The following is a 123,838-nucleotide window of genomic DNA, read 5'->3' on the forward strand; positions in this document are numbered from 1 at the left end:
ATTTATTTTGCCTTGTCAGCTCTAATGTGCCGTGACTCTCCTCCCCCTTGCTCTGTGTACTTGCGGTTTGTTTCAAAGCACAGTGAAATAGTAAAGTAAGTGTGTTAGCAGGCACATTCTGCCTCCCTTCCCCCACAAATCTCATTTCCATTGTAATAAATATTCAGGTCGCCGGTTCTCCTCTTATCCTCTGCAGATGGCAGGCAGGATTGTTGGACTGCTGACTGGATTCTATTAAAGCGCTCAATTAATACATTATAAACTCTCCTGGCTATGTCAGAAAAACTCCCTGTGGCGGGAGTGAGTCGCTGTGTAGTTTAAATACAGTTGAAATACTTTGAATTGAAGTTTGAGAGGGACGGGGTTAATTCCATCCCTGCTGGATTCTCGTGTGGAATGTGGCTGAGGCCGGATTGACTAACTGACGGTCAGTCAAGCCACAGCCTCACGGCACACAAAGGTAGCTGAAGCCTTTGTTCATTTTTCATTGTCAATTAACCTTTATTTCAGAGAAGAAGATTGAGAACAAATTCTCTGTAAAACAAAACTCAGTAGTTTCAATTTGATTCGTTTTAATCATGAGCCAATGGACAATGTGGGAAGAACCAATCTAATAAATGAATCTGATCTTAAATTGTAAACTGAAGCAGGGAACTGTAATAGCAGATATAGTGAGGCTTTCCCAGTCAGGGTTCAGTAAACTAACCCAATGATCCAATCGCCTAGTGTGCAATGAAAAGTATTCAACCATACTACAAAGATCGCAGTGATGAGCAAGACAAGAAGCATAAGTTAGAAATCTTATAGCAGAATGGAATAAAACATGAAGCTTCCCCAAAGCAGCTTTCCATTCCATTTTGCAGACAAGATCACCATAATCCAGTATTGCAAGAACAGACCTCTGGATGAGAGCAGGCCTAGCAGAACTGTGAACCACGATTTACTGCGAAAGAGGAAACCAAGAGAACTTTATCAGTATGGGTTTTGAAAGACAAAGCGCTGTCCAGCCACACGCTGTTTCACAAGTGCTCCCTGCTCTCACTCAGTGTTGCTATGAGTTCAGGGAGGGACAAGTTCAGTGAAGGCAGCTGCTCAGCAGGAACAAGGAGGGGCGTTTGTGCCGATGATTTATTTTTGTGTAAATCTTTTATTTGACCCTCGCTCTTGTTCTTGTGTTTTGTTTGCTCCTGGGTTTACTTTGTTCCCGTTTGTTTGATAATAAATGTGCGCAGTAGGGCTTACACTGCGGTTCTGCTCCCTGCATTTTAACAGCCTGGACCGTGACGCTGTCCTGTCACACTTTCACTGGCATTGCGTTACCCTGGGGAAAATCAAGCCAGCAAACCACAGAGCACACTTTCATTTCTTATATGAACGACAACCTATACAACTTTATACTGAACTAATTATATTACATCATACTATACTATACTATACTATACTATACTATACTATAAGAACCTATACAACTATACTATAATTATATTACATCATACTATACTATACTATACTATACTATACTATACTATAAGAACCTATACAACTTTATACTGAACTAATTATATTACATCATACTATACTATACTATACTATAAGAACCTATACAACTTTATACTGTACTATACTGAACTACTTATATTATATCATACTATACTATACTATACTATACTATACTATTGTACAGCAAGTACCCCTGCCCTCACCCTCTCCTCTGCCTGTTTCCTTTCCACCCCCCACCTCTCTCTCTCTCTCTCTCTCTCTCTCTCTCTCTCTCTCTCTCTCTCTCTGTGCCTGGCGAACTCAAGGCTGTCAAACTAGAAGGGAGTGGACAGCACGTCTAGTACTATTCTCACACACAATCTGTTTCCACTGCTGTCGTGTTAATGGTGCACAGCTACTGAGAAACGCTTTGCAGCACCTCGAAGTTTAGGATTGAGAGATCATTACATAATGCTTTAGTAAACATCATGTAATTAATGAAACTACAAAACTGGCAAAAAGTCTACCGGAACCCAGAATTATTAGTAGAGTGTTTCCAGACGAGCTCTAAACCAGTACCCTGACCCTCTCCAAAAATGATCATTACTCTTTAAGATTGAATACAGGGGAGGGATGTTTTATATAATCAAATAAACTACAAAATGATATCGTAAAAGTCTACCGTAAGCCATGACAGTAGTACAGTAGCTCATGTTAGATTTCGAAATGTCAGCCACCTGACATAAAAGGAGGCCTCTGCTTCTCATTTGGGAGGAGGGAGGTTGATTCCAGTGAAGGCATTGCCCAGCCTGGAAACCTTATTTTTTTTAAAAATACAAACAACAAAACACCAACCTACTTCCTCAACTCCCTCCTCCCAAATGAGAAGCAGAGGCCTCCTTTTATGTCAGGTGGCTGGGCACTGATTGATCATTAATTAAACTAATCATCTAATCAACCCCAGCCACCTGAACACAATGAACCCAGGCAAGTAGGGGAATTTGACCCCATCCCTGCCAATTTCTAAAGGGCAGAGCTGTGCTCTGCCACAGAAACACTCCCAGATCATAAGCTAAGCTCACCCGGTTCCTTACAGCTGATTGATCTCAGAACTTTGTCAAGTTGGGTCAAGTTTTATTATTATTTTTCATTCATGCCCTTTGAATGGTATCTTTTTGATAGCCATTTCTAAAGCTCTGTCATTTATTTCCTCCAAGCACATTTCAAGCAGTGTGTGTTCGAATACTGGAATGTGTCCTAACACTAAAAAAAGAAAGACAGAAAAGAAATGTATCAGAACAAAGAAAAGCAGGCGTATTTCCCCGTTATTTCTCCACAGGGCTGTGACAGCACCAGCAGTGTGTCTGCCTCACACACCCTTCCATCCTTCTCCTCTCTAAATGGGATTGGAGCGAGATCTGCAGGGCGATCCTGTAAACAGAGCCGACCCTCTCCGCGCTGCTCAATGACTTCCAGGCTGGATTAGGCAAATGAACATCTGGAGTCTTGGGCTCGAGGGTCTTACAGTGTTAAACAGAGGTCATCTTGCCATGGGTTGCAATCCAGCCTGGTCTCCTGCACAGCAAGCAAATGGATGTGTGCTTGTAATGATCTCTGGATCTACAGCTGTGGCCAAAAGTTTTGCATCGCCTAGAATTTTAGGATTGGTCATGATCGTGATCAGTTAGCTGATGTTCTGGGAGAAAGCTCAGGCACGGAGATGGTCTGTCAGGAGAGGATTCAGGTAGCTTGTCTCGCACTAATGTCTTATATATCTAACTGTGTGTGTGTGAAGCTGAGCTTTCTGACCTCTGCTGAAACTCTGCTTTCCTAACAATATCTAAACTCTGTCAGTTTCATGGCTTGAGTCACAATGTTGTTCCAGACACAGAGCACACGTCTGTTCTTCACAGGGTAAATTTTACCCCACTCGATTCTTGTTCCTCTCTGTTCTGAGTTGGCTGAGTTGTAAACATCCTCCCACCTTGCAGCTGAGCTTGGGCGCAGTGTTCTCACAATATTTGTCAAACCTTTATTGACCTCCACAGCTTAAAAAATGTGCTTCTAAACTGCATCTGTTGCTGATCTTGAAAAAGGAGCTTGGCTAGACCGCGGCAATGCAGAATATTCAAATATTACCGAGTGCTGTCCCATTATTGCCTGTGTGCTTGATACAAACAGCGCACAGTGTACAGATACAATTACTCCCTTCAGTTTTTTTGATTTTGTGTCTCAAGGCATCAAGTGCTTGCTTGAAAGATGTTAATATTGAGTCTTACAACTGTGTCAACATTAGAACATTTTAACTAGATACCAGGAACCCATTATCTATAACTGCAAGGCACGCGGTAAGTCTTAAAGAAGAATGAAGCAAGACTTTTAAATCTTACCTCTTTTATAAAATTAATTCTGCTTTTGTTTCTTCTTTTTGATATTTGTATTTAGATATTTAAAAACACTGCAGGTTAAAAGTTGCAGACGCCAGCGGGTATCATTTCCCTTTGTGCTGTAGGTCAATTTTACTCCAGTGATCTAGCTGCAACCAGGCCATATGACCTACAGCTTAGGAAATGCTTAGACACCAGATAGGAGTTTGATATTTTAGTCCTTGAAAAATCAGTTCATCTTAAACAATAGTAAAAACATGACAGTACTGTAATTACAGGTTCAAAATACTTGTATAAAACAGAGAGTTTATCTTATTCTAGCTAACTGCAATCAGAAACATCTATAATGCCAGGAGTGTGTGATAATTATAATTACGATAGATATCGTGTTCACATTGTAGACCGGCATATGTATAAGTTGTCTATCTGGTACTGATAAGGGACCATGTTACTGGATTACAAGCCCACGTGTATATTAGTTCACACCACTGCAAACTCATTGAAGAAAATGCTACAGAACAGTTCTATCAATGGCAGCCTCATCCCATTGTAGCTGCCCTTTCCAGGCTTTGCACTGAAAGGCCACTACTGAGCTTAATTAGACACACTGTAGAGACCACGGGTCGAGGTGTGACTAATTAAGCTCACAGTAAAACTGGAATGGCTGAAATGGCTTTGCTTGTCTTATCTGGCAAACTGCAACCACTCTACCTTCATGAATCCAAAACGATGGGCTATTAGAAACATAATTCTTAATATGTTCACTAGTTATGAATGAGTATGATCATAGTGATCCAAAATGTTTTGATATATATATATATATATATATATATATATATATATATATATATATATATATATAATATATATATATGTGTGTGTGTGTGTGTGTGTGTGTGTGTGTGTGTGTGTGTGTGTGTGTGTGTGTGTGTGTGTGTGAATAATCAATTAGATTAGGATGTTTCGGTCTACAAGCCCTTCTTCAGCCAGATGGAAAATTATTCAGTGTATATACAGTATTGCATTGGATATAACGAATTTGCTTTGGGGTCAGCTCCCTGCAAGGCATGAAAGGTTAATTAAGATATTACACTGAAGACCTGCACAAGTCGTAACAGACTGCAGATTGTCACCCCTGTGGTGCAAACAGGCTCACACGGGAGCAGAGGAGAGGGAGAGGAAGCTGCGCAATCCGATCAGCCTGCTGAATACAGAAGAGGCTTTTTTAATTAGATCTGTTTACACTGTTCCCGTGAGCTAGCCTGCTTCCTTTTGCACATGTTTTTAAAAGCAGGCGTTTCTGTACTGAAACGTTGCTCCTGGCACTCTGTGGAGCAGCCTTCCGTACACTCAACCAGAGCCCAGTTGACAGTCCATTTGTTTACACCCCCCCCCCCCCCAAAACGTTTTTTCAACTATATTTGTCTTGTTCATAAACAAGACAGATTATTATTATAAGTGACACAAATTGTCCTCAATCATCAAGAAGCCTCCAACGTACTTTATCATTCAGAATATCCTGAAGACTTTATCATGATACTACTGTAGCACACCATTTGCTTGCCTAATAACATCTAGCTCTTAAAATACCACTTATACAATGATCATGAAACTGTTCACTGCCAGTTCGTCTTCTATAGCAATCTGTAAATACTATTGATATCAACTTTTTAGTCACATGGTCGCTCTGAGCTTGAATTCACAGCTGTGGCGATGGGGGATGTGTGTTACAGACATACAGACACCTGTTATCATCTTTTGCACATGTTCAGCACCCAGAACTTCACAAGATGACATCTGTCATACAATACCCTGCACACAACAAACTTACATATGATCGTGTTTGGTGCCACTGTATTCTATGACATGGCAGTTCAGCCCTGGCTTAGATTAGTGTCAGACGCAAACAGGAAACCACTTCTGGTTTGTATCAGGGTGTGTGTCGTCAACCTGTGTCCCACGATCCTTTGCACTGCTTCGGAAGGACTTATTGTTGTCACCTCCTAACCAAACTGTCAGCGAGTGACACATCACAGCTGCTCCTTGTTTTCAGAGTCACACTAGCAATTAAATACCCCCAGGTATCGCCCAGCTGAGGATTATCTGAACAACCCAGTCCTTTGCCTCTCAAACACATTTATTTACTTTCCCCTCGAGTGAAACATCCTTTCAGATCCATCAAGTATTAAGACAATTGAATAGATGCATAGAGCCAACTCACCTCTCACTAGATACGCTGTCTGGCCACTTTACTAGGGCCTCTAGCTGATATCAGTTTGAGCACATGCTTGACACAAAGGATCCGTTCAGCCACGCTTATTTAGGCTGAGGATTCTGACGAAGACCGCGTTGCTAAAGTTCATCCCACACATGCTCAGCTGGATTGAGGGATTGTGATGGCCATGGAAGATGACAGAAGTCTCTTAAATGAGGCATCTCCAGCAGGGTGCAGGATTAGGAGGCAGCGTGGTCCAGTGGTTTAAGTCCAGGGGCTTGTAACCCGAAGGTCATTGGTTCAAATCCCACCTCTGCCACTGCCTGCAGGTGAAATGTTAAATCAATGACCTACTCTAAGTGACTCACAGCCTAGTGACTGACAGGTCACAGCCTACCTCTGTAAAGTGCTTTGTGTTGGTGGTCCACTATGAGAGGTGCTACATAAAAATAAACAAATACTATTATTGATAACATGCCACACACAACAACCATATCAAATCAGGTTAGACAGGCTATAAATTGGCCAGTGTATCTTTCCATAGATTTTATCTTGTTTTAAACATTGAGTTTTTATTTCTAACCTTTCCTATTACATATGGTGTGTATGATTCTTGGCTTGCTATTGCAGCCTATCAGTGTTGTACAGGCTTCAGTACACAAAGCCTCACATATAGCCTCAGTTAATATGTTTATATGTTTCCCCACCTGACTTGCCTACAATCAGCATTAGCGTATCTTCAGAGCTTTTGCTGAAAAATCTTGGCAAACAATGATCTTAGCAGAACACAGCTAGAGGGAATTGTACAGGGCACACATAATAAGATATTAAACTGGTACAAAATTAAATCTTACAACACAATACAATGCAAATTAATTTTTATATAGCGCCCTTCATGCCACGGTATCCCAGAGCGCTCTACAAAGTTAGAAACAAAACAAGAGAGCTCATGTGAACAATACACTCCCATCCTCAACCAATTACATAAAAGCAAGTTCACAAAAGCATGCTTTCAAATCTGTGCCTAACAATAACCGGAACACAGTTCCACAGAGGAGGAGCACAACAGCAAAACGCTCCGGCTTCCGTTGATTTAAGATGGTTTTTTTTGGAACAACTCAGAGCTCTGCATTTCCTGACCTCAAAGAACAAACAGGAATATACAGAGCTAGTAACTCTTGGAGATATATTTGTAATACGCAGATGATGCAAAGTCAAGGCTTACCACAAATGGTAACCATTTATTAGAAAGGCAGAATGCACGGCAGTATTATTAGAAAGGTGCGCGGCAGTAAATTGATAATATTTGATGGCACCAGTGCCCTTGTGGGATGAATGACTCATTAAGATCACAAGCATTTGCCTTTCACCAGCATTCCAGTCCAGCCACAAGTCAAACGCATTCCTCAGCAGACACTGAATCCACATCACAAAACGAACCCCCAGTTCAGCACCACAGGCTCTGGACAGCTCATAGAGCAAAGCGAAGGATTGGCAGGCTGTGAGCAAGAAGCTGTATGGAAGATTTACTTGGCGTTAACAGCTGATTCACATTGAAACTGTCAATCTAACTGATTTTCAATAGAAGCTTGGTTATATCTGCCTTTCCAGTAAGCTTCAGGCTGTTTAGTGAAAATTGAATAGTAACTGTGGTAACATTGTCAGTGTTAAAGTTATGCAGTGATATCTACTGTATATAGACATGGATGGATACTGGCGATGATCTATTTCTGAACTATAGTGTTGTTGTCATTACTAAATGTATAAACAGCTAGACAGATTATTGTAATTGGCACAAATTGTCCTTAATCACCAAGAAGCCAACTTACTTTATCACTCAGAATATCCTGAAGACTTTACAATGATACACCCCATTTGCTTGCCAAATAACATCTAGCTCTTAAAAATACCACTTATACAATGTTGATGAAACTATTCATTGCCAGTTTTTATTCTGTACTAATCTGAACGTACTGTTGATGCACGTCACGGTGCTGATTACCATATTGGTCATAGTAGAAGCTCTAATTCTGAAGTTACGGTCGTGACAATGGGAGATGTCTATTACAGACATACTGACACTTGTTCTTAGAGACTGTCACATTGCAGAGCAACAAGACTAGGTAAAGCAAACCTCTCAGTCTGCATGCCTTACTTTGCAGTAGTGTGTTTGGGGTCAAAGCATGGCCTCAAGCATGTTGGTCATTAGGGCAAGCAGGTAGTTGATTTATAACAAAACAAAAAGTAGGAGGCAGGGTGGAGAGAATTTTCCCCAATCAGCTGCTTCACCTGTTAAATGACCTGCTTTGCAACCAGCGAGATGCTTTTTAGCAATTGACTGTGGTCCTTCCCCTACCTGAACCACAGGATGGGACCCGGAATACAAGTGCTAAGGTGAAATGACCTGCAAACCTAGAACCAGATATACAAGAGGTTCCTTTGAATACCTGCAGGGGAGAGTTTGATACCTAGAACCTGTGATTGAATTGAATTGCAAATAGGTTACTGAGTTCTTTGGAACCAGAAACCTACTCAAGTAACCCTGAAACAAATCTAAATTATGGCAGCGCCATAGTGATTATGAAGTATTGCTAAGGAGCCTTGAGCGTTGATTTCATTCAGGGCTTAGTCAATATTTTGTGAGGGCACGGTTTTCCATTCTTTATCAGTAGATATTGTCTGGTTTTAAAATTCATCAGACTTTTTCCTGTTCAAAATATCGTTTGAATGTAGACTACCCATCCAGACTGCTAATCAGTTATTTATGGCATATTCTCTTAAGTGGTTTTCTAAGACTACTGTCTAATTGTAATTATAGCCAAGGGTTAGGGAGAAAATTGGATGCACCTGCATTAGATACACACGCAGTTTGTTTTTATTTGGTTGTATGTAAAAGCTGCATCTCCCTGTTGAAAAATAGCTTCCGAATCCTGACATGTCTGCCAACCAATATTTTTTCATTCTTATTAGCAATGTTTTCGCTGGTCCTTTGGTGCTTCGCTTTTGGTCTATGCAGATATTTCAAACCCAGCCCCACTGCCGTAAAAGTTGCTGCCGCTTCCTGGTACCAAATGACTTCCTGAGATGTAGGTCAACTTCACCTACAGCACAGGACATTGTTCGATATCATGAAAAATCTAATTGATCAATCAGTATAAAAACATGAAACAGGGACCAGAGATAATGCTGCTAACCCTATTAATATGTAAGCAGTTTAAAAAATGCTCCCCTTTCTAAGTCTGTTTCCCCAATCTGACCTCCAAGGCGTGACGTATTACCTCCACTGCTGCAGGTAGCACCATGTCTGCTTGGCTAGTCTAGATCAGACTAGTTTCAAACAGGTTTGAACCACCTTTTGGGGGGATGTTAACAAACTGAACAGTTTATGTTTTCTCATTAATCGAGTGCAAGGAGGGATAGACTATCGAGGTATGTAGTAAACATTAATTCACGCTGTAGCTAATAATAATGCTTTTGGGAGACTGCAGTTTTAATTGGTCTCCTAATTTAGCTAATTCTTTTTATTTATTACTTCTAATCTGATACACGCACACACTCACGCACACACACACACACACACACACACACACACACACACACACACACACACACACACACACACACACACACAAACACGCACACACACACACACACACACACACACACACACACACACACACACACACACACACACACACACACACACACACACACACACACACACACACACACACACACACACACACACACACACACACACACACACACACACACACACACACACACACACACACACACACACACACACACACACACACACACACACACACACACACACACACACACACACACACACACACACACACACACACACACACACACACACACACACACACACACACACACACACACACACACACACACACACACACGCACACACACGTATATAGTCATCAGACAGTGCAAGAATGCAGTAAATAAATCATCTCGCTCCATAATGTAATCTATGCACAATGCTTGATAGCTTGATATCGATTAGCAATGCGATTACCCGCTTGCCCTGCCAAGGCACAAAGACAGCGTTCGTCCAATTTACGCATTTTCTACATATTCACAGGGGGACTCTCTTTGTTGCACTGGATACAATATAATCAACCGTTAACTGGCCCATAGCCAGTCGGTCAGTGGCGTTTACTGATAAAGGATCGGACAAACTTCACTGGGAGGGGAGGGCAAAAAGACCGAAACAAATGGCTGTCTGAGGGGCCGAGCTGAGGGGTGAACAACAGCTCCGCCAGATGTTACAGCGCTTGCCGCTTCTGCTGATGCAAAGCAAACGCCGCTGACTTGAAGCAGCGGAAAACAAAACACGAATTCTAGCTTGTGTGCGCACTGCCAAGTAGACAGGCGGCACCTTCTATAGGGGAAAGCATCATCCCGTTGCATTACCTGGGTCAAAAAACAAAATGATATGCATATTAAGTACGGTAACAGCAGTCTCGATCACGCGTCTATAAAGCCATCATTGTGTGATGCTGTTAGCACATTTTAATATAGTGGAAGAAAACGAGCCGCGTTTTCTTACCTGCTCTGGTCCCTGGAAACAGATTCGACACTGCGGACTCCGCATTCCGCTGTCGAGGCTGCTTGCGAGAGAGACAGAGTCCAAACCAGCTTGGAGCTTGGCATCTTTTTCCTCAAAAGCAAGGCTCCTCGGGCGTGGGTCGGTTCCGTAGTATTCCTCCTCGTCGTCCCGTGACGAGCAGTCGGTGAACGGCGGCCACCCGCACCTGCCTACCCCGAGCCCTCGCATGTTTGTCCGCCGGTTGTCTACGTCTACGTCTGGTTCGGCCTGTCTCGAACCGGAACGCATCAAAACCAGAACTTTGAGCTCGTTAAAAAACATGCGGATTCGATACTTGAACATTATGGGCTGGCTTATTTTAAATGTATTTTTAAAAAAAAAAAAAAAAAAAAAAGAATAATAAAGGTGCAAGCAATGCTGCCGAGTGGGGGTTTTATATATTTTTTTCCAACCTAAAATGTAAGCAGAAATTTGTAAGAAAATGTAAATATCCCGCTGGATACAACTAAAATAATACAAATAATAATAACAATACTACCAATAACAAGACGCCCAAGTGCATTGGCATTAGTGCAATAATCTAAAAATGATATGAGCAAATTATTTTGTAATAATAACATTAGAAACACAAACTTGCAAAATAACGTTGTATTTATTGACATATGGATGACTGTGTGCGCAAAATAACGGACGGAAGCTAGAGAATGTGGTTTACTTTTGTGCAAAACAAAATGTGTATTTTAATGAATGCACGCCGCACATTATTCAGTGCAATAATGATACTTAATAGAATAAAGAAAGCAGACCAAATTATATTATGAAACCGATGCTTATAAATTCAGACCCTGTGTCTTCAGTTGTGGGAAATAATTTCCAATTGAAATTTAAAATTTAAATAATAATAATAATAATAATAAAGACATCATATCGATATATATGTATATATATGCTCTTCACAGACCTATTAGCGATGCATTCTGGTATTATAATCCACAGGAGTGCACAAATTCAAATGAAAAGCAGTTCAAATCGTGTCTCTTTTGTCTTTGCCCAAAATGCATTCTGGTCATCAAAGCATGATCATTTCTATTTTCTTGCTGTGTGCTGAGCCGACATCCCCCACCATTCACCGCTGAAGACCGTACATCCACGATCGACTATCCGGTGTGTTTGCATTTTAAATCAGACCTGATATTACAGTGAAAATGGGCAAAAAAAAAAAAAAAAAAAAAAAACACACACACACACACACAAAAAAAAACCATATCCCTTCTGTCTCCGCTTGCCATGCCTTTTTTCTTTCACAGTGATCCTACACCAAATGCAACGGCAAGATGTTGCACCCAAAAATGTGCAGCGGTTTCCTTTCAGAGCTGCAAGGAGATGCCGTGGTTCTAAACAAACAGTCGGTGGAAAGAAAAAACAACAACAATGGCAAACAGCGATCGCCTCTATTGAAATGGATGCCTTTGAGCTCGGACAAATAAGGTGTCTCCTTCCGGTATAGGCAGCTAAATAAAACATTTAGCTATGTACGTGTTTGTGGGTGAAAATGATATCCAGGCTTACTGCGCATCGGCACACTGACGTTTAGACACACGTGTTGGCTGTGCATCCCGGGAAATCCGAACCCTACCTGCAGATCTCCTCGCATTCTCCCGCCGCTGCCCACCCGCTGTCCAGCTGCACTCTATCGGAACTCAGTGAAGAAGCTCTCCCTCGTATTATACTCTGATGTGGGAAATAGACAAATTCAGATTAAAATCCATTTACGGAATGCACGGCCGTCCTTCACAGTACTACAGCAACACTGCCTCTCCTTGTGTGAAATGTGTGTGTGTGTGTGTGTGTGTGTGTGTTGTTAGTGTTTTCTATTAGAAATACATTGCAAATGACTCTGTCACTGAACGTCTAATGCAAAGGTGTTTTTAGGCTTCCGAGAAATATTGAAGGTACGGGTATGGTAGGTAGACTTTATGAATGAGAATTGCTTAATAAAAAAATAAATAAAAAATAAATAAAAAAACGGGTGCAGATTGGATGTAGACTGGCAGATTGAATCAGCTTGATATTGGGTCGAGATGGAGTGGAGTTTCATGGATATTGGGTCGAGTTTTGTGGATATTGGGTCGAGACGGAGTCGAGTTTCATGGATATTGTGTCGAGATGGAGTCGAGTTTCATAGATATTATGTCGAGATGGAGTCGAGTTTCATGGATATTATGTAGGGATGAGTCGATTTTTGTGGTGCAATTTCAAGACTTCATAGCATCAAGCCACCGAGCCACTGCGCCGTGGTTTACCAATCCTGCCGACCTCCAAGCAGTGAAGTTCGGGGAGAAACGCTTTTGAATAATTAGCAGCAAAAGGCTAGTGGTACGCCGCTGCCTTTTAATCACACAGCGCTGCTGGCGGTGCGTTAAATCCTCTTTAAGCGCTTGTTTCACGAAGGCTCGACTGCATTAAATCACATATACCTGGTTCTATTTTCTTTTACAGCTGTCGATAGATTTATGCCCTCTAGGCTTTCCGCTCACAAGCTAAAAAAAACAATTTGCACTCAATGAGTGAGGGATAGATAGCTGGAAACCTCCCTGGTCTTAAATGTCAGACGAGACACTCACACCTTCAAATGCTATTGGATTTCAATTAGTATACCCTATTCAAAATGTACCAAGCAGTATGTTGCACCGGCTCAGTGTCCAATAACACTGGCGTGCACAAGTTATAGCAACAGCTCACTTTAAGGGAAGCCCCGAATGAGTAGTAAACACACTGATTAATCCGTGCCTGTTTGTCAACGGGGTGAATGGGAACTCGTCAATAAACTGGTGCTGTTTGATCGATAAACACCCATTCGCTCAGAGATTAGGGGCGGCTGACAGCTGATAACGAGGACAGGATTCTAACACAGTTTATTGACAAGTCAGTCCAGGATTCCAGACCGAAGCTCTCCACATAGGCGTGTTCATGAGAACCATGCATGGTGTACTGATGTTACAGTGAATTACTACCTCTGCTTGCAATGTAGCACGCCGAATTACGCGAGCGCTGTATTGCACCGCGCACAAGTTTCAGTCAACATGCTTTTGCATGTGCATTGCATTTGATTTGCAGCTGAACGGGACGTCATCATTCCTGATTGCCGGTAATAAGCTGCGGGCGGCAATACTCTTGTGGGCCTCATATGAGACATATTCTCTATTAAGCATGTTGCACGAGAACACTAAGAGCCGCTTTTTATACAGCACAGATGCTAGTAAATGCAAATGTCTATAGACGCCGCCTGGACACATTATTAGGACCTGTAAATTGGGCCACCGTTTGTCTGAAGTGTCTGTGTATATAGTGCCATCTTGTGGTTAAAAATAACACTTGCAATATTCTTTTTTGTTTGTTTTGGGATTTTTTTTTTTTTTTGGGGGGGGGGGGGGGGGGGGTAATTGAACGGAGTAAGCCGTAACCAACAACCTCCATTTGTGGATAAGGGGGAAAGCGGCTTCCTGTTACAGCTCTCTGTCAGACCTTTCTCTCCGCTCGAAGGCGTCAACCGGCGCTGCGGGAAGGAGCGGAGAGGCGAGTCAGCACATTTTACACGGTCTTTATTTCACACAGCGGGGTTGCACACAAAATACGTTGTTTAAGCCCTTAAAAAACGTTCTCAGTCTAGTGTAAATAATGACAAAATAACACTACAGTTGCTACAGACGTCAGGCATAGAAATACGAACCGCTACAAGAGTGTTTGAGTGGAAGAGTGGTTTTACTGGCTCGCTTTATTGGGTTGGCACCTGGTACCTTATAGTAATAAACGTCGCTGTTCTTGGTGCTGAAATGAATTCCGCCCGTTAAAAGATTATAGCCTCTTCGAAAGACCCCACAAGTACTATCGGCGGGGAAAGACAGCCTGTAAAATAAAAGGGCAAACTGGGTTTCATTTTTATTGGATTGTGTTCGTTATTTTATTTTGCTTCATTGCATTTGAATTCGTTTTTACGTTACCAAACTCTCTGATATTTTCGTCGTTCTACTTTGGGAAAGCGGATAGGTGTAAATTGTATCTATTGCTGCTGTCATGTGATGCTATATGTTTATTATTCGCGAAACACAGGCGACCATAACTATATTTTACGAGTTCTGCAATTTTCCAAACAGTTATCTGCAAACTCCCACTGTATAAACCATGCACAGAAATGAAACACATTTTAGTGTTTATAATCCTCATACTGTGTGTGTAAATGATATCCCCAAACCATTAAAATACAAAATAAGTTTAATTCTTTAAAAAAAAGAAAAAAAAAACTTTGACATAACAACTTAAGATCCCTGGACATACATTATGGCAAGAGCTACAAAGGCAGGTTATAATAATTAAATCTAGTCAGCCCGGCCAGAAAAGTTTATAAAACTCAAGCTAGTAAACCAAGACACTATAATATATAGCAGAGAGCGAGAAGAGAAGAGGAGACGGCATAACTGGAAGCAGTAAAGCTTAGAACAGAAAGTACCATTTTACACAAAGAGTTATAACTGTGTGGGATAGCCTACGGGATGAATGCATAAACCATGAAGTACACTAAAAAAAAAACAAAAAAAAAAACCAATGTGACCAATTAAACGAGATTCTCGTAATAGAGAGCCTTGATTGCGGGAACAGCTTCTTCACATTCAAGCTTTTCTTAAGCCCGATAATGCGCTGCAGCACAGAGTTGAGTCACGTTTAAAGACGGTGACTCATCTCCTCACATTTGCATAACATGAATTCCATGCGCGGAAGCCTCTCAGCCTTGCAGTCCCACGATACGTGTGGAGGAGCGACAGATCACTGGATGTATAATTACTGAATAACACATGCACGGGTGGACACGCGTAAAGCGATAGACATCTAAAACGCTGCACGCCGAAAACCAGTCATGGCACTGTTTAGAAACGGTCTCGATCGACCCATACATCGAGTGATTATATATTTGACTTGATTAGCTTAACAGATTGATCGGGCTGTTCAAAGCATGTTGTCAGAATGACCTAGATTGTAAACTAGTGCATAATGCAATTGGATTGCTTGGGGACCTATGACGCAAGACCTTTGGAAAGATCATTTGTTTAACTGTTTGAGGTTCCTCGGTTTCTATCCCACTCTACACGGTGAACACGATAACTGTCTTGATTTTGCGATTAGCTGCATATGCAGATTTTTTTCTTTTTTTACGGAGCGATTATTACGCGATTATGACGTCATTGCGTATATAGGTGTACTGGTTAAAACTATGACCCTTAATCACATATTCAAAGAATATGTTCTCTCTGTTTTTTTTTTTTTTTTAAATAAATATGTTTATGGAACCGTTGACTGTTGCTGGAAACCATATTTTCTGTCAGAAAACTGTTCACTAGATAACTTTCCATTGGTTTGTGCGCTTAGTGGAGCCCTGAATGACTATAAGCTTCTTTGAAAACCAACATAATTTGCGACTAGTGCCTTGCGCTGAAACATTATCTTACATGTTTCAGTTTGGTTAAAAATATGACATTGTGTAGGAACCGATGGAAAATAAATAAAAAGGGTGGGTTAGAATTGAGAAACGATAAGAAATAAAGAAGAACCGATAAGTGGGTCACAATGATAATTCAGTATTGAAACTACTGCGAGCTTCGAGTGCCGTTTTTAACCAATGATAAATATCCAAGCATTGGTTTGGGTTTTGCAACAGATTTAAAAACATACAAAAGGAAATCATTTAAACGTGGCAGGGATTAACAGGCTGGCTAAGGTTTGTTAAATATGGAAAGAAAACGAGTCGGTCTTTGAACCCAGCCTGTGAACGCGAGGAGAGTGGAAATGAAGCTGCCGCAGCTGATCCCTGATTGAATCTCAAAAGAGACACGTCGGCAGATAATAAATCTCCCGTGGTTTCGAGTGCATGGAAACGGCGTGGCGGGGGGAGGCGGACACGGCTCTTAGAGGATTCATTAATTTCTCATGGAACTGTCCCCGCATCTCTTCGAATACCAAGGGGACAGCGAGACAATAAGTGCCGCTAAGTGCTTTTGATTACAGTGACTGTAGAGTGGAGCACGGATTGCTATACAGTCCAATGAGCACCTGATGCGTTTCTACTGTAGGAGGCTGCAGTGACACCCGAAACATTCAGGCAACGCAAGGCTTTATATTAGTTTATATTGTAGCACTCAATAGAACTCCATCAAAGTTACCCGTTTTGCCTTTCCAGTTCTCTACATAGGTATCAATTGTGCTAAGCATGTCACTGGTTGACTCGCAAGGTCAGAGTAAATGTGGTACACCCGAGTGTTACCACTAACCTGGCCCCCGGCATCCACTAGGGACAAAGGATTGCGGGGGGGGGGGGGGGGGGGGGGGAGGGGGGATCAGGTTAATGGTTACACACGGGACTCTCTGAATTTAGACATGTTCCTAGAAGCTCCCTTGAGACCACAGGTCGCCTTTCAACTTGCACAAGTCTCCAGGATGTAATGGCTAAAACAGATGCACAGCCATGGGCAAAAGTTTAGCATCACCTACATATGTTAAGATTGAAACATATATATATATATATATATATATATATATATATATATATATATATATCATTTAGATCTTTTATTTAACATCATGTAATCGAAGAAGCCTCAAATTCTACTGGAAGCCAGAATAAGAGAACAGTATTTCATGTTAGATTGCGAACTGTCACGTTTTTCAATTTGTTGGCAGTTTTTCATTAAGTATACGGGAAAACTGCAAAGCGGAATGTAATTCAATACATTAACGTAACATTATTCAACAGGTTTCATTCGACTTAATGAAGCAAAATGCGTTAATTCTATAGGGGGATGCGAAACGTTTGTAGCTGTACAGCATTATCCTATCTAAAGCATGTACATTATCCTCATCGACTCCCATCATGGTCTGTCCGGGGCACTTTTAATGTGATCATTGTAAGTCCTATAGGAGATTATCTGCGTGATATTAAAGCAGGCTGGCTGCAGTCAGACTCCTGTGTTTCCTATTTTGGATGTTTTACTAGACAGGGAAAGAGCTCTTGGTCTATTGTTATCTACTCTTTTTGTAAAGGCTGCCCCAGGAGCTGGGATAACTACATTAAATCATATGGGGGATGATTTTAAACTGTGTAACTGAGAACAGGCTGCAAATATCAGGCTCAGTATTCATTGCATTTAATCATCTTGGTCTTGCAGTAGGAACGATACTGACATGAATACAGGAGGGCAATGTGTATAGTTTCCATTGACGTTTGCAATCATCTGAGTGGTTCTTATTGCAATGAGTCAGACATTGTCTAATGTTCAGCTGGCTATGAGTTCAGGACCTCCTTATGCAACATTATCATTAAATAACGTTCAATCATCAACCGAATTTCCTAATCGAATATCGGAGGGGTGATAATCAATAATTATAGAAGTGTCAACTGAAAACATGCAGGTGAATATTATTATACATAGTAATATGATATAGGCATTGAGAAACGTTATAATCAAAAATCAAAACATCAGCCATGCCTGTGCTAGTGATACATACCTGAAGCTCTGCTTAGGGAACGCTATAAAAGCTATAAATGGTTACTTGCTGCAGATCTAATACCTGCAGACAGTTTAAAGCATTTTTAAGGGTCTGATAAAGATCAGCGATAGTCCGTAAAGGGTAGTATAATCATCAAAACACGAGAAATAACTGTGTCTGGGGAACTTGAATTATTTATGCAATCCAGCCTTCGAGTGACTATACATTGCTTTAAAATTACCCCCCAACAACTCATCCTCACTTTACTGGGCATTTTACAAACAGCCCAATGAAATATACTGTAAATTTCATTGAATGCGCTCCATTCTCCAAGCCACAGAAACGGGGGTCATTGAGGGAGATCACAGCCTTTTTACAACACTATACATTCCAAAAAAATCACATTATTATTATTATTATTATTATTATTATTATTATTATTATTATTATTTGTAAATGTAGAGCACTGTAGGTAGGGCTTGCAGAGTTGAAAGGTCACATTGACACATGATTTGAAGGGAACGAGGAAAGCTATTCAGTCACGTAAACACCGATCTGTAGAAAAAAAAAATATCAGAATTCAAAATTGGAGGAAGGATAGCCAGGAGAAACCTGCTCACCCTGGAAGTGGATTAAATTAAACCCGCTCATCAGTTGATCAGGTCAGTGTTCCACCCATCCCACACTGGCCACCTTTAGGAAAGGGTCACGAAAAACAGGGGCAGCTTGGATTGGCTAAACATGGAGACGCAGGTGGTTGAACCCGGGTTGAGTGGCGCATGGAAACAAGGTATTACTGATCAGGCCTGACCTTGCTGCTGCAGTTTAGCTTCTAAGATCTGAGAGATTCGGATGCAGCAGATGATTGAAATGTAGATCTCACAAGTGACCTGGTCATTTATTTAGACGCTACATCCCAAGGCCACTCAGTTGTGCCTGTCAATATGTAGCAATCGTTGGGTGCTTGAGCACGTCTATTCAGTATTGAACAGCTAGTACCCATAAGGCATCAGTGCCTGCTGGTGCCTGCAATCAGTCTAAACAAGGAATGGAACCTCAACCGGCCAATCGATGACTGCCATTGACTGACAAGGTCAAGGGAGACCCACAAGTCTGGTGATGCCCCGCCCCCATCAGGGCACACACAACTGGTGGATTTGACCTAAAGCTGGCAATGGATTTTTAACTTGCAAATGAGATTGTCAGCTTCAGGGAAGAGGAAGAAAATTGACCAGATGGCGTCCATTGAGATTGTTAGGTGGACAGGTCTGCAGCAGTATTTTAATAGAGGTTAGTAAGGTGCACCAGCACTCACAGAGGAAATAATAGCTTTTTGAAAACTGGTTATTTTATTCCTGAGAGTGGTGCACTTGCATGTCTAGCTCTAGGAGTTATTCAGCTTAAATAATATGCATGTACAGTAAAAAGTATGCATAGTGGCTCACCTGGGAAAGGCATGGCTGCGTGTTGTGCCAGGTGAGTCGTCAGGTCCCTGGCTCTACTAAGTTGTTAATTTTTGATGGGGATTCCAGAGGGAGCATTGCATTGGCTCTGGTGCAAAATCGCCGGTGACTGTTGCTCCTCACCGCATTGCAGCGACCCCTATCGGCCAGACGCCCGTTGAGATCAGATAGACACCTGCAGGGCTGCCATTTGTCCTCCAGCAGCTCAATGACATCTGCTGTGGAGTTCCTGGGTGTAAACACTGGCTCAGGGATCGGAGAACAACTCTACAACAGCCCCGAGGGTCAGACAAACCCCTGTACGACAGAACATTTAAGACAGCTGACTTTTTTTTTAACAGGACTGAGTGGGTGTCGGCGAGCTACTGGTTAGACATGATTCTGAGAGCTCTATTAAGGAGCTTTAAACTTGAACTAAGTCTTAGAAAGCCACCAGGGTGTGTGTGGTGTTCTGGCTGAAACAGAAAACATTTGGATGCAGTACACAGCTATTGTCACTAGAGGGAGGTGTTTTAAGGGCTCAGTTCAAATTCTTTTGCCACTCACTGCAAAAACCCTGGTTTGAAAGTCAGGGCAAAGTTTTCCTAGCACAAAATCCTTAACAGCCACGTATTTTACTTGCAATTGAAATAAGCAAGTGTAACGCCACAAAGCGATATAAGGCCATTGCCCTAGTTCTTTTTACTGGGCCTGTTACCTTGAAAGAGGTACGCAATAATTCTGATATGCTCTTACTGCGTTTTGGTCAGATACTGTGTTTCCAATTTGTTTGAGAAGCCTGTGGTGATTGAGGTGACTTTGAGTTCAGGAGCTGCTCTTCGGTTCTTGCTGCCTTTGACAGATGCAATGCTAGGTCAGCAAAGGCGTTTTTGTCAAAGAGCTGGCGCCATCTAGTGATCTACCACAAGTTTTAATTTTGCAGGCAATGCACCAGATGTGCACTAGATGGCACTGTTGCTTACTAATATAAAAGACATTTTGCACTGTATGTCTATGGCAGGCAGACTTGAGCAAGAGCAGCACCTGAACTCAGCATCATGACACCATGGTAAGTGAAATACAATCAACGTTTGCTTTCATTATAAAACAGGAACAGCAAAAAAAAAAAAAAAAAAAAACAGCAGTAATTTGAAGCTACTTCTTCACTGAAAAGCATCGCAGTGCAGAGAATAGAGCGCTCACTGTGCAGACAATGGGCAGGGTGCAAGGACTCTAACAGCAGCTGTTAATCACAGGGCAGCAGGCAATTCAATGCGGTTACTTGTGTTTCAATGAATCAGTCCCGGTGCAAGCCTCTCTCTCTCTCTCTCTCTCTCTCTCTCTCTCTCTCTCTCTCTCTCTCAGCCCATAGTCTTTATTAGACTAGTGGATTAATGAAGCTTGCTGGAGAGGGAGTGTTGGCTGCAGGTCAGCAAACATCAAGTGTCTCTGATTTTCATTTTTCAATCCTGCATCGATAATTGAGCGAGACTACAGTGACGCCTGAAAAGAGGCAATTACTAGCGGTCGTTGACAGGTATGGATAGCTCAGAGGTTATAGCATTCGCCTACAACTCTGTATAATGCAAGGGGGGTCTAATCCCGGTCCTGGGGGGCCCTTCCACTCTAAGTTTAACAAGTACTAAAGGTATATAATGAATTACCTATAGCAGTAAACCCCAAAGAAACGTCTGTGCCAGCGACTGTAAACAAACCTTTCAAGATATATTCCGAAACGTCGTGTCTACCTAGTTCTTTACTGCAATGAAATCGTCTTTTGTGAGAGGGTGTTTATAATTCGAGTCAGTTTTGTTATTTTTTTTTGTTTTGTTTTTGTACCCACCAAAACGCATAATACAGCGCTATGCAAGCACCTGCCGCTCTCTCGCTAAAGCCCAACTTCCGAAGCGATTCGAGCGCGTCCTCTTCCTCTGTCGATTCGCGCAGCCAAACCAGCGGAATGCAGCAACGAGCGAAAATAAAGAGGCAGAGCAGCGGGCGAGCCTAGCAACAGCCCGGCTCTACCAATCACAGCACAGCATGTGCAACTCAGACGGGGCCCTTTCTGTTCTGGCGTTGGAGATGGGAAGTACTGTGCAAGAGCCCTGCTAAGGAACTAGTAACAAAGACAGCCAGGCCAAGAGCTGTATTAAGTGTTATACCAAAGAGCTGCATATTAATACAGTGATCCGCTGTACAGTACCGTTATGATATGTTAATTATCTCTGTAAACAGGGGGCTGCCTAGCACGCACTGTCGCCGTCGGCCTACTTTCTGTGCGCACCTGAAAGCACGCCTTGTTTGCGTGCCAGTTGGTTTCCATTCCCTAGTTTCAGGTATACCAGCTTCCTCCCACGTCTATCCATTACCTCGGCTTAATGACTCGAATAAGCACGTTCCGACCGCTGCATGCAGCAGTAGGGGGTTACAGGAAACACCATTGTATATTTCTATATAAAGAAGAAGTCGCGTTTGGGTTGACTCTCTTAGCATTTTAACAGACTGGTGAATATATAATGATTATTACTAAATAATCAAATTGTGTACCCGTATCATACCGTGGTAATTAACAAGCAGAATGCAGGCCTCGTCGATCCCCATTCGTTTAGCATCAGAGAGCCCCCCCTTCCACCCCCCCCCCCCCCCCCCCCGCAAGGCGTGGCCTAAGTTGCAGACGCGCTGTGATTGGCCGTGCTCACAAGGACCGTATGATGACAGCCAGCAGGAAATTCAACGCGCTCTGAATGTTCCAAAGAAAAGCGTTCTGCAGAAAAGCGGCCCCTCGGAGCGAGTTCGTGTCTCTGCAGAAAAAACTGAGTTTTGCATAACTTTGTGTGATCGGTGCATTCCCAGTCACGATCAGGAAGTCCGAAGGCGATACAGACTCTTCATTTTTTTTTTTTTTTAGTTCTGTTTTCAAATATGTTTTTATAATTTTAAACATTTCTTAAACGCGGTAAGTATATATTGTAGTTTTTAACGCAGTTTGACATCCCTGTGTCTGTTTGCAAAATATGGTCAGCTTAGAGTTGAGAGAGCCGACTGTTGCTATTAAAAATGCATTTTTTTTAATTAGCATAAATCTTTCAGTTTTTGCTTATTTATTTATTTTTTTTTACGTGATTTAAAAAAAAAATGTTTTAAAATTAATCGCGGTGTGTTTTGGCTGGGAAAGTAATTACTGTACAACCCTGTCACGATAATCTCGCGGTCTCGAGCGCACGTGCTTAACAAACTTTGTAATAATAAAACTTTTTAGTTTAGAAAAACAAAACAAAACAAAAAAACGTACGTGTGATTAAAAACTGTGCATCAATTAGAGATCCTAAAACGGGGGTTGAAAATATGGGTTTAGCGTCCATTGATGTTTAAAAGTGCGTGTGTGTGTTATTTTAATATATTTAATTCAGAGCCCCATTAACAAAGAACTACTGCGCCCTTATCACCACGTGTTGACTGCTTTCGTTTTTTCTGCTCTCTGAAAGTAGCCTGTGGGTGCTAGCTAGCTAATGCGGATGTAGATGCGAGGGGCACAGTTTTCAGGACTTCAAAAGTTTTATTTTCCTTTAACTTTTGCATGTTTTACCGGGGGGGGAGCAACCATCGCTAATATTAATTGTATCACTAATTATTTGAAAACAAAGTGCATGTTTTTTTTTTTTTACGCGTTAATGTTGCCAAATGCAAGCCCGTACATTCTAGTTTGATCAGGTTTCACATCGATAACTACGCCCCCGGTCATACTTCCAGGAAAATATAGTCCGCCGCGAAATTTTTCAAGCTTGGTTTTAATATAGCAGAGGTCCAATTCAAATAGGCCAGTGCTTTACTGCTGTCTCTTTTGGTCCATGCCTATTCACCTTGGTCTTTGTTTACCAATGACATTCTTGGGGGGGGGGGGGTCCGTTTATAAAAAAACAAACGCAAAAACCCCACTCGCTGTACTTCATAGAAACACCTGCCGCCTTTGTCTCGTCTGAAAAGCATGGGACATTTATTGCAAACGAGCGATCCATTATAATGCAAATCTCGCCTTTTTTTTTTATAGTAGTTTTATTTTACTGCAGTAAAAACAGCAGCAGATTTACAAAGTATTCCAAAGAAGCGAATTCCAAAGCAAGCCGCTGACTGAAATGCTTAAGTACCACATTCGCTACCAGAATGTATAACCTTGTACTGTTGCGTACAGGGTCCTATAGGAATGTGGGTAGAAAAACACGCCTGCACACTTTTCCCATAAATTAGCTTGCCCCCCTGCTTTAATTTGTGATGGTGGAGCCCTTGACACGTTTTAATACAGTATATAAAAGCTGCCCTGTTTACTGGTAAGTCAGGACAGAGCTTGATAGAGGACTGAAGTAACTCCTAATGGAAATTGCATGAGCTTCTGGGCCGTTTTAGAAAGGGAAATGCATGGATGTCAGTCGCTGAGGAAGTGAGGTGGGGAAGCATGTTAGTGTTGCACAGGATTCTCCACTACAGTTCCCCCACAGTCAGGCTTGAGGGCATTCGAAAGGACTGGGGTAGTTAGAAAGCAGAGGAGATGATTATCTATGTAAAAACAAGTTATACAGAATGCATAGGATGTTCTGCATATTAATTATTATACCTGGTATCATCAGTTTGAGACATAGCCACAGTTTCAGCTAATCAAACGTCAAAATAATCAAATGAAAACCTGGAATTCCTTAGTGGATGTTCTGGCTGTGAACTCCTCTACCACGCCTCTGTTGGTTGGCTGGGAACAGTGACCGGCGTGCTGTGGAATTTCCTCTGGAATTCAGGAAGAGAAAGATTCCGTAAACAAGGCAAATTCCAGAGTGGGAGTCGGAAACCACAAACCGAAAGGGCAGCCAGGAAAAGGGATCGAAATCCCAAAGAAAAGAAGTCCTGCCGAGTAAAGCGATTCCAGTGTCGCTTCAAGTGCTTTTTAATGCTTTAGTTCTCACTTTTCTGAACGTTTTCAAGTCTTCCAGCCTAAATCTCATCTGAGAGAGGGCAAGGCTGGCAGAGTTGAAGGGTCACATGATTTGGAACGCAGGCACATGTGATTCTCCAGACAAGTCAGATTTAGAGAAAAAATATATTCACTGGAGCGGCATAACCACTTAGAATGATTTCATAAAACAATAGAAGTCAATAAAACAAGGAATGATGTTTGAAGAGTCTTCCCGTTTGCATGTCACGCACATATGTAGAGAACCCCTTATCACAGGGCTTCCCTGCCCCGGTCCTGGGGACCCCCTCTATGTCTACTGCTTTACATTCCAACTGAGTTCTCAGTTACTGAACTAAACCCTTAATTGAACTGATCATGTGTTTTCAGCTCTTAAACAGTTGCAGATTTCAAGTTAGCTATAACATGTTAGAAGTAACTTGAACTCTGGAGCTTTGTAGGAGCTGAGAACAATTTAAAGGGGCTAGTTGAGTAATTGAGGGCTCAGTTGGAATGAAAACCAGCAGACACAGGGGGGCCCCCAGGACCAGGGTTGGGGTGGCCCTGCCTTATCCGACTGTGTTGACACCTGTTAGACTTTCTTTCTGTGGGGGGGGGGGGGGGGGTCAAACTGCTGTGCAGTGGGAGTCTCTATCCCCGGTGAAGGTGATCTCACACTTTGGGTTTGTCCCAGCAGCCCGCGGGGTGGCTCAGGGGTGCAGGATGCAGTACGAACCTGTGGCAGAGATCGGTGGTGGCGCCTACGGCACAGTCTACAAGGCCAGGGACCTCCAGAGCGGCAAGTTCGTGGCCTTGAAGAGCGTGAGGGTCCAGACTGACCAGGACGGGCTGCCCTTGTCCACTGTCCGAGAGGTGGCTCTGCTCAAGAGGCTGGAGCAGTTTGACCACCCGAACATCGTCAAGTAAGAGCATGGGGGCAAGCAATGGGAGGCCACAGCACGTGGGTGGTGGGGCTGTGGTATTTCTTTTTACGACCACAAGGGGCAGAGTGCAGGCGTTTGTTGTCCTTATACTGAGACAGAGCCTGTGTGTCTTTGATAGTGGACCAAATGCACAACAAACCATAGCTGTGAGGGATTTAAACAAGGCAAAAATGACCTAGAAAATGCTGATGTGCATTTAATTGCAGTAGTTTGGCAGCTCCAAATGCCATCTCCAAACAGTGCCGCTACAGTGCAGCACCCTCACACAGAGCCAGATTTCACAGCAGAGCAACAGAGGGCGTAGGGGAGGGTGCAGGCTGGGTCTTTATACTGCCCTCTAGCCTACGGGAGGTGCACTTTCTCGGTCATGTTTGTAAACTCGCCAAAGCACGTGTTCAAATTGACAATGAGTTATTTTGATTTAAGGGTGAGATGGGTTGGGTTCAGTTCCTGTCTTTCAATTCCAGTTCCTTTTTAAAATACAGTATTCTGTTGAAATGACCTCGTGATTGTGGCAGCACGTTGCTTCAGTTGAAGTCGCCTAGTGTTGGTCAATTTTAATTGGCTTCAAATGAGAGCGGTTGAAAAGTCACAACTGTTATGTGTCTCAAATCTGAATTCCAATACCTTTTGAAGGAATTGAACAAGTATAATTTTTTTTTATTAGTGTTTGCAATAAGGTGTGGTTCTTGTCTGCCTAGACCCGTCTTTGAGTCTATTAAAATGTGACTTTTCAACTCTGCTCTACATACTGTGTGCACACAGAGAGATTGGGTGGGGCTCTGCAGGAGTTAAAAGGTGACAGTTCTTCATTCCATTGTCATGTGACTAAATTCCAGCGCTTCCCCAGTCAAGATCAAAGCCAGGTAGATTTAGAGAAATGTGACTCGCTCCTTGCGAGAGCAGCAGAAACGATCAGATTCGTTGCAAACACCATGCAATAAATGCAAAAAAAACACCTCAAGCCCTTGAGATACAGACCTTAGTAGTTTAGGTCTAGTTCAGGTGTTTTCCCTCTTTCAGAAAAGTAGTCTGGAGTAAATGCTTTGAAAATGTGGCTTAAAGGGTAATCCAAAATGACAACTGCAGCTGCTTAATATCCCGGTGGTCCGCGGATTTCGCTCCCTGCGTGGGAGGCCAGGGCCCTGGTCTTAACAGATTTATGTTTTTTGGATGCATCTCAGGTTAATGGATGTTTGCGCTACGATCAGGACAGACCAGGAGACCAAGGTGACTCTGGTATTCGAACACGTCGATCAGGACTTGAAAACGTACCTGCAGAAAGCACCTGCCCCTGGACTGCCTGCAGAGAGAGTAAAGGTGAGCTTAACATTTTTTTTAAATGGTGGAAGCGCTTGTCGTGGTTGCGAACCCCTTCGTGACGGTGTCTCTCTCGATCGGTCAGGACTTGATGAAGCAGTTCCTGAGCGGCCTGGCTTTCTTGCACTCGAACCGCGTGGTTCATCGCGACCTGAAGCCCGAGAACATCCTGGTGACCAGCCGCGGACAGGTCAAGCTGGCGGACTTCGGCCTGGCGCGAATCTACAGCTGTCACATGGCCCTCACACCAGTGGTAAGAGCAGCCCTTTCGAAGTCGGATTTGAAGCTCCACAGATCCAGTTTCTTGCCTCTGTGTTTAACATGTTGATCTTGGTGTTTGCGCACTCGTAATCGGACAGTGTAAGCCAACTTCTTTTGTATTTCTTAGATCTCTTCCATATACAAGTAAGTGAAATGCAGGGATGAAAGTAAAACTCCTATTGCATAGCAGTGCCACCCATTCCAGGTTTTACTATGAGCTCGATCAGCCCTTGTTAACAAGCTCAGAGGCCTTATTAAATTCCCGGCAAAACCAGGAATGGATTGAACTACTGTGCAGTCTTCTTTCCACCTCTGAAATGTATTGCAGATGGAAACGGTTACTTTTAATTGTGGGCCAAATATCAATTTAAAAATATACTAATCTGTCTAGGTCATACAGACATATATAATGGTTAGCTATATCAATTAGTGCTAGCGCCATCTAGTGCACAGTAGTGTATTGCAACCGATGCAAAGGAACTTGATCCAAAGTGGCAGGTCACTAGATAGCAGCGGATTATACATCTGTAAAGCTTATGTTACTTTTAAGACAGACTTAAGAACCACTGAAACATCTTAAAAACTTCTTACTCTTGAACTGGTTTGACGCAGCTCAGCGCTTCGGATAGAAAGTTCTGCTAGCGGGATTGGTGTGCCTTCTTTTCTGGCACAGGCCTGCCTCCCTTGCAACAGGATATCTATTTCAGAACCTCATTACCAGCACATCCGCTTTGAAAATAGAAGCGCCTTCCTGACGGTCGCAGGTCGACTCGCGGAAACCCTGGCTGACTCCTTTTCCAAACAGTCAAGCACTTCTTTATAAAGTACAGAGCTGCTTGATGTGTTTCGGTTTTAAAATCTGTAGTGCACTAAAACGTGTCGCCTTTATTTTACATCAAGGGTGGGGTCAAAGTTCCACCCAGACCCTTTGAAGTCGTTCACCTGCCTGTTAAACCTGGAGTGGAATGGCCCTCCTGGACTGTGATTGGACACCCCTGTCTGGGGGTTGTTCTGGTGGCCTTGGAAGAGAGCTGAAGCTCCATGGTGGATGGATGCACTATTGTTTTTTAAAGAAACCAGCTTACAATCGTAAACTACAGCAGCTTTTATAGTCCTGCTGAGATCACTTATCTGATTCAGAGCACTGCCTGTTTCAGGCTGATTGAGCACTTGTACTGTGTATGGTGTTCATAGCAGCCTGCTAGGAGGATGGCTAGCGTAGAGTTACCAGAAATCTTTAACCCTTTGTGGACCCTGTCCGACATCATCAAAAAGACGTCGAGCACAGGTCTCTAGTCGTTTTTTCTCTGGAAAAAGCAGAGAAAACCTATCTGGCCGAATGAATGCCGGAAAAAAAGGGCGTATCTGATAGCCCCATGCACCACAGAGATAACACGGACATAACAAAGGAGGTAGCTGCTTCCACATCCAGCGTTCAGAGAATATCATGGACATTTGCACAGCTTTTGGAGATGTTATAGTAATAAAATGATGACTTGGATCGCATAATTGAGGAGTTTGGTGATAAAACAAGTGATCAGGAGAAGGAGAGGATTTTCCAGTATGCACGTCTTTGAAGAGGTATGTAAAAAATACAGCGAACAAGGGGTGGGGCTTGGCTGGAGACGCAGTACTGAGTGTCCTTTTGCGATTCGGTGCCTCCTTTGCTCTGGGAAAGTACTTGTAAAATAAATGGCGCGTGTGAAAATAAATTGGACCTGACGCACCTGACGAGCGCTGAATAAATGGACCGCTAAGGGTTAAAGAAGGAGGAATGGTATCAAACCGGAAGGCAGCAAACCTGCTTTCTCAGTGAACTGTGGATGAAATAGTAAGTGTATTTCTGTGTAATATTTTTAAAAATATTTTTCTGTTCATGACTAGCTGTTCTGCTGTTTGGGTGGCTTTTTCTCCCACACAGTGCCCCGTCCTAACCTCTCCCCTCCCCTCGGACCTCTCTGCGTGGAGTATTGTGTTCAGAAATGCCATGAATAGCGGAGAATAACAATTGGCCTACGTGTCTTCCTTGAAAACAGTTTATTTATAAACGATCACAAGGGTTTTAAGCAGTGCAGCACATTTTCAGTTTTTCTGGTGTTTTGTGTCCACAATGGCAGCACAGTCAGACAGACTGAAACACACATACATAGCTGTTTCAGTAAAAACAGTTTTCTTCGTTTTCAGCTGATCTGGGGTCAGTTATAATTCTAGCTACAATTGCACAATGATTATAATTCCAACACGCTAAAAAGTAGCAGACGACTGCACACGTGTAACATACATGTAACACACAAGAGGGGGTCTTTAAAAGTAGTTGAAAGTACAAGACTGATCCTGTGATGTGTAATTGAACTGTAATTGATCAGTTATATGGTGTAATTCCACTTAAGCAGATGTGTCGAGGTTAAGCTATAGTTCTGTTGGAATTAATTACTTCTGAGTGGGAAACGGCACCCCCTATGGCCAGTGGTGGAAGTTGAAACTATGCAGAGAGCACTAGCCAACTTTTTGCCGGGACCCTGGTCAGATTAGTGATAACGGATTTAGAAAACAAATTCCATCCACGTTAATATGTCATCAGGAATTGATCTGATCTATCGTGAAAAGCCACAGCTAAGCACATTTCACCGCACTGGTGAATCCACCGGGAGTATAGCTACCACATATTTTTAAATGACTTTCATATGGATAAAAGTTCCATTGTTAAACAGACTTTAAAAACCAATACATAAGTTGACGTTATTATTATTATTATTATTATTATTATTAGTAGTATTTGGCAGATGCCTTTGTCCAAGGCGACTTACAGGTGTTACAGGGCAGTAAAGGGTTACAATGCAAGCTTAATGTTTAAGTACAGTGTAGTTTACAGTAAGTGCAAATAATACTGCTAAAATACAATAGGAACTGGGATGCAACAAGCTAAGATCACAGCAAGTTCTATCTAGAGCGACACAGTAGTGCAAGGGTAGTGCATTAGCTGAGGATCCAGTAACGTGGTGCACACAGCAGGTCAGGCAAGTCCAGTGCATGATAGAAGCGGCAGAGCAAGAGATCCACAAGCGCAGTGTAAAGGACGGAGTACTCTGGCAGCATTTGGCACTGGCTGCAGCGAAGTCAGTGATGCCCAGGGGAGGCAGGCAAACAAAGATCTCGTTGTCGCTGCCTTTGCAAGATCAATCTTTGAAATATCAATTTGGGGTCACTGGACCGGAACACGAGAGAATTGCATCGCAATTAATTCTGTTTTTGGATTATGCGGCTGTGTTGCATTCCCTGGGGGAGGAAAAGATGGATGTGTGCGGGGGACTCATTCAAAATGTGAACCCTCCTGCACTGATCCTGCCTGTCTGTCTGTCAGTCAGACTCGACTTTTGAACAGAACTGCCTTTCATTCTCTCTGATCTACTCCAACCGTGTGTCAAAGGATCGCCAGCCCTTTAGGGTTGCCTTTGGGAATAACCCAGTTCAATCCTATCTTTTTTTTTTTTTTTTGTCATCGTTTTAATTGATCTGAAAATCTTGTGTTCGGCATAATTGTGTCGGATCTTGTAAAACCGTGTGAGGTTTCAAGTCATGGTGGGTTTTTTTTCAAGTCCGGGTCTGTACCAGTGCTTGTGCTCTTGTTTAAAATCACGGTGTATCGATTCCTGTTTCTGTCGTCGCGACCTGAGTTTTAATGCCACCCAATGAGGCAACCGAAACAGAAAATGAAATACAAAGCGAGAACTGTCAGCTTCAGGGCCGATTTCCTGTCTTTCAGTTCCAACACGTCATTGATCAAAATTGCAATTCGCAGCATTCTGTTAAAAAGAGCTTCTCACAGTGGCAGACCAATTACTGGATCGAAGTCAGTTAAATTGGCTTCACGTGAAAGAGATGCAACGAGGGAATACTTATTCTAAGGCCAGATGCCGCCTTTTATACAGTTAATATACCCTACTAAAATATCAAGTCGTGTGTTCCTTTTTGAAGGAAATTGAACAATCGCAACGATTAATACTTATCTGGCAGATGCCTTTTATACAGTTATACCTCTAAAATATCAATTCGTGTTCCTTTTTGAAGGAATTGATTTAAAAAAAAAAAAAAGAATTGAGACCCTGATGACTGCGATCCTTCAGTCACTCTGTCAGGTCTAAAACCTTGGTGTGAAGGCTCTTGAACTGAAAGAGTGCTGTGTTGAAGCTGCACTGACGCAGGGTCTCGTCAGTGGGGCGGGCGGGCGGGCTGGCTGGCTGGGAATGAGGAGACGCTCTGTCATTGAGGTTTCCTGGTATTTCGTGTCGGCTGGTGACTTGGAAAAGGAATCTGTACCCGGCTTCCCGTGGCATGCCCTGTTGTGGCAGGATGAAAAGAACTCCCCCCGATTTCAAAGGTTAATGGATCGAGCCAACAAAGACTCATTCGGGATGCTAAACCACTAGGGTAAAGGGAGAGTCTGCTTAGTTGAAATTCTCATGCCAGCACGGGGCTGTATTTATCGAGCATGTGTTTTCAAATTGGAGCTTTTCAAATGAAAGCAGCTTGAAACTTATTTACATCTTTTGAACAACTGGGATAAGGTTATTTTTTTCAGTCCAGGCTTCTCTTCAGTTTTGCCTGCCACAGATATTTCAAATGTAGTCTAGCTCAGCCTGCATCTTCATTGATGTAAGAGCCAGCGACATTTGGTGATCTAGCCCACATTGCATGCTGTCTATGGCAGAGTTTGTAGTCCCCTCGACGCAGAGTTATCTTGCAAAGGAACAAACACATTGTTTCAGCAGTTGCAGTGACAAAGAGGTCAAAAAACAAATCTGAAAACTGAATCTGCTTCGCTTTCTTTCTTTTTTTACAAAACTGCAACCTAAGTAATGAAAATCCCAGGAAGCTGCTATGTTGTGTCCCCTTCAGTCACTGTGTATAATTTTACCATGTTCCGCTTTTTCTCTGTTTGATAATGCACGTGTGTTTTAAAGTTTTGGCAGGGCAACTTTTCTGAACAGCATAGAGTCAGTACAGACTGCTTTAGAATTAAAATAAGGTCGTGTGGATGTCGTGATTTACAGTTACACCTGCAGCTTCACACGCGAAGGTCTCCACTCTGCAAGAAAAGCTTTCTTTAATATATATTGAGACCAGGATCACCAGCCCCGACGAGCAACCTCAAACCACAGCAATCCGGTTTTATTAGTAACATACAGGTGCAGTTATACGGAGGAACTCGCTACTGCTGGAGTATATGAACCAGCCCCAATACAGAGTAACTGATCACTTCAAATACTTCGCTATTAGCTTTGGTTTCCAACTGTGGCGAGTTTAACACTGTAAAGCACACATGCAACCCGAACCCCCAGGCAGAATGGATATATTCTCCAACCCCCAACAGATTCCTCAGATAAGGAGAGGGGGGCCCCCTTAGCAACCCCCCCTAGCAACCGTTGCATGTGTTGAATTGGTTCAGTTCTCGGTGTGAACGAGATCGTCCATTGAATGACTGAAAGGGTTGAAAGCAGTAGGTGTTGCAAGGATGTGCCGCTTGCATTGCAGGTTGCAGACCCTGATGCTCAGCGCTCCCTGTGTTTCAGGTTGTGACTCTGTGGTATCGCTCCCCTGAAGTGCTGCTCCAGTCCACCTACGCCTCCCCTGTCGATATCTGGAGCACCGGCTGCATTTTTGCGGAGATGTTTAGGCGGAAGTAAGTCCACTTTCTTGCTTCTGTGCGCAGCCTGTTGATCTGTGGCTCATGCCGAGAGGGTTGAATCTACAGCGATGCCCAAGAGCGTTGCATCCCCCCTGTAGAATGAACTCAATTTGCTTCATGAAGTCGATTTTTAAAACCTGCTGAATAATGTTAGGTTAACATGTTGAATCTCATACTGCTTTGTAGTTTTTCATGTACTTGCAAAAAAAATGTAATGTGACATTTTGATATCTATCATGAAATACTGTACTGCTATTATGGCTTCCAGTAGACTTTGGTGATTATCATTTTGTAGTTTAATTCCATGACATTAAATAAGATGTAAATTATGTTCTTCTAGTTTAATTGTCTCAAGCCTAAAATTTTAGGTCTTTTTCCATAGCAGTATTAAGGCTGAAAACTACTGGCTGCTGAAACAAACTCTCACAACCAACGTGTAGATAATGACATAATCACCTTACATATATTTTTTAGTTGAGGGTCCATTGGCGCCACTGTGTGGTAGAATCATGTACTGCAGCCTCTAGTTGGCTTGACTTCAGCGTTCTCTGAGAAACTGCCAAAATGTTGAACACAAATTATACAGAGAAAAAAGTACGGGAATTTCCACATGTGTTTTTTATAAATAACTTTTTTTTTTATATATAGACCTCTGTTCTGTGGAGATTCAGAGGTCGATCAGTTAGGAAAGATTTTTGAGTAAGTAATATTTAATATTTATGCCATAACTGTCAATGTCTTAGATCCAATTGAATGATCATTTTAAATTGCAAATGGAGCTGTGGTTTTGCTAGAAATATTCTTCTAATATCTAGTGTCAGATCGAAGTACAATGCCTTATTTAACATGCACACATCTATTGAAAGACCAGGGAAGCATTGCTTTAAAAAACGTTTTACTTACTGTACTGAACGTCCAGTATAATGCAATGATGTGAACGCCTTTGGCTGTTGTTGGTGCTTGCATAGGCATAACAGAGATGTGACTGCAGCAATTCGAAATGCAGAAAACTATCAAAGAATCATCCCAGACTCCTATTTGCCAAACTATAAGCAAAAAAATAGTGAGGCTCTTTAATATCTACCCTTATACCAGTTCACTGTATAAAGATTAACATAAGATGCTCAGCTGTGTTTAATATACTGTTTGAATGCAGCTCTAAAGTTGTGTCCTCGTCTTGCAGTCTGATTGGTCTGCCTTTGGAAGGGGAGTGGCCTTCTGATGTCACAGTGCCTCAGAACGCATTTAAACACCGGAGCCCTCGACCCATCGAGGTCTACGTGCCTGAAATTTGCTCTCAAGGAGCAGAGCTGCTCTCGGTAAGGGAGGAATTCATCTCAGTATTTACTGAAGAGAGACTGGGCTGGGTGGGCTGAGGGGGGAACACTTCAGTCCCCTCAAACCTGCTCAGCAATGGATCACATTATTTGCGATTTTTGATTACAAGCATCTAGTTACAAAAATGTATAGTTTTATTGTAAAAAAAAATTAATGTATAATTGTTTTTTTTTCTTTAGGAAATGTTAACATTCAACCCACTGAGACGAATCTCTGCATTGAAAGCTTTGGACCACCCATACTTCCATGAGGGTTGACCGTTTTCAAAGCAAACCTGCATAGGACCAGAACTGGGGGGTGGGGGGAGAGGGGAGGGGGATAGCAATTTTGCTAATCGGAGTTGTTTTCAAAAGACGAACCCTGAAAGTTCCAGACTGATGGGCAGGCTACTGTTTGGGAAAAACTGCAGTGGACTCTGACTTGAAGTGGCATAACTGGGAGCCCATCCCGCGGGGGGGAAGAACACAAAAGGAGATTACGTTCAGGTCTCCTCGCCAACTGAAGCCACCTTGCAGTGTTTTAGTACGATTGTTCAAAAGGAAGTCGAAGCAAGACAGACATCAGTCTGTGTGTATGTAACATGTGTCCTATGGAAATATAGCATTATAGTTTGTCAAGTTACAGGCACCAGCGTCTAGAATCTGATTAGGTTTTTAAATGTGTGAGTGTCCAGATCTAGTGCTTGACAGCTACAAAGCAACCTCAAACTAGGGAAAGGTTTAGGATTGTCTTACCACAGACGTACGATCAAAAAAGATTCAGTTGCCGCCCTGTAGAAAGCAGGAGGTTATAAAAAGAAGGCATTTTAAGATGCATGCTAAGCAAAGTGCCAGACAGAAGGGGTCAGCAGGGGTCTCCATTCCTGGTCTTGGAGGGCTTGGGGTTTTTGTTTCAAACAATTACTGGCTTAATTAGTCAAGATTAACAGGTGTTCCAGATCTTTAGCCATTGATGATGTAGAGACACCTATAAAACCTGCCTGATAGGGGCTCTCCAGGACCAGGGCTGGAGACCTCTAATCTACAGCTAAACACAATTTCAAGAAACAATTGCAAATATTCCAGGTGTTTCTAAACCTTCTCTTTGAGGCTGTTATACTACTCAACAGTGGACTCGATGTGACAGTGACCAAAGGCTAGTTTACCAGATTTATTATTTGTTTTTGTATAATTTCTTTATATAGTAATAAATATTATTCTATAATTGTGCATGAATGCCTTTTCTTTTTAAAGGGGTTCAGGGATGGAGTTAAGTGTGTCCCTGCCGGCAGGCCCATGTGTGGCTACTCCCCCACTAGCATCAATTACCAAACTGGGGGACAGCCATGCCTGTGAGTGCTGACGGATTTAACCCCTTCCCTGCCAACATTACATTCCCCACTCACACTCCTTTACAGCAGCAGGGCTCTGCCACAAGCATCTTCTTTAAAATGCTAAGCAGACTGAATTATTCCCCCCCCCCCCAGGGCATTCACATTAAATTGAATGCAGGAAAGGCTACTTTTAAATGACACACTATTTGAAAAAAAAAAAAAAAAAAAAAAAATGGGTCAATAGAGCAGTTTGCATTGTGTAAATACAACCTCTGCTAGTTAGAGGTGAAATGATCACCCAGAGTAAATATTTCATTTTCTGCCTCATTTTACAGTGAGGAACTTGGGTGGTACTTCCACTCATCCCTCATTCTCTGAGGCTGTTGCAGAATAAAGACACAGCACACCGGTGTTATTTTCTTAAATTTTATTTACATTAAGGTTCTTTCAGTGTAAAACATTAAACCACTTTGCATCCTATGAGACTAGTCTAATTGGGCGAGATGGGGGAGTCAGGAGAAAAAGGTTCTGATATTTAGGTCTTTCAACCGCACACAAAAAAAAGAGTCCAGCTAAATCCTCAAAAACACACAGATCACGTCTATTGGGGGACAACCAGTCTGCCGGACTAGGCTTGAAACAGAAAGCAGAACGGGAGAACTTCCTCCCCCACGCCAGCTCCAGTTGGAGTTGTTTGCTTCAGATTCGTTCACAGGGAAACGTTTGAACGGTTTACAGGATGACAATGGCATTCCAGGTTGCTTATTTAAGTTAGTCTGGACAGTTGACCGTGTCTCTTGGGCTCTCCTCGTGAGCACTGGATAGGCTGGAGAACTGCGGAGCGTATTTATAAAAAAGACTTGCAGTGCATTATCAAAAGAGGAATGAACAGAGCCTTTAAAAACAGTTTCTGCCCCAGTTGGCTTAAAACTTGCTTGCAATCTTACAGGAAAAAGGTCAAATCTGGGTTCTAACATGAAATGCTATGGTGGTAGGATCAAAGGAAAAACACAACCTTTTTTTAAAAGCGCTGGTTGTGACTTTCCTTTATAAGCAAGCACTACACATCCAGCAATTTATTTTTTTATTTTATTTAATCATTTTAAATTGATTTGACTTCAATCTGCAGTCAAATCAAAAAGGGAAGGCACACCCCTAGGGTTAAGGGAACACCATGAAAGTTGTACTGCTGTTTTTGTTTTTTTTTTTTTTTTAAGAAACCTACGTAATATTGAAACTGATTCTCTTCAATAGATTATCACTACCTAACGTTACCTTAGCAGTCCAATGCAGGTGTTCATGGGTCTGCGGAGAAGGGAACTAATGCACTAGTCAGTGCTACCCAAAGCAAAGCACTACAAATGGAAAGAGGGCTTTTGAGAACCACATATTGGCAATTCACATTTCCCAGAAACTGGAAAGTTGGAAAATATCAGAACTTCATTAGGGCAGGAGTTTTGAGTCGGCACACGCATTATTCTGTGATGGATCCCATCACATGTAGCAGTGGAACAAGTGTCAATTACCATACCCAGGCAACCGAAAATAATGTCCATCCTCACCCTGATTGCCATTCACTTTAAAATCATGCTTTCACACATTATAGAAGTCGTGGGAACATAATCCAGGGGTGCAGAATTCCGCTCCTGCACCCTAAATTTCATAATTACTTATTTAACGATACCTAGAAGTCCTGCAGCACTGGGCTTGTACATCCCTACTCTAAATCTTAAGAAGGTTATTTAAATGTGAAAGGTACAGTGCTCCATGCAATTAGCAGGACAAGCATAAACCCTAAAAGCTTTATCAATTCTATTTAGAAATCTGTAAAAAAAAAATGCTTGTCTTGTTTGTACAGTTATTTTGTCTTCATATATCTCGTGTGGTTGAGACACGCCAAATGGACTACACCTATGATTGGCAGACAATTTGGGGACAAACCCTAGGCAGTTTATAACAACACGTGTGTATGGCAACATTGAACAAAAGCATAAATCCGAGAATTACCAAAAACAAAACCCTATAAAAATATTAACAAAACAAATCTATTTTAACACACAAGCCCGTCCATCATTTGGCAAAACAACAATAATAAATCACATTTACTTGAAGTCCTTTAAAAACAGGGATGTTTTTTAACCCCCCGCTAAACCCCCACCTCAACACACCACAACAATTGCTAATATTATACCACTACTCCAACTGCACATTTCAAGGCGTCGTGAGTCATCCCTGTATTTTGGCAGCGACATTTTTCTATTAGATATAATGTGTATTTTACATTTTGCTTCACTATCATTCCGATATACTAAATGCATGCCACTTGGTCCTTAAGGCTGGCCCACACAGCCAGATTTAGCACAAAGAGACTTCACTCGCATGCCTTGCATTTAAACTAGATTGCAACATATGATGCACGTCACGGTTCAATTGGCTAACCACCTTCAGGCTTTTCTGAGGAACCACCAGCTGAGAATTCATAATAACATTTTTTATTTGGCTCCAGTCAGATTATCACCGACATCCCCAAGCTCTTTCCACGTTGCACCTTGCGACTGTCTCCCCACCCAGCGCTAGATACATACAGAAACGCAGAGCCCTGCCTCAAGTGCTGTTTCAACCTGGAACAGGACGGAGTGGACCATCATTCTGACACCCCGAAACAAGCCTCCAGGGATCTAGCATCAAATGACTTTCATATTCGGCGGTGCAGAGTGACCCCCATCCCTATTTTGGAATCTTGCATTCATTAAAATCCAACAACAGAACCACAGGGAGAATCGTGCCGTTCCAAATTACAACAGAACCACAGGGAGAATCGTGCCGTTCCAAATTACAACAGAACCACAGGGAGAATCGTGCCGTTCCAAATTACAACAGAACCACAGGGAGAATCGTGCCGTTCCAAATTACAACAGAACCACAGGGAGAATCGTGCCGTTCCAAATTACAACAGAACCACAGGGAGAATCGCGCCGTTCCAAATTACAACAGAACCACAGGGAGAATCGTGCCGTTCCAAATTACGCTGCGTTTCTAAGCAGATGCAGAGGTTGACTCATGCCATGTAACTCTCTGAATCCAGCTAGGTTTAAAACATGCTTTCTTTTCTATTCTCCTTGTTATATCAACAGAACACTCTTTACAGTCCTGTGGTTATTCCACTCATTAGGAGAGCTGTACGCAACCTGCTTGACCACTTTCGAGTTTTTCAGCTATCCTCATTCATGGAAAAACTACAGCGCTCTACGAATGTGAACGTTCATGGTGTATCCACTATAAATCTCCCAAATTCAGTTTTAGGGCTGACTGTAACAATATGAAACACTGTATTGAAGCTGCAACTACAACTTAAGTTCAATTGAATATTTAACACTTCCAAAACCACATTATGCATCGCTCTAACCAGGTAACGGCAACTTAACTATGTAGGCTGCCACTATTTAAAAAAAAAATAGGCTGTCAATGGGAAAGACTATATTCTATATGAAACAAAACACAACTATTTTCCAAAAAAACTACAAGACGCCTTTATACAAATCTTATTTCTGTTGAGTTCGAGGATACCCCGCCCTTGCCTGTTTTGCGTTCCAATCTACTTATCTTTTCAAGCCTCAAGTTCTGTTTAAGCCACACTGTATCTGTACATGCACACACACACATCTATACATTATATATAAAAACTTCACATCAAGAATGGCGCATTGCAAAGGGACACTCCTGGAAAGAGACACTGCCAGTCTCCTTGGAGGAATGCCAGCAAGGAGTCCATTCCATCATGCATTAGTGAACGCACATGGCTGGGTTTGGTTTCTGACATTAATTCATTTAGTGCTTGCTGGCTCAGTGGGTGTGTCATTTTGATCCGTAGGTAGGGTGTGAGCAGCTACAGGGAGGAGATGGGACGAGAATGTTTGTTTGTCTGTGTGTGTCTGCGTGTGTGTGTGTGTGCGATTGGGGGGGTGGGGGGGAGTCTACAGGAAGGCACTGGGGTTCGCTCGTGGGTCCTTCTGATTCCTGTAGCGCACAGCTAGCCAGACTCCCAGGATCTGAAATGGAAAGTGGAGAGGTGATCATTTGAATAGGCTACATTTCCTAACAAAATCAGATTACATAAACGGCCCAGTGTTAGGACCACTTTGTAAACAAGACCAATGGGGAGAGATAACGTGACACACTTCTAAGTGTCGGAACCACTTCTTAAGTTCCAGTGGCTTGTTTGCAGCGGTCGGATTCTTGTGTCCAGACTCACCTCGGTAAAACTGAAGAAGAGCCCCACCCCTCCCAGGATCTGGAGAGCTTCCTGTGAATGCTGCAGCATTTTATCCCCGCAAGTGTAACACTGGTTCTTTGCTTTACAAAGCTGGAAGGAACAAGAGTATAACATAAAAAAGACAATTTTAATAATAAAGCAACAGCTATCCCAGGAACCCCCTGCCAGGAATACAACAACACTACAGGGCAGCATCCTTAACTCCTTCAGGCAAGCAAGGAATGGAGCGGCAGTTCAAACAGTTTCTTCTTAAAACACATTTGAGAGCGACTCAAGCATCACAGGGAGGAAATGGACCATTTGGACGACCAGATCCAGCCCATCAGTACATTTTAAACATTCGTGCACCTCACTGCAAAAGGAAGGTTAGCATTTTATTTGTGAAACATGCTTCTCCCATAAAGGGTTACGCTGGAAATTCGGTAGGGACAGAGCAGAAGGCAGGAGACAGTTCTTTACGCAGAGAGTGGTGAGAGTATGGATGGGTTACCTAGCCACGTTGCTGATGCTGAATCACTGGAATTCTTTGGCACCCATCCTGGCAAGGTTTCGATATCAACATGCTACTTGGACCCGGACGGGCACTGGTGTGCTGAATGGCCTCGCCTCCCAGGCCGATCACTGCCCTGTCCACTTACCGCGGCGCAGTTTGCAAAGTCCATCCGGAACTGGACCATGCTCAGTGTGTCGTTGAGTAGCCCACAGCAGTCCAGCCTCGTCTCCAGCTCCATGCGCGTTTGGTTGCTCAGATGACCCCAGGAGGTGTTCAGGAGCTGTTCCTACAAGCACGGTTCAAGCAAACAATGAAATGATCTTGGGGGGGGGGGGGGGGGCACTTTGTAACCTGCACTTCTGTTTCATGTTCTACAACTAAACCTTTCAGGGTACAGTGGAACTCCATTTATCCTCGTGCTTGTGGGGACACAGGTCCAAGGATGTGTGAAATCCATGGATAAATGAGGTGTGACTAGAATGCATGAATAAAATACAGAAACTAGTAATGTAAACCAAATTAGTGTTTACTGGAGATGTAGGTACAAAGACAGAAGAACGTTTTAAAATGACTTTACTTTGACAGTGTTACTCCTAGCAAAATCTAAATGCGATTCACCTCCAACCCCATTTCCCTAGCCTTTTCTGTTACCAAAAAAAACAACATATATATAAAAAGAAGAAAAAAAAATACTACAAAAGCTACAAGATCAGAAGACAATTTAAGATGGGGACAAGCTATTCAGCCCATCAGAGCTTACAAATTTCCTATAAATATAACCGTGTGTCTAACGGCTAGAAATATCACAAGGTATTATCAGCAATTTATTTCACACATTAAATAATGGTAGCTAAGTGTTCACTGCTGCAAGTCGTTCTTTTGAACCTTGAAAGTCCATGATAGTCTTCTTCAAATTTGGCTTAATCAATAAATCCTTACAACTATACAATAAGGCAATCTTAAGGAACTGACGCCAAAACACTACAATTACAATGAGAGACTGGCAGAAACCCGTCTTTTTAGTTTAACCCTGTTCTATCCGAGTACCAACATAAAAATCACAGCTGAGAGGTTTGTTAAGGTTTGGTTAAATATTCTTACCTGTTGGCCCCGGTTGATGGCCAGGCAAGAGCAGGACACCCCAAACTGAATGATGAAGACGAGGAACAGAATGACCATGTACTGAGTAGAGAGGGGGTTAAGGGAAACAGCAGAGCTGGAGCAAGGAGGAATGCTGACTCAATCAGCTGCTACTAGAACGGAAAAAAGCTCTTTACTTGACGTGCATGTTCTGCTGCAAACCGAGGTGATCGCAGGAGTTGCACTTAAAAACGAAGTCCTGGCAACTACCTAGGTCCTTTCTGCCTGCAAGTGTTCAAAGTAGTGTGCAGCTTTTATTATTTCTGCAAAGGTGACTGCCGACACTGGTAGAGCATTCAATATCGAATCATGATCCATGCTGTTTAGTGCCCCAACAGTATCACTACACCTATACTTGGGTCACCCGATCAACATCACTGCAAGATGAAGATTGAGAGGCAGCAGATGTTCCTTATTGTACTTACTACTAGATAACACATCTATCTACTGCACATGTCGCTGGTCTACCTCTGATTGCGTTAAACTGATTTAGCGTATTGGGTTTCATCTTTTTCAGATAGCTGCTATTGACAGCAGCTAGTAAAATCGGAAGGATAAGTGAACTCCGTTTAGGTTTTTCAGTTAGGATTTATGTTGCCAGATTAGGCAGCGTTTCTCGTGTCCCTAAAAGGAATGAAGGCTTCACCAACTACAGTTTGCTGTTCTTTCCCAGTGAAAGGATACAAAGAACAGCAGGACTTGGTGGTGGTTGATGGCTCCGATGAGCCCCACGATGGAGATCAGAAGCAGGAACACCCCGACAGCAATCACCCCTCCGATGATGTGGATGCTGGAGACGATGCCGAAGCCTTTCCCCCAGGCCGCCACGCCTATCAGCAGCAAGCCCACCAGCTGGAAAGAGGAGAGAGAGGCATGGCTCGAGAAGGATTCGGCTTTTCCATGCAATCATTAACTCGGGAGGTCCAAATCGGTTTAAGCCGTTTACGGTTTAACAGTCTGTACACAATCAAATGACCTGATCAGGTTTGAAGTCAGGATTACACAAGACGCAACACGTGGGGTGCATTTCACAACAGAGATGCGGATAACGGCTTCTCGTCAACATGTGCCTTAGCTGAACAGTCTGACCTCGTTTCACAATAAAAACGCTGTGTTCAAGTGCCAAGCACAGAGTCTATTATTAAACTGATTCTTTTCAGAAAGCTGTGTCCAGTTACACTTTGGTGTGTTAGCAGTCAAATACTTAAAAGCTAACAAGGCTAACAGTATGAAGAGTATATTACACCATGCCCCCCCCCCCCCAACCCCCCAATCCCCACCTAGTTTGAGGCAACTTTGCTGAATCAACCCCCCAAACTCCCCTGGCGTGCCGTGCAGTGTCCCGAAAACCTAGTCTCCTGAGAGTTCCAAGCCACAAAGTGGCTTCGTGTTCCCCCTGCTTTAAAATTTAAAATGTTTAAAAAGTTTAGGAGATGAAACAGAATCCAGCATCCTTCTGCCATGCCCTCTAGGTTTTACAGAACAAAAACACATTTCTTCACTGATTCAGAAAAGCAACGAAGGCTCAGAAAGGTACAGCCAGGCAGTTTTATAATTGCAGAACATGATGGATCAGACTGAGAAGTCACATGAGCTGAAGAAGCAGAACACTCACAGGGTTACAGCAGGGCATTGCTTTTTTTATTTTTCTGGCTGAGTCATCTGCAAGGGGAACACAAACCGCAAGACCAAACCAAGACAAAATTGATGTTATGTGTTCCGTTCTGGACAGCTAAAATAAGGGGCACGAATTACATCAACCCAACCTGCTGACTGTCAGAAATGAAAACATGAAACATTCTAGCGACATCTTTCACAAACACCCACATTACACTGGTACAGAAGCATGGGCTCTGCACATAATGCAGGGATGGGAATAAGACTCCCATTGCATAGCAGTTTGATCCACTCCTGGTTTTACTGTACCAGTTTAATAAGACACATCCAAGCTTGTTTCCTATACATTGTAGCTCATTTGAAAACCTGGAATGGAGTAAACTGCTATGCAATCAGGTTCTTCTTTCCATAGCGGTAATGATTGCTATTTCTGCTATTGCAGGCGCTGCATTTAAGGGATTTATACATACCTCCATATATGGTAAGAGGAAGCAAGATTAGAGTATAAAATCAACATGAAGTGAGGAAGCACAACAACACTGAGGCATCCCGCGATAAGCTCTGCATAGCAACCGTTTAAAACACAACAAAATACAAAAGCCCTGTATTTAAGAGGCACAGAAAGAGGAAAGTGCTTAAAAGCTTGAGGTCACAGCCTCTGCAGCGCTCAAAGTAAGCTTTTTTTTTTTTTTTTTTTTTTTTTGGAGCCTGCAGGCTCCTATTTATTTTTTTCTAAATGGTCACCTGAAAAATAAAACGGTCGCCTATTTCAAAGCTCAACTGCGTCTTATTAAACTGCAGCCTGCGTAGACACACAGTACGGCTTCTGAAACAGTGACAGAACCAAGCTCTTACTGACTTTGTCTGATAACAACGCACATGACTCATGTTTTCAACAGTCTAAAGCAGTATGTGTCAGTGTCAACAATGCCACTGCAGCAGCAATACATAATAACAGATCACAAAATGAAACCGAATTTACTACAAAATAAAATGAAAACATAAAAGTGTGAGATGTACCATTTGCAGAAGCGTGCTGAACAGCTTGGATTCCAACTAGATGATATCTTGGCTTTCCCTCCTGGATAAGTCACGTGTAGACCTTGTTTTCTGATCCAGAGACATCGGTGGATCCACCCACCATATCCATCACAAACGAAAAACAATTAGTCTGTAAGAGTTGTGTTTTAGGGGCTCCCAAATAGCGTATCCAGTAAAGGCACTCCCCGTGGAGTGCTGGATGCGCCCTATAGCCTGGAGGTCACTGGTTCGAGTCCAGGCTATTCCACTCCCGACCGTGGACGGGAGCTCCCAGGGGGCGGCGCACAATTAGCCGAGCACCACCCAGGGGGGAGGGAAGGTTAGGTCGGCCAGGGTGTCCTCAGCTCACCATGCACCAGCGACCCCTGTGGTCTGGCCGGGTGCCTGCAGGCTTGCCTGTAAGCTGCCCAGGGCTGTATTGTCCTCCGACGCTGTAGCTCTGGGTGGCTGCATGGCGAGTGTGTAAAAAAGCAGGAAGCTAATAGCACACGCTTCAGAAGACAGCGTGTGTTCGTCTTCGCCGCTCCCGAGTCAGTGATGAGCTGAGCCTAAAAATAATTGGACACTACTAAATTTGGGAGAAAATAACAAAAATCTCATTGGTGACTCATTGGTGAAAGAACTAAAAGAAAAATAAAAGAAATGGTCACTACTTCAAGCACGGCTCTGCCTTTGTTTGTTCTCAGATGAAAGATAAGATGTGATATTGCAAAATAAACTTTTTACAAAAAAAATGAGGCACAGTAATTGAGCTCTGGCGGGCTAATTTAGCAGAACTGGCTGCCAGTACTGGAACAATGAAAATATTTATTTTATTTATTTATTTTTTAATGCTCTTGATGTTGATAATACACAGATATCACGGTTTTGGTTCCAATTAAGGAAATTAACTGGCTGATCATTTTGCATAGATTAACGTTGGCCCAGTTTCAAAAGCTGAATGCAGTTCTACTCCTTCCTGGCATCCTTGAGGTAAATGACTACAGAGAGCGTGCCTTCTGAAGCTGTCTGACCGATAACTTGAAAAACTGCTGCACAGCTGTCTGATCTGCAGTCCACAGTATAAAACCCCTTTGCTTTTTCATTTAATTGCATACATAGATAAATAGATATTTAATAATAGCGCTTGCTTGCAGAGCTTTGGGATTCTTGAAACACGCTTCTGCAGGTTTTAAATCATCATGACTCAAATACGGAGGATGTGAAAAACTGTTGGGTTGACTGTGCGGTTCAGGGACATTATAATGTAAAAGCTGCACTGCCGGTGACAACCATGTGGGCCTGCATAGATGTCACCACTGTGTTTAAAGCTATTTTAACCCCCCCTCTTTATGCAAAAAGCAAAGCAATTCAGCAAGAAACAATGTTCACATAGTTGAAAGCGATTGAGTTTTCTCTTCTTGGTTTTAACACACAAACACTGAACAGTACGTTTCTGGGGAGCTTTGCATTGGAGCTTTGCATTGGGCAAGCAGAATACAAAGTGGCACTGAAAAGCAGGACTGGGTGCAGCTGGGCTACTACGAGTTTAAAGCAACGCATATAATAATGAAAGGCTAGTAGTCACTACAGCATTTGCAGGACATATTTGCATGCACATTTTGCAAAAGGAAATTAGAACTCAGCCAGTTTACAACACAAGATGCAATGCATTTATTTTCTGTCACACTGACTTAAGCCTCTCTACTGTGTGCTTTAATCTTAAATCTTGAAGCATGAAATTGAAACTCACAAGGCAGTTTTTCTCAAGACAGATAACCGCACATTATCCTGAATTATAAAGCAAAGAAAATGACACATCTGCTGCACTAGAAAGCACAGCACTGTGACAATCACGGGAAGAGGCTTATTTTATTTGGGAAGACTAAACAGCAGCTAAATATATTTCAGTGCCTTGTCAACTCGAAACACCTAACACTTCAAAATTAGCTTGCTTCCTGTTTTGTGATTCAATATCCACTTGGCTAACACAGGAGCAGTGGGGGTGTTGCTATTTACATCAGAAAGGTTTCTTGTTAAACATGACAGGGGCAACGGATGCCGGCAATATTCAACATTTCATTCTCAATGCATATTTTGTTTACTTCAGTATAGTAGATCAGGAGTAACGTGGCGAGTCGCAACTAACGTATTTCTCGAGTCATCATCGCATCCACAATCTCAATAGAGTGTGGGTTAAACTCCCAGTACATCAGACGCACCAGAGAGTAAACATTAACCAGTCCCCCTGCCACACGCCAGATTTGCTGAAAGAGGAAGAAATAAAACACAGCACCGCACAGAGAGTGGATGTACAACAGCTTTTCAACAGGGGTCAATGCATCAATGGAAATAACCCTTCTATTGCATATCCGTTTCACCCACTACTACTGTACGAGCTTGACTAGACACAGAGCAGCCGGCAACAAGCCTAGCCTTATTAAACTTATAGCGATTCTGAAGACTGTTCTGTGTTGTCTAAAAACTGGTCAAAGGAGTCGTTTTCACCTAAAATGAAGTGACAATGGATGAAGTTTGCATGTACACTGATCGTACCCCTTTTTCAATACCCCTGTCCGTCTTGATTGCATGAAGTTGTAAAGCCAATTCGTTTGCAGTTTTCGAACTTTTTAATGGCTAATCAGTCAGAGGTTTGTTTGGCTCTTGTTGACAAAAGGCAGGACAGATCCAGTCTAGCAGGACTCCAAAAGCAGAAACAGCAGAGCAATCCCAACCAGTCATATATTACAGCTGTTGGCGCTAACGCAAAGAATGTCAAAAACTGCTGTCAGCGAGTGCCAGGCTGGTTTCTCTTTCACACACCCTGTAGTTAATTCTATAAATGTCATCATAAAAACATGTGCTGGGGTGAGAGTCACAGATCACTGGAGAGCAAAAAGGCACAGTACAGGCTGCGATTACGTTATTTAACAGCAGTTCAGATGTGCACAATCACACACGAGTCCGAATCAGTACAATCAACAAGAGTGGTCCTTTCAAAATCAATAAACAGCCCCTACGAGTTATCTGGCTAGATTATTAAGCATTCCTTCAGTGTGCTATGGACTGAGGTTAGACGTGTACCATTTACAGAAAGATTAACCCCATGGACTCACACAACCTCAATCCGTACTCAGAAGACAAGACACACCAGAGACATAGGTGTATGGCTTCCAGCCCAATGCTTTTCATGGAAACTTTCACGTGTTAGAATTCAGAGGTCAGGCAGAGTCTGCTGTATAATAAATACTACTGTGACTGGACCACGAGCATTGTCATAGGCCCGGTATTTGTGCTGAAGTGTATGCCACAGGTTTACGTAGTGCAAACTTGGCTTAATTTTTAAGAGAGTACATTAGGATGCAGTGGGCTTGTTTCAGAAGCCATCAGGGTTAAGGACATTAAACACGATCTCTAACCACGATGGCAAAATAAGTCTCTTTCGTGTTAGACGTCATGACAAATTATATAGCTGACGTGGGGCTTGGAATCAAAACCCTGAGACAGTAAGGCACTGGCAGCTCTTCGTGGAACTGCTGTATTGTTGTGCGTGGACGCATTAATGCAGCAGACCCTGTGAAATGTACACTCTCAAGGCGTTAAATGCAGTACAGCTAGATTTGGTTTTATGTATGTATTTGTAAACAGATTTGATAATAATAATAATAATAATAATTCTGGTAGGAACACAATGTTTGAATAGGTCCTTCATTTTTACTTATTTATTTATCTTTAAGTGCAGTGTCTACACTGTTCCAAAGCAGTCTTAAATTGCGCTTAGTAAAATAAAATGCAAATGCAGAGTGCACAGTTCAAAGTGCATCATCCACACCACCCAGCCAGGGTCAGTGACGCACACAGGCAGCGAAGTTCTAACTCTTAGTCTATATTAATATCTGGGGTCTGGGGTCTGGGGTCCCCCCTTCCTCCCCCCCCAATAACCCCGATGAGACAGCCGCTGACGTCTTCTGTTCTAGGCCTACACATGCCAAAAATGGAAGAATTATAACAATTTAAAAAATTTAAAAAAAGAAACACGGTTCTAGATGTAATCAGGAAAGGAGACTCGACCCAAGGCTGATTCTCTATTCCTTGACGTTGATGCATTTCACCGTAAAAACTGTTACAAGGATAAATAAATCACAGCCCTGTTTAGATAACTGCCCTGAATATATTCACACCGCCACCAAATAACAGCAGGTACTGGAAACGCCACCATAGGGTTTGCAACATTTTTTTTATGTTATGTCAAACTGCTGTTGTTGACAGGGCGTTACAAATAATCACTGAACCCTTATATTATTATTATTATTATTATTATTATTATTATGATTATTATTATGATTATGATGATTATTATGATTATTATTACTTCAGTCAGCGCTATACTCACCATGTAAACGACGTTGAGAGAGCTGAGGGCATTTTTGAAGCAGGCGAAGCCGCCGCAAACCATTTCAGAAGCTCGTGTTTAAATAATAACAGAGAATAAAAAGTTATTTACGCGGTTTTGTATCTCGCTTGCCCTCTGGAGTCAACGCTGTCTCTTTAAACCTGAAAGCGGATTTCCTTCCAGAGAGCGTCCCGGTGACGACACCGCTTCTCGCCAGGCAGCGCCGAACGGGAGCGGTGGTTGGTTTGATCGCATGTCAATCATTCTTTTAAAACCCGTCCTTTTTTTTTTGTGACACGCCCTCAGGCCAGTGGGCGGGCTTTTGTGTTGTCCGAATGTATGGTTGGTTGTCGTGTCTGTCGATTCCGCTGAGGCGGTTAGCTATTGGAAGACAAAAATAAGGGCGGAGCTTTCGTTTGTGCTCGCCGCCTCCCGCTCGCTCGTTGGGCGGCATTGCTGTCGATCACAAGGTAGGGCCGGCGACGCTTAGCGCTTGTCATGTGATTTACTGCGATGACGTTATCCCTGAGTTGAGGTTGCTGGTTTTGCAGAGCTGGCTCGCTTGGACCGAAACGAGGAATTTAGCTTAACCTGTTATTGCATTTTGCAAACAGTCAGTATTCAAAAAGCAATCTCGCACGCAGCCGCAAGGTGACGATACAGTATAGCTTTCTCTGATTCTGTCCGGCAATTTTTTTTTTTAAAATGCACCTCAACTTTCTCGTTATATAAACAGTTTTCTAGTGTTCATGTAAAAATTATCATCCTTTGATGAGCTGCATTGCAGACTATAAATATATTAGTGGTACGTTAATATGCTTATGATGCGGTACATGACCTGTGCTGATTCATAATATATGATAAAATGACAAAACAGACATGGGTAGTATTATTAAATACACATTATTATTAAAAATAATATTGTATACCACTTTTTTTGGGGATAAATCTGTTTATTCTGTTTTAAAAGTATACCAAACTTCATATTCACATTTAAACACTTGCACATCAAATATCAAAGTATATGCTGAAACATTAATACTATTAATAAAACCGACTTCGTGGGGTTTCAGAACATTTTACAGCACCTGGAATTGCGTCACTTATTTTTCAGGTGATCCCAGTATAACCACGGATAGCTGATGCAGCCCACAGTGCTGTAAAATGCTCTAAAAACAGAGCTTTGGTTTATAGTGGCGGGATTTTCATACACGTGACCTGGGATTTGACGTGGTGTCATCTGATGTCAAAATGTTTTTCTGACAGGACCTGATGACCATGGCCAAGACATTTAAACCCCTGAAGATTTAAATTGTGCTACAGTTGACCTGGACAACTAGACTGAAGTAGACTCAAACTGCTGTCTTTTATGGAACATAGGAAATGTATTATGCATTATATATATATATATATATATATATATATATATATATATATATATATATATATATATATATATATATATATACACACTTTTCTGTTTGTTTAATGATGTATTTATTTATGTGTTTATTTATTTATACAAAAATACTTTATTGTGCTTTGTTATACTGTAGTATTTAACGCAACAGTTTTATTTAAAAAATACATTTGAAACAATAAGTTAATAAGGATATTGTTACAGCCGGAATGCAATCGCAAAACAATATTAGTAAACTTTCCGTGAATGTTCCTGAAACTCACTACAGCGGTTTGTGTTGACGTCACGTTGCCGGTAACAGGTGTAACACTTCGGACTTAAGAAGAAGAAGAGAGAAAAAAGCATTCTTTAGAATCAGGAAGTGCATTCACAGCCAGTCAGAGGAAACGTAAACCCAGCTGAGAAACTTTCACAAAACTTTTTTCAGTGTTGGCCATTCTTTTGGGGAGGGAGGGGGGTTTGGGGGTTTTGCGTCACACAAATGGATTACAACTGCCCTCGCTTTATTTTACATCGCGCGAAATCGTGATAAGGAATGATAAAATGAATACTAACATCAGCCAGATCAAACTGTTGCATTCCACCGCCATCCGGGCTGAGGTAAGAAGACACGAGTCTATCAAGACCAACATTTCCAAAATCTTCAAACAGCTCGAGCGAGTTGGGGACCAGCAACTTCGAAACGGACTGAAACTTTACCTCCAGAGTATCCAAGGTAAGGAGCAGCAGGTGCCGTGGCGTTTTCCACTGGCTGTTAACAATTTGTAAAGTCCTTACAGGAGCCTGTGTTTCAACCGACTTATGCAACATCATTCTTCGTGTCCCGTCAGCGTCTCAAGAACGGGGGTCTGTCTCCCACACCGCCGGATATTTTTTATTAGACGAGCGACCCAGCAGCAAGCCGAACTCAAGTGAAGTTATTTTAGGGACCAGTGCAGTGCAGTGGTATTGCATGGGTAAAGCATAGATAAGCGTGGTGATGCACAGTGATATTATCAGGTCAAATACTGAAAACCCAGAACATAAATAGGCATGACGCATGCTTTTAAAAAAAAAAAAAAGTGAATATGTATTTGCACCTATCAGAATAAATAATGCGTTTAATCACAGTTTTGATACAAATTATTAAGCATGAAACTGCAAGTTATCAGAACATTAGTTCATCTCGTGGTTTAAAATATTGTGCATAGAGCACTCTATCATTTCAGCTTGGCTTTATAATTCAATGGGGCTATATCAATTTGGAGGCGTGTGTTTACTACCTTGATGCTGAATACAGTATGTGGTTCCAGTTTTGGACAGGATCAGACACGTGTCCAAAACCTATTCTGTGCTAAATTATAAGCAGTGAGTTAAATACCATTTAGACTTATTTTAATCTGTCCTCATATTTCATTCCGTTAATGGGAATAGCCTGTAACTTGGCCGAGTTGAATGGTCACACTGTCACATGGTTTGATTGAAACAAGGGAGACAGCTCAGTGCTGGCAATCGGGATTCTCAAGGCAAGGTGAAAGCAGCTCAGATCCAGGCAGATTTGTACAAGAAATGAATGTAACCCAGAGCAACAGAACTCGGAACCACGCAGAACCCCAATCAAACAACAGGGGAAATAGAAAAATAGCTCAAAACGCCATTTGAATCTTCCCTTTGACTGTATTTAGGTTCAACACATTTAAGGGGATGTGGCTTTTACAACTGGATCATTCCATTAACTTTGTTCCACGGCATTAAGGTATAGTATATAACTATTTGGCTAGTTACTGTAAATGAATAATAGCATACTGTACATAAGCAAAATAATTTGCATTGTATATATATATATATATATATATATATATATATATATATATATATATATATATATATATATAATAAAAAAATCACAGCGGCTTTGTAAGATGCCTGCAAGTGACACAAATTACATGTTTGCTGTGGAAGTTGCTTCACCTCTGTATGGAATCCCTCTTCCCGAAGGTCGCTTTTAATTAATGTTTGAATATTTATTACGTCTCGACAACGTCGTGGAGACTAAAGTCGTTCAAAGATGGCAATGATTATATTGTAGTGTAAAGGTCTGTGTTGTTGAAAGAGGAAACACTGATGTAATCACAACACTGTACCACATTAAAACAAGCATATTTGTTGCCCCAACACATGTGTTTCAGTGCTAAGTCTGGCAGGTTATCGGTTATAAAGTTTCATTATCCCCAGTTTTGGGGTTTTTTTTTAAGCGATATTGTTTCAACATTGATGCTTGTGTAGGATTTCTTTCCGGTAATACACTTTTTTTTTTTCAGAACATTTTGTTTTTTAGTGTTGACTCCAGCTTTAAACGTGGTTTTAAGAGAAAAAAAAAAAAAGTGATTTTGAAAACGGATAAGTGAAGAGGAAGTGTCTCTATGGAAACGGGGCTGAGATGTAACAGACTCCACTTTCTACCTGGCCTGCGTTTTGTTCACTAAACAGTTGCTGCTGTGCATTTTTTTTATATATATTTAAAAAAAAAAAAAAAAATCTATATATTATAATATTCTGCAGGATACCAAAGAATATTCCTGTCTGTATCAAGAGTAGGGATAACACAAGCATTGGCAGTGTTCTCTTAGGGGGTAAGGGAGTAGTTTCAAGCCTGCCCTGGACTTGAGGGAGCACCCTTTCTCTTAGGGGTGAGGGAGCAGTTCAGTTTATTCCAAAGCAGCCCTCATTTCACTTAGGATTAGAAGCCAGGCCTCTAGAGAAGAAAGGGCAGTGCATTAACACACTGCACTGTCCATCTAGAGGACTTGTAGTTTCACAGTGTTAGAGTACATGTGTCTTTGTTGAATGCCTTGAGGTAAGCCTTTTAGAGAACTAGTCAACAATATCTATTTAGACAGTGAATTAGTGAGAAGTTGAGGCTGTTTGCCCATATCGAAAGCATTCAAAGTCAGAACACAGTATGCTACAAGACCTTTAAAACTCACCTTTTGTGTACTTTGCGCGCTTTATGATGAAAAATACAGTACTGGAAAAAAAAAAAGCGATTACAAATAGCTTGTCTGCCTTTATTTTATATATTTGACACCAAAGTATTAGTAATCAGATTACTTTTCAATAGTAATGGGGATTACTTTTTGTTAATTAAGTTAGAATGCGTGCAGCATCAGCAGTTGGCAGAAGCACCTGTATGCAAATATCTTTTCCTCAAGAGTCTTTCTAGCATTAAAACTAAGATACTGGCCAGTAAAACCCATTGTAATATTGACCGTGAAATGACATGGCAGTGGTTTTTTTGATGAGTGGCTGTCGAGCGAGGTTTCTCTATTGTATCTGTTTTGTAATGTAAGTGTCTAGAAAAGTGAGGTTTAGCAATAATTACCATGCACATCTTAACTTATAGATATATAAACTTAAAGCAAATATTTCTGCTGACACCTCCTGTCATGTGGACGATTCTAGATAGCACTGTGCATCTGACTGCTGTCTTTTAAGCTTGCTTGGATGAAGTCTGCTCTTCTGGCGATGTTTGTTGTTTATCAGCTTACTAAGCGGTGTGCACATTAGTGAGCGCTGGACACCATCGGTAAACTAATTTGTATTGTGAAGTTTGCTCTTAAGATGGGTCGGGGGCTGGTTCTTGCAAAAGAAAAAACCACAACAGCAGAGACAGACAGAGAAGCCAGTGGCATGTTGGAGTTCTTTTTAATCCATCGTTGTATGTCCATGTGTGTGGAGTGAGGGAGAGAGGGGATCATGTACTACGGACAAGAGGAAGGGGTGCGTGGGCCAAAAAGTTTGCAGTGGTTCCGACAGAACACGCGTGTGAGCTCTCTGAAGTTCCACTAGCCTCAGAGCTGGCGTGCTTGTGAGGTTAGCCTGCACAGAATCACGTGACTCTAGCGAGCGGATAATGTCTGCGGTCTCTTTCCTGTGCACTCTGCTTCAGAAAGGCAGAACACGACAACGCCTGGCTGTGTACGCCAAAATGGCACACAGATATCGACACATAAGGGATTGCATTCCTTCCCTCCTCTTATAAAAGTTTCCCATAGCGAAAGCACAGTGTAATAAAGCATAGGTAAGCATGGTCAAGCACACAGAGGTGTGGTAAAGAAAAAACAAGACATGGTAAACTAACCCTTATGAAAATGTACCCACAGTAAAAGCATAGCAAAGTGTAATAAAGCACAGGAAAAGCATAGGTAAGCATTGTAAAGTATATTAAAAAAACACGGCAAATCAGGGGAAGCTATTGCAGAAATATTGCTGGGGGGGGTGTGCAATTGCTTGTCTTTCTCTGGGGGCTCCATAGCGTGTGACAAAAGTGTGGCAGTACTTCCTGTCTGACACTTGAAAACTTAGTCCTGACATCCTCCTCACTCAAAACCACTTCCTGTTGCAACAGTCTTCTTTCAGGTGACTGTTGAACAGCTTCAGAAAAACACCGGCCAGCAGCCTGGGACTGAAACCCCATTCTAACTGAAACCAGCGGACACATTTCTGCTCTGCTAGGTCAGGTATACAGCTCAAACGATGCTGTCCTCTTCCCTTTTTTTATGGTGCCTGCAAGCCGTTCTTGCGATTGAGGTTGTAATAACTACAGCACTGCTCACTACTTTTGAAATATTTTTGATCTGTTTGATGTAATCCGTGCTTGACTACAAAAAATGGCAAGCAATGCGATTTTAATCCATGTAGCTACGATGCTCTCCCCAAAGAATTGGCGCCACAATCAAACAATTAAATACATTTATTGAAGCTGTTCAGGCAGTTCACACTTTACTAGTTGATTAAATTCTGTTTATTTGCAATTTAAAGGTGAGTTAAAAAATCTGGCCTGTCTTAAAGTGGCCTGAGATTATGGAGCCAGCGGGCAGCTCTGCTTGTGGAGTCTATGTCATATTGTGACAAGGCTGCGATCAGGGCAAACGTGGCCCAGCCTAATGTTAGATATAGGTATAAGGAATACAAGAGGCTGCTGGGAGATTATAGGAACATATTTGTCTAATATAAAGAGTTCATTTTGTCTGTCTGCGGATATGGTAGGTGCCTCGTTTTGTGGTTTGTTACAGCTTCACAGAAGGACACGGCTTCCTGTTGATTTTTAACTTCTGTGAAAGAAGGCTGTCTGGCAGAGGCAGTGCATTGCTATACTCTGCTTGCTCTAAACAGGACTGGAAAGCACATTAGGGAAGTGAGCGTTGAAAAGAGATGTCGGTCACACATCAATAAATGCAACCACTATTCTAACTTTATGCAATCTCATCAAACTAAAAAAATATATATATTATTTTCACAAATATTTCCACATGTGATTGCATTTATGTTCACCAGTTTAATGCATGTATTAAAAAAAAAGACTAGTATATTAAATTAATGATATGATCAGTGCAAGTGTGCTAATGTGTGAGGGTCACTGTTTGTTGCCATTGCTTGTAATGCATTCGTCTGCCAGTGGCTCCCTCCAGTCCAGGGCAGGCTTGAGGCATGGAGACTGAACTGCTCCCTCACCCCCTAAGAGAATGGATTTTTGTTATAATGTCCTCATACATTTCAGCTGAGCGCACAACGTGATGCTAGCGTTTTAAGTCATGCTTTATTTTAAGGGCTGTTTTTTTTAGTTTATTAACTGCTAACAAACATTTGTTAACAGTTAATAAACTGTAAACAAAAGCACTTGTGTCAGCGAGTCCTCAAAGCGTGACTCTCTCTAATCAGAGGATCTGACACATGCGCGCTTCATTTCTTTAAAAGCTGTGGAGCTACACATTTAAGGCTGTCAAGCATATTCATTTGCATTGCAGATTTTCTCCTCCAGCCTTTGTGGGGTTGCAATTATTAATAATGACTAAGGGGAGCGTCTTCCTAGGCTGTGCCTAAAAATAGTCCTTCTGATACATAAACACCAGGACAGTTAATTAGCGAATGCAGTAGTGAGGGGGGGGGGGGGGGGGGAGAGAGCTGAAAAGTTCAAAATCCAATTTGTACTTAGTCTAGGTTAAAAAAAATATGAATAACTGCAGTTAAGAATAAGGAGCATCAAATGTCATTTTGATTTCACTGTTCCCTTTGCTGTTTTAGGGTGTCTGCAATTACAGAGTGTTTTGTCTTTACCTGGGTTTGAGCTTGTCTGGAGAACCCTCTGCCTATCTGCCTATCTCTCTGCCTATCTCTCTCTCTATCTATATATATATATATATATATTATGTAGTGTAGAGTAGATGAGGCTAGCGGAATAATCATGCTGTCACGTGATTTGAATAGAATGCAGAAGGCTGTTGAGTCCCGACAGTTAAGAGTCTCCAAAAAGGCTCACAGCAGCTCAAAGCCAGGAGATTGTATAAAAGTTCGCTATAAACCCAGACCCAGTCAAAAACCCATTTCGAATGACACTTGCCTGCTGTGTTTACCTCTGCATTTATAACCCAGCGCTCAAAGCTCTGGAACGCATCGCCACAAGCGCTTAGCATTCAGCGCAATGTTCTTGATGCCTTTTCAAAGAGGGCTTTTGAACAGATTTGTAGGCTGCAAGGACAATTGCGCTGGCGTGAAATGAGTCACTCCACATTAGCTGCGTCCTAAAATGGATCTGTGTCATATTCCCGTCCGTCACACAGGAGCAGACTCCTGCTCCCAGTTTTCAATGCCACTGCTGTAGTTCTTCGTGCTTCTATTCCTCAAATGAATTGTCCTGATTCTTTAAATAAAGCTGCACCAGCTCCAGCGGCAGCTGTAAGTAAAATTATGCAATTAGATGAACCCCCTAGCCAGCTACTGTATCAGGTTCTATTAAAACAATTATTGCAATAACATGCACCCCCATTATTGTAAATATGAAATTAGAGCTGTGATTTAAAAAATCTACAAGCATTTGTAGATGTAAAAATTGGGTATTTATATATGTCATTTTTCTGTATGTCAAACAGCTTATCCAATTGAAACTTGGCAATAACATTATTTTGCATTAGCTATTGAGAATCCCAGTATCAGTGGCTCTATGAAGGTGCCTGTCCGTCCGTTCGTTCGTCTGCCTGTAACTCTTTTTGCATACCGGGAGAATCGCTTTTCAGTTGTGGGTCAACGTTTCATTACTAATCCTCTTCTGTAATCCAGCTCTGTCTATATTGACCTGAATCAATGGGGTGCAGCCTGCAATTCATCCTCGATGGGACCCTTTTAGCACTCCGCAGTTAATTAAAAGAGTGTTTTACAGTAACAGTGCCATGGCCTAGAGCTAAGACTGCTAATGAGCTTGATGAGAGGAGAGAGGGGCGGTGGGGAGTTAAATAGCGTGCCATTGATCTGTGGTCTGAGCTGAAGAGCTGAGATCACTCAAGGTTTTTTGGTTGTTTGCGAATTCAGCGTTTATGAAAGGAAGGGGGGGAAATCGCTATAGGCAGATAGGCTCCGTGAGAGCTACCCCTCGCAGCCCTGCAAGCCAAATTATTTAACCTTGTTTTCCCCAATTATGTATTTCCGCGGCATTTTTGGTCCAGCCCTTGGATAACTCCAATGCATTTCTTTTTTGCTTTGCCCTTGGCAGGAGAACGGCACTTTGAAAGCGGGAGGGATCTGGGTGTCTCAATGGGCGAACCATCCCAGTGCCTTGATGTAGAGCTCCCGAGTGCTGAACGCATGGCTAATCACAGCCGAGCAGCAGGGAGCAGATAGCCAGCACTCGCAGGGAAACCTAATACGATTAAAAGAGCCGTCCGGCTTATTAAAGCTGCAGAGTGGCCCGCGGCCTGTTTTACACCCAGACATCTTCCCAGCCTGGATGTTTGCTGTGTTCATCCACTGTTTAGCCTCCTGTGTACCATGCAGAGACATAAGACAGCAAACAGGTGGGACGCTGATCAAACTAGCGCCCGCCTTTTCAATGAGAAAGTATTTTGTATTTTATTTGAGTTAGCGTTTATAGTGATCTTATCTTTAACTTTGGCATTTATTTATTTATTTTTTTAACACGTGCAATGGTTTGTAATGCAGCAAGATACTGTACTGTAAGTGATTTTGAAAAAAAAGTCACTTTTTTTTGTTTAAAAGTTTAGTAAAATGGCATTTAAGATTTTTTTTACTGCACACGTTTCCCTATCTTGCAAATTATTTAAAGGCAATAGTCTTTTTTTCCCTTTTTTTGCATATTTGCATCGGATCAGACAGTAAAAACGTACTCTTGCTTCAACTGGGTCTTGCATTGAGACCCAATATGAGACGGTCTGTCTGCCACCAATGGAAACAGACAAGCCTAATTTCACTGCACCGGGAAAAAGGTGTCCTGATAAAGTGGCCAGGCAGAGTATAATTAAATAACCCTTTCTAACATAACACAATACAAAAGGACCCCAGACAGCGCTGTGCATGAATTATTCAGTGGCTGTGTGTCCAGGCTCCTGAGACGTGCCATCAATAAGGTGACCTCTCATCCTGATGGTTTCGGGTCAGCTGTTGAACCATGGCTACTCTCTCAGCTTCGCTTCATTGGAATACCATTATATGATAAGTGTATTAACCTGCACTATCTGCCTGTACTGGAATAGTATAATGGGGCAGCAATGGTTTACCAGACAGTGTCTGTTTGGTCAGACCCATTGCTATCACAGGGGATGAATGTACAGTAGTGTGCACATGTATTAGAACACCCCATTGCTTCTGTATCAGAGCACCCCATTGCTTCTGTATCAGAACACCCCATTGCTTCTGTATCAGAGCACCCCATTGCTTCTGTATCAGAACACCCCATTGCTTCTGTATCAGAACACCCCATTGCTTCTGTATCAGAGCACCCCATTGCTTCTGTATCAGAACACCCCATTGCTTCTGTATCAGAACACCCCATTGCTTCTGTATCAGAGCACCCCATTGCTTCTGTATCAGAGCACCCCATTGCTTCTGTATCAGAGCACCCCATTGCTTCTGTATCAGAGCACCCCATTGCTTCTGTATCAGAGCACCCCATTGCTTCTGTATCAGAGCACCCCATTGCTTCTGTATCAGAACACCCCATTGCTTCTGTATCAGAGCACCCCATTGCTTTCTGTCAGAGCACCCCATTGCTTCTGTATCAGAGCATATTGAAATCAAACCACTGGAACTGAAAATCTTGAAATCAAACCACTGGAACTGAAAATCTTCTAGAATTCTCAAAATAGGCAAATTACTGATTGTGTAATGCAATTCACGCCTACATAAGAAATTCATTTAAAATAGCAAGAGAAAAGGAACACAGAGCCACAAACGATCAAGTGCAGGAGACTTTTTAGAAGTTGTTTAAGATGCCTAGTTAAAGCACGCGGTGGTCACAACGAGGTTTGCAAGTAGGTATATAAAGGATATAAATGACACATTTTGAGGTGTTGTAATAAATGTGATTTACCCATTGAGACCGAGGCCCTTTTACAAGGGGGTCCTGGAAAGCAATAAAAAGGCAATTGCAATGTATAAAAAAAATAGAATTACCAAATACAAACAACACAAAAAACACGTGTGCTTGAAACGTCATCCACAGCATACGGAGATCAAAGAGCAGAATGAATAAGACGTGTGTCTGTGTGTTAACGGGGGCAGAAGGAGAAGCAGTGGCAGGAGGTTCAACGCAATTCCCAGATCTTTAAAAGCAGAGAGAGAAAGATGATCAGATTTCATACTATGATGGGAACAGTCCGCGTCTTATAGGTGCTGATGACATCACAGGCGTGGCAGACCGAGCTGGGAGCCGTGTGCTGACCCTTGTCCTGAGGGTCATTCCTTTCCTCTGGACGGTGTCCATCTTTAACTGTGCATGAAAACTGCCCGCCAACTGTTACTAAGCATTTTCTGATCTGTGCATTGTACCGTGTGGCCACCCTTAGGCAACATTTCTGTCATTGTGTGTTTCAATAGAAAATATATCTGTGTGTATTAGAACCTAAGAATAACATAAGAAAATGTACAAACGAAGCTCGTCCGGTTCCTGCAGCTAATCGATCTCAGAACTTTGTCAAGTTTAAAGGCTTCACAGTGGAAGGAGGTCCATTCTGAATCATTTGGGGATTCTGTACTATACTACAATCACCTAAATTTAAAAGAAAGCTGAGCTGTGCTGAGGTTTCTGTAAAAACGTTAGCGTTATTGCAGGATATACCTATTCTGTAGTGAATATATTGTAGGATACACTGACTTGCCATTATAAAACAAGTGAATTGCGTTATAATATAATGTAACCCTCAATATGAAGACTACTGTTCACTATTACCAAATGTATCAAACCAAATGAATTAGACCAGCATGCAGCACCAGCTGGCTGCTTTTCAAACCTGGATGCAGCCCCTCATAGCTGCATTTCATATACTGCAGAATAAACTGAATCTACCAAAAACTGAAATAAAAATATATAATTGAGCCGCTTGCATGGAAGAGGTCATAACAAAAAGAACATCTGTCTGCAGTGATACTGTCTGTGATAGTAATAAAGCCCTTCTCAGTTTGATCTGTCTCCCCGTCTGTCTGTTTAGCTTAGAGCTTTTTTGACAGATATTTTAGCGCACCAATAGAAATGCTTTGTTGGAAAGCACTGAGCCTCGCCTCCCCTCTCTCAGTTGTCTCATCTTGTGCCATCGAATTATACACTGCCTCCCAGTCTCCATGGCGACACAATGCTAGTGAGATGGAACCACATTCTAATGGGGGAGTGACTTCATTCAAGAAGCTGTCAAATGCATTGATCATGTAGAATGTAGACATTAAGCATTACTTGACCCACTACAATCAGGCTGTGTTGTGATGACCCCTTACACATTATCCAAGCGCTACACCTTTATAGTAGCTAACAAACGAATTCTATACATTTTCTCCTCCATGCACATCTGTAGGTTTTGAAAGAAACACATTTTAGCAAACGTGATTTTCCCATGATATCTGCTACTAAACGAGTTTATCTCTGCTTGCAGGTCTATGTAGGTACTACAGTTATGCAGAGTATGTGCTACAGATGGCAGGTGTTCCTATTTTATTGTCCACCCCCCCTCCTTGTATATTCTTCACATACAGTGCCATTCAAAAGTCTAAGCCAAGGCCGGTCACGACAGTAGCTAGCAAGCAAGACTGTTGCATCCATGCCTATAAAAAACCCAACGGTAGTGTCGGGGTAATGCTGGTTGTGTCTCTAGTTCTTGCAGATGTGAAATGTCTTTAAGCAAGGTCACTTTTTTGTGTGATGCAGATAGGCAACAGGGTAAGGATGGTGGTTTTAACAGAGAGCATCCTTATCAGCATAATGTATGATACTCTCTATAATGGTTGTGGGACACCCTGTATATAGAAAGAAATTTAAACTCATGCATGATATCTACCAGGATCATTTTAATAGAAACCAAATTGGGTCTGTTTGTATTCACTCATTTAATAATGTCCAATTTAAACTGTGTCAGTTTTTTTCATTGTTCTACACTGCAGCTATACCTCCTTTCAAACACACACGCACACACGCACACACACACACACACACACACATGTATATATATATATATATATATATACACACACACACACAAGCATACTAAAATAAACTGTGACAAACAATTCAACTAGATGTACTTCTCAATTAAAGAAAGTCAAAATGTTTGTCAAACAATTCCTTTTTTCTTCAAAACCAGATTAAAGATCCAATCCGGAATCCAGAAAAAAAAAAAAAAAAATACTCCACTCCATTTTTTTCCTAATGCCTGCTCGACTTAAAAAAAAAAAAATCAGTTTTCCAGGCAGGCAGTTTTCATTGTGTGTGTGTGTGTGTGTGTGTGTGCGCGCGTGTCATTAGCTCATCAAGCTACTGCTGCAGTTGCACGCTCGTTCTGATGTATTTGGAGCCTGTCACTCTTAATCAAAGGCATAGACTAGCCTAATAAAAAAAAATAATTCCTTGATATAGTCAGTCTGTATCTACATACCGAACACTGTTTGAGATAAACCTTTGCTAATTAATACATTTCTAGCTATTGATCAAAAAAATAATAATAATAATTGCAATACCTATGCAAAATGACTGGGTTAGATATTTTATCATCCCTGAAAAATGGGACATGTTCTTATAGATTTGTGTTTAAAATCTCTATAGCATCTCACATGCTGTATCGCTTGCCTGCTCCATTTACTATCCTGTTCCCACACACACACACACACACACACACACACACACACACACACACACTGTTCATTTGAGAGGTATGGGGGCTGTACTACGCTGTGTGCAATCAGCGATTTCCAGCACCTAGGTTATGGCATTCTCCCCCCATCCTTACAAAGGATGCTGCCTGCTGTCGGAGAGCTGTTTCTGCTATTGCTGCTGCACACAGTCCACAGACAGGACTCTCTGTGCTGCCGTTGTGATTCGGGTGCTGGCTCTCTCATGCAATGATACCTCCCTGAGAGAATTTCTCTGAACCAAACCACGATACTGAAGCTGTCAGCGTGAGCTTTTTTTTTTTTTTTTTTTTTTTTTTTTTTCCGGTTAAGAGAGAAGCATTTTTTTTTTTCTTGTGGAGTTCTAACCATGCCCAGCCTGGATTAGCAACAGAGGGTCTTTCTTATTGGATTGCTGATCGCTTGATACATACGTTGGGAGATGGATAGTGGGAGGTGCCGCTGGCTGGTGTCACGTTATGTGTACATTGGATATTTTTCCCCGCTCGGAGAACGCCATTCGGAGGCTGGTTCTCTGAAAAGCTTTCATCTTTAACACGAGCTGAAGGATCTGGACTGAGGGAGGAGAATGTCATTCTACACGAGGCAAAGGAAGGTTCTGCTGCTTCTTGCCGTGCACAGATTTGAGGAAGGGCTGCACTGAGGATTCATTAGCTTCACAGCCATGGGCTACAGCGCTACAATGGGACCCCAGTAGAAAGCACACAGTGTGTACAGGATGCCTGGGCAGTGACCTTTCTGTCTTCTTCTTTATTAAAAGAAGAGGGTGAAGATCTTGAAAGGGAGAAAGGGCCGCCCGGTTTTAAAAGAAGAACACAGGGAAGGGAAGGCTTACAGTTATTTGATTACAGCTTTTTTTGGGGGGAGGGGGGGAGGCTTACAATAGTGAATTTTTTTCGAGCACATGTGCAACCCTCTGCCACCCTGCGCCAGCTTTCTATGGTGTGCCAGCTCCAGCGTGAACCCATGAGCCGGCCAGCCACTCTCCAACGCAGGACCACCTACCTCATCTCGCTGACCCTGGTCAAGCTCGAGGCAGTGGGGGGTGAAGGAGATGGGGCCGCAGATGATGAGGATGCCCTTGAACGGGCGGCTTTCGTGCAGGGAGGGGTTGAAAGTTCAGCCCAGCAGGAAGATTGCCAGAATCCTGAGAGAGGACGCAGGGTACCTGGAGAAGGTGCGAGCTTAACCACCAGGGGTGGTCCTGCCTTGACTCCACTTGACCCTCGATTTGGAAACGCTCCTTCTGGCACCAGAACAGGGTTCAAAGATGTGGAGAAGGAGGAAGAAGGAGATGCTCCACCAGAAGAGCTGAGTGGAGGAAGGACTCGTCCCTCGGTCAAGCAGTCAGAAGGCCAGCTTCCAGTGGAGACTTCCAAAGCATCCAGGGAGCTCAAACCCTGGAAGTCGGTGGATATCGAAGCCAGCCGGACGGCAAAATGCCAGATCCCGGTCCGGATAGGCCAAAGGCCCGGCTTGCTGTTAAAATCCCACAGCACCAGTAGGAAAGACCCGAAGGAAGGCTTGAGCACCATGGCGGCAAAGAGTCTGGATAGGAAAGAGAAGGGAGTCAAAGCAGGAGGGGGAAGCAGCCGGCTATCCTGGCCTGAAAACGAAGCAAAACCCAAGGCCAAGGGGAGTGGCCCTGCCAAGGGGAGCCCCACAAATGAGGGGCAGGCAAAAACTGGAACCCCCTCGACCGTTAGCCTCATCCCCAAGGCGCCAAGGAAAGGGAAGAGCCGCACGCTGGATAACAGCGACCTGCACTGCCTGTCGGAGGACCTCAAGAGGGGGAAGGAGGGAGAGAAATCCCGGACCTCCACTCGGGACCGAAAGATGCTGAAGTTCATCAGCGGGATTTTTACCAAAAGCTCTCCGGCCGCAAACATCTCTTCCCCTCCTTACAGGACGATTCAGAGAGAGTCCAGTGACGAGGACCGCTCACTAGGGGGTAAGCACTTTGTAAATTGGGCTTTTGGGTCCCGCGAGGCTCTCTGAATACAAAGAAGTCTCGAAAATGTAACAATTCGCAGTTGACACACATCTGTTTTCCGATCTTGGAAGAGTATAGGAATGGGAAACACCCACGCACGCACGCACGCACGCACGCACGCACGCACACGCTGCTCCCTGCTTCAGCCTACCCTTGAAACTACCCTCCCCCTTGGGATTAAATAGGAATTTCAGTCTGCATGGTTATTGATCTGTTAGCACGCTGTCAGCACAGCCACGTTGTGTGAAGGAGATCCCTCATCAATATTCTACCGCTGTTGGTTTTGTTGGAATCTTATTTGTATCGGGGGTTTTCACAGCTGAATGCAATGGAGGTAAATATACATACACAGCAACTGCTGCTCTAGTGAAATAAGCACTCAGACTCAATAAGGGTTAATTGGGTTGTTTAATAGAGCTGCTCTGATACAGCCAGAGATGGGTGATGCTCAAGAATTATTGTCACGCCATAGATTGGGCATCAATTTGAACATCAACCCTGGGAAAGATGTTGTGTTTCAGATACAGCAAAGCAATGATCTCCGCTGTGGATTTCTGACCTCTAAAACTTCTGTGATTACTCCATGACTACTGCAAACCACTGCTGTGCGTGTGGTATGATGGGCAACCTTGAAAAGGTCTATACAAGAGCACTAGAGTGAGGGAGCAGTTCAGTCTCCATGCCTCAAGCCTGCCCTGGACTGGAGGGAGCGCCCTTTCTCTTAGGGGGTGAGGGAGCAGTTCAGTCTCCATGCCTCAAGCCTGCCCTGGACTGGAGGGAGCGCCCTTTCTCTTAGGGGGTGAGGGAGCAGTTCAGTCTCCATGCCTCAAGCCTGCCCTGGACTGGAGGGAGCACCCTTTCTCTTAGGGGGTGAGGGAGCAGTTCAGTCTCCATGCCTCAAGCCTGCCCTCTTAGGGGGTGCCTCAAGTCTGCCCTGGACTGGGAGGAGAATCCTTTCTCTTAGGAGGGGAGGGAGGGAGCAGTTCAGTCTCCATGCCTCAAGCCTGCCCTGGACTGGAGGGAGCACCCTTTCTCTTAGGGGGTGAGGGAGCAGTTCAGTCTCCATGCCTCAAGTCTGCCCTGGACTGGCAGGAGAATCCTTTCTCTTAGGAGGGGAGGGAGGGAGCAGTTCGGTCCACTGACACAATTGTTATTATTATTTAAGTGTTTAATAATTTCCCGGTGATAAAAGAGCCATCCATTATTAATACAGTCATCCAACGTTACATAACTCAGAGATAGAGAAAGCAGCCAGCTTGCTCTGAGAACAGCAGTGATGGATATGGTGAAATATTAAAGCAGGCAGAGCCAGATGTGTAAGTAGATGATGGTTTGAGAAAAGACAATAAGTGGTGATCCTCGTTCATTAACCTGATTATTTCTACATGACTGGCTAGTGTTTCCTTGATCCGATGACATCATTTTATAGTTATCTAGTGTTGCAGAAAGAAAGTAGGCTTGGCTGTGCTTCTGTTTATAATGGTAAGGGTAAAATGGTAAAAGACACCCGCGCTATGTAGCACACACTCCTGTTTTGCATTGCTCTGGAGAAATACATGACCAGTCCTCATCGATAACCAGCCTGTAAATCTTCCAAGGGAAGCTGCATTGTATCCATGGGGTAAAAGCCAGGTCACAATATCATTGTTAGCGACTGAAACAGGGAGTTGCAGCTTTTATATATTCCCAAATACGTTTCCCCAGTCTGGCACTGCGCCGGTCCTAATAAAGCGACTATAGGCAGAGCATGTTTTTAGACAGCTTTCTATTCTTTTGAGATGCTAGTGGTAAGTCTGCCCCTGTGCTGTTTTACATTTGGTGGCAATTGGTTAATATTGAATTGATTTCCATTTTTATTTAAAACATGAAAGTCTCTTAGTCTAGAATCTAGTTTGCAAGCATTCGGAGGAGGGGGACCGGCGAAATTAACATAACAAGACAGATGATATCACATTAAACAAAAGCCCTGTAAAAGAGGATTAAGAACAAGCTCTCAAATTTGCTGTTGTACGTAAGAGAGCGATTGTGAAAACTGAATGACTAAGACAGCTGGGGGAAGCATTTTGATGAAGAGATTAACATATAAAATTGGGAGGTAATTGGGCAGCACAAAAGCAGTTCTGGTGTTTTTTCTACAACATCTGAACTGCAAACGCCATTTATGTTCAGAGCCTTTTATTTGCAGTTCATATTTTGTACAGCCTTTCCACGGGAATTGAATAGCGTTTATTAAAGATAGTGCCATAACTGTCCCCTGCCAGGCACACGTGCTCCCTGTGTAGGTCTTCGATTTGAAAGACCTTCTGTCCTGTCCTTGACCAATCAGCTACTTCCCCTAGCTATCCAGCTGCGTTCTTGTAGGTCTTACATACGACATATCGAATTTCTAGTCAACTGTTTCTTGTTCTGTTCAGCGATGACCATTGTCAGCATACTGTTCATAAGAGTCTTTTTTTTTTATTATTATTCATTTTGGATTGCTGGCATTAGGGCTCATGTATCTGCAGATATTAAACAAATCCATTCACCAATGTGTGGATTTCGAAACAAGGAAAGCCGTCCTTCCCTCGCCTTTACAATCAAGTGCCAATCAATGGCAATTAACTCCCGCGCTGCGTGTTTGAAAAGAAGCGAATTTTCCTCTCATCCGGGGCGCTGAGATTTTTAGTGCCGTACCGAGGCCGTACACAGTCAGTTTATCCATTAGTCCTTCAATCAATAGATTTCTATAATACCTGCTGATAAATACTTCTGAATTACTCTTACAAGTATCAGTAGCCCTCAAACTGGCATGCTTTTTACATTTTGCATTACTCTCAGATCAGTATTTGCTACAGAAAAATCTACCGAGACCCAAAAGGTGTTGTCATGGAGCTGTGTTAAGCGTTCCCCTTGCTGTCGTGAGATTTGAGGAGGCAGTACTCTCTCTTTAGACGCACTGGAATTGAAGGCAATGTAGATGGAGTTCTTCAGCTTGAGGGAATGTGAAACCCACTCCCACACAAACACTCCCACACTCACACACACATACACACACACACACACACACACTCACACACACACACACACACACACACACACACACACACACACACACACACACACACACACACACACACACACACACACACACACACACACACACACACACACACACACACACACACACACACACACACACACACACACACACACACACACACACACACACACACACACACACACACACACACACACACACACACACACACACACACACACACACACACACACACACACACACACACACACACACACACACACACACACACACACACACACACACACACACACACACACACACACACACACACACACACACACAGACTCTCACTCACGCCTGCCTATAGCGCGGCAGAAGAAGGGAGCTCTCTGCTGGATGCTTGTTGCCATGGAGACAGTGGAACCGTGAAAAGGCCCTGACAGATTGATTGGAATGCCTGTGTGCTTGGAGGCTCCGAGCAGAGGCTCTTTCTCTGGAGAGGTCCCTGTGCTTGCCGCAGAGGGTTTTCACATTTTTTTCCTTAAGTTATGACAGGCTAATCAGAGACAAGCAAGCCAGACCCCTTTGACGTTACAACTTTGAAACACGCCGGCCGGGCAAACCCGGTCCTGAAATGAAAATGTTCCCATTTTCTGCCCACGTTCCTGAAGCACGCCTCCTGCTAGTTCAGCTGCTCTTGTGCATTGCCTAGTGCCACCAGCTTGCAGTGAACAATGTTCTCACTGCCCAGATTTCTGAGCTGTGAACACTGGTGTGTGCTGATTTATTATTTAAAGTACTTTGGCACTTTGGCCTATATATGGGGTTTCTAATTAAAAACCTCCGGGATCTGGTTGTAGCAGTGATATGATCATACCTGCTGGCGATCCTACTTCTCTTCTTTAGAGAAGCACACCGATGACTAATTGGTTTCTAGAAGGAGCCGGTTTGATGGTACCAGTTTCTTATTGGGATTTGGGTCTGCTTGACCAGCTGGCTGCGTTAGTTTAGTTACACAGTTTCAGTGTTTTCCAAGTCTTGGGATTTTTCCTAAATGTTTCACCTTTGTCAAAGGTGTACCTTCAAAAAGTCTGCTGTAGTGTTTATACAGTAAGATGTGTGACAGTTCAAGGTTATTTATTCAATATTTTATTGCTCATGCGCACAGAGACGCTGTACTCATGTATCCCATCCATAATGTTGCAGGTCATCATAAAAAAAAAGCAACAGGGCTCCAAAGGAGAGCTTCTGAAGGTGGCTTTTTTGATGGGTTACAAAAAATCTCCACATGCTAAACGTGTTGAACCCAAAGGTTTTAAACGGTTCAGAAAGCGAAGAGAATCGGACATCGCTAGTTTCCACTGGGGCACGAATGCAGATAAGCATCCCTGCCTTTATAAGCACATCCCTGAACTAAATCGTGCCACGGTTATGAAACATCACCCGACCCCCTTTTCTCCGGTTCAATATCTTTTGGTTCTTTGCTTGTATCTGAAACTTTGGGATATGTTCCAAGGATGGCTTTTTTTGGCCGCGTGTTCTAATGCAAAACTCTAATCTTTGAAATGCTGAAGTCGCACCTCAAAGCTGTGCTGTTTTCCCACTGAGTCGATGTTGCATGTATGTGTTCCATAATCATATTGTACTGGACTTCTTAAATACACTACATGCATTTCTCTCTCTCTCTCTCTCTCTCTCTCTCTCTCTCTCTCTCTCTCTCTCTCTCTCTCTCTCTCTCTCTCTCTCTCTTTTAAAATGTTATCCCTGCCCAGAGCTGGTGGCTGTCAACAGTGTTGTGATGTTTATGACCTTTGACCTCTTGCTCTGCTGAATCCTGGCTTAGTAACACAGAGGGCAGACAGCAGAGCCACACACTGTTGGCATGGCAACAGCTTGGTAGATTTTTAGATTGTCTGATTTCTTCTGATGAACGCACGGTAACAAAGGCTGTCGGATTTACAGGGCAGGTGAACATTGGAACAGGTTTTTCAAAGACTATCCGCAACGTGATGTCACCTTCCCTAGCAACACAGAGGTCACACATGTGATCAATTTTGGTCTTGTTTCTGGACAGATAAAAGGTGGTGAAAAGGCTGTGAAATATTTCAGATAAGGCTGAGCAATCTGTACATTTTAAGAAAGCACCTCATAATGACATACCCTCCACGGTAATATGTAATGCAGACTAGATCAGCAAGTAAACGTTAGCACCATCTAGTGTATTGCCAGCAAAACAAAAGAAACTTGTCAGATCACGAGATACAGCCACTTTAGCTGATCTAGCCTGGGTTACAAATATCTCTGGCATGCAACTAGAACTGAAGAACAGCTCATCTGTCGTGAAAGCACCAATAAAAAACAGCATTTCAGTAAAGCAAAATAATTTGAAACTATTCATTGAAAGAACGGCTTGTGATCTCGAATCCGGTGTTGTTTTTTCACAGTCTGTGTCAGTAGTGCTGATATAGGTGTGGGGTCCAGATGGGCGGCCCTACAAACTCATTATCTCTCGTTTAAAAGTCCTCCTGTGGCATTAATCAAAGTGACAGGCTGCCCTGACTCTGGGGGAGACGTTGTGAGAGAGAGTGTGGGGGGGGGGTTGTGGGTAAGCTTGGAGTATTGGCCAGGTCCCTTATCAAACGGTCTTCAACAGCAATGCAGCAGTGACTTACAATGGCAAAGTTTACAAAGGGATGCGGTAGAATACAGTTATGCAACACATGAGGGTGTTCCAAAGGGTGATTGTTTTATTTCAATGGGCCGGCTTGTAGTAGTGTGACATCACAATAGGGGCTTAGCCAAACTCTGAATTCTGAGCTCCCCACCGGCACAAAAAACAAAAAAGACTTTCATCATAAGTACATAATTGCATGCGGTATGAACACATGGTACTGTACTTTGTAGGTAGGAAATAGGCTGTTTGTGAGTAAAGACAACTGGCAATGGATCTCCTCCTAGCGGTCGATGAGTTAATAATAGACACCTAGTTGCCTCTCCGCTACAGAGCTAGTTGCAGGGCAAGACGTTTGTCTTTGAGGCTTGCGTCAATTCCTGCCTCTGCATTCAGTTCAGTGGACTTGAGATGCCTAATAATGGTCCCTCTCTGTTCCATGTCTTCTTCAAACATTGTTTATCTGAACCACGTTGTGTCAGACTGGAGGAACACGTTTCTGTTGTAATCTAGCAAAGGGATCGCAATGGTGTGGAAATCAATACTCTCTGCCTGGTAATCCATCGCGGTACCAGGGTACCAGATCAGCACCAGACACACAGACGTGCAGCAGCATCAGGACCACAGTCCGTCCAGTGCAGTAAATATACTCCCCAGCCCGCTGTTCTAACATTGCCTCTGATGCTGTGGTCGGCTAATGATTCTCCTAGCTTGTTTTTCTTCAGGGTGATACACTAGGATTATAATGGGTTTTTTTTTTATAATCCTTTTTCTGCAAGGTTGTCTGTCTAGAAAAGCAAGGTCAAGAGAAACTGGAAAAAGAAAGCAACTGCCTCTGAGAACTGGGGCTGTAGACATTGAGAAAGGCTTCTAGTCCAAAAGCTTCATCACTGAATGTTTTTGTGTCTTTAAATGGGAACGGCATTGGGGCTGTTAATACTTTAGAGTTTAAACTAGTCAAGTGTGTGAGATGAGACAAGGTTAAAAGCTCTGAAGCCACAAATACAGAGGAGGCCGACTTTTTTGCATTGTGGTTAAGAAGCTCACTTGCGGTGGGTGGGGTTTGCGCCCAGCCTCCTCCTTCACATATGTATGCTGCACTCGTTTATACAAAGAGGCGGCTACAAACAAAACAATTAAAGGTCTAAACTTTTTTTAAATACAAAATCGGAAACGTTTTGGAAAAAGTCACCCTTTCTAAGAACTTTCCCAACTGATCTCAAAAAATGTCTGTGGTTAATTTTCATTCTGGCGCCCTCTCTGTGTAAAATTTTACCACAATCAATTCGCTCACTAAAATGGCAAGTTATTGAGATGAAAGTAATCTTCCAATCGGCTTTTAAAACACTCAGTGAGGAAGTTAGTTGGCATTGATTGGAACTCTGTTGTAGAGGTGAGGAGAGGACATCTTTTCTGTCTGCCTACCCCTGCTATGCAATACCTCTCTGGGATTTACAATACCGGCTTTTACCGTGCTTTTACTACAACACCAAGACTAAAGAAAACTGAAGATAATTGATTTTATAGTTTCTTCCTTTTTTTTAGTACATCTGTAAAACCGCTGGAAGTGTAGACCCAAATTAATTGAAATGTTATCTTAGTTTTAATCTGCGACCACAAGCCAGACGAATGCTGGTTTAATATTTAACAATCTTCCAGTTAAGTCGAGGTTTACACAGGTAAAGGAAGCCTTCCCTGTTCTGTACAACGGATTAATTCATTTCAACCCAGTCTGGAGCAACGGCAGGGCCACCCTCCCCATATTCTTAATAATAATTCCCTGTTTATTTTCTCATCCCTGTACTGAAACTCATTAAAAATCAGCAGATGCCCCGACCACTCTAGCGATTGGGATAATTACCTCTCGCCTAAACCTCCTCTCACACAGTGTGCACACAACCACAAAGAAACATGTCACACAGACACGCCTTTCATCAGCGCCTAGGCCGTATTGAATTAACCTGTCATCTTCTGACCTCATGAAGCAACAAAACATTCAATAAAAAACCCTCGAAGAGAATGGGTGCTCCCTCCAGACCAGGGCAGGCTTGAGGCATGGAGACTGAACTGCTCCCTCACCCCCTAAGAGAAAGTGCTCTCCCTCCAGTCCAGGGCAGGCTTGAGGCATGGAGACTGAACTGCCCCCTCACCCCCTAAGAGAAAGGGTGCTCCCTCCAGTCCAGGGCAGGCTTGAGGCATGGAGACTGAACTGCTCCCTCACCCCCTAAGAGAAAGGGTGCTCCCTCCAGTCCAGGGCAGGCTTGAGGCATGGAGACTGAACTGCTCCCTCACCCCCTAAGAGAAAGGGTGCTCCCTCCAGTCCAGGGCAGGCTTGAGGCATGGAGACTGAACTGCTCCCTCACCCCCTAAGAGAAAGGGTGCTCCCTCCAGTCCAGGGCAGGCTTGAGGCATGGAGACTGAACTGCTCCCTCACCCCCTAAGAGAAAGGGTGCTCCCTCCAGTCCAGGGCAGACTTGAGGCATGGAGACTGAACTGCTCCCTCACCCCCTAAGAGAAAGGGTGCTCCCTCCAGTCCAGGGCAGGCTTGAGGCATGGAGACTGAACTGCTCCCTCACCCCCTAAGAGAAAGGGTGCTCCCTCCAGTCCAGGGCAGGCTTGAGGCATGGAGAGTGAACTGCTGTAAAGTAAGAGCATTGATAATGTATAGAAGCGTTTGTGAAGGACACGTGTGATTGCTCCCGGGTTCTCTTTTGTGTCCATGACTTTGTGCCCTTTGTGTCAGCCTTAGTATTTTTCAAGTCTGTAATTGTCTTGTCCGAGCAGAAGAATCTCAGGGTTGGAAATGAATCATTTGAAACGGGAAGTGAAAAAGATGAAGTGGCCTTCTGCACTGTTGGCGTGTTTTGGTTGATGTTACGTGAAAGGTTTGGGTTTTTTCACCCTGGGGAGCTGCAAACAGCACCATTATTAGTGAAACTACACTTAAAAAAAAAAATCAGTATATGCAAGCATTTCAAATCAATTAAGCAAAGTGGTGATTCAGGCAGAGAGATCACTTTTAATCAAATATTGTAAAGTTAATTTTAGTTGAATAGTTGCTGCTGCTTTCCAAATCATTCCTACTGTGTATATCAATTTCATATATATATATATATATACAGTAGAGAAGTGGAAACTGAAGGCAAAGAAATGTAGCTTATTTTAAAAAGGCTTGGGGTAACGTTCTATTTTTATAACGATCATTGAATTCTGACTGTATGGGAAATATTGTGTTCAGGCATGCAAAAGTATCTATATGTAAATCTGTAACCCACACACACGAGGCACAGCCTGCAGACTGTCAGCTATGGAAGGGCATTTAACTGCAACGCTCCTCAAGTCTGTACTTCAGTTCCATCCGGGACCAGGGAGGCACCATCTCCAGGTCAAACACATGAGCTGGCAGATGGATAAATTGAAAAAACAATGCTGCTGAATTTACTGCTCACAAAAGAAGAGTGACAATGGCACTGACTACAGTCAGAGAGAGAGAGAGAGAGAGAGAGAGAGAGAGAGAGAGAGAGAGAGAGAGAGAGAGAGAGAGAGAGAGGCTTACAATTAAATTAACTTAAGAGAGGAAAAACCCTAAATGACAAATGCATTGACCTGCAAACCCATGACAGAGAATGAGAAACAATTGCTCCTCGAACCTTTCAAGCGCAATCCTGGCACGGTGTGCAAGCTGGAAAATTACCACTGACATCAGGGTGCTGATCCGCAACGATGCTTAAGCAAACATTAGTTCCGCTTTCCAGAGTAATCAAGCTACCCAGGATGAACCAGGAGAACCTGCCCCACACCATGCCAAACCCAGTCGGGCAGAGAAATCCTAACGAGAGTCTCTCGGTGGTGGGTGTCAGATTGCTCGATGACAGGCTTTCAGCCATGCATTCACACGCATTCCCCCAGAGCAGAGGATTCTGACAGTGTAGGTGTCAGTGCTGGGGAAATTATGCCGGGTTTGCAAGGATTGCCGAAAGCGCGCCCTTCGTAGGCGTTGCCATGGAGACTCCTGATGAGTAATTGTGGGCGACTGGAGAGTTCTGTAGAGATTCAAGAGACACGTATTACTTTGCTGCTATAGAACTAGAAAGTCTGTTATTTGTTTTATAGGACTGCGTCGCTGCTTCTCTTTGGTTTGTTGATTTAGTACTCGCCTTTCAGTTTAAAACACATTGGAGTATAAACTTGAATATGTTAGGAATGCTGGCCACAGCCTGGCTAAATGAGGCATTAAGAGGCAGAAGTGCTGTTAGAATAAACAGGCCTGTTTTGCTGTAGAACTCAAAATACAAGGTATTGCAATTGTATTTACTAATATCCTTTATTTTCAATACACAGTCTACTATACCGTGCACGCACAACGCATTGTTGTGTTTTGTGACATTTCAATACTTTACAACAACTTAGAACAGAGGGAAGGAGACTCTTCTTCACACAGGGAGTGGTGAGGGGATGGAACGGGCTGCCTAGTCGTGTTGTTGAAGGAGACTCTTCTTCACACAGGGAGTGGTGAGGGGATGGAACGGGCTGCCTAGTCGTGTTGTTGAAGGAGACTCTTCTTCACACAGGGAGTGGTGAGGGGATGGAACGGGCTGCCTAGTCGTGTTGTTGAAGGAGACTCTTCTTCACACAGGGAGTGGTGAGGGTATGGGACGGGCTGCCTAGTCGTGTTGTTGAGGCAGAAACATTTGGATCCTTCAATACCCAACTTGACAAAGTTCTGGGATGAGTGAGCCAACCGGACGAGCTTGCATGGGCCGAACGACCTCCTGTGTTCTTGTGTAAGCCTTGTGATTCTGTGCTTTCACTTCCCAAAGTGATATTAAGTGCAGTGGAAAATCAGTTGCATGACTCATGAATGCGAATGGTATTGACCGGAATGTGACAATAACCAAAGGTATATTATGAGCAGCAGACTTCCATTATCTGATCTGTTAGGAGCATGATGTTAATAAGCCGTTTTCATTGTGAAGCACAGACCAGTTTGGACTCTGGGTCTGTTTTTGGGAATTCTCCTTTCTGATGAAGAGGACGGCGGGGGAGAAGTGGAGAAGATCATGCTGGCTGTCGATGTGACAAGACCCAGAGTCGCTGGCACTGCCGCTGTGGTGAGACAGATGGAGGGATGGTACAAGGCAGCAGTGGGAGGCTGGCACGGGCCCCAGAAAGGTGGCTTCTTGTCAGCCTCTTCATACCATGAGACACTGACACTTGCCAGATGCCTTGGTTCAGCTCACACTGGCCTTTCACCTGCACGCTGCTTTAGAAACCTTTTCAAAATCACAGTAAACAAACAGCCCCCTATTTAACTTTACAGCAGTGAATAGCAGAGGTGTGGAGTTTAAATAAATCCGTTGCTTAACCAGGAGCTGGGTATTGCCGTGAAATGCCTGTATTAACTTAGCCAATGCGTTCTTCTGTTTGACTAGATTCATAATTTATTTTGTTGCTGTAATCACTTGCTAGTGACTTTTTAAAACAAAGAGGTCTGTTGCCTCTCAGAATCACCTCTAAATTCATCTGGTACTCACCAAGGTGTAACCATTAACATGTCCATCGGTAAAAAAACACCACATAGAACAGATGTGATGTTTCGTCTATCATCTGGGAAACAGCACACCCTTCTTCACCATGCAAATGGAGCCCGCAGAGTTCAAAGGTCAAAATAGCACATGATTTCTCAAATTCAAGTAAAAACCACCGGAAGCAGAATGACAGCTGTTAGCAATAAATACAAGAAATATTTCAGTAAATCTCAGCAGAATTCAGAATGGTAAGGGTGAGATTTCCAGCAATTAGTGGATTGTGACTAATCTCTCTCCTCATTTTTTTACAGCGGCGTTTTCTAACACTCAGGAATGGTCACTCAGTCGCAGCATTTCAGAGCTCCGGCTGGTAAGTGTGTGTGTGTGTGTGTGTGTGTGTCTCTGTGTCTCTCGCACGCCTCTTTTAGTCAAACCGTGCTCCTTGTTTTAGTTTTGGTGCCCACAAAAGGTCACCTTGCAGTCGGGCAGGCAGTGTGAGAGCTTGGGGGATGATGCGGAGGCCATTTGTCTGACTGTCCGTCTTTCTGTATGTCATTTTGCATATGTCTAGAGGACCATATGTGGAGAAATTTGCTAAAGATATTAAGCGTGGGTTATAAATTGTATCAGTCTGAGGGTATACAGCGGCGCCCTTTCAGTCTGCCTGCCTCTCTGTCAGGTTTTTACACCTACTCAACTGTAGCGAAACTAGGTCTGGATATTTTCACGCCAATATAAAATATCAGCGCCCCGGAACAAGAGATAAAGAATCTTCCAGTCGTCTTTTGCAAAAGTGAACTGCTATCGATTGCTACTCAGTTTCAAACGTGACGGAAGGATCGCTTTTCTTGTTTCGAAACCGAACACGTAAACGAATCGATTTATTGAATGCCTAAAAAAAAAGAAAAAAAAAAAAAGCGATTCCAAACTTAACGCGGTGATGACCGTGGTCACCCACTCTGTAAAGGTAGTGCAATCTCTAGAGACGCCCCTGTTCTGCTCCGAGCATGCCCCCGTGTCTTTGTGCTATCACCCCAGTGCAGTGTGAATGCCCGCTGGTGTGTTTCTTTCCTCAGGGGGTCGTGGGCAGCGTCCGCAGCGGGAAGTCAGCGTTGGTTCACCGGTTCCTCACGGGCAGCTATCAGGGACTAGAGTCCCCTGAAGGTAAGCACGGGGTGTGGGTCGCTGGCAGCTGGCATAATAATAATAATAATAATAATAATAATAATAATAATAATAATAATAATTATAATAATAATAATAATAATACGGTGTTACAGGGCAGTACAGGGTTACAATGCAAGCTTAATATATAATACTAGTCAATCAAATTGCAGCTATGGTCAATTTGCACATATTACCTTGCAATGGTTACAATGCAAGCCTAATATATAATACAGTATAGTTTGCAGTGGGTGCAAATAATACTACTAAAATATGAGCTAGGATGCAGCAAGTCAGGGTTACAGCAATTGATATCTGCAATGACTTAGTAATAGTGCAAGGACAGTGCATCAGCTGAGGATCCGGTAACGTGGTGCTGAGGTCAGGAGAGTCCAGTGCAGAGCAGGAGGGGTAGATCAGGAGAGTCCAGTGCAGAGCAGGAGGGGTAGATCAGGAGAGTCCAGTGCAGAGCAGGAGGGGTAGATCAGGAGAGTCCAGTGCAGAGCAGGAGGGGTAGATCAGGAGAGTCCAGTGCAGAGCAGGAGGGGTAGATCAGGAGAGTCCAGTGCAGAGCAGGAGGGGTAGATCAGGAGAGTCCAGTGCAGAGCAGGAGGGGTAGATCAGGAGAGTCCAGTGCAGAGCAGGAGGGGTAGATCAGGAGAGTCCAGTGCAGAGCAGGAGGGGTAGATCAGGAGAGTCCAGTGCAGAGCAGGAGGGGTAGATCAAGAGATCTACAAGTGCAGCCCTGTGCAAATTTATTAGAACACCTCAAGATTTGTCATTTCTATCCTTTATATACCTACCTGCATGAAAACCTCAGGGTGTGAGAGTTTCAATTTCCGCTCAATAATCAGCACTATAGAAACAATAGGCACTCATGTGTGAAAATGTTGAACCAATTTGTGCTTCAATTAGGCATCTTAAACAACTTCTAAAAAGTCTCCTGCATTTGATCGTTTGTGGCTCTGTGTTCCTTTTCTCTTACTATTTTAAATCTATTGCATGTGTGACCCATTAAAGTCATCAGTTCAATTAGACAATCACTAATTTGCTTATTTTTATAATTTTCCTAGATTTTCAGTTTCAGTGGTTTGATTTCATAGGCACAACAAATCAAAACCACAGAAGCAATGGGGTGTTCTGATACAGAAGCAATGGGGTGTTCTGATACAGAAGCAATGGGGTGTTCTGATACAGAAGCAATGGGGTGCTCTGATACAGAAGCAATGGGGTGTTCTGATACAGAAGCAATGGGGTGCTCTGATACAGAAGCAATGGGGTGTTCTGATACAGAAGCAATGGGGTGTTCTGATACAGAAGCAATGGGGTGTTCTGATACAGAAGCAATGGGGTGTTCTGATACAGAAGCAATGGGGTGTTCTGATACAGAAGCAATGGGGTGTTCTGATACAGAAGCAATGAGGTGTTCTGATACAGAAGCAATGGGGTGTTCTGATACAGAAGCAATGGGGTGTTCTGATACAGAAGCAATGGGGTGTTCTGATACAGAAGCAATGGGGTGTTCTGATACAGAAGCAATGGGGTGTTCTGATACAGAAGCAATGGGGTGTTCTGATACAGAAGCAATGGGGTGTTCTGATACAGAAGCAATGGGGTGTTCTGATACAGAAGCAATGGGGTGTTCTGATACAGGTGTTCTGATACAGAAGCAATGGGGTGTTCTGATACAGAAGCAATGGGGTGCTCTGATACAGAAGCAATGGGGTGCTCTGATACAGAAGCAATGAGGTGTTCTGATACAGAAGCAATGAGGTGTTCTAATACAGAAACAATACATATTACAATACAATACAATACATTAATACAGAGAAGATCAATGCCTAATTTTAGTTGTTCGTAAATTCCACACGTGTTTTTGCAGAGCGGATTTGAGTGCTGTTGCTCCATATTTGAGTTATTGCTGGAGTGGCTACCGATTCCATCAAACATCAGACAGGCAAACCACTCAGAATGATTGCAAAAACCATCAATCACAAAGGGGAATGTAAATAAGCCATTCAAATAGCATTTGAAACGCTTTAATAACGGACACCGTATAATATATCTCAATCTGCAAAACCCTTTAAACTGTCTGTCTGCTAGAGCAGGTTAACGTCACTCAAATCAAAAAACTAGGTCATCTGAATTGCCAGCTTGTCTGCCGCTTTGGTAAAGATCCCCCTCTAATGTGGACTCAGAGATACAGCTTGTGTTTTTGAGAGACTGGTGCAGCCCTGGGCATCTGAGACAGGAAGAGGTTAGTGACTGACTGGCACAGGAAGCGGGCACGCGCGGGCACACAGCTCAGCAGCAACGGCCTGCCAGTGCGTCGCCTGTGACCTCATCTCTCTGGAGATAATCACCTTGTGATCAGTGATTATTGACTCTTATTAGGGCGTTAGCTGGGGTTCTGCACCAATAATGAATGCAATTGAAGAGCTGAGACAGCACAAATATTCTTCACGATGCCCAGATGCTGAACCCTTGAAGTCACGCTGAGATGTGGAGGTCCCGGGGTAATCCGTTTGAATGTCTTGCCTGTTTCAGGGGGTCGATTCAAGAAGGAGGTGCAGGTGGAAGGACACAGTAATTTGCTTCTGATCCGAGAGGAAGGCGGACCTCCAGACTCCCAGGTAAAGGGTCTCAATAGTCTGGCAACGCTGGTTGAAAATCAAGCATTACACACACGGGGCAAGCACAGAGTTCAGCATTTCAAGTGTGGCGTAGTGGTGTAGTCAAGCAGGCACGCCATTCCGGTACTATTTTCTACTGGCAGCATTGGTGTAGTTGAGCCGGAACTCTCATAATAGACACATGACTCACATCTCTCACACACGTGTGTCTGATTCAGTCAGGAATCTTCTGCACGCCAAGAGCATTAGGAACGTCAAGTGTATAGTGCGGTTAGTTTCAAACCCCCTAACCTGTTTCATTCTGTGCAGTTCTCTAACTGGGTGGATGCGGTGGTCTTTGTCTTCAGTCTGGAGAATGAAGCCAGCTTCCAGGAGGTCTTGAAGTACTACACACTGCTGGCTAACTATCGCAACACCAGCGATATCGCCGTCATACTGGTGGGCACGCAGGGTGAGTGTGTTCCCGGTTCAAGACCTACCCTGGCATTGGGTGTGCTCAGCAGATGATAGACAGAATGTAAAGAACTACAAAGCACAGGTTTAGTATTAAGCTCCTTGGTATGATCTTTTCTGATGTATCCTTTTCTCTGCAGACAAAATCAGTACTTCTAACCCTAGGGTGATTGATGATGCCCGTGCCAGGCAGCTTTGTGTCGACCTCAAGCGATGCACCTACTACGAGACGTGTGCCACCTACGGGCTTAACGTGGACCGCGTCTTCAACGAAGGTAATAAGAACCGCTGTCCCCAAGTCAGTTTCAAACCTTATGGTGCCACACGGCGCCCTGCACTGGCAAGTGAAGGGTCCTGGTGTCCGATGTGAAATATGAACCTGCTTTCTCTCCAGTGGCGCAGAAGATTGTGTCTCTGAAGAAGCAGAGCGTTCTGATGGCTTCCTGCAAATCCCTGCCCAACTCCCCCAGTCACTCCGGCAGCTCCACCCCAGCGTCGGCACAGATCCCCGGGCAGGTGAGCAAGTCCTCTCCCCCTCTCTCCCCCTTCCCTCCACTCTCACGCTCCTGTCTCCCTCCTCTTCCCTCCCCTCCCCTTCCTTTCTCCCCTTGACCCCTTTGTTTCTCACCTTTCACCTGATGGTTTATGTAAAACAAAAAGCCAGGAATACCTGCTAAAAACCTTTGGCATATTTTCAGTACTGACGCCTGGTTGTCCTGTATGTCACACTTGGTGTACATTTTCACAATCTGTTTTTTCGTGCTGCTGATAGTATTTAGAGCCGTGGCGAGGGGTGTGCATGTCAGTGACCTTGCTGTGTGTGTCTCTCTGTCTCTCTAGGCCAGTAACGGAGGTCATGCCAGCGACTACTCCTCCTCTCTCCCCTCCACCCCAAACGTGCCTCACCGAGAGCTGAGGGGTGAAGCAGGGCCAGGCTTCTCCACTCCAGGATCTCTACACCGGGGACCGCGACGCCGAACCTCCCTCTTCACGGTCAGCCAGTCCAATCTTATGTGGAAATTTCAATTTTATTCGCAAAACCCTTGAAACAAGCGTTAACGTTTTACCAGCATTATTTGCCACCCCTCCACGCAACAGAATATGAGAAATCTAAATAGACATATATGTAAATGTTACTCTAAATCATGTACAGCGTGAGAAATCAACCAATCAGTCTTAGGGGTTTGTCTTTGGTATTGAGATCATTTTGCAAAGTTTGAGCAGACTGCACACAATGTAGTAATTCATATAAGAGATGTCACATTGTACGTTTTTTGGCTGCTCAAACTGTTTAAAATACTAAGAGACACCCTACACACAGCTATGGGCAAAAGTTTTGCATCACGTACAATTTTAGGATTGAGACACAATTTAGAGCTTTTATTTAACATGATGCTATCAAAGAAACTACAAAGCAATATGTAATTCAGCATGTTAACGTAACATCGTTCAGCAGGTCTCATGCTAATTTATGAAGCAAAATGAGTTAATTCAGTAGGGTGGTGCTAAACTTTTGGCCATAGCTTATTAACTAAATACTTCTATTAAAGATCTGTTGACAAACCCAGTGTCTAAAAATGTAAGTGGACATGAGTTACTCTCCTCAACACCTACCCCTTCATCCATGGGGTCTATGTGTCATCATGCACAAGTGGAGAAAACCCTTCCCCAGAATTTGGTCCACTTGAGCCCAGTGCTGTGTTAGGATGCTGTCCCGCACAGAAGCTTAAATCCTGGTGTTTTGTCTGTCTAGAACCGAAGAGGCAGCGACTCAGAAAAGAGAAGCCTGGACAGTAAGGGGGATAACATCGGCAGCGGCCGGGCCATTCCCATCAAACAGGTGACACGCAGAGAGAGCCTTCTAACCTTTCACCTGCCAGGCCAAACAGAACGCCACCTCTGCTGTTGTGAGCAGCTTGAACATCATTCTACAAACATTTTACAAACATGTTACTGTTAGAAAGATCAGTCTTTTGCAGTTTCCAGTACCTTTTTGTGAGATGTGCAATTGTTTCCCAGCAGTTCCTTTGACCCCACCATCAGTGAAAAATCCCAAAGAAATCAGTTTGTGATCTGAAAAGCTTAGTGCGGACTGTATCAGTTAAATAGATGTGTCTAAGTATTGCTCTAATGAACCTGCAGTAAAACACAATGCAGGTTCAGCGTGGAATTAAACTAGCAGACACCGCTGGTAGCTCTACCAATTTACAATGAAAGGATCATAATGAGGGTTATTCCTGCCATCATCAATGATTTCTGAAGCAGACCACTGAAACAAACACTCCTGGATCAGGCTTTGAAATTCCTTTGCAGCATCTGTGTTTCAACCCACGGTGCTAGATATTGGAAGCATGTCAAAGTGAACTGCTTTATTTTAACGACTACTTACATGTTTCAAACCGTACAGCGGCACAATAAATATTCTACTGGTTTTCTTTTAGAGCATTTTGTTGAAAAGAAGCGGAAATTCTTTGAACAAGGAGTGGAAAAAGAAATACGTCACGCTGTCGAACAACGGCGTTCTCTCCTATCACCCCAGCATGAACGTGAGTACGGCAGGGGGGGCGTTTGCAAATTTTACACTAACTGCGTGAGCAGGTTTTCACTGGTGAGCTGGCTCACCTGGTAAAGGCACGGCCGTGCAGTGTGCAGGGTGAGTCCTGCAGTCAGGGGATCGCAGGTTTGCATCCTGGCTGGTGCCTTACTCCCAGTTTTCCAGACCCTGTGGTTCAGTAAGAATCTAAAATCTTAAATTCTATCAATAGGTTTTGATTATGAAACCCTTCGTGCATCATGGCATGTTGTTTTATTTCATGCTTCTGTATGTTTCAGGATTGGTGGTTTCTCCTTGGCGTAACAGAGACACGCTGCCCTCTAGTGTTATTTGTTCATTCTGGTGCTTGAGAAAGGTGCTGGAAGAAAGAAGGAAAGAATATTTATATCTGTTTATTCACAGAGCAGGAATAGAATAATTAATGGCAATGTCAGCTACCCGACATTGCTTCAAGCCTGCCCTGGACTGGAGGGAGCACCCTTTCTCTTAGGGGGTGAGGGAGCAGTTCAGTCTCCATGCCTCAAGCCTGCCCTGGACTGGAGGGAGCACCCTTTCTCTTAGGGGGTGAGGGAGCAGTTCAGTCTCCATGCCTCAAGCCTGCCCTGGACTGGAGGGAGCACCCTTTCTCTTAGGGGGTGAGGGAGCAGTTCAGTCTCCATGCCTCAAGCCTGCCCTGGACTGGAGGGAGCACCCTTTCTCTTAGGGGGTGAGGGAGCAGTTCAGTCTCCATGCCTCAAGCCTGCCCTGGACTGGAGGGAGCACCCTTTCTCTTAGGGGGTGAGGGAGCAGTTCAGTCTCCATGCCTCAAGTCTGCCCTGGACTGGAGGGAGCACCCTTTCTCTTAGGGGGTGAGGGAGCAGTTTAGTCTCCATGCCTCAAGTCTGCCCTGGACTGGAAGGAGAACCCTTTCTCTTAGGGGGTGAGGGAGCAGTTCAGTCTCCGTGCATCAGGTCCATCCAGTCCATTTTATTACTGATTTCAGCAGTTTGTCAACACAAAGACTTTGATGATTTTTAGTAGGACAAGTATATTTTGCTGCTTCTTTATTAGACTATCCGATTTTGTTTCAGGACTACATGCAGAACTCCCACGGGAAGGAGATTGACCTGCTAAGGACGACGGTCAAGGTCCCAGGGAAGCGGCCACCTCGAGCAGTGTCCACCTGTGGGTCCTCCGTCGGGATCAACGGGCTGGTCAAGGACATGGGCAACGTGGGCGTGGCTGAGAGTGCCAGTGGTGAGCTCCTTATATGGCACCAGCCCAGCTGAACAACGAGACACGATATATAGGAAAATGAATGGCTTCCATTATTAGCGTTACTGCATAGTCCTTAAAAAAAAAAAAACCTTGAGCTTTGTAACAGGTGATACGAGTCGTCTGGAATCTCGTTACAGTTCACTGGGATTGTAAATCAAAATGACGCTGCAGGATGAGTCATACCCACGGGTTAGGGAGGCAAAACCAGACGAAGCAGGCTCAGCTCCTTAGTTCTCAGCCCACACTGAGGCCAACGTTTACACGTTTCCAGGCGGTGTGTGACGGCCGCTCTCTGCTCTCTGCTCCACAGCCCCTTCCTGCCCCAGCGGCCTGCTCCCCGTGGATGAGCAGGCTGTCAGCAGCACCTCCAAACCGGAGAAGAGCCTCCAGCGCTGCCCCTCCTCGCTGTCCAACAAGGGACAGAGCATCGGTGAGGCCGCAGCACGCCGGGACACGGTTACTGGCATAGGTGCAGAAAGACAGCTGAGAGAATACTGATCTTAAGATTAAAATCTGTTCTTAATTAGGGTTCGGGTTAGGGTTAGGGTTAGGGCAACAGCTCAAAGAAAACGTTTCATGTGTTTGAAAGAATGTCTTCCTGGACCAGATAAAGAGAGTGGCTTGTCTTTCTGCACCTGTGCCCAATTAACATACATCTAAATGAACATGAAAGAGAAGAGCTATATTGTTTACCCAGCGTATGAAGCCCCAGACTGAAATTATAAGCTGCCCAGCCATGAGCATTCAGGTTGGCTATTACACCTGCCCAGCCCACCAGACTAAACTCAAAGCTTTATTTTGTAAATGAAGGTACAAAACTAGACAAAGCACATTGTGTATTTATAAATAAGGTGCTTTACTGACAGTTTGTTTTTGTCTTTTTGAAAAAATAAAAAAAATGTGAGTAATTTACATTGAGTGGAAAACTTTTAAAATCGCCCTTATTATATTGAATTGACACTATCACTCATATAATATTATCCTATACCACACTGCACATTGTATTGTATTTTAGAAATGTGAACACGGTCAGTGTAGTGCCCCCTCCATAGGTGTTGTTAGTTTCCTTGAATGAGATTTTGAATGAACACCTAAAATTCTTCTCTCCCTCCCCTAGACTCTAACCTGTCCATGGAGAGCATGGCCAGCCCACCCAGCGGAAAGGACCCCCCCCCTCCATCCCCCATGATCGACAGGAAGAAGCATCGAAGAAAGAAAAGCATGAACCTGAAAGGAGACATGACAGTGGGGCAGGCAGAGGGTGAGAGAGGGCGGGGCAGTGAAAGGGGAGGAGTTAAACATGAGGCTGGCAGGGTGAGAGAGGGCGGAGCAGTGAGAGGGGAGGAGTTAAACATGAGGCAGGCAGAGGGTGAGAGAGGGCGGGGCAGTGTGAGGGGAGGAGTTAAACATGAGGCAGACAGGGTGAGAGAGGGCGGGGCAGTGAGAGGGGAGGAGTTAAAACTGGAGCAGACAGGGTGAGAGAGGGCAGAGCAGTGAGAGGGGAGGAGTTAAACCTGGGGCAGGCAGGGTGAGAGAGGGCGGGGCAGAGAGAGCTTTTTGGTTCTTAAACTATTTTATGTACTATGACTCCTGTCTTTAGAGTAGCACACATTGATTGGGGGATGTGAAGGCACACTCTAGGTATTAACATTATGCTTGTCATGTATGCAGGTCACAATACACCATGCATCACTAAACACGCGATGGGCCTGATGAGCTACTTGTTTGTATAATAAGATGATGGTGACCTAAGGCAAAACTATCGACATATACCAAAACCAGGGAATCACATTTGTATATCATTTAAAATAACCATGTCGGTCACATAACTAGCACAATGTGTTTTAATAAGCAGAAAACGACTGTCTTAGATGTTTCTGTTTATTCAGCATTGTGGTAGCTAATCTTTATTCGTTGCTGGCATGTAAGAAACTGTTTCCTGTTTTGGCGGTCGCGAAGGCTAAAAGGACTGTGCATTGCCTTTCGTCTGTGTTTCACTAACCTCCCTCTCTGCTCTCCTCCTTCCTTCCTTCCTTCCTTCCTTCCTTCCTTCCTTCTCCGTCTCTCATGTTTGCTTCTCTGTTCTTCTTTATTTGCTTCCACTGGTTCTCCGGCTCGCCACTCTGCAGCCAAGCGCAAAATGTGGAAGTTAAAAAGCTTTGGTAGTTTGAGAAACATTTACAAGACAGGTAACCCGGCTCCTGAACTGCATGCCTTTTGAGAAGTGTCTTTGTGTCGTGGCTTGTGATTCCTAGAGGAATTTCACTGCCTCCTTCCTTTTAGTTTTTTTTTGTTACTTTATTTTGTGTTTCTGTGTTCGGGGAAGGTATTGGAATGGCAGCGCTGGATAATTTTGTGTTTTTGGTTTTATTTTACATTTTATGACTGAAAGTGCTTCAGATTGATAAGCTGGTTAGGTTTGAGGTTAGGGTTAGGTTTTAGTTTTCCTACCTCATATTAGCATTATATTAATCATTGTGTTCACAACTTGACTTTCACTCAGTTGAAGCCACTTTGACCTGCCACCACCCTATAAATGCATTTCCTGTACAGCAGGACACTACGTTCTGACTAGAACTAGGATAAGGGGACATAGGACCCCAATTCCTGTTACACAGGAAGTGAATTGGCTCAGCTGAGTCAAAGTGATTATACTACATTTCAAATTGATAAAGGGGTAAGAGAATAATTTTTTCAAGTCTTTGGTTATTATCCCTTAAATATCGCAATCATAGCCCTTAATCTATGGTCAATATGCTACCGCTAACTAACTGACATGTGGGTGGTTTCTGTCTCTGCTCAGAGGAGGAGAATTTTGAGTTCATGATTGTGTCGAGCACCGGGCAGACCTGGCATTTCGAGGCCTCCAGTCTGGAGGACCGGGACTCCTGGGTCCATGCCATCGAGAGCCAGATCCTGGCCAGCCTGCAGTCCTGCGAAAGCAGCAAGAACAAGGCAAGTCCCAGGCTTCATTCGGGCCTTGCTGCAAACTGATATGAGTGACGACCAAAAAAAAAATGGTTAGCGCCCTGGGAACAAGCAGTTTAACAAAATGACGAAAGCGAGCTGAACGGGCTGATGTTGAAAGACAGACAGTGAGCGGTGGTGGGCGGCTTCGTTCACAGCGGAGGGATTTCGAGTCATTTCTCTTCCTCTGCTCTCTTTCTCCACAGGCGCGCATGGACAGCCAGAGTGAGGCTGTCGCACTCCAAGCCATTCGCAACACCAAGGGCAATGCGTTCTGCGTGGACTGCGGAGCTTCCAGTGAGTCACGTGACTGTATTCAGCGACGCTCCGGTTCAATTGGAAAGGGACACACACAGGCACTTTTCAATGGCAGGGCATTCTCTTCTGAACCAATGTCATGGCAACGTGTTCTGAATATTTACATTGTGTCTGTTTTCAATGTGACCATGAAGGATTATGCACCTAGTGCATATCATGTGTTTGGCAGGCTTTAAGAATGTGTTGTTTGAATCCTACAGGTTCAAAAAAAGCATTACCTCAGATATTTATTGATGCTGTCGTCACCCCTGGCCTATTATACTGCTTTATGTGTCTGCACGAGGGTCGGTGTGTCTCGGTATCTGCCTGTGTGTGTCTGTCTGCCTGCCAGTCCTCGTGTTTCATTGTCTGCCTGCCTTGTGTCAATGTGTGTCTGCCTCTGTCGCTGTCGCTGCATCTCCCTGCCTGTGTCCTGTGTGCGTCTCCCAGCCTGTATCCGTGGCTCTGACCCACTCTGCTCTGTCCCTCAGACCCCACCTGGGCCAGCCTGAACCTGGGCGCCCTGATCTGTATCGAGTGCTCAGGGATCCATCGGAACCTGGGGACCCACCTGTCGCGAGTGCGCTCCCTGGACCTGGACGACTGGCCCCTGGAGCTGACCCTGGTGCTGAACTCCATCGGCAATGAGATGGCCAACAGCATCTGGGAGAGGAACACCCAGGGCCGTAGCAAACCCAGCCCAGATGCCACGCGGTCAGTACATTCAGGCTACCTGCTGGGTTCACATCCTCCTCCTCCTTCTACTGATACTCCTACTGCTGCCAAACGTGGCACCCTCTCCTTCCAAATAGGAGTTAGAACTGACTGAAGCAACACAGTGACGAAAATCCTCCCCCATCCCGTTTGGCTGCGAGCCAGATTCAGATGTGTTGTGAGGCCAGAGTTTATGGTTTGGTTCTCGTTCGGCTCAATCAATACCCAGTGCAAGAAGGGTCTGGGGCCTGGAGCCCAGGACCCACACAGCTCAGATGTGTCAAAGGAAAAGGAGCTAAAATGGCTCTTTTTGAATGGGAGCAATTTATTTGATGTCGTGTGTTTGTGTTGCAGGGAGGAGCGGGAGGCGTGGATCCGTGCCAAGTACGAGCAGAGGCTGTTTGTGGCAGAGCTGCCGGACTCCGAGCTGGGGGTGGGGGTGCGCTTGCTGAGCTCTGTGCTGGAGCGAGACCTGGCCTCCCTGCTGCTGCTCCTCGCTCACAGCCGGAAAGAGGAAATCAACGCTCCCCCGCCCCCCCGGGACAAGGACCGCCGCAGCGCCCTGCACTTGGCCTGCGAGATCCCCGACGTGGTCATGACGCAGCTGCTCGTCTGGGTGAGTCATTCCTCCGTCCCGCCACCGGAGGGCGACTGCCTTCACGCTATATCAGCTGCACTCAGTACACTGCACAGGTAGCTGGGCTCGCAACAGCTATGCAACACAATCAGTCTCACCTTGTAAAGGCAATCATACAGTCAGGCTGTGCCAAGCTGCCGTTGTTGAGGGTTCTTGGCTATAATGAATTGCATGTATGTGAAGCAGTAAATACAGATTTTCCTCCAGAGCTCTGAAAAGTCGCTGTCTTCCCTTTCTCTACCTCCCAGTATGGCAGTGATGTCAAGGCCCGTGATGCCCAGGGCCAGACAGCGCTGGCGTACGCTCGCCGATCGGGCAGCCAGGAGTGCGTCGACATCCTTCTGCAGCACGGGTGCCCGAACGAGGGCCTGGCAGCACTGCCCACCCCCACCCTGAGCCGCAATCGCAGCACGGCCAGCCTCGGCCGCGCCAACTCCCGCAGGGGGGTCTCGTAACCACAGCAACAGCAGCACGGGACCGGACCACTGCGAGGCGACATGGAGGAGGGTGCTCTCTATTTGGACTCCGCCCACTTTGGTGACATCACAGACAGTGCCTATATGCCAACCAGCTTTGTACAGGGCGAACGCCAATTAAGGGTCAAAAACAGACAGTTTATAAATATGCAGACACTACTGATAAAACAGCAACGGTATTTGTGAGCTGGTAAATCTGTGACCATTGCTTTTAGAACATTTTTCTGGGTTTATTTATTCACTAAATCTGGGCTACACTTTGCTTTTTAAAATTGCTGGTCTTATTTAAGCATTATTGTCCCATGACGTCATAACCTGCTAGATCATTTACAGAAGCCACTTACCGAAAAGACAAAGTCCATAATCTCCTGGTGATGACCCACGCAGAGGGTATTAATGCTATTACAAACGAACAAATGTGTTTCAGTATGAATCCATTTTTTAAAAGGGTTTTTAGGTTATATTTTGGTCTGGATTGCTAGGTTGAAATGCATGTTGCAGTTTCAACAACTTTCAACAGTCCTTTCAATAGACTTTTAATCAGATTATTTCTAATATATTCTGGCTTTGTTGCTTTTCAGTTACAAAAAATAAATACTGGTTCAGAGCGCTCCATTTGATTTTTCCAAGCACTAGTTGTGTTAAAATGGTACAAAGCTTACTAAAACAAGTCTTATTATCAAAATAAATGATGTTATTAATGTATCATTTTCCAAAGCCCTTGTTGCACTATCCTGTGGATTATAGAACCAATGATAAGTCAGTGTGCAGGCTGGCAATGTTAGGCTATTGTAAAATTGTCTACAAATAGTGTCTGTGTATTTCTGAACTGTCTGTGCACAGTACAGGAGAAAGCATTGGAGTAGCACACTGTAGATTCGTTTAAGATGCTTTGCTCTGGTAAGATGGAGGCGCCTGTCCTTGTGTTTGTGCGTCACCATTCAGAAACTGCACACATTACTGAGAAAATCAGACTCATGCCGACCATTAAAGCAAGAGCATTGAGGATGAGGTCAGTGATAATATCGCTTCAGCTCATAGAAGAATGGATTTGAAAGCCTTGGCAATCAGTCAAGTTTTCATTCCCGCCTTGAGTTTACAAGAGAAGTCGTCTTTGCTGTTTAAATCATAAACAATCTGTTGACTGTGTACTATGTATTGTTGTAAATCTTTTGATATTTTTATCTAGATGTCCTGGGTTGTGAATCCACTGGGGGTAATCCTACCAAAGTCATTGTACTGCCCAAAATCTGTGGACCACAGATGCTATAAAAGGGGACCAATCGGGATCATTTTTGCTGTATTGGACTCCTGTAACAAAAACTGGAGAAATATGTACACAGTACTGCCCCCTCTAGTGGTTGAGTCCTTAGTGACACCCAGACGTACATACGCCACTGCCATCTGCTGGACAATTGAGAAACAACAGGCCACTAAAATACAAAATGAATCTGAAAATCCCAAATGACGAAGCTGTAAAAGACTTCGTTGTGTTTAAACACTGCATAGTGGGATCATACAAGCAGCAAGCATGCATTTAAATTGAACGCAGTGTATTGTTGGGAAACAGGGTTAAGCACAAATAGCACTTAAACATGCAAACTGTATCCAGGGTTATATATATGAATAAGGGGATGTGAACTCATATACTAAGGCCCATTTTAAAAAGTTGCTTCCTGGTGCTTCACTTCCTGTGCTAGATGGTCACAGCTAGTGGGGTGACCTAGAGCACAGGAAGTGAGCATTTACTAGGAAGCAGCATCAACCTTTGATCTATTTGATATGATCTTCTGCCCAAGAAATGGGCACTAGTGATAATGTTGTTAGCACTATTAAGAGGTACCGGTAATAAACTTTAAACACTGTAAGCATTCCCTTGCCACTTTATTAGGACCTGTGCCTAATATCAGGTTTGGCTACCATTGGCCACACTAGCTGGCATTGACTCCACAAGGTCCACGGTATACCAGGAGAACATGCCCCACACCAGGGTATACCAGGAGAACACACCCCACACCAGGGTATACCAGGAGAACACGCCGCACACCAGGGTATACCAGGAGAACACACCCCATACCAGGGTATACCAGGCGAACACGCCCCACACCAGGGTATACCAGGAGAACACGCCCCATACCAGGATATACCAAGAGAATATCCCCCATACCAGGGCCATGCCAAATCCAGTCAGAAAGACAAGCAGGTCCTAATAAAGTGGAAAGGAGTCTTGGAATATATGTGTAGAATGAAATCTTGCACGAAGTTTCGGATTCAGAATGACCCTAGAACGATGTCAGATTGACCCGATCTCGTCCCTCCATTTAAAACTCCCCCACATGCTGTAGTACAATTACCCTTGCAGTGTTCAGGGGGTATTTATTTAGCACAATTTCACGTCATAATCACACAAAGCAAAAATACTGCCCTTTTAGAAAATATGGTCTATTTAAAAGATTTATGATTACAAAAAAAAAAAAAGAAAACACACAATCAAATAACATTTTAAGAACAAAAGAAAGGATTGTAAAAAATATGAAGTACTATTAATAATGTTTGTACAAGATTGTATTAGTATGTAACTTTGTAAGTATGAATTAGGATTGCTTGTAACAGTGACAAGAAAGATGTTGCTTGAATTCTCATCAGTGATGGTTCTTTGGTGATACTCTGTGTTTTCCTATTTTTTTAATTTATTATTATTTTTTTTAAATCTCCGTTGTCTTGAAAATCAAGTTTGCTCAAGTGATCAAAGAGCGCACATCTTCAGATGCCATTTTTTCTAATTGCCTTTTACATTTTCCATACCTAGCAATCATTCAGAGTGATGCCGGGTTCTGCTGCAACACTAATATCCCATTTTAATAGTTTATCTTTAAATCTCCCTTTCCCTGGCTTGTAGCCTGTCTGGAGAACCCTAAGGACTGAGCAGCATTCCTCATTCAAATCATGTGACTTTTCTACTGGCTCACCTACACTACATACTGTATAGACAGTAGTTGGGGCTGAGGCTTGAAAAGTTGCATTGCCACATGCTTTCAATGTAGAATGCTGTTGCGTCCCAGCACTTAGGAGTCTGCAGGCAGGCTCTGCATCAGGAAGGTTTAGAGAAACACACAGCAACTCCACATTGGAGCAGCAGAGCCCGGAACCACTCGGAATGATTTCAATCACCATGAAACGGGGGGGGGGGGGGGGGTTCAATTAAAATGACTTTTGAAGCTTGCTCTGCAAATCTCTGTGCCAAAAGGAAACGCCACTGGGTATCAAAGCTGCCACCAGGGCAAGGCGCATGTGGAGTTGTAGTCTTTCTGAGGACTGCCTGATTCCAAAGAAATCACATTGAGACAGAAACTAGGATTCTACAGGATAGAGTATTCTGATCCTGGGGAAAGGGGTTCAAATTGAATAGTAGAATGAGGAAGGCTGCTCATTTCCAGGTAACGGCAGATTTAGAGAAAATATATATATATATATATAATATAACCAAGATGGAAGGAACAGAGCCCGCTCCGAATGACAGCAAACACAGCAGTCAGGGGGGCGGGTAAAACAAGCATGTTTAAATGTGAAGCTGCTTTAACTTGGAATAATCAGTCGATGATGTTTTAATTGATTAATTAAGCTCATTGGAGCAATTGATTGATTAAAAGCCTCTGGTGCAGACCTTGATATATCTGATCATTGTGTTTTGTATCAAGTATAGCAATGTTTTTATCTGTGACAACCCTGGCAATAGAAATGTGTTTTCACAGTGTGATGGGTGTTTAAGGTCAATATGAAAGCCTATGGTAGCCCATTGAGGTTCATGTTTGCATATAGAGTATTTCTCGGGAAGACTTTTACTTTATTGAGGTTTTACTGTCTTGCTTCAGATCTGGACATACTATTTTGATGGTGTATGTGTTTTGTTATTTTTGTGTTTTTATTGCAAAAAAAATAAATATTATTATTATTATTATTTTTTTTTTTAAGAAACGTAAAACTTTTACCTGCTGTAAAATAAGATTTATACGGACGACAAAAAAAAAAGGAAATATTGTTTCTATTTGATGTTTTTGTCTGTTTGTTTTCTCCTGTAGAGTTTTGAAGTTGCTTAGCGCACTCTCTGTTAGAACGTGACTCGGTGTGAGTTGGTGCATCGTGCTCAATGTGTATATTTGAAATAACTATACCCAAATGTTTAGCTTCTGTTCTGAATGATTAAACAGTGATTTTCATACAAAAGTGGGTTTTTTTTTATTATTCTTTTGCATAACTACTTCAGTCTCCATGCCTCAAGCCTGCCCTGGACTGGAGGGAGCACCCTTTCTCTTAGGGGGTGAGGGAGCAGTTCAGTCTCCATGCCTCAAGCCTGCCCTGGACTGGAGGGAGCACCCTTTCTCTTAGGGGGTGAGGGAGCAGTTCAGTCTCCATGCCTCAAGCCTGCCCTGGACTGGAGGGAGCACCCTTTCTCTTAGGGGGTGAGGGAGCAGTTCAGTCTCCATGCCTCAAGCCTGCCCTGGACTGGAGGGAGCACCCTTTCTCTTAGGGGGTGAGGGAGAAGTTCAGTCTCCATGCCTCAAGCCTGCCCTGGACTGGAGGGAGCACCCTTTCTCTTATAGATAGATAGATAGATAGACAGACAGACAGATAGATAGATAGATAATTCTAATTAAAAAAAAACTCAGCTTTTGGAATTCTGGACAATTTTATTTATTTATTTATTTATTTATTTATTTTAAAGGAGCGAACGGGCTTGCCCAGTTAATTCATCCGAACGACGGGGGCGCTACGACGATTCTAATCAAGAAAACAAAGCCCTTCTTCAAAACCTGATTGCAGGGCAGCGGTAATGCAAGGCTGGTGTGTGTGTGTCGTGTGCCAGTGTGTACACATCCCGTTTAGCACTGGTTTGCTGGGTAAGCGGGTTATTTGTTATAAGAGGGGATGAAAAGGCGATATAGTCGGTTATTGGGAGCTGCGGTCGGTCCTCCGCTTGCCTCGAAGTAAAGATGGACGGAGAGAACATTACAGACAGAGAGAGATGCTTAGTGACATAAAAGGCGCTTTAGTTTTGTTAGACCTTTTTTTTTTTTTCTAACGGTATTTTGTGCATTTTTAAACGAACTGTGCATGCACTACAAGTAATTAGGTTCATAAATATCTACTCCGCAGTTCTGTGTGTGTCTCTATTATTATTATTATTATTATTATTTAGATGTACTGTGTTATTTTTGTAATGCAAATTAGTCTTTTTAAGAACGTTGTTTACCTTGGAACCCCTTCTCTCTCTCTCTCTCTCTCTCTCTCTCTCTCTCTCTCTCTCTCTCGTTTTTAGAAAGGTTTGAATATTGTAATATTTTAAACTTTGCATTGCATTTGTAAGTGCAGCACAGAGCCTGTAAATTTTTTATGAATAACCTCATAATCTGCAGACGAATAACGTGTCAGTCTCTGCTAAGCCATGGTTTGCAGCGCTGCGTTTTACAGTACCCTTAAGCCATAGAATAAACGGCTACGTAAATGCACAATATTTGCCTGTGAAATGCACGATTACGGGAGTATTTTAATAGGTGATTCCATTTCAGTGTCTTTTTTTTGTTTGTTTTCTAGTTTTAACTTCGGTTTGCTCCTTCGTGTATTGGAAATAAGGCTCGCGTTGCTTAGCAGCTTGATCCATTCCAGGTTTTACTAGCCCAGACACACCTGTGGCTGTTACTTTTACACAGTGGCTGATCAGGTCCCTGTTAAAACCTGGAATGGGTGGCGGTGTTAATGCAATAGGAGCCATATTTCCATCCCTGTACTTAACTCTCGTTCAAAAAAACACTTATCCAGCTAATGAGGAGTTTCATTAGTTTGAGCAGGCAAATGTTATTGAAACATTGCAGGGTTGCCAGACCTGTTTGGCATACCCATTGCATTTTAAGTAGGAAGGATCTGTTTTTTTTTGTTTTGTTTTTAAATACAGGGAGAAGTACATGAGTAGGATAAACAGCAAACGTCGCGGGTCTGCTCGGACGCTGCAGCAAAAGAACACAGGTTTCAAGCAAGTGGTGGTTTTAGTGGGAGAAGCTTGTGTCTGGTGAAGGGAAAGAGGGGACGCGATTTGAAGTGTAGGAAACCGTAGGTGGTCTTGATAAAGTTAACCCGGGACACGACATCAAGTTTAGCACAGTGAGCAGAACAAGAGGGCAGGTGTGGAAGTAAAGATTAGAAGGTAGGAAGCAGTTTTTTTTTTTTTTTTTTACATAGAGAGTTGTAAATGCACGGAACACCCTACTAAGTGATGCAGTAGAGTCTAAAACACGGAACATTAAAAAAAAAAGACTAGACTGTTTCCTTTTAAATTAGATCCCTCCAGTAGGGGAGAGTGGTTTGCTAACAAGGGACCAAACTTTTCTTATGTTTTAAGCAGACCTGAGCTAAATAATTGTAATAGTGCAATTTGTAATTAATTGCAATTACAATGTAACTGTAATTGTAGTTATATTATGTAGTATGTTTCTGTATTTGCACCTGTGATTTTATTGCTTGGTTAAACACAGTAAACGTGGTAATGTTTGAAGTTCTGTAGGTTACTTTTTAGTATAATTCTGATTCCTGCAGCGTAATTGCAACTGAGCAAAGTAGCATCGTAATTGCAATCTCAGCAAACACTTTCTGGTTTCTAACGTCACACCGGTGATGGCTGGTGGTGGCGTTTGAAGGTCTGCTCACTGATTTGCTTTCTCGTTTTTGTCTTGCAAGTTGAGCTGAGGAGGCGGTGGGCAGGAAGTGGCAGCGGAGAGCGGAGATGGGCATGAGAATCAAGCTGCAGGGGGCGGAGCACCCCACCAACCTGCTGAAGGAGCTCAACCAGTGCCGCCTGTCGGAGTCCATGTGTGACGTGCTCCTGCTCGTGGGCAACCGGACCTTCGCCGCCCACAAGGCCGTGCTGGCGTGCGCCGCGGGCTACTTCCAGAACCTGTTCACCTCCGCTGGCTCGGACAGCGCCCGCACCTACGCGGTGGACTTCGTCGCGCCCGCCAACTTCGAGAAGATCCTCAACTTCATCTACACAGCAGAGCTCTTCACTGACCTCATAAACGTGGGGGTCATATACGACGTGGCTGAGCGACTGGGGGTCAGAGAGCTCATTAAGGCCTGCCACGTCACCTTCCCCGACCTGGATGCCGCGGCCTCTAGCAAGCACCCTGCGGACGCCACACGGCCGTCCTGCAATCGTTCGCCGCCGCCCTGCTGCGGAGACCCCAGCCAGGCTGGTGATGGGGAGGATGGCAGGAACGGGAATAGCACACCCGCTGTGGCTGGGGCTACTGCCTTGCTGCCTCCTTTAGCTTCTGCTGCGGCTCAGGCTGAAGAGACAAGGAACCAGCCAGTGGAAAAGCCTAGCTCCAACGTGATGCCATTGGTAACCACCAAAGCAGAGGATCAGGATGCCTTCATGGAGTACAGCCAAGCGGCCAATTCTGTGGGGTCGCAACAGCAGAAGCAGCAATCTCCCTCTGCCTTATCTGTAAACCTGGTGGACAAGCAGCAGCTGCTGCAGCAGAAAACTGCCACCGCAAACCACAACCCGAAAGTACCTCCGTCCCACACCCTCAGCCCCGCTCCACAGCCTTTCAAGACGGAAGAGGAGAGCCAAAACGAGCTGGGCTTCTTCACGCCCGAGACCTACGTCGCCGATGATGCCACTTCAAACAGCAACACCTGCCTGAGCGGGGAGAACTGCAAGGAACGGCTGTGCGCCGGTAACCAGCAAACGGACGGTGTCCACTTTGAAAGCTGTTATGAGGATGGGGACCTCTACTTTGACGATGGCGTGGAGGATCAGATGGGCCCCCCCGGGGAGGTGATAGAGCTGAGTGACGACGACGACAGCGAGGATTTGGTCTACATTGAGAACGGAGGCCCCGGGGTCCACCAGGGCAAGACCACGCCCTGCAAGGTGTGCGGAATGGTTCTGGAGCCCAACATCAACGTGATCCGAGACCACGGGGAGACGCACCTGGATGAGTCCGGCGCCTGCAGGGTTTGCAACGCCAAGTTCCCTGACCGCGGCTCGCGGCTGACCCACGTGCTCTCCCACATCGGGATCCTGCTGTTCTCCTGCGACATGTGCCAGGAGAAGTTCTGCACCCAGTGGCAGCTGGCCGTGCACCGCAGGAGCAACTCCGCCGAGACCAACATCATCGTCCAGCCCAGCGCCTCCATCTCCGGGGACCTGATCGCGGCCACCGGCGGGCCAGTCAAGGAAATCCAGTGCGGAGCCTGTGCCAAAGCCGTGAGCAAGGACTTTCAGGTAAGGCTGAGAGCCTGGGCGCGTCCCACTTGCCCTGCTTTCCGTTTTTTTAATCAGATTCGTAACTGAAATGGTCCAGCAGTCTGAAGAGTAAGACTAAATCTGCTGTAAATTGATCAAGTTTTTTATCCAGACTGCTGAGGGTCTTTCAACCAGTCAAGTGTTTTGCCTGCCACGACACATCACAAAAGAAACCCTGTTCATGACATTTTTAGCGTGCATCATTCTCAGCGTCGGTGCGGTTCACAATGTCAGATCGTTTCATTTGCATTTGCCTTTGCCCAGATTATGAGAGAACATTTTTCCCATTTGTAATGCAGTTTTTAATTACTCTGAGTATATTTTCTTTAATCTCTTTTAAATTAACCATCTGTCACTAGTTAGCAGTCATTTTGCATAGCTCTGGTGTTCCAGTGGTATATATGATAATATTAATTTCAGTAGGTACGGACCATGTTGTCTGGCCATGTTTCTGTGCTTCCTGATCTCTGGAGTCTAGTCTGTGGCAACTCTGTTGGCTCCAGGCGCTTCTATACCGCTGGATAATCACACAAATAGTGGACTGCCTGACAGGTACAGGCATGGATATAAGACTCTAATTACATTGCAGTTTGATCCATTCCTGGTTTTACTTTAATCAGACGCACCTGAGCTACCTGTACACTGTGGCTAATCAAGCTTGTATTAACACCTGCAGTGGGTGAAACTGCTATGCAATAGGAGTCTTATTTCCATCCCTGATGTGGTACACCGGTACCCAGCGGAACCCTCCGCAAATAGAGAAAACCTGCAAGGGCCCGGGGGTGACTCTTTCACTGAGATCAGGAAGAGTGCGGAATTCCGAATCCCGATAACGGTTTGTTGACTTCCAGGTGGTCCGAGAGCACATCCTGGAGCACCTGAATGTGAAGACGCTGAGCTGCCACGTCTGCGAGCGCCCCCAGCAGTCCCTCTGCGGCCTCATGTGGCACTGCCTGAGCCACGTGGGGCTGTCCGTCTTCTCCTGCGACGTCTGCGCCTGCAGCTTCGTGGACAAGGACCTCCTGGAGAAGCACCTGGCACTCCACAGGGGGCGGGAGGAAGGCCGGCCCCTGCTCAAGTGCTTCCTCTGCCCGCAAGGCTTCCTGTCCCACTCGGCTTACCAGTACCACCTCAGCTTGCACAGCAAGGAGCTGGGCCCGGACGGCTACCAAAAAATGGCGGAGCTCAACCTGTTGCAGAATCGGAAGAGGAAAGCGGACCAGCTCCTGGACTCTTCTTCGTGTTCCTCCTCCCCGCTGGAGAGCTCCGTGGCTTCCCACGTCCTCCCTCTGCAGGACAGCCTAGGGGCGGGGGCCATGAGGACCAAGTGGTACCGCTGCAAGTTTTGCGGCAAGCGCTTCGCCCATTCAGGGGAATTCACCTACCACCTGCGGATTCACACTGGGGAGAAACCTTTCCAGTGCAAGATCTGCTCGAGGTTCTTCCGGGGGAGGTCGACCATGATCTGTCACCTCAAGACCCACTCGGGGGCCCTCATGTACCGCTGTACGGTCTGCGGACACTACTTCTCCACCCTCAAACTGGTGACCACCCACATGGAGCTGCACAAGGACGTCCTCCCCCTCGATTTCAACATTGAGCAGACCTTCATGTACAACGACCACACGAAAGAGCCCCTGCCTTGTCCGGACAGTTCATTTTAGCGCTGTCTAGAGGGGTGTGCTGATCCTCTTGACTCAGAGTTGCCTTTAAGAAGGGTTTTATCAGCAGGTATTAAATAAATCCGTTCGGCAACGTGTTCAAAATGAGAAAAGGTGTCCTTCTCTCACCTTTACAATCGAGTACCAGTCGGTGGCGATTACTGTCCGCGTTGAGCGTTTTAAAAGCCTGTTGGAAGCGAGTTTTCCTCTGATCCGTAGTGCTGACATCTTTACTGCCGTACTGAAGCCGAGAACGTGTCACTGCAGTACAAACGCCAGCGCCCTGGATGAAAGGAAAATGCACTTCCAGTCGGAGTATCAGCACACTCCTAGTTATTTTTTTGTGGTTTTTAAAAAAATGTTTGCTCTTCTGGGTAATGTTTTATTTTAAGTGCTGTTAATTAGTTTAGGAGTTATTCAGCGTACTACAAGATTGTTATAAAGTCTTTTAGGTGCTAGACCGCAGCCCAGTAAAGGGGTAGCAGTACTATTGGGCTTGGAGCAGGGAAGATTAAAAGGTAGCTCTCCACGTTGAATCAGTTTTGGTCCGGCGCTGTTTACTGTATTAACCCATTAAGTTGAATTGAGCCCAACCCTGTCTCGGTGAAGCAAATAACATGGACATTTTTACCTCCCTGGTTTCAGTTTTTTAGACTGTGACAAATGCCTTGTATCCTCAAGAATTGCTGTTTATCAAAGATATCCAGCTTGTATTCAACCACAGAGTAATTACAAAATGAAAGCAGCTAGGTGTGATTGAAAGTATTCATATTATTAATAATAATAATAATAATAATAATAATAATAATACTAATGTAACAGAATTAAAGAAGGGTTATAAGAAGTCTCTCTCTAGTTTTATTCAAACTTTGTGTCTTTTTGAAGTTTGAAGGGTATTTTCCTGCCCTTTTAATTAGAAAAATATTCACATTATTTTTGGCATTTCAGTTGGTTTTGTTATTGTTAGTTTGAATATTTTAAAATGTGTTTGAATCCTAAGAAAGGGGAGATATATATACACACACACACACACACACAGTTGTAGTCAAAAGTTTACACGCCCCAACGGAAATTTATAATTTCTATACATTTCTCTCAAACAAATAAATGTTGGAAATGTCTTTTCTAGGAATAAAAAGTTACAAGAAATAGATGTCTGCAATGATTTATTTCAACAATTTTTTGCAAAACCCCAAAACATGCCAATTCAAAAGTAAATAAATAATTTATAGACATCCTATTTATTTTTATTCCTCATCCACAAAAGCAAAACTTGCTACAAAAGATGCTTCCTTTGTTTTTGAGAAACTTGTAGAAATTATGAATTTCCGTTGGGGCGTGTAAACTTTTGACTAAGCTGTGTGTGTGTGTGTGTGTGTGTGTGTGTGTGTGTGTGTGTGTAGATATATAGATAACAGGTGCAACTCCAACACAGAATGTGGGTGGGATGTGTTGAGGAAGGAAGTGGTTATCAGGGGATTATGAGAGAGTTTTGCTAAGGAGAACTAAAGAATATGTTTAAAGAGCTGCTTGGTATATAGATGGATGCTTTGGGTAAACCTGTCTGCTTTATTGAACTCCAGAATCATGGCTTTACTGCTGCATACCCCAAAAACCTGTTTAGTTTTTATTTAAACAGATTTGTTTCTTTGTGATGTAATTGGTTTGGTGGTGTGCAGGAGCTGGGTTACATCAAAATTGACCACAGTGGATTAATAATAATAATAATAATAAGTGTTAGACCAAGCTGGTCTGTAATCCAGATTGGTGCTAATGTAGACACCAGTGTACCAAAGTGAAACAGCCCTATCCTCCCTATCCTCCTTCTCGCAGCCTACTGTTCAGTCCAGCGTTTGCAGCCCACTGCCTGCATTCTCAATGTCACATTCACTTTGCATCCCATTGGCCCTCTGAACAGAGCAAAGCCCACGGCAAGAGACACAGACTAATGCAAGGCGGTATGTTTGCTTGCTTCCTTACCAGCTAGCAGCTATAGTACTGTTAGTAGCAGATCTATTTATGTTTGTTATGTGCCTCAGCTTGACACCCCTTTACTAATTCTAAACTAATGTGATACCTTAATGTAAATTTCTAGAAGTGGAATAAGACTCCCATTGCATAGGTTTTGATCTATTTCTGGCTTTACTAGAAGTTTAATAAGACACACCTGAGCTTGTTACCTGTATACGCTGTGGCTAATCGAGGAATAATGGAACGGGTGACACTGCTGTGCAATAGGAGACTTCTTTACATCCCTGGTTCGAGGCTTTCACTTAAAGCTCATGTCAAACTATGGTCTATGCCGCCACACTGTGGGGGAAAAAGCAGGTACCGCTGGTTGAGTTCAGCTGTGTCGACTTAGATTAGATCAGGGGTCTCAAAGCCTGGTCCTGGAGAGCCCCGATCCAGCAGCTTTTGTAGGTGTCTCTACATCATCAATGGCTAATCTGGAACACCTGTTAATCCTGACTAATCAAGCCAGTGATTGGTTCAGTTAAGTAACTGATAGATTGGTTGAAAACCAGCAGCCACAGTAGCTCTCCTGGACCAGGGTTGGAGACCCCTGGGTTCGATAGAGAACTCCTTCTGAAGTTGAAATGCACATTCTGAGATGGGTTTAAAGCATGTGCATTCAGTAGCGCCTGTCCTGTCTCACATGTGCTTTTCTGTGCTAGATGCTGAGTAAAGGCTGGTTTCACAACCCTCAATAACCTGTATGGGATCAAAACAGCAGTAATACTCTCCACAGGGTGTTCATTGGCCTTTATAAACAGAGTGTATTAAAAGCCTTTGAATTGCCTGCTGAAAGCTGGGTTTTGTTTGTATGCAGAAGACTAAGGTACCTGGTATGTGGAACGCATTTGTCAGTCTTGTCTTTTTGTAACGTACTCTGTGATTTTGGTTTGATGTACTCAGGGGTGTCCAGTCCCGTTTAACAGGTTAAAAAAAAAAAAAAAAAATCGGATAATTAACCCCTTCAGGGTCTGAGTGCAGGTTTGATTGGTTCGTTTGTTAAAGAATTTAGAACCGGGTTGGAACTAAGACCAAGCCAGCCATGGTGTAGCCAGATAAACTCGCCCCAGGCTCTGCTTCAGTACTCTCTACAGTGCAGCGATCGAAGCCTAAAGGGATGTTTTGTAATGATTTAAAAAAAAAAAAAAAAAAAAAAAACATGGTCTTTTTCGGGTGATGGCAGAAGAAGATAAGCTATAAAAGTGAACCTGCTTGTGCTTTTAAGAACGGTTCTTGCCTTACAAGTCCTGGGTAGTGAGAGTTGGTGGGAAGGCTGGTTCTTTTTTTTTTTAATGAAAGATTGATTTTATTTGTAATTTTCTACAAGTTGTTTCATGCAGTGAATATCATAATACACTATTATTCACTCTCTTATTTATACTGATCTATCTACTGTTGATTTATTTTTAGAATAAAAAAAACTATTTAAATTGCCTGCCTCTTGAGTTTTATTGATCTTGTGTTTTTAGCTTGGAGGAGCGTCTTCAATTGAACACCCTCCCCCATCTGCCAACGCAAGGCTTAGATGAAAAACTGCAGACAGACTGAGACATATTTTCACTTAAAATAGAACATTCCTTCCATATATAAGCTATGTTTAATTTGCAGTTCACTCCACAACTACAACTGCTCATCCAAATCCTATTCATTTTATACCAAGGTGGGACATCTAGGTCCAGCTTCACAAAACACAGCCAGCACTTAGCAGACTGCTAGCTGGCGCGCTTTAGTATTTCATACCTGTTTCCAAAAACAATATTTTAAGATCGAACGACAGTTCAGTAAAATCCCACTCTGCACGTCTGTGTGATTAAAGGATGCATGTGTTATTTTCTTTCTTTTTTCATGGAAGTGAAATGTATTTAGCACTGCTTTGTGAAACTAGCCCCCTGCTCTTTATTAAATTATTGGAGCGGTGACATTCAGTGCAACACACGTAAACTTTTGTGGTCAGCAAATCCTTTCTCAATGCCGTTTCTGAGTTCAAACACTTAAAAACTCCCAACCCTTCCCTTACGGGAACGCCGGCGTCCGGCATTGACGCAAAATGAGCTCTCTCTTTCCTGAACTGATGAGTGAGGGGCAGCAATATGAACTCCTTCAGGAAACAAAAGTGATCACAGCCTTCAGAGAAGTAAGTCCAGCTTTCCTGTGTCGGCTACTGCCCGAGGTCAACAAACTGACTGTATCAAAATTGAAACAGAATCTTGTTAAAGTGCTATACAGCAGGTTTCACAGTCCCTGGTGTAAGCACTAATCTGAGACTGCCTTAACGTCAGGTAGTCCAGGATTAGTGCTAATCAGGATCTATGAAACCAGGCTTGTAGTGAATCATTAACCTTGAAAGGCAAAATTGGTCTTTTCTATAATCTGCAATTTTCATGTTTTTCTTTTTAAAAATGTGAATGCTGTCATTTTCCTATAAACAATGTATAAAAATGTTTTTCATAAAGTTTCTATGTCTGCTTATTCTTTACAGTATTTGAGATATATTTGAGTATATGTATATATATATATATATATATATATATAGATATATAGATATATATATATATATATATATATAATAAACTGTGTCGAATTACCTTAATATTTACTACTATTTATTTGTTGGGTTGTTTTTTGTAAAATTACATAAGCCTACTTTAAAGTTTTGAAAACAATTCCCCTTTTTAACTTGGTCAAAGTGCGTTTGAAAGTAATCACACCTTACAGGAGAGTAAACCAATCAGGTTTTGCCTGGGTTAACGAATTCACAGTGTAAACATTTCACTGGAATCCAGGGACACATTTGTTGTCGGTTTCTGAAGCATTCCCTCTCAGTAGAATTGGCAAACCCTTGCTAGCAGTGTATTGATGTATGCATTTTATGCACTAGATCCTGCTGAACAAGCGTCGCATTTCCTGATGGGAATAACACTTTCCTGACTCCTTCCAAGAATGTTATCCCAATACTTATAATGTAGACCCCCTGGCTTCCTTCAATTGTTCCCTCGTATGGGAATGCTTGCTGAAGCAGATTGCACAGATAACCCCGGCAGCAGTCAGACAGGGGGGTATCGAAATGGAACATTTTCCCTGAAAAGGATGCAATGCAGAACAGTTACAATGCACCTTCTCTTGATTACCCACTTTGGTGTGGTTTCCAAAACAACACACAGTGCTATTTTAAAGGGTTCGTTTTCACACCAGACTTGGCTTGTGAGAGAACGGCACAGTAGCTGTTGTCTTTGTTAAAGCCCAAACATCTTCAGAGTGTCATGCGTGTTATTTGATCGTTTAGAATTAATACAAAATGGTAAGTGTATACATAAACATCTGGGTGTGCAGAATCCATTTAGCAAACTGGACTCCAGCAGGGATGGGAATAAGACTCCCATTGCACAGCTGCTTGATCCATTCCTGGTTTTGCTGTAAGTTTAAAACGACACAACTGAGCTTGTTAACTATATCCTGTTGCTAATCAAGCTCATAGTAAAACCTGGAATGGATGAAACTGCTATGCAGTAGGATGCCATCACAGTCCAAAATTAGTGCTAAGGGGGGTCAGTCTGTTACCTGAACACCACCTGCTCGTCAGTTAGTCCTGGGCAAGTTGAAACTGGGAGTCGTGTCATTGATTGTATGGGAGTTTGGTTGCTACACTAATTTCTGGGGGCTACAGTAGGTAGAGACCTCCAGACTCACTTTGCTTGGGAAATGGTGTGCTGCACAGCCTAATGAATTCTCTTTCAATGTTTGGAGAAATATATGCATCAAATATAATTTTTACAAATGTCCACATCAGCTGTATATCCCCTTCCGTTACGATTTTTTAAATTAGATTTATTTATTTATTTTTTTAAATTTTAAAACAGTTTGCATTATAAATAGGGATTCTGTTTTTCCGTTTTTATTAATTTCATTTTTCGGTGCTTATTTTTAGCTGTTTTCAAGTTAAATCGCTTTTTTTTCGGGGTTTTCACTTTTTATATGCTGTGTTCTGTGTGACGTTGTTTTCAGATATGTTCCAAAATTTTGGGGATTTTTTTTTATGGGGGGGGGGGTTGTCACAATATATATACTTGTGACTTGTACCTCCTTTCCTTTGCTGTCTTCCACAATGAAATCCTTCTGGTCACTGGTATGTTGTTCTGGGTTTTAAATTCCACAAGAGTGTAAATACTCCCTATCGAACTGCAATACAGCTTTAAAACTCGTATTCAAGAACAGTGCTCTCTTTCTGATTGTCTTGTTTTAAATCCTCCAATATAAATGTAGGAAATTGCTGCCACCGGGTAGTTGGGGCGGGTTTAAAGTATTCAGATCAAATCACTTTGAGACACAAGTCAGGAAGGAGGGACATAAGTTATTTTTTTTTTCAGGAGGAAAGGAGTGAAGTCAATGTGAACTAAATAACCATTTCCAGTGTTAAGCCCTAATTAAAAATTGACACATGGATAAGAAATTGAACATGGTAGAATTATGCACACGGTGACCAATATGGTTAAAATAATAATCTAATTTCCACCCCTTCTCAATGACTGTGATAACATTGTCCCCATCCATAACTATTTATCAATCCGCAGTGCCGAAGTCAGAGGTGTTGAAATACTAGTGCAAATGTTTGTCAATGAATTTGACTTTTTCTCACATCATGTTACAGCAGGACCAGGCAACAAAGCCCTTTCTGCTATAGAAAACCGAATCATGATATCCCATGCTAACTACTGTGTGTGCTATTAAGCCAAGTTGACTAATGTTTCCTCTCGTTATGACACTGATGAAGGCATTGGCAGACTCTTTCTTTACTTGACAACAATAAAACATTGGAACTAAAGATAGAGCAAGGCATGGACAGTAGGAAATTAGTTTATTATGAAAATACAAAAGGCTCTGAGTTGCTAATGCAGGTGGAAGACTGTACACTACACTGTCACAACCCAATAAAACGCAGTGCGGTAATGCTTTATAATTCATTACACATACACTTTTGAGGAGAGGCTACTTTGTAATTTTTGGAGCATTTTTAAGTGGCATCTACCTGTTATTTACATTTACTGCTTAACCATGTGTTATGATAGCTTGCTCTAATTTTGTTAGACGCAAACGTCTATCCTGAAAATGATCAATGTCTTGGTGTTTTTTCCCTCCCCCTGTGATAATAAAGCTCAGTTTTCTATATAATTCATAGCCGGCGTGAAACTTCACTGCTCTGATTACCGGCACGTCTAACTCGACTGTCCTCAAAATAGGACGCAGGTTACAGCCAAAACAGAGATATAACACATTATAAGCAGTAAATATATTTCTAGCAGTGCTTCAGTTCTCTTTCAATGCATCTAAAAATTCACTACCAACACGAATAGCAATTGAAAAGGATGACAGGTTTTGGCTCACTTTGCCCGTTGTTCTTGGTTGGGAGGTGTTTCATTACAGGCGTTTTCCACCACGACAGAATGGCTTGTGCTGGACTCCGAACCTGCCTTCTCTTTGGGGTTGACGATCTCTTTGGGGATGTACCGAACCACAGTGTTGATCAGGTTGCTCCTAAAACCTTTGCTCAGGAAGTTATAGATAATGGGGTTGGCCACGCAGTGGAAGAGCGAGATGCAGTCCACAATGCAGTAAGAGAAATAGAGCACGTCTACAAAGTTACAGCTAAACGGCATCGACCACAGCTCGTCCACGAGCAGCAGAAAGATCACCAGGTTCCGCGGGACCCAGCACAGCATGAAAACCAGAGAGTAGACGTGCACCACCCAACGACTCCTCCTACCCTCAAAACCAGCATTGGCCTTCACAGCACGGGCGATGAGGAAATTAAAAATGGTGATCGTGATGGCTGGGATCAAGAAACTGAAGATCAAAGACAGAAAGGTGATGCTTGAGTACCATTCGTTGTAGCTGTAGGACGGGAACATGTAGCAGCCTGGCTCATCCCATTCCATCAGGTCCACGTGGATGTTCTCCAGCAGAGTCAAGAACAAGGAGAAGGTCCAGAGGCAGGCACAGATGATGCCTCGTTTCCGTTTCTCCTTGAGGCCCCAGGTCTGGGAAGGCTTGACGATGGCTAGGTAGCGCTCCACCGTCATGTACATTAGGAAGAAGACGCTGCTGTACATGTTGACGGTGTAGACCAGATGGGTTAGCTTGCAGAGGGCCCAGCCCCACAACCAGACCTGGTTGAGGGTGACCTCGAGCATCCAGAAGGGGATGGTTAGCACCAGCGCCAGGTCTGCCAGCCCCACGTTCAGGACGCAGAAGGTGACCGTGCTCCTGGACCGCCGCCTCCAGTTGATGCACACCACCAGGACGTTCTCGATCAGCCCCGCTACGAAGATGACCAGGTAGAGGAGGAACAGGATCACCCTCCTGGTGTCGTGGTTGAGATCCAGAGTGCAGTGGTGCAGGAACCAGTGGAAAGAGTCATTGAAGTCATGGTGGTAATCAAGGTCCCAGGAGCTGTTGTGGTGCTCCTTGGCGTCCATTGTGCAACCTGGAAAAGAAAGGAGGTTCGGAGATGAACATCTGGGAAGCAGCAGGATATTCAGACCTTCCCAAAGCTGAATGCTTTCATATTTTGTTAGGTTTAAAGGGTACCTCGCAGAACTACATTTCCCATCATCCTCCTGCTCACTGGTAAATCCATCTCAGTTTCATATTTGAGCAGGAGGACCGAAGGCAGAGGTACGATTCCAGGCTTTGCATTGCTCGCTTTGGTGTTGTTTGTGTGTTATAGTTTGCTGCAGCCGTTTAAAATAGCTTGTAAATTTATATAATAATTTTTTATTTATTTTTTTTAAGTGCTTTTGTTTTGTCACTAAACTTTCTTTCCTTTTTGCGAAGTGCGTTTGGTTACCTGCTTAAATTAAACTTTCGTATCTGTGTCGCTTTAAACAGCTGTCTGGTCTTCCCAGTATAAGGCGGAGGGTGTGCGGCTCAAATTCTTCTCCTTTTAGACGCCTCACTGACAAGATACCTGTCGCGTTGCTGCACTGGTATCTGATTAATCGTCCTGTTTTCTGTCAGGTACGCTCTTAGTACAGTTATATCTCTCAACGTCTTTTTTGTGTGTGTGTGTGGCAGCATTTTCATGATTGTGTCTTCATCACTAATATTTTGAAATCTAGTCATTTTTATTAAACGGACAGTTTGTATGCTGTAAACAGCTACTAATAATAATAATAATAATAATAAAATAATAATAATAATAATAATAATAATAATAATAATACTTTAAATTGAAGATACCTTGAGGCTGTAGGCTGATCTCAGATCATTTGCAGGGCGACAGCAATGTTTGGAGTTTGAGCTTTCCAGGAAAGTTGAGTGCAGTAGCATTCAGTGGCAATGCAGGCAAAATGCAGCCTGGTTTTTATTTGAAACGATGACGCGCTACTGGCAGCTGTGGATAGGATATCCTTGCAGTGGTCTTCAAGGAGAGCGGACCAGCATGAACAGGAAAGCTGGACAGTACAGCGTGTGCAAAAGAATACTCCCTGCTTTAGTCTTTAATCTTTGAGAAGCTCTAAGCTTGACGTGAATGTAGGAGTCCTCTCCAATGCCTGCTCGACTTGTTGCCTTGAAGTTAGAATGTGCACGTATTTAAATCCCTGCCTGTAACTTTGCATAGCTTTATACTCTCTTGAGGATACATTCCAAGCCGCCTCTTGCTTTCATTATTGTGAAATCTTTTGCAGTTGAAAGGTTAACAAATAACGGCCCTGATTCCTGTCTTGCAGAGCTGTGATCTTTCCATCCCTGCTCTGTAGGCGGTTTTGCACCTCAGTGCTGACCTGACCACCCCCTGGACCTGTCTTAAGAGACTGGGGGCTGTTGCTGATTGTCCCAAACAGTGCGATGTCTGTTGTGCAATGTGGATTACACTAAATTAATGTCAGATTTGAACTGGAATCCAGCGGTGCAATGCATGAGCTCTTACAAAATGTTCCCATAAAGCATAGCAAATTATAATAAGGGTTAACGAAAGCATTGTAAAGCACAGAGAGGTTTGGTAAAGGATATTTAAAAACATGGCAAAAAGGGGCATATTATAACCATAGGAAAAACATGGTCAAATCTGCAAACACGCTGTTCAAAAATACAGTGATAAACCTTTCTAAGGCATTGTAGTCTTCTGTTTAATAATGCACTGTTTTGCTGATACGTACTAGCAGCACTGTGCACCCAGGACAAAGTTTAGTCTTGAAACTTCTTGAAACTAAGCTATATTCCTGGAACTTACCCTAAAAATTAGAACGCTAGTTCCCCTTAAAAACTGCACACAGTTGGATACTAAGATATTGTTAGATTATTGACATTGCAAAATCTTTTAGGTCCCCTTTAAAACACCACTGGATATATTTATATATTCTTGTGTATCACAAAGTGTAAAGTATTGTAAAAATTTCTGATAAATCCATGTGACAATGTAATAATCTTACAATGATTTGTTTTACTTAAACTGAAACAAATTGACCAGATAATTTGTATCGGATCTAAATTAAAAAAAAAAAAAAAAAAAAATGTTGCTGTTGCCTGTTTACTGGAAACCCCATTTGCACGGTGCATTCCAGTTAGTTGTATAACTTTTATTGAGAATATGTGCAGCAGATTTTAAACTATGAGGTTAATGGCTAATATGATTCATCGTTCTTGGCTTGGAAATTTCAAACCCCAGTCCGGGGTAGATATGCAGGTGTGTTCCTCTCCCCTATGTACCCCTGATAGGATGACACGGAAAACACATGGGCCACATTTCCTGCTGTTTGTGGAATGCGCAACCCGCCCATCCTCAGCTGAATAGAGTCTGTAAGCACTGTCAATGCAGCTGCGCTCTCCTCTATTTCCTATCTACTGGCTTTACTATACACAGAGCTGTGAGAGAAGGAAATCAAGGCTTCGATAGCTTCCCTCCTGCTTTAAGGTATAGAATTCCTCCCAGCCTGCGCAGTGTTAAAGCATTCTAAGCTGGTCAAGCCCCCAGCCTACACTCATGACAAACCCTCCCTTCTGTATGAGCTTGAAACTCTGCCAGTGCCGCTGCGCTCAGCGTTGGAACTTCTTGTGTTGTCGTTCCTTTTCTTTCAGGACTTTTGCAGCTTTCACTGGAGCAGGGCCCTGTAACGTTGGGTAATATCTAGTTTTTTTATCCTTAATGTTTGTTTGTATTTCAGTTTATTTATAATGTTTCAAGGGGGGGGGGGGGTCAGAGTGTTTAGAAGGAGCTCAGATTCATTCTTTTTTTTCGAATGCGCACAGACTTGTGCAAAGTGCACTGTAGTAAACGCATAGCAAAGTGTAATCAAGTTTAGTGAAAGCATGGTAATGTTTCGGTAAGGAGGGTACAGACCTGAGAGGTATTGTAAAGCATTTTAAAAAGCATGTGAATCTATGGTAAACTATGGTAAATGTATAGCATACATCTCTGTGCAAATGTGCCTTAGGAATGGTTTGAAAGGGATCTTTTAAATGAGCTTTAATGACAGTATTTGTCCTAGAATTTAAAATGTATTGGCCTCTGCAGGATTTTTCAAACTTTTCTGCTGAAAATGCTTTTTGCTGTGCTTTTTTTGCATTGTTTATTGAAGCTTGCCTAAGCTACTTATTACTCCCAGTGGGGTATTCTTTCATTTTAATAACAAGCTTGAACAAATATGAGCTTCTGGGCTGTTCTAACAGTGCAAAAATAACAGAAACGCTCAGACTTTGGACCACGTTTGAGCCCTAAGAAAGTATAGTACAGTAGACCACAATACAAGCAGTGTAGCAAGCCCTGGACTAAAATGATTATAGTAAAGTATGGTACAACTAAATAAATTCCAATGGTAAACTTTAGCAAGTGGAAGCTTGGCTGTACTGAAAGTGCACAGATTGTTGGGTTGAACTGATGTAACCCTGTGGAGTGAGATGGGGAGCCAATAGGAAGTTACAAGTTTGTGTTTTAGTTAGGTCTAATATCCAAACGATCTGGTTTGACCATTTAAATACTATGGGCGTAATTTGCTGTAAGGATTTAAAACGTCATGTCCTACAATCGTGCTCAATGTATAGACTCAAATATGGAGCTATGGTGAGCCATCAAGGCGCACTGCTATCAGACTGGGTTGATGTCACCTCCTCTCTTGAAACCTGACTTCCACTATGTTAGTAAAGGAAGTTATCATTTACAACTTCAAGCTATATTCAAACTTGAGCACCCAAATTATAAAAACTTACCTTTTTTTAAATGCTCAGGTGCTGCAGCTTTTGTTTTTATTGATTAGTGATGTAAACCCTTACCTCAAACATCAGGACTAAATATTTATTGAGGTACAGTACTTCATCCTGATCGCTTCGTTTTTGCAATACTACTATCGCAGGAGCTGAGATTGTCAGCCTCTGAGATTGTATAGTGTGGGGTAGAACCATTTAATGAAAATCAGAAAAGGGCAGAGAGAGGGAGAGACGATGCATTGATGGGGTTATCATAGGCAAATGATCTTATTTTAGGAGTTGGGACCTGGTCCAGATGACGTGTGGGTGTTGCCCAACTCCATCCACGCTTTCCTATCCAGCGGAGAGCTCAAAGATAACCAGATTAAAAACCAGCAGATCCGACTTCCAGTTCTAGTAACTAAGATTATTATTTGTTTTTATCTCAATGGCTTGATATGTTTATCATTCATTCATTCATTCATTCAGAGTTGTGAGGCAACGATGGACGCCCCAGACCCCCACAACCATAGCCTGCCTGTGAACGAGTCGGAAGCAGACTACTTCGAGTTTTTTAGCCCCAGCTGCGAGGTCACGCTGAGCCACAACAGCAAGAAGATCGCTCTCTTTGTGCTCTACCTGGTCATGTTCGTGGCCGGGCTGCTGCAGAACCTGCTGGTCATCTGGGTCAACTGGCACTCGCGGCGAGCCAAGGACAGCTCCTTTAACCTCTACATCTTCAACTTGGCCTTGGCCGACCTGGGTGTGGTCCTGGTTATCCCTTTCTGGCTGGTGGATGTCCTGTTGGAATACACCTGGCTGTGGGGGTTCTTCTTCTGCAAGTTCACCCATTTCTTCTACTTCGTCAACATGTACGCCAGCATCTTCTTCCTCACCGCTTTCACTGCGGACTGCTACCTTTCCGCCACCTCCAAATGGCCCTTCTGGCACAGACGTCAAGAGCTCATCCGAAGGGTGGTTTGTGGGTCCGGCTGGGCTCTGGCTTTGGTGCTACCCATTGCTGAGACCGTCCACGTGAAGCTTACCAATTCCGACGAACCCACATGCATGTTCTTGGCTCCCTGGGAAAGCTACGAAGCCTGGACTTTAGCCATGACCCTGCTGAATTTCATCTTCGGGTTCGTGATCCCCTTCCCCGTCATGCTGGTCTTTAACCTGTTAACATCCAGGCAGCTGCGGTCTGCAGGCACAGCAGACAGCAGGAGGCAATGTCTTCTCATTTACACCTACATACTGGTCTTTGCGTTGAGCTGGCTCCCCTTCCACTTGGTGCTCATCCTCCTCACCATGCACGGCACCCACTTCATGTTGGACTGCTACTTCCTCCACGTGCTCTACTTCTTTTACGACATCATCGAGTGCCTCTCCATGCTGCACTGTGTGCTCAACCCCATCCTGTACAACTTCCTCAGCAAGTCCTTCAGGAACAGGTTCTTCTCTGCTGTAGTGCACTACCTGCCAAAGAACCGGATAGGCACCAACAACCAAGAACTGTCCTCCAGCACGCAGCATTCTGTGGTCATCGAGAACAAAGAGGTCCAGTAGACGATAAGAGCTTGGCAGGGTGTGGATTCCTGTCTCCTATCGAGATAGCGCTTGGGTAGTGCAGTGATCCACTCTTGACAAGTTCACCTGTCAGCAACTGTATGTCAATTGCATGTTTTCTATCAAATGATGATGGTCTCTAATATGTTAACTTGCATTTTGTAGCATGGGTTAGCGTGGCACTAAAGAAGCCTCTGACCCTACCAGCCAGCCAGGTTTCAAGCCATGCATTTCCGAAATACAAGAACAGCTCATTGCAGCAGTTTATTTTTTATCAGTAAAACATTTTTACCTCTGGAATCGTCCATTATTGATACACCAGCTTTCTAGTCCTGCATCAGGAATTACTGTCGCTTTCTTATACTGCACTTTTACCAGAGCAGCACTAGGAGGCTTTGCAGATTGATTTCGTACCAGTCTTTGTAGCCCTCCGGGTTTTCATTTTTTTGCATGCCTCTGTGCACAGGTAATTTTTTGGAATTTCTGACACTGTTCAGTGTTGAACTAAATGCATAATATATATATATATATATATATATATATATATATATATATATATTTGTATCTACGACAAAAAACAGTTACAGAACTTGGTGTGCAAAGTACAAAAGGAAATGTTAAATTCATAATTGTCCAATAGTTTGACTTCTCCTAGCTCTACCCACCAGAACGAACATCCTCCAGGTCACACAATGAGTGTTGGGTGTATTCAATACTGTTTACTAAATTACCAAACTTTTTTTCACTATCGCCACTTGCACCCAAGGGTCACTTTATATGTAACATACACCATATTAAATATTTGTCATCTTACCAGTATATTTTAAATGAGCTACACCTATTTGATAGCTTGAAAACATGGGACTGCAGATTGGAGAAAAATAATAATAAGCATTTATATCGTCATAGAGCAGTGTAGAGAAGCGGCGCCAAGATCGACAAGCATCTGTTGTCACCCAAGTAAACTGCGCTGCAGTATTTGACTTGGAAAAGGTACTTCCTGAAGGACAATCCACCTTCCTGACCCACCCCAGACCCCTTGTTATCTGGTTTCCTTCAATTGTACTCGCAGTTACTTATCAAGCTCCAAAGCCTAAAGCAGAGTCAGCACATGTATTCAGCAAGAACTCCTATCTTTGACCTGGGGAGGGAGGGTTTGCTCAACCACTAGCGCCAACCGCCTACATCAGTTTATTTGTTGCCGGTCAACCCTCAAGCTTTAAAATTATACCTACGTTATTAGTGGGGGATGGAGAAGACTAACGACGGACAGGTCACCGCAATAGGCATTTTTCAAAAGACGCGTGGGCCGGGATACACGTTTATTTATTTTGCAAACATTAACAACACCCACCCTGGAAGCCTCTTCTCTATCGCGTTACGGTGCGTCGTGCAAGCTTACAGAAAAAAAAAAAAAAAAAAAAAAACAGTTCCAGGCTGGTTAAGGTCAGCAAAGCGTTACACCTGACAGCTTTACGAAACAGTAGAGACTCGATACACAAAATACTTCTCACTCAAAGCAAGTTTGGCTGGGCAGTTCTTGTTTTCTCTCATTAATTGTAGTTTAATAGGATCCGATCGCACCAAAAGGGACGTCACGTCCCGACACCTTTGGTCAGCTCTCTGGCGATAACTTGTTTAGCTTGTGTTATGTTATCCATCACGCTTTTAAAAGGTAGTTTCTGCAAAAGAAACAGGAAAGGGTACTGTCAGCATAATCTTAGATCCTGCAACAGGCCGCATACAAACAGCTCTGACCTCTCAGCGCAAGGAGGGAAACATAACATTCGCGTTTCAGTGCTGTTTGTTAGACCCCAGTATTTTTCCAGAAGACAGTTCAATTACCTTTCTTTGTATTTGTGTGCAGGGGTTGGGGGGAAATCATCAAAAAAGTATTCAGTAGCATGGGCCAGCATTACCCAGAGCCAAAAGGGAGAGGAACGGACACAGTGGCAATCTTAAAAAAACATCTAACTAGCCCTGCCGCCATATTTCATCAAGGGGTCACCACAATATCCCCTGACCCTGTCTCCATTGAAAAAGAGGCTGTGCTTTTGCATTGTAAATCATAGCTAGAACAATACAAAGCAAAAACAGACGACGGCAAAAAATCTGAAATATCTATCTACAAGTTTCTAGTTTAACCTCAGAATTTAGGATAGCGGGTTTAACTTTCAGTGCCGTCGATAAGAGGTCATTTTACAGTCTGTTTTACGGCCTTGCTTGATAGCGAAGCAAGAATTGCTTCCAAGAATGATTGTGGGGAAGTAGATTGGCAGCGCGCTGTGTAGTTGAATGTCTACAGCTGAAGCATTGTGCACTGAAGCCTGTGCAACACCAACATACTCCCCCTAGCAACATCACTCAAGCTATCCTTCATAGTTCTTCACATTTCCACAGCTGCAGCTCAAATGTACAGTAATTACAAGGGTTCTTGGGAGATAAAGCCTGTATTCGACCTGCCAAATAGAATTCATTAAAACTGGGGTTGAAGCCACTTTTGCTTACCAACTCCCAAAGACACGAAATCCTTTTCATCGTAACTTAACGAAGGAATTTGATCATTTTTCTCTCTCTGGCTATAGATATCGTATTTGGGAATTGCTTAGAACCTCCTGCCAATGCTTTAGCTCCAGTGCACATTAGAAAACAGACCTGCTTACTCTGTTTCAAGATATCTGTCTGCTGCCAACCACATGTTATCGTGTTGCTTGTATTGTATTTGTCCTTTGTTATTTTCCAATGTAAACGAGGCCTTTGTCTCAACGGGTAAATCTCCAGGTTAAACAAACATGCAAATACAAAATTAAACTAATTCAACCTGAAAAATTGTGTTAAAAAAAAAAAAAAAAAAAAAAGTTTAGTTATTAACCAGACAGATACGTACCTATTAAAAAACAAAACATATTTTATTAACTAACAATTGTATTAAAACAAAAGTATATTACAATAAAGAGATTCTGGTGTTTATTTGTTAATACCCCCCCTCATTGTGTGTGTGTGTGTGTGTGCAAAAACCAACTCATTAAAACTGTTTTTCACAGAACGTACGAATCACAAGCAAAAAATGTAAAGAATAAACAATGGATTATTCGACATCATAAAACTTAGAAGCAGGAACAGTTTGGAAAAAGCATTTAAACATTCTGGTTTGAAAAAGAAAATGCAAACTAAAAAATGAAACTTCACATTTACTAATATCTGATTCTCCTTTTCTTCTGTACACTCTTAATTTCTTTTTAATACATTAGACCAAAAACAAAAACGAACAATAGTTTGTTTATTAGACAGATCTGTATCGACACCCATCCAGTTTATCTTTATCACAATTCAGTCTCAACGCACTTTGGCATATTAAAGTCCTGGGTATGTCTTTTGCCATTCTTTGCAACAGATCGAAACGCGATTCAGAACAGGAGATCGATAATCTCTGCTATGGACTCAGATCTTGGAAGTTTCCACCCCGGCTAAAACAATAACTCAAAAATCAACATTTACTGCTTGCTAATCTGGGTAATAATATCGACATTAATAAAACAGCATAAATAAATACGGGCGCCACTGCATGTAACCAGACAGTGAGATCTCTTGTCTTGACCAGGGAATGCTCCTGGGAAAACTCCCAAATCAAGAAACCTCCCAAGAAAGAATAAATTTAGTCCCTTTACCTATTAACACATAACATGCTGTACAGCACTGAATTGTTTTTGTAAATACGAGAGACTGAGGGCGGAATAGAGGTTAACGAAGGGCAGTTTGGATAACAGAGGTGTTCACAGGACTGGATAATAAAGATTTTACTGTGCAGGCATGTAAAAAACAAATTGCACAGCAGTACAATCCAACCAGGACTGACTAACTAACTAACAAGGCGTTTGAACAATATGAAACCCTCCAAAACAGATATCTTTTAAATAACCAGTCACTTGAACAGGTTCTTTAGTCCTTAGCTGGCTGAATGACAAATGTTGGGGTTTAAAACGAAGGAGACTTCGCATTATAAACTCACTGCACCGATTCTGCATAGACATCTTCACACAGTGTAAAGAACTACATTTTCAAGATTAATATAGAATTGGTGCTTTCCAAAAAAATAAAAAAATTAATTTGTAGCTTGAATGCAATTGAAAAAAAGAGAGGTTCTGCGCTCTATTCCAAAGTCGTACTGACAATCTAAAGCAAATTCTACCCCAGTTAGATGGTCACGTTTCTGAGATATAAAAGCATCAAAAATGTTTGGGTGTGCCATTGATTTGCATGTAAATAACAACAGATTTTGGAAGACAAACAAACAGCTAATAACTTAGGATAAGGGAAAGTAGCAAACACACAATGTTTGGTTTAAACGTCAGCAGGCATGTAAAAAAATAATATAAAAGACAAACACACACTTTTTAGGACAATATAACAGAACCATTAAGTACAGTACGAACAGGTAAATACATTTTTTTTTTTTTAAGAAATGGACAAACATATGATCGAAAACAAACAAACCCACCACACGTTTATATAAATACTGTACCACCAATTTATTCCTGTATTAGTATAATAAAACAGGATTTTTACTTTCTTAAATAAAAGTTTAAATTTACATCCTCAGAATCGGAATAGGAAGAAGAGGTAGGAATGAAGAACAGGAGAAAAAAAAAAAAAAAAAAAAAAAAACACTGCGACTTTGCCTTCAAGGAGCACAGAAACGTCTGGAGCGAGGAGGCAGGAGGCAGGCACAGGCTAGGCAAAAATATTAGTGATGAAATCACGAAAGCGTCTGGCGTACTGTTCAGGGTTTACCGTGGAGATTTCAGCGCCAGCCTAGGAGAGAGAGAACAGTTTGTTAAATTAAGCCTCCTCTGACAGATCTATGAATGAAAGCAGAAACACTATGAAGACGGTTCTCTTACCCCGTGCTTGACGGTTTTGGCAGCGTGAGCCGCTTTCTTCTTTGTGTCGTACTGCGTCAGGATGTCTATCAGACCCATGAAGTACACCTCTTTGTGGGGAGCCACTGTTGATTTGGGGGGGGGGGGGGGGGGGGGGGATTGTTTACATTTGCATACTTTCCATAAACATCTTAGAAGTGCACAACAGAACAAGATACAGTTGCGGCTACTACTGTGCAGGGACCACAAAGCTCAAGAGGAATAAGAAATTATGATCGAGTTTATTCAGCAGGCATTCGCCAGCGAGTCGTATTCTCAGGATGACAGATTAAATGTTACAAGCCAGAGAACCACACGCTCGTCTCTCCCTTAAGAGTTCATTATGTTGGTACAACGATAAAGGCTCTATGCATGTACCTTGCCCGCTTTTGATTGCGTAGACGTCAATGTAGGGGTCAAACTCTCCCGGTCCTAAGGGTTTATGGGCACTGAGGTAGCCGCCTATGCCATCTGGAGAGTTCCCGTAGGACCCCACTGTGGGCACCATGCCCAGCCCATTCTCTAACTCCTCCTCCTCCTTGTTGGCCACCTCCTCTTCCTCTTCTACCTCCACCCTCTGCACATCATGGATCCCCACAAGAAGACTATAGTCCATGATCTTCAGATGAACCAGGAACTGAAACACACCAGACATAAACTTATATTAACTGTGTGGGAAAATAAACCTTGACACTTGGGTTGGGCATGATATTTTCAATGATTACAGGCTGCAAAACGATGCAGACAACATTCTCTCAAATCGTGTTTTATTAACTCCCTTTAATTTCTCCCTAGTTATACGTTCCTCTTCAACTCTCTCTTTTATTCTTGGTCCAGGATGAGACAAGTAAATCATACTGTGGCTATATATATATATAAAATGGCAACACAAATATCCAACTGTTAGTGATTGCACCTAAAAGAGCAGTACAATAGTTAAGCAATTCGACTTTAAATCAGGTTTTGACATCAAACAAAGATTGAGAGATAAAGAAATTATTCCATAGCCTTTTAACTCTGGAATTCTGGATTACTAAAAAAAGAAAAAAAAAAAAACATACGACAAATATTTTGACTTCACATCAAAGGACAAGTCAAAATGTTTGTTGTGAATTTATTAAGACTCTTTTAGTATTTCTTAAATGTGCCGGTTACAGTTTGTATACTTATGGGCGAGACAAGAATGAAAGACTCACATCCACATCTCTATTAAGCTTCTCCATGAACCGTTCCTTCTGCTCCTCGTCTACGTACACTTTCTGGCATTTGTTTAGGAAATCCATGTCTTTAAATGTCGGTAATTCCTTAACCTGTAGAAAAGGGGAGGAGAAAGGAGAAAAAAAAAAAAAAGAGAGACCAATCACCACAGCAGGCCAACTTACAACTAACCAGCGACTCATATTACACTGATAAAAAAACAACATTATCATAATCGTGCATCCACAAGATGCTCTGTTGTAACACACAGCCCTGGATGCTTAAACATTTAGCAACGTGCATCTAATTTTAATTGACAAACACCCACAGGTCAATGTGCATTTGTCTGTACCTTTAAGTACAAAGAAAAGGAAGCCGCGTAGATTTTGAATGCTCTGTTTGTCAATTATAAAATCGCCCATTAATAAAAAAACACTCAATCGGAATTCAGAACTAAAACTATACATAGTTAGGACTGGGTTTTGTACAGCTTTCCCTGCTGCAGTACCTCCTCATGGCTGCTAGATGGCTCTGTAGGATAAAGTCACTGTAAACTCGAAACCATATCCAGCCATTTCAGATTACTTCATGTGCAAAAGCCACAGATTTCATCTGTGAACGCCTCGGGGCTCTAACCTCCATTAAAAAGGCATTACAACCACCACGATTTTATTGCACATGCCCCGTGTCGTCTCGCTTGGCATAGAGGCAGCGTGGAAATCAATAAGTAGGGATTTTGCAAGGAGATTAAAAAGCGTTAAGACACTGGGAGAAGACTTTCGGATAAACTGAGGAGGCTGCTGCACCTCATTAAAAAATAAAAAAATAAATAAAAAAGCACATTAACACGAAATTAATAATCATTACCAGGTTCAAGTCTTGGTTGATTAGCGTTTTGATACTATAAGCAGCCATTTCAAATATTCTTGGTTGTCTTACAATTTAGTGAATGATGCCCAGTGATACAGAAGCCCCTCTTGCGTGGTCCGAGTAAAATAAGCAGCACACACTGCCTCTTATTACTGGGCAGTGAAATTAAACAGCCGCACTGACAGGACTGGTCCAAAACACAAAAAGCTTGCTTGTGAAGCGTAAAGGACGTCGTCAACCCAGCTGCTTAGCAGAGCGGAACGGTACTCGCTCAGAAATTGAAATGCATTATTAGAAATTAAAATATTTAATACCTTTTCCTTGTCGCTGGCTTCACGAGACACCAAGGATCCCTTAAATAAAACAAATATAAAACACATCAATTTAATCAGACGTATCCTAACATAACTAAAAACAGCATCTGCACAGACATTAATACAACACGTTGTTTCAATGAAGTATGCATATCCATGAAACGTTGCACTGCAATATTTCAATCGATACACATCTAAAGATTGCTTTATTTTGAAATATAAAGCAGTGGGAAACTAGTAAAATCCTCCGAGAATTGTTACCATGAATGAATTTCATTTGCTTTAAATTTATGTAAAGGTAAATTTATGTTGGAAGGAGAGCCGTCAGGAATGCACTGAAAATCTATTAGAAGCCAAGGCTTTGATCTGGTCGAACACAGATAAACAAGCTGTTGCAAGTAACGTACATTGTATTACCAGACGCCCACGCCTTAAAGCTCCACTCCTCTTCAACCAGGGGGCGCTTCTACTCTGACACAGCTTATACATGCAAGGAAAGGAGTTGCTTCCAATTCACTTCAAAGCCAACACCAAGAACAAGGTGAAGAACCATCTCTGTAGTAAGTGGGTGGCGTACACAGAAACTACACTGCAGTGCAGATCGGCCAGGTGCTCAGTCCACAGAAATCTTAACACTCTGTCCATTCTTGGAATGGGTTTGCTTGCTTTTTTCATTCATGATATAGATAGAGCTTTTTCAAATACAACTCCATAGGCATTTCCTGGTACCTTATTACTTCCTGTGTTGCAGGTCACGTGGTCTGATTACAGCAAGATCACTGGGAAAGTGATTAGGTATCAGGAAGCAGCAGCAACTTTAACCGTAACATTGTATTATAAAAACAAAAAGCAGAACACACACACACACCCACCCACGTACAAGCTCATGAGCCTGCCTGAGCGAATATAAAAGTAATAATTATTCCAAATATGGATTATAAAATAAGACCAAATAAAAAAGGCGGTAGCAGTTGTCAGCTCTTACCTTCAGGTCGTACTTTCTGTGCACTACCAGCCGGTGGCTGAACATGTTTCTCATGATGAGCATGTATGTGTCCTCGCTGTCCACACTCAGACGGTACATTCCCAGGAACTGGGGGAGCAGGGTGCTGCCGTGGCACTTCACGATGTACTGAGAGCAAGGGGGTGCACAGCACAGGATTACACGCAAAGCATTTGCTGTTCTGCAAAACCCATAACGCTGTGAAGAATCCAGGGATGGCAATAGGTATCCTACTGCATAGCAGCGTTACCCATTCCAGGTTTTACTGCGAGCTTGATTAAACACAGTGTATGGGTAACCGCTCAGGCATGTAAACTCACAGTAAAGGGCTCAGCATTAAATGGCATGTCAGGATTGAGGTGCAGTCTTTCTCTCACTTTCAAAGCTGTTAGGGAAGCTCTCTTGGCGTCTGTCTCCCTGCACTCAATGCCATAATCCCACTTCCAAAAAAAAAAAAAAACATGCAGATGAACGCGGGGGTCCTACCTGGTGATAGTCCGACAGGATGCTATGCATGTCGGCTACGTCTTCGCTGGAGATCTGCTTGATGACCAGCGTCTTGTCATACGAGGTGAGGAACAAGCCATCCCCATGGGCGAATTCTCCAGTGAAAGGTGGGCTGCGAGCCAGAGAGACCTGCAGGCACAGACACGACACCGGAGTGGAGAGACAGCAACAGCAGTACTCAAAAACCAACAGGAACAGGCACTAGGTGACGCAGGGCTGAGGAATTTCAGCCTTGATGCCTGGGTAGGCGGTCATGACTGGGTGGGATTGTTTTTTCCTTCACCAATCTGATCTAGAAATGTTCTGAACCCTACTGTAAATAACGGGAGTCAGCCCTGCAAAAGCTACTGTTCAGAACTGAAGTAATGGCTCTTGTTTCGCGTGAGTTTTATAAACCATCATCTGTATTTAAAAAGAAACAAAGAACAAAAGCGCTAGATTTAACTTGAGGTATTTTCAAAGATCTTATAAACAGTGACACTGTCACAGACTGTTTTGTTTCACAAGAGCTACAGTTTCTGGATGAAGGTCATTTCTATAATCCCATTTCTCACACTCCTGGTTTTGTAACCCGATAAACAGAAGGGAGCAGAGCAAAGAGACTGGTGGCACATGTTTACATGAACGTGTTATAACGGAGGCACCCCACTAAAACAGCATCTAGTTCAGAACTCTTCCATGTCTGTACCTGATAATCTAGGTCATCTATTCCAAAGCGCTCTCGAAGGTTTCGAAAGACCTGCGGACAGTATTCCTTAAACTTGAAGTGCCCAGGAAGGTTTTCCCTGCAATTGTAAAAAAAAAAAAAACACATTACCTGATGCTTCTTGGTGTAGTTTTATTGCAATATTTTATTACAACAATAGCCAGGGAACATACCAACTTTGCTGATGAGCTTATTTTGGGTTGGTCAGATAGACTGGAGCTCATTTTCATGTTCTCAACGTGTTAATAGGGATATCTTCACTTATTTAAAATTTGTTTCTAAAAAGTTGATTTACCAACACAACTGAATGCATATATATATATATATATATATATATATATATATATATATATATATATATATATATATATATATATATATATATATACATATACATACACACACACACACACACACACACACACGATCACTATAGAGACCTAATAACAATCAAAATAAAAAAGATCAGTCTAGAAAAGGTAACTTCACTCCACACAGGGAGACAGGTAAACTGATCACATGCCCACTGTGTAACACTGAAACTACTCAGTTAAGCCATTATCTTTCTGAACTGTTGAATTTGTCAATATATCATATTGCATGCCTCAATTCTGCTTCGCCTTTGAAACTGCTATGGTGTTACTGTACAAAAAAGGTTAGGCTGTGCTAACAGACTTGCTGATTCAGCACAAAACAAAAAGCACCACTCTAAAGAAAAAAAAAAACACAAGCTGTTAATGAATTCCACAGAGGATTAAGGGACTGAAGAAAGTGCCAAGTTTCTTTCCTTTTTCTACTTTCTCGTTCCCTCCGAAGCTAGCCCTGCTCTGCGCCCTGTTGATGTTTGAACGCTCACCCAGGTCTCTACACATTCACAGGAACAGTGGCTGGCAAACCTGGTTCCAGGACACCTAGCCTGAGGCACCTTTACTGCAAGAAACCCCGAGTCTCCCCTGGAGCACCGTGCAGTGGCCTTAAACCTAGTCTCCTGAAACCAAGTCCCAAGCCACCAAAGAGGCTTCATGTTCCTTAGCAAAGTTACCACTGGTCTTCCTTTTCTGGTGATCTCTTGGTTCTTCTCACATACCGTGTTAGATGAAAAGTTGCTGCTGCTGCTGCTGCTTCCTGGTACCCAATCACATCCTGTTCAATCAGGCTGCAATGGTCAAACCCAAGAGTCTAGTTCAGGGGTGTCCAAAGTCAGCCCTTCCACTCCAGGTACCCTGTTCTACATCGTTTAATTGAACCCTCCATTCAGAACTTGGAAGCAGCTCATTATATCATGTTAGCTGTTAAACCTGGAGTAGAACGGCCTCCCAGGACAGTGACTGAACACCCCTGGTCTAGGTGTAATCGGACCGTGTGACCTACACCACAGGAAGTTGTAAGAAAACCAGGAAGCAGCAGCAGCAGCATCTACGGAGTTCTAGTTGAAAAAAAAAAAAAAAATGACTGCGTTAAGGTTGCCCCGAGCAACGGAGCACCCAGCTGAACTGCACTGCAGAACCAGTACCCACTTATTAAAGAGATGGTTGTTGACTTTGATCTTGGTGTTGGCTTTGAAGTCATCAGGCAGCAACATCACAGGAATGGGAACCTGGTTCAGATCATTGATCTACAGAAAGAGAAGCCACACAATCTAAAAGACGTTGATATCAGAAGAAACAAAAAAAAAAACCATTGAAAACAATTCTGTATTACAGAGGGGACATGAAACCATGATCATCTCTCTGTTGAAGTAGTTGAAAGGTGTGTGTGTGTGTGTGTGTGCGTGCGCGCCAGGTGCAGTTGCATTCAGGGTAATGCTTGCTTTCCCACAAAGTTCCAGTGCCCAGGATTTCCCAATCCTGGTCCTGGGGACTCACTGTGTCTTCTGGTTTTCGTTCCAACCGAGTTCTCAATTACTTAATTAAACCCTTAATTAAAACGAATAATGCGCTTAATTAGACGTTTTTAATTGTTCTCTGCTCCTAAAAAGATGCCAATTTCAAAATTTCTTATAAAACTATCATTAACTTGAAATTTCCAACTGTTTAAAAAGCTGAAAACATTTAAAAAGGTCTAATTAAGCTAACGAATAGGTCAATTAAAGGTTCTATTAAGTAATTGAGAACTCAGTTGGAATGAAAACCATTAGGCACAGGGGCCCCAGGACCAGGATTGGGAAACCCTGGCTTAGAACATACCTGCAGAGCAGCAGGTGAAAGCTGGGTGCACAGAGGGTGTCAGTATTACCTTCTCAGCGGTGAAATACGAGACCTGCATGTATTTCTGTCTAG

At 43.2% G+C, this 123,838-nt stretch overlaps 7 protein-coding genes across 17 annotated transcripts in view; 4 read left to right on the plus strand and 3 right to left on the minus strand.

The window, feature by feature from the left end:
• Positions 1 to 22,383: 22,383 nt before the first annotated feature.
• Positions 22,384 to 35,332, plus strand: cdk4 (cyclin-dependent kinase 4). Of its 2 annotated transcripts, none has more exons than XM_041241773.1 (8): positions 22,384 to 22,600; positions 25,275 to 25,503; positions 26,709 to 26,844; positions 26,930 to 27,097; positions 32,676 to 32,785; positions 33,440 to 33,490; positions 33,975 to 34,110; positions 34,309 to 35,332. In XM_041241773.1, the coding sequence occupies exons 2-8, from the start codon at positions 25,304 to 25,306 to the stop codon at positions 34,384 to 34,386; spliced, it is 879 nt and encodes a 292-aa protein (XP_041097707.1). In that variant the 5' UTR covers positions 22,384 to 22,600; positions 25,275 to 25,303; the 3' UTR covers positions 34,387 to 35,332. The 2 variants fall into 2 exon arrangements, with proteins under 2 accessions (XP_041097707.1, XP_041097706.1); XM_041241772.1 differs by having other exon boundaries at positions 25,278 to 25,503.
• Positions 35,333 to 35,853: 521 nt separating this feature from the next.
• On the minus strand, positions 35,854 to 48,559 carry tspan31 (tetraspanin 31). Of its 2 annotated transcripts, none has more exons than XM_041241774.1 (6): positions 48,378 to 48,559; positions 42,032 to 42,199; positions 41,309 to 41,389; positions 40,353 to 40,493; positions 39,694 to 39,804; positions 35,854 to 39,490 (listed from the first exon to the last, which is right to left on the minus strand). In XM_041241774.1, exons 1-6 carry the CDS (start codon positions 48,438 to 48,440, stop codon positions 39,416 to 39,418), a joined length of 639 nt encoding a protein of 212 aa, XP_041097708.1. In that variant the 5' UTR covers positions 48,441 to 48,559; the 3' UTR covers positions 35,854 to 39,415. The 2 variants fall into 2 exon arrangements, with proteins under 2 accessions (XP_041097708.1, XP_041097709.1); XM_041241775.1 differs by lacking the exon at positions 48,378 to 48,559 and adding an exon at positions 43,985 to 44,175.
• Positions 48,560 to 50,139: 1,580 nt separating this feature from the next.
• On the plus strand, positions 50,140 to 88,667 carry agap2 (ArfGAP with GTPase domain, ankyrin repeat and PH domain 2). Of its 4 annotated transcripts, none has more exons than XM_041241745.1 (19): positions 50,140 to 50,512; positions 75,482 to 75,540; positions 76,247 to 76,334; positions 78,882 to 78,967; positions 79,277 to 79,418; positions 79,561 to 79,695; positions 79,815 to 79,936; positions 80,261 to 80,413; positions 81,174 to 81,260; positions 81,862 to 81,966; positions 83,045 to 83,210; positions 83,542 to 83,661; positions 84,349 to 84,492; positions 85,361 to 85,420; positions 86,035 to 86,186; positions 86,405 to 86,495; positions 86,987 to 87,209; positions 87,564 to 87,825; positions 88,095 to 88,667. In XM_041241745.1, exons 1-19 carry the CDS (start codon positions 50,341 to 50,343, stop codon positions 88,299 to 88,301), a joined length of 2,574 nt encoding a protein of 857 aa, XP_041097679.1. In that variant the 5' UTR covers positions 50,140 to 50,340; the 3' UTR covers positions 88,302 to 88,667. The 4 variants fall into 4 exon arrangements, with proteins under 4 accessions (XP_041097679.1, XP_041097680.1, XP_041097677.1 ...); XM_041241743.1 differs by lacking the exon at positions 50,140 to 50,512 and adding an exon at positions 61,512 to 63,907; XM_041241746.1 differs by lacking the exon at positions 85,361 to 85,420.
• A 4,438-nt stretch (positions 88,668 to 93,105) lies between these two features.
• LOC121308986 (zinc finger and BTB domain-containing protein 39) lies at positions 93,106 to 99,267 on the plus strand. Of its 4 annotated transcripts, XM_041241770.1 has the most exons (4): positions 93,106 to 93,220; positions 94,273 to 94,343; positions 95,052 to 96,606; positions 97,479 to 99,267. In XM_041241770.1, exons 3-4 carry the CDS (start codon positions 95,098 to 95,100, stop codon positions 98,289 to 98,291), a joined length of 2,322 nt encoding a protein of 773 aa, XP_041097704.1. In that variant the 5' UTR covers positions 93,106 to 93,220; positions 94,273 to 94,343; positions 95,052 to 95,097; the 3' UTR covers positions 98,292 to 99,267. The 4 variants fall into 4 exon arrangements, with proteins under 4 accessions (XP_041097704.1, XP_041097701.1, XP_041097703.1 ...); XM_041241767.1 differs by having other exon boundaries at positions 93,106 to 94,521; XM_041241769.1 differs by having other exon boundaries at positions 93,106 to 94,343.
• A 5,869-nt stretch (positions 99,268 to 105,136) lies between these two features.
• gpr182 (G protein-coupled receptor 182) lies at positions 105,137 to 107,787 on the minus strand. The gene is made up of 2 exons (XM_041241739.1): positions 107,535 to 107,787; positions 105,137 to 106,779 (listed from the first exon to the last, which is right to left on the minus strand). The coding sequence occupies exon 2, from the start codon at positions 106,769 to 106,771 to the stop codon at positions 105,677 to 105,679; it is 1,095 nt and encodes a 364-aa protein (XP_041097673.1). The 5' UTR covers positions 106,772 to 106,779; positions 107,535 to 107,787; the 3' UTR covers positions 105,137 to 105,676.
• On the plus strand, positions 106,810 to 115,120 carry LOC121308976 (G-protein coupled receptor 182-like). 3 transcript variants are annotated; one of them, XM_041241741.1, is made up of 3 exons: positions 106,810 to 107,312; positions 109,374 to 109,415; positions 110,967 to 115,120. In XM_041241741.1, exon 3 carries the CDS (start codon positions 110,982 to 110,984, stop codon positions 112,041 to 112,043), a length of 1,062 nt encoding a protein of 353 aa, XP_041097675.1. In that variant the 5' UTR covers positions 106,810 to 107,312; positions 109,374 to 109,415; positions 110,967 to 110,981; the 3' UTR covers positions 112,044 to 115,120. The 3 variants fall into 3 exon arrangements, with proteins under 3 accessions (XP_041097675.1, XP_041097676.1, XP_041097674.1); XM_041241742.1 differs by lacking the exon at positions 109,374 to 109,415; XM_041241740.1 differs by lacking the exon at positions 106,810 to 107,312 and having other exon boundaries at positions 108,819 to 109,415.
• Positions 115,058 to 123,838, minus strand: part of pip4k2ca (phosphatidylinositol-5-phosphate 4-kinase, type II, gamma a) — a 10,878-nt gene continuing 2,097 nt past the window's right edge. Inside the window, exons 2-10 of the mRNA XM_041241738.1 lie at positions 123,077 to 123,174; positions 121,542 to 121,638; positions 120,833 to 120,982; positions 120,329 to 120,475; positions 119,344 to 119,382; positions 118,159 to 118,272; positions 117,341 to 117,599; positions 116,945 to 117,048; positions 115,058 to 116,855 (exon numbers count right to left, since the gene is read on the minus strand). Of these exons, the coding sequence (XP_041097672.1) occupies positions 116,775 to 116,855; positions 116,945 to 117,048; positions 117,341 to 117,599; positions 118,159 to 118,272; positions 119,344 to 119,382; positions 120,329 to 120,475; positions 120,833 to 120,982; positions 121,542 to 121,638; positions 123,077 to 123,174 (1,089 nt within the window). The 3' untranslated portion in view covers positions 115,058 to 116,774. The remainder of the gene's footprint in view (positions 116,856 to 116,944; positions 117,049 to 117,340; positions 117,600 to 118,158; positions 118,273 to 119,343; positions 119,383 to 120,328; positions 120,476 to 120,832; positions 120,983 to 121,541; positions 121,639 to 123,076; positions 123,175 to 123,838) is intronic.

This window comes from Polyodon spathula, unplaced genomic scaffold (genome assembly GCF_017654505.1).
Source record: "Polyodon spathula isolate WHYD16114869_AA unplaced genomic scaffold, ASM1765450v1 scaffolds_812, whole genome shotgun sequence".
Classification (NCBI taxonomy): domain Eukaryota; kingdom Metazoa; phylum Chordata; class Actinopteri; order Acipenseriformes; family Polyodontidae; genus Polyodon; species Polyodon spathula.

Bases quoted from the DNA above. Each gene is read 5' to 3' on its own strand.
- agap2 (XM_041241743.1), top strand. From the start codon at position 62,896: ATGGTGTGCCAGCTCCAGCGTGAACCCATGAGCCGGCCAGCCACTCTC. The intron at 75,541-76,246 runs GTAAGTGTGTGT...TTCTTTCCTCAG, and splicing joins GCATTTCAGAGCTCCGGCTG to GGGGTCGTGGGCAGCGTCCG. The intron at 83,211-83,541 runs GTGAGCTCCTTA...TCTGCTCCACAG, and splicing joins CGTGGCTGAGAGTGCCAGTG to CCCCTTCCTGCCCCAGCGGC.
- LOC121308976 (XM_041241741.1), top strand. From the start codon at position 110,982: ATGGACGCCCCAGACCCCCACAACCATAGCCTGCCTGTGAACGAGTCG.
- tspan31 (XM_041241774.1), bottom strand. From the start codon at position 48,440: ATGGTTTGCGGCGGCTTCGCCTGCTTCAAAAATGCCCTCAGCTCTCTC. The intron at 39,805-40,352 runs GTAAGTGGACAG...TGTTCCTTCCAG, and splicing joins ACTTTGCAAACTGCGCCGCG to CTTTGTAAAGCAAAGAACCA. The intron at 39,491-39,693 runs GTGAGTCTGGAC...TTTCCATTTCAG, and splicing joins TCTTCTTCAGTTTTACCGAG to ATCCTGGGAGTCTGGCTAGC.
- cdk4 (XM_041241773.1), top strand. From the start codon at position 25,304: ATGCAGTACGAACCTGTGGCAGAGATCGGTGGTGGCGCCTACGGCACA. The intron at 26,845-26,929 runs GTGAGCTTAACA...TCGATCGGTCAG, and splicing joins TGCCTGCAGAGAGAGTAAAG to GACTTGATGAAGCAGTTCCT. The intron at 34,111-34,308 runs GTAAGGGAGGAA...TTTTTTCTTTAG, and splicing joins AAGGAGCAGAGCTGCTCTCG to GAAATGTTAACATTCAACCC.
- LOC121308986 (XM_041241767.1), top strand. From the start codon at position 95,098: ATGGGCATGAGAATCAAGCTGCAGGGGGCGGAGCACCCCACCAACCTG. The intron at 96,607-97,478 runs GTAAGGCTGAGA...GTTGACTTCCAG, and splicing joins CCGTGAGCAAGGACTTTCAG to GTGGTCCGAGAGCACATCCT.
- gpr182 (XM_041241739.1), bottom strand. From the start codon at position 106,771: ATGGACGCCAAGGAGCACCACAACAGCTCCTGGGACCTTGATTACCAC.